At 39.7% G+C, this 113,458-nt stretch overlaps 2 protein-coding genes across 2 annotated transcripts; one reads left to right on the forward strand and one right to left on the reverse strand.

The window, feature by feature from the left end:
* The first annotated feature begins 963 nt into the window (after window positions 1–963).
* On the forward strand, window positions 964–44,301 carry HGD (homogentisate 1,2-dioxygenase). Its single transcript, XM_077118206.1, has 14 exons — window positions 964–1,163; window positions 6,400–6,471; window positions 7,104–7,192; window positions 10,868–10,973; window positions 23,847–23,906; window positions 25,547–25,638; window positions 27,338–27,372; window positions 28,220–28,299; window positions 28,863–28,962; window positions 31,370–31,494; window positions 33,895–33,999; window positions 36,521–36,647; window positions 41,198–41,379; window positions 43,943–44,301. Exons 1-14 carry the CDS (start codon window positions 1,149–1,151, stop codon window positions 44,090–44,092), a joined length of 1,338 nt encoding a protein of 445 aa, XP_076974321.1. The 5' UTR covers window positions 964–1,148; the 3' UTR covers window positions 44,093–44,301.
* A 14,954-nt stretch (window positions 44,302–59,255) lies between these two features.
* NDUFB4 (NADH:ubiquinone oxidoreductase subunit B4) lies at window positions 59,256–63,585 on the reverse strand. The gene is made up of 3 exons (XM_077118213.1): window positions 63,340–63,585; window positions 60,618–60,764; window positions 59,256–59,374 (listed from the first exon to the last, which is right to left on the reverse strand). The coding sequence occupies exons 1-3, from the start codon at window positions 63,517–63,519 to the stop codon at window positions 59,312–59,314; spliced, it is 390 nt and encodes a 129-aa protein (XP_076974328.1). The 5' UTR covers window positions 63,520–63,585; the 3' UTR covers window positions 59,256–59,311.
* Window positions 63,586–113,458: the final 49,873 nt, after the last annotated feature.

Here is a 113,458-nt window from a genome sequence, read left to right on the forward strand (position 1 = left end):
TTCAAGGAGGTAAGAAAAATACTCTATCTTTTGATGGAAAAAGTTGCAAAGTCACATCACAAAGGGGAATGCATATAAGCATGAAAAGAAATTGTGGACATTTTTGCAAGATATAATGGAGTTTTTTGTTTGATTTGTTTTTAGTTCCAATGTTTAAAAATTGGGAACTTCATATAAAAGTCTTGTCTTGAAAAATCACCTAGCCTACTTTACTCATTTTCATTTTTTGCTTGGTCTATTGTATTTGAGTTTGTGATGATAAAGCCTAGTTTTCAGGATTGTTTTTGTGAAATTAAATGAGGTAATATCTGCAGGAAAGTCTGGCACCCAGAGGCACTTGATATATGTTTTCTTCCTTTCAGAATACCACTGACCAAGAAATTAATACTTGATCACAACTAAGGAGTGCAGGCAAGAAGGGGGACAAGGACAGTCATGAAAAAGGTGACTAGAAAGTAATCTGTTGGCCTGTATTTAGTTAGAATGGTAAGGGCATTAGGAAACAAGATTCTTAAAGAAGTGATAAGGGCATTGAATATAGTTTAAGAAATTAAGAGAAACAATAGTTATCATCTAAAAGTTTAATTTTTTAATTCAATTTGCTTTAAGTGATCAGTTTACCCAAGCCCTGAGCTCATCCCTGGAAAGGTCCTGTAAAGAGCTGCCTAGTCCTGGCCCCTGTCTTCAGGTAGCACTCTGCCCTGTTCCTTTCCAGTTTGAATTAAGGCTGAATGGAGCCTCCTCTACCTCCCACATCAAGTACTGACTACTAAATTTCCTTTCGCAGATAGCTTTAAATTCCCTGCTTTTGGTTATATGCCCCCATCTTATAACTGGAACTAATAACTTACCTCAAGTGAAGAAGAACCAAGACACCTTTCCAGTCTGTGTTTAATCAAAACCAAAGGCAGTTGTGTAAACATTAGAAATAAGCTTACTGGACTTTCTCCCCACATTACTAGGCAGTTAGGCAACTCTTTTGGACCATTTGAGCGACCTTCCATCCCAGTGAGGCATATTCAAGTAGGAACAAGAACAGGCAGAGAGTAGTTTGAGGGAGAAACAGAAGATTTTTACCTCCAGATAAAAGACTACCTTCCTCTTTGGCCCTGAGTCTCCTAAAGTCATCAGCCTCCAGCTGTAGGAGAATGGCTGAATTGAAGGTAAGTAATATCTGGCAGGACCACTGTGGCTTCTGAGAACCCCAGCGTCTCAAAATTGAAAAGGATTTAAAGATACCCTTATCCAAACCCCTATTTTCAGAGGCTCCATCATAGTGTCTGTGGGGCTGAAGGACAAGGGAAAGGTGATAAAGGACAGAGATGAAGCTCTTATTGTCCTCTTTGTCCTTTGCTCATTTCAAATAATGTCTTAGGAGTTTGCAAACATCAAAAGGGCTCCACTCCACCGTGTGCATACACATTTCTCACTGTGTCTGTTTCCTACCCCTACTTCCTGACATCTTCCTGTAGCTGCAGCTCCCTGGGCTACTTTCAACCAGCCAATTTTATCTGTTTAATCTATTTAGTCATTAGGAGGCTCGGAATCAACACTTGGCCAGTAGAGTTCCTAGCACCCCGTCTAGAAAATAATTCCTTCTTTTAATTTAATGTGTTATTGGAAAGTTTGTGTGGGCTGTGTGCTATTAGGCTTCTGGGCAATTTGTGGATTAACTCAGTTTGTAATCCTCAAAATAAATCTTGGATGTAGGTGCTATTTCTATTTTAACCAGTAAGGAAAGTAACGTTCAGAGAGATCAAGTGACTGCCCTAAGGTCCCTTCTGGTAAATGATGCAGACTGGACTAGAATCTGGGATCTTCTGAATCCAAAGCCCAGGCTCTAAAGGAGACTTAGCAGCACCTATTAGACTGAGTGTCTTAAGGACAGAGAAAGGAAGTGTGTCTCCAGGACCTTAAAACAGTGCCTGGTGCCCAGCCAGGTTTGCATCAGTGCACAGTACATGCATATGGAACTGAATAGAACTGCTCAGAGCCTTAGCTCAAGTCAGGTGGGCCAGACCCTGGGTTTCTTCTCGAGTGCAGGGTTTGGGCACTTCACGAATGCACTTTTAGTAATGCTGAGTTTAAAAAATCATATATTTCCTTAATTAATGAAGAGCCTGAAAATACTCAATACTGGAATAAAGGAGTTTGTTTCTTTGCTTTAGAGAATGAGAATGAACTCTCATTCCTTCACCCATTCAGCAGTTATTATGTGCTAGGCACGTGATGCCACAGATTAATGTGCAACAGGACCTGACTCTGGATTAGGTGGGGTCAAGAGAAACTTCCTGAAGGAGGCTGTTCCTAAGCTGCCTCTTAAGAAAGATGTAGGAGTTGGCTAAGTGAAGAAAGATGGGGACCAGAGGAGACATATAGTGCAAAGACACAGTATATGCAAAAAATCCTGCATGTTCTGGCATCCAAGAGTATTTCTGTTAAATTTGATTTGCTGAGGTACAGCCATGAGGATATAGCCAGGAGGTGGTTGGGCATATCGATCTGGATCCCAGGGGAGTGGGTAAGATGAGGAGCACAGATATCAGTGATGGTAGTTGAAATCTTTCAAGACAAAGTGCATAGACATTTTGTTTCCTGGTGAAAATCATGTAGGGAAGTTCAGCAGGGATTGGACACATCTTTACCATTTATAAATAAATTATGTCTAAATCCTATCCTGCTGTAATTTTTAAACAGCTTATTATGCACAGCAGCAGCACACCAATGTAAATTGCATGCAGGTCTTTGTTCTCAATTTCAAAGGCATTCATTTCCCAGCCTGCTGTCTAATCTCCACAAGGAAAGGTTAGCTCTAGAGGTCAGGAATCCAAACACAGAAAGCCAGATTGCATCATATTCATTCTAATCAATAAGCGTTACATAATTTAGAAATATTTTGCAGCTTTAGTTTCTTCATTTTAATGGATATATCAACACAAAGCCTCAAGTGAAAGCACATTTACATAAAGGTAGCACCAACCAGGGGAAGAAAATTCAAGAGACAAAAATAATTAAATTTAAAACAGACTACTCAAGGTTCTTGCGTAAGTTGTTTCATTTCTCCAAGCTTTGGTTTCCTCAATCCTAAAATGAAAAGTTGGCTTAGTATGCAGACTTGGGAACTCCGCCCACCAAGGATTCTGACAGTTTAGGTCTGGGCTTGTATATTTGACAAGCTTGCAGGGTAATTCTAATGATTAGTCAGAGATGAGACCAACCGGTCCAGATAATATTAGTTTCCTATTGTTGTTAAAACAAATCGTCACAGATATATTGGCTTAAAACCACACAGATTTATTTTCTTAGAGTTCTGGAAGTCAGAAGTCCAAAATCAGCTTCAGTGGCTAAAGCCAAGGTGAAGCAGGGCTGCTTCCTTCTGGAGACTCTAGGGGAGAATCCGTTTACTTGATTTTCCTGCCTTTGGAGGGCATCTGCCTGATTTGACTCATGGCCCCTTCTTATATCTTTAAAGTGCATAAATCCAATCTCTACTTCCATCATCACATCACCTTTTTCTCTTCTGTAGTCAAATCTCCCTCCATCTTGCTCTCATAAGGACCCTTGTGATAGCATTTAGAGCCCATACAGACAATCCAAGATAATGTTCCCATCTCCAGATCCTTAACTTAATCATATTTGCAATGTTTCTTTTGCTATGTAAGGTAACATTCACTTGTTCCGTGCATTAGGGCATGGATATTTTGGGGGGCCATGGTTCAGCCTTCTACAATAACCTTTTTAAGATCTCCTAACAATCTGTGTTCTATGTTCCAAAGAAGGTCAACTAGAAATACTGGACACTCCACAGAAGAAAGGATAGCTGTAGTTCCATCTTCACCCTGACCTCTCTCTCTTCCCTTCATGCCCCATAAAAGGAAGTAAGGTATACCACCTGCACATCCCATCAGGGTGTGGCCTAGAATCAGAGTCAGGAGAAAGCACCTCTTAAAACTACTCTGACAAATTAACAATATCCTGAAGACAAGGTAAGCTGCCAAAGAACTGATGGTACTGAAGTTACATGGAGCACAGTAAATTGTTTATTCACTTAGAAAGCATGCATATAACTGTATCTTTGTCTTGGAAAGAAGGAAAATCATATTTTTATGTTGGGTCACATTATTCAGAAATCTGGTCTGAAGAAAACATGCAAACACATCTGCTTAACGCTAGACTTTTTTTTTCGTATATGGCATATTTTTACACAGTCGCTGAATGAACTGGAGTTGAATGTTCGGACTTTCACAACAGATAAAATCAAAGTTCAGAATCTGTCCTTGATCTCAAAACCTTGTGAAAACAGCTACAGAATACTGCTATTGCAATTCAGAAATCTTCAGCCGGGAGGGACATGGCATCTTGAAGCCCTAGTAAATTCATTTGTTAACTTTGCTCCCAGTAGATTAGGAAAACCAACTTATCTGATAGTGACTCAGCAGCTTCCACCCTCCTCTTCAGCCAATGCACTGCAGCTGAGATTGAGAAACAGATTCAGAACTCACACCTCTCTCTCAGTACTGGGTGGCTCCCTTCCAAACCAGCAGCTGTTCTTTCTACTTTCTTTTTTTATTTTTTAAAAGCACTGTCTGAATCAAATGCTTCAAAACCACATAAAACTCCCTTTTGACCTTGTTCCAAACACACTTACAACCCTGGACTCTGTTCTGAGGCCAGCAAGTTGCAGGGAATGGGAAGGTTAATGAGTAAATCCACTCAAGCTTCTCAGAGAGCTCAGCCATATGTCACCATGAACTAAACCTCCTTTCCTCTCTTGCAGAGAGAAACAATGCAGCAATTGAACAAAGTGAAGGCACTGTAATGCTTAGTCACAGACTAGTCTAAAATTCCATGCTACAGAATTGAATGTAATTTGGGGACATTACCATTTCTCAACAGCTCAAATTCAATCCTGTTGATGGTGATCATGAGATTCATTTTGAGAGAAGAAAATTGTATTCACTGGAGAGTCAGAATGCTGGATGGTCTCTGCATTTTCCCCAAAGAAATCATTCCAAACTGCATGCCACTGATGTTAACCAATCCACAAATAATATAACTCAGTGTTTTTTTGTGCTGATAGATTTTCCAGTATGTAGAAAATTGTCTGAAGGAGAAAATAATTTCACTTCCAATGCTTTCTAGGTCAAAACATTTCACATTTGATATTCCTTCCAAATATAGACAGCTGTTGGCCTGATCATCACTCACACAGCCAGACGTGTTACATCCAAATCATCGTTCTCCATACTGCCGAGAACTCTGGAGTGCCCACCCTCCACCCACTTCCACCCTTCTTGAATCTCATAAAAGATATGTTCAGATGGTGGCATTTCACCCACCCAGTGATGCGACACTCCCAGCATCCTGGGCTGTATTTCCATTTGAACAGGCGCTTAAGTCAACTGCATTGATTAGAAGCAACTATAGGAAGAAAATGGTCATGTTTTTTGGTGATAGTTACTTAAGTTAGAGAAAGGGGGGTTCTAACCCCCCTTACAGCAGCATATATACCCTCATATTAGATGGGCTTTAATCAATAATTGAATCAATAAATAGATATCTATTGGGTACCTTTTATGGGCCAGGCACAGGGAACATGGGGCAAACAAAACTGCCGAAGTCCCAGGCATCAGAGAAGCTAGTGGATAAGAACTCACTGGTGTGTGAAGTGTTACGAGGGCAATTTCAGGAGCTCCCCTTGATTAACTTTGTTGATCAGTCCCCTTCCTTTTTTCCTCTGGGTATAGAGTGAAGTGATGGCACCCAAGCAGACTCCATTGTGTTAATAGAGGACAGTTTGCTTTAAGTCCACTCAAATCTTCAGACATCTGCATGTTCATATTTCCACACACATACAGATCTATATACAAGCCCTCACAGATGAGTTTGCAGCAAGTGTAATTGGAAGAGATTTCTCTCAAGGGTTTTGCTGTCATGTTGAATTTACATTTCTCTTCCTAGTTGCTTGTTTCAGGGTATGCAAGGAGAATGAGCACCAAACTCAGGAGGCTCGAACATAGACCCAGCAAGTTCCTACCAATGTGGAATTGAGGTGATGACTGAGCCATATCGCCTCACCATCTCCCTACTGTAATCAGCATGAAAGATCCTGGTTTTCCAGAACAACCCCATAAATCCACCAAGAACAACTAATTATGGAGAAGTCTTTGCAGTAGCCAGCACTTTTCTCCCAATCACCTAACAGTCTTTAAATTCAAAGAGAGAATACTGTCTTTTCTAGGTGGTTCACATGCCAAGACAGAGGACAGAGATTATGTATGGAACATCATACACAAAAACATGTCCATGTAGAAATTCTTACCTTCATAGATTGCCAGTGTTGTGAAACATTCCTTAAACCCCCATTGATGGTGGCATTTTTGTCTTTGTCATATACAGTACATTTCGGGATTTGGGAATGAGTGTGCCTCGGAGGACCCTCGCTGCCCCGGTGCCCTGCCGAAAGGACAGGTATGAGTGAACGGAATGCTGGCTAAGAGAGCTCTGAATCATAGACCCACATGACTAGTTCTCAGGCCAAAGCACCTCCACCAGCCATGATTTTTTTAACCTGTGAACCATCTAAGAGTTTCACCACATTATTAAGACAATTGGGATACAGTATTACATGGTTTTGAAGAATGTTTCATGGTATGAGAAAAATACTTATGATACAGTTTCCTAAAGAAAAAAAAAAGGCTTGGTTTTATACCATAGAATCCCTATATTTGGGGAGATAAGAATGGAAGAAGAACACATGCAAGCATGTTAACATGAATATGTATTTTGCAGCTTTTCTACAATGAGTATGTACTACTTTTATAATTCGGGGGGAATATCACTTTAAAAGTTACTCCAAGAAGTATGTTTGGGTTGGGGATAGTCATATCTGATGGATGACCTCTGATATGGAGTCTCCCACTTCAAGCACTTCTGCTTGTGGGCCCCTCATTCCATGCCCCAAAAGCACCACATAGCGCTCCACACCTACAATGGCCCAGAGCATCCCTATCCAGGGTGGGATGTCCCAATGAGTTGCTTGGTGGGGAGGTGGGATGCTTTTCTCTTTGGTGTGGTATAATTTATTGCCTCCTTTGTTTTAGAATAATCCTCAGGTGTGCCCTTACAACCTGTATGCTGAGCAGCTCTCAGGATCAGCTTTTACTTGTCCACGGAGCACCAATAAGAGAAGGTACAAGGATAAGATTAATTGTGGCATGCAAACTGTGGGAGCTGTGACTAGGACTTAGTTTTCTCTCCTACAAACAGACTATAACCTCCCAGGGTTGCCCAAGGTCCTTGGTTCTCACATGCTCTGTTCTAGGGTCATAGTCAGGTGAGGATGGAAAAGTGAGTGAGAGATCCCTGTGTGTGCCTCATCCTTAGCTAGAATCAAGTGACTGGTGAAAGAAAGCTGAATAAGCTACCCAGGGCCTGAAAAACAGGCATGTCCAATTCCATTTACAAATTCCCTTCTGTATTCAGGAGAAAATGTTCCTAATAGTTTGCTCTAAGGCGCAATTCTAAGGATTATGCAGTTGAATTTTGGGGTTTTGTTTACTTGGTTCTTTACTAATGATCAAGTCAAAATCATAGAAGATTCAAAGCAACATCTTTCCCAGCTGACTAGAAACAAGCTGTTCTTTGCATGAAAGTACCAGATAATCCAAGACTGAGTAGTTGAAAGGTCATATACTATGGCCCCTTGTGGTTTGAATTAATAAGGTGTTTACTCTTTGGAATATGCCTTTGCTGGAAAGCCAGCACAGTCATTAGTACAGAATGTCATGTTCCTTGTTTGCTGTGATTCTGCAAGCCAGGTCAATGAACTTGCTCCCTTGATTGGCTCCTATGAGGCAGGCTGGATGCAGTGATATAGTGTGGCTTTGGGCTGCAGTAGGTGTTGTGATTTAGACAAGTTAATTCTAACTGTAGGAATTTCAGCTTAGGCCATCTGTGAAAAGGGATGCTGCCAATGAGATTTGGGGAGGAGGGCAGGTAGGCTTGCCCTGCTTTGTAGGAGGATTAGATTTATCTCTACAGCATCCTCCTGTAAAGGAAATGAGGTAGAAAGTATAATAGCACTGCAGATCGCACAATTGACAAATATTATTTCCCTTAGTGGTTAATTGAGCACCCTCTGGAATCAGGTCCCTTCACTTCAAATCCAGGCTCCTTCTCCAATTGTGTGACCTTGGGCAAGTCATCTACCCTAAGCCTCTGGTTCTTTATTTGTAAAATAGAGATGATGATACTACCTACTTTATAGCTCTGGCGAGGATTAAAGGAAAGAACATATGTAAATTGCTTAGCATAATGTCTGGCACCTGGTGAGTATTCAATTGATATTAGTTATTATTATTATCATCATCATTATTGCCACCATAGCTAATGTTCTGCCTCAATGCCAGGCTATTCCTAGGAGGCTGTCAGAGAAATGAGTGTGAGGTATGCCAGGTGCTATATCTGTCATGGTCAATATTGCTTCTCTCTCAATACGCATGGGTGTGGAGGAAGAGAAGAAGAGATAGAGAAAGTTTCCCATACACGTAAAAACTCAGGTTAATTGTATTGCTGTTATTCATTGCTTGCTTTGCAAGTTAAGTCCAAATAGGCAATTTAAGGTAGGCATTCAGATAACTCCTGTCCTAAATTCTAATTTATGACAACCTGGCTCCATGACTATGTTCTTGACTTTATGACCCATCCACTGATAGGAGCTCTGGATTCTGGGTTCTGCTGCCTGCCCCCGTTATTCAGCAATATCTTCAGCCAGCAGGAGCAGAGCTCTGTTCCAGGAGGCTGAAAAGGAGCTGTTGGCATTTCATTAAGAAGCTGGCACTGTTCCCTGAATCAGAATTAAATCTCTGTCCAGGGCAATGTAATGCTGCCTAGGGAGTTTTATAAACTCAGCTAAAAAAACAAGGGACACTAGGCATGGCTCACCCATCTGTTTAGAACTCTCCAAAGGTATCCACAAGAATTTTGTACAAATGCTAAAAATCCCCAGTGGGGAGGTGGAAACAGCCCCATCCATAGGTAGCTTAGCCTGAAATTCTTGCTGTTTGTTACTGCTCACTTAAGCCACAGAGGCCAAGGCCACCACAAAGCTGCCTCCTATCACGGGCTAGTTTTTATAAGATTAGGTAACTGATCCCTTGAGTACTGAGTTGGTGAGAATCAGGATAGAGAAGGTGGAAAATCTTAACTGTGTCCAAAATAACGATTATTAGGGGAAGACAGACAATTCAACGAGTGTCTAGTAAGTGAGCACCTACCAAGTGTAGGCATTTTAGGTGTATAAACTCCTTGAGTTCTTACAACAGTCCTAGGAGATAAAGATGAGGAGTATAGGGATCAAGAAGTTCAGTAACTTGTCTAACATCCCACACTGATTCTAAGATACGCACACACACACATGCCCACGCTCCTAACTCCATATACTACTGGAAGTAGAAGAGTCTTAGTTTATTTATTCTTGGCCTGAAGTCCAAGGTCTGAGTTTACATCATTGAGCACTGGAAGAATCAAATGGAGACTGAGCAAATTCCATCCTTTTTATCCCCCTGATGGCTCAGTGCTGGCCCAGGCCAGCTCTACCTCCTGAGGTAGACTATCTTTGGGGTTAAATGGCTAAAGCCTACTGAAGCAGGTCTGGTCTTCCATTGTTAAAACTGGGTGCCTCTTCCTTCTGGACCTTTTTACAGTAACAGCCTCTGGAAGGATTTGGGTCCCACTTAGTGAGTTTCGGAGTCCCTCTGGACTCTGGAGGGTTCTCCCTCTGATGTCATGCAGATTTCCTCAATCAGAATCTTGTTCCTTCAGTTCTTTCCTTCCTGAAGCCCAGACCAGGGTCCTGGCTGGGAGGCATTTAACTCAGGCCTTGACAAATACAAACAGTAAAACTTAAAAACAACAACAACAAAAAAACAAGACAAAGTCATTAAGTGTACTATAAGAAAACATAGGGGCACGCTCTGATAAATTTGGAGTACAGAAGTATTAATTTCCTAATCCTCTTAAAAATTAACAACAAAAAGAAAAGGACTTGTACAATTCATAGAAAAACTAAAAAGGACCAATAAACAAATGAAAAGATTCTCAACCTAACTCATACTAAAGGAAATACAAATAAAAATGAGATGTTTTTCACCTATAAGACTGTAAGACTGAAATGAATAATACAATATTTGTGAAGGTATGTTAGTCCAGGCACTCTCACGCATTGTTGGTAGGAAAATAAATTAGTAGAACGATTTGTTAATTTTGCTTATATATGCATTTGAGATATCTGGGATAAAAATGTTATGCCCTGATGCTTTTGAAGCATGACCTGAAGAAATTGAAGGAGTCCATTTGGGACCTTTTAAATTACTTGAATGATTTTTCTCCCATTGATATGTATTACTTTTATAATTTAAAAAAGAAAATTAATTTAAATTTCAAAAACAACAAAGACGCCATCCAGAATTCTCTTAGTCTGTGTGGAATTTCTTGTTCTCACCTTCTAAGGCAAAAATTGGTATCCTATGACATATAAACTAATGCTTTTCCGTGGTTTTTCCTGCACGGATATCCCTCAAGATTCTTCCTCTTTCTTTATGTTGTCATTGGGAAAAAAAAAATTCAATTTTTGCCAGCAGAAGAATAAGCAAGAGCCAGCGCCTCAGTTTGAAGAGGAATGGATGGAGTGGGAAGGTGGGAAGAGGGTCAGGCCACGGACAACGATGGCTATTGAGAAGTGATGCTTGTGTCAGCGCTTCTCACGTTAGAGTCCTCAGCTAGTTGTGGATTTGATAACCTCATGGTATCACTCATAACGTTACCCGAAAGCTTATGTGTTCTTGTTTCTCCCCCCACCCCCCAGCTGGCTGTATAGGATCCTACCTTCAGTTTCTCACAAGCCCTTTGAATCCATTGAGCAAGGCTATGTCACTCACAACTGGGATGAAGTTGATCCTGTTCCTAACCAGGTAATCTGGTCCTGTGAATTGGAGCATACTATATAGTCAAAGGCTTGAATATAAATATGTAAATCAGGCCTGGTCGTAAAGAAATTAGACAGGGTTTTTTTGGTTTTTTGTTTTTTTGCATAGGCAGGCCTCAGGAATCGAACTCTGCCTGCTGAGCCACCATGGCCCACCTAGAAAAGTTTTTAAAAAGCTAAATTGTGTCTGTCCTTTTGCTCAGATTTGTGTAGGAATATTTGTATTGGTGACTTTGTGTGTGTGTAAGATTATACAAGCTTGTGTGTATACGTGAGCTTAATGGTATATAGGAAGGCAAAGGAGTGGTTCAGATTCTGTAGAAGTTCCCAGGTGACTTGAGATACTGGAAATTACATAGGCTAGTGAAAATATCTGTTTATCCACATCTGACACACCAGGAAAGAAGCTCCTAGTATAGAATGTGAGAATTGTGTCTGAGCTGGCTTCTGTAAGTCTATGGTGACAGATTGCTGTCCCATTCTCTTCAGACCTAGGAACTTCCATTCTTTGCCTAGGAGTTTTCTCTTCTTGGTCTATTGATGAGTGGGTTTTTCCTTTAGGCAGTGTTCTAGTTTGCTAGCTGCCAGAATGCAGTATACCAGAAACAGAATGGCTTTTCAAAAAGGAGAATTTATTAAATGGCAAGTTGACAGTTCTAATCCCTTGAAAACGTCCCAATTAAAGCAAGTCTATAAAAATGTCCAAACTAAGGCACCAAGAAGTTACCTTCACTCAGGAAAGGCTGATGAAGTTCAGGGTTTCTCTCTCAACTAGAAACGCACATGGTGAACATAGCAAAATCTGCTGGCTTTCTCTCCAGGCTTCTTATTTCATGAAGCTCCCCGGGAGGGTGTTTTCCTTCTTTATCTGTGTTGGCTCTCGTGGTTCTTGTGGCTCTGCTGCTCTCTCGCCTTTTCCAAAATGTTTCCTCTTTAAAGGATTCCAGTAAACTAATCAAGACCCACCTGGAATGGGTGGATTCACATCTTCCTCTAATCAAAGGTTAATACCCACAGTTGGGCATGTCACATCTCCATGGAGATAGCCTAATCAATTTTCCAACCTACAGTACTGAATAGGGATTAAAAGAAATGGCTGCCCCCACAAGATTGATCAGGATTAAAATATGGCTTTTTTTAGGGTACATAATCCTTTCAAACTGGCACAGGTAGCAATATCAGTTCTATGCTCTGCTTAGAAATAATAGCCAAATATTATCATGTACTGATCCCTTTTTTTTTTTCCCTTCTGGGAACTCTGGTATTTTGCCTATGTCCCTGAGCTTAGTGTCATGTGTCACTGATAACAGGTATATGGTACAGGAAGAAAAATAGACCTGTGTTTGTATCCCTGCCCCTCTATTTATAAGCTGTGTCCTTGAGCCAGGGGTTTCAACTGTGAAATGGGATGTAAAAACATAGGCCTTGCAGTGCTCTTGTGAAGATTTTATGGGAGATTAGATCTGGACATGCTTAGCACCTAGTAGGCAAGAATAATGAATCTGTGATAACCATTTTAATATATTCTCTTAATGATAGTGGTAGTACAGATAAATTTCAGAATTCCTATTTGGGTGAATTTGCTTTTCATTTTATTTTATTTTGTACTCTGAGCTCCCATCTTTCTAAATGGGGGGAACAAAAAGCAACCTCTATCTTCCCTAAGGGCCTCTGGTCTTAAACACTGCCAATGGAGGGGTGGGTGTTGAGCCTTGCTTATTGATCTTCCCTCACTGGGTAGTGCTGAAATATCCATTGTTCTGCTGCTCTCATGCCAGGTTTGGGGCATGGAATCATCCGCCAGACCACTTCTGGTCCTTCTGCCTGGATAGGCCACACAGCCACCAATCACTGGGATTTTCCAGGTCACAAGATTCAAGTCCACTCCATATTCATAAATTGATCAGTGTCTGCCCCCCCCTCGCTTCTCCCTATAGTCCAAGGAAATCTGCTCCCCTTCGTTTACCAAGGCATTTTGTCTATACCTGCAAATCCCTTTCCCTAAAGGCTTTGACTGTTTTTACAGAACAAAAGCCATAATAATTCATAGTCATCTTCAGTTTCCTGCCCGACTTCGTATCTCCCTAATCATAGAAATATCAAGAATTAAGTACCCACTTAAATGCTATATATAGACCCTTCCCCTCCCCATAGAGGCAAAAAGAGAGGCACTCAGGTGAAAAAAATGACAGTTTAATCTTAAACTGTTATCCACTTACCAACCATTTTGAAACAGAGATGTTTTGCCTAAATAACTGATCCTTAGACTTATGTCAAGCTGAGGATGTGAAGCAAGCATCCTTCCTTTCAACATTGGCATATGCATTACCTTTGAGAATATCAGGAAAAGAGAGCCCCAGCTCTAACCCTCAACTCTACAGACACAATCACCTGCCAGGTCATGGGTCAAGACTAGAGAAACACGAGGTCACAAGCTGGATTTCAGCACCGCCCCCTCCCCCTGTCCCCACAACCAACGTAGTGACTCCAGCTTCACCTCATCTTTGAATCTTACCTAGGCTTCAAACCTCATCCCACGTTTTTACCACCTTCTCTCTGAAAACTGGGGTTAGGAATGAAGAATGGGTGGGAATGAGTAGGCAACTTCTGACAGACCATCCACATTTAACCATTCCTCACTCATCTCATGAAAAGCCATTAATCACTCTAGCCAAAGTCTTTTCTTATCCTCTGAGAATCTGATTGACTCCTACATGGGTTACATCTCAAATTCCCTAATTCCTCTCTTAAAGTTACAATGGCCATGCTTATTTGTTTTTGATTAATAAATATATCTGCCTAACAATAGGACTCCATCTTCCACTAGAAAATATAAAAGATGGATATCTGTTCTTTTTTGTAGAATTCCTGGTCAGGCTAAATGCCAGTTAGGCATTTGTGGCATACTAGGTTCAGGAAGTGGAGAATATGTATATACCACAATTAACGTCCTATTTCTTTTTTTCAGGTGGCACAGGTAGTCCTCAATTAAAGTTCTGGCAGTTCTCCTAAGTGGAGCCAAGGTTTATATTGTACAAAGGAAGAGGGTTGTTGTAAACTCAGCAAGTAAAATGAAAATTAAATACGAACACTATTATCTCTGAAAATCGCTTAAGTCACCCATAAAGCATATTACACATGGTTTTGTGTGCCACCCTGTTTGGTAATCCTTATGTACATTAAATTTGAGAACTACTGAGCCAGATTAAAAGATCGATTACAAGAAAAGTCCACAGGCAGATATTTGGAAATTCAACTTATGTGGCCTTTAAGATAACTATCAAATCACCAGTGGCAAATGGGATGGGGTGGAGGATTCCAGTGACCCTCCTGCTCACAGCATTGACACCAGTAAGCTAAGCCTCAATAAACTTAATACTTCTTCATAGATATATTTGTGGTTGTCTGCGTTACAGTGGACCATACTTGGTTTATATAAGCGAAGGTTTAGGTTCTAAACCAACCTTTAAGGAAAACCAGAGTGTGTGTGAATCCACTGTATGTACCCCGTAATATACTTTTATTATATATTATTATTTCTATAACTACTACTGCTATATTTTATATAACATGAATATGCATCTGGATATGGGACACGGAATACAGATGGCATACCTTTGGAATTAACCCCATTCTGATAGATCTTTTCTGCTTTTGTCTTATTAAAAATTAATATAGACTTATAAAAACTCAAATGACATAGAAATTAATGTAGAAGATAAGAGTCTTACATCATAGGAAAGGTCACATATGTCATTTATGCATTAATTCATTATTTCAAAAATAGTTATAATTAATTTGACAAGGCAATACCATTCTTAAAAGCCTGAGTTAATACAGATGCATCAAAATAGCTGCATCAAAAGTGCCTGCTTTCTTCCTACTAGGTCCTTGATGCAGATCTTTCCTCCCCACTTCCCCAGGATTACCATTCTAACCTTGCTTTGCATTTCCCCTTGGACTCTTTATATTTTTCCTATTTCGAATTCCTGAATTTCTACATGAAAGCCACCAAATTGACTTCTTCCCCAATACTTCCCCTGCTCATTGCACGCACACATTGGACTATGTGTGGCTCAGCACTTGGATAGTGTCTCTGTGAATGTCATCTCCATCGAGGTCGTGGTTTTACCATTTTCCTGCTCTGTGACCTGCCTCATGCACCACCGTGATCCGCTTGTCTTGATATACATGCCCAGGCTGCTCTTGAGAAATCTATCCTTTTTTTATTTGCACATTCTTGACAAGTTAATATCTCTTTCCAGTTTTATGCTTCATTAATTAACCATAGCAATCTGTATTCACCATTTACCACCTTCATAACCTATTCCATGTGTGTACTCCAGATCCACCAAGGAAGTTAGAGGAAATTATATTTAGGTTCCTAACAAACTGAAGTCTATGTGGTAGGTATGTCTTCACCTGTCACAGAACAAACACAGTATCTTCATCAGCTTCACCAACTACCCACATTAATCATCTTTGGGAAGTTGAAGATTGAGAATTGCCTACTGTTTCCTCCATTCGTCCATCTTCCATACTATTTCCAGCCTTCAGGCCCCAAAAGACTATAAGGGTTATGCTATCATCACCATCATCCTCGATACCCTTCCAGAAAGACTGGGGACTATTCTCCCACAAAATCATTTTCTATGTTGTGTATTTAATCAATCCCCAAGAATTGATGTAAATTATCTTTAAATAGACCAAGATCTGTCCATTATTATATCACCTAAGAAGTATACCTAGTTTTGTTCATTATATATCTTCTTCTAACTTCTGAAATCCCAGAATTTAAAATGAACAAATCTGCATCCAATGTAATCATGATTCTATGGGACCCAATTAGAATTTCTGAATCAGCATTCCTCTTTAGAGACCAGAGTTCTTTAAAATTTATTACTTTTATTACAACACTCCTAACCTCTTGATTGTTGGAAAGTCAGACTCTTGACCCAGTTAGGACTCTGCTGAGGAAATTATCTCTTAGCTCTGGACCAGTACAATTTGAACCAAGTGAGAAACACCTCAAGGTTAATTAAAAAACATATCATAAAATTCCTTCTGCCTTTAGGACATTCAAATCACAAAATGTTTCAAAACGATGCACACTTACAAGGTACTTGCTGTTTAATCTGTCAAACTGTTCAGGTTTCGCTATTCTAAAAACCAAAAGAAAAAAAGAGCCTTGGGTTTTTCTACCTCTAAGCTTTTGCCCAAGTCTCACATATTCACAGCCAAACTTCTTGGAAAATAATCTAAACCCAATTAATCAACCCCATTCGCTCCTTAACTAGTTTCCATCCTGCCTGCTCAGATCATTCTGATGAACATACTTATATCTCCTTTAAACAACAATTACGTTCTTTCCAAAATTTACTGCATGTTTTTCTTCAAAACTTGCATAAAAGTGTCAATGTCCAAAATCCCACCAATGCAGAGTTAACTGTTCCTAATGTTTTGGTTTCTTTCTTTCTATCCTGAGCCCATGCAGCCAACAACCAAAAGTAACTGAAAACAACTCAGATCTTTACTTGCTTCTATTAAAAATACTAAAGCACTTCCAATATATGACCCACAACAACAATTTTTTAAATTTTGCCCTTTTTTTATCCAGACTCCAGCCCTCTCATACCTCCAACCTCATATCCCACTCCCCCAAAGCTTCCAATGGTTTGCCACCAGTGGTTCATGTCTTGCCTCTTCTTTCTGCCTCTAGAAAATAACACTTGCAGGTTAGCTTCCACATCCCCTTTTCCCAGGAGACACACAAATACACAATTTGATCTACATATGCCTTAAATTCAAGGGACTGGGAGTGGTAAGGATGGACAAACTAGAATTTTCCTTAAGGAGCAGGAAAGGAAGGGGTAAGAGGCTGTGAATACTCATATTGTTTTCTTATTAAAAAATCAGCTACAAATATATTCACTGTAATTGAGCTCATGCTGTAATATGGTTTGTAATTCTACTATTTTTTATTTAAACTTCATATTATATACTTTTTCTGTGTTTTAAATTCTTTCATGTACATAATTTTTAATGGCTTCATACTAACCTAATGTATGATTATAAAACAAGTCCTCTACTGCTGGACTCTATTTAGGTTGTTCCCATTTTTACTATCCTAAATCATTCATAACTAAATACAATCCTTTGATCACCAATATCCCAAAGTATGTAACAGTTGACCTCCTCTCTTTTCTTCCTGAATCCCTGTCCTCTCTTGGTTTCTTTGATTTTTCACAATTACCAAACCAGCAAAACAGGCATTCTCCAAGGTCCTGAACTGGACTCTGAATTCCCCATCTCCCTTGAGGGGAAGGGGTGTGGGGGAGGAGTACTTCAGGTTTATTTCTCCTTTCCTCCCCTTCTTTGTTCCCTTTCTTATCCTCTTTTTCCTTTCCCCTTCTTACTGCTCCCACCCTTCTCTTCCCATTCCTCTGCTTCCTCCCCCTTTCCCTCCAAATATCGGTCAGTGATTCCCACCTTTGCTGGATTCTCTCTGCCTTAGAGATGAAACGTTAGTTGCCTTGGATAGGAAATACCCAGTTCTTGGATGAAGTAAGAGGAGGAACTCCTTGAGCAACAGGCAATTTGTCCAGCTTACGTTGCTTCCCGCTTATTCCCTTTCTCTGCAACACTCTCCCCTCCGACACACACATATACACACCACACCTGGCATATCTAATTTCATCCAACATAGCTCCAGACCGAAGCTTGGTTTAACCTGGTAGTCCACATTACAAGAATGCACTACCTCCCTCCTGATGTTGAGAAGCCATTCTGGGGCTTCCTTCATCGTGGAAACCTCATTTATACTCTCACCTACTTCATCTTCCTCTTATCACCTTTCCCATCTCCAAGATTTTACTTTTCTTTCATTCAACAAATATTTTTCACTCCTGTGACTTTAGCTATCACCTTTCTGCAATATGTTTCACAAATCTCTACCCCAACTTCAAAATCCATATTGGATTTAGCCATGTGTGTGCCCTAAATCCAAGAGGTTCTACACTGAAGTCATCATTTCCCAATGAAACTATCTTTTCCCTCTGACATTTCTAGTTCTACTATTGACACAACCATTCTTTCACCCACCAGTTTTGAATCTTCAGAGTCATCTCTGAGACCTTTCTGTCCTTCTCCCTTGATTTTGAATTACATGCCAAGCCCTTAGGTCACTAACTCCCAAATTTTTAGTGTGCATAGGAGTTACCAGGAGGACTTGCTGAAAGTCCTACTTAGATTCCACAACCCTGCCCCAAAAGTTTCTAATTCAGTAGGTTAGGTGGTGTCCAGGAATCTCTCCAGATGATTCCCATGAAAGTTGTCTCTAGGCCAAACTTTAAGAAATATTACTGTAGAATTTGTGTCCAAGGTGTCTCTGGTATCTGTTCTCTCTACTTTTTCCCATGTTCTTTACCCACAAGCCAAACTGGAAGCTTCACCATCCTGAACAATATCTTACATTCTCCTGCCTTAGTACTTTATGATCTTTTACATACCTGGAATTTTCTCTTCTTCTTTACAAATATCCATCCACCCCAAACCCACCCATAATTCAAATTCATTTTAAATACTTTGAATTTAATGTAATTTCTTATGGTATTTGAGAGCAAGTTCTATGTCACTGTCATCTTCATATGACCTGCAGTGACCATGCCTTCCTAAAAAGGATAGAATCCCAGTATTTGTTGAGTTGACTTTCTGATAGTTCAGATCTCAGTATCCTATAAATAACTAGTTGGCCTTTTTCTAAATACATTCTATGGTGTTTGTTAACATTGAAATGCACATTGCCTTATTCCTCCCTTTGGGCAATTTGCTAACTCTTCTTGGTATGTCTCCATCAATTTATATTTCGCTCTCTGTAGAGATGTCAATCCTGATTATTTCATTGTGCATGTCTCTTATTTTCCATGTATAAAAATTCTAAATAGAGGCTGTGCCAGGACTTATTCCTAGGAGAATATCCCTGTTTACATTTCTCTTCCAAAGTCATTTCCATTTGTCCATTTCTTTGTTTCCCTATCAGAGAATGTCCACACTTCCAGAGTCTTCTGTAATGGGTACCCTGAGGGCAGAGACTATGTTATGTTCACCCTCAGCACCTGGAATAAAACCTGATTCATGGAGCAGTTCACTAAATGTTGTTGAATGAATAAATTTAAGGGGAGTAGAGAAGTATGCTGACCATAAGGGACCTTGGCAAGATTAGGATCCCAGAAGTCATATTGGGCCAGACAACTTGGCATTGAAGGTGCAGTAAATAAGAGTCAGATTGGAAGGGCAAGTGCAAGATCATTAAAATGAAGTAAAACGGGGGCTCAGGAGCCAAGAAGATCAGGAATAATTTGGGAAACAGATCAAGACAGGCTAAGATCAAAGGACTCAGTGTGTAGGTTAATAAGCAAGGGCTAAAAGAGTGTTGACATCGTTTCTTCAGAGGGAAAATTTAACTGCTCTAAAGCATTAGTTGTCTCATTTCTAAAACATAGAATACAACAATAATATAATAATAATCAAACTGTTCTTGTGAGGATTGATGTCATCCAACAAAAATTAAGAGTGACTACCATGTGCCAGGCCCTATGCTAGGTGCTGGCTAATGAATATAAAGCCCTAAGCAAAAAGCAGAGCACTCAGTGTTCAATAAATATAAGCAAGCAGAGTTTAAGGCATACAGTTTAAGGTATACATGGCATACAGCTTTCCATCCATGACAAAATGTCACCTCAGTCCCATAATGTTCATCTTTATTGTAGCTTCATGAAAAACTTGTGAAAGTCTAAATAAATGACAATGGCTTGGATCTTTCTTATCTCTGCTCTTGCCTAGTATCTCAAAGTACCCCAGGGGGTAACTCAAAGCCTGATAGCACTCCACATAAATCCTGTTGCCTATTTCCTCAAATTGCTAGATTTGCTGACCAATTCAGTGAAAATTATTTTTTATTTTATTTATCCCCATCATCCCTAGTTTGGAGTAAAACTAACCACTATGGATAACCTGGGGCCTCTCCTAGCCATAGCGGCTGCTAACAATTGCTTATACATTGTGATAAGTATTTCATGTACAAATTACTTCAAAAATCTTTGATATCTGGTATCTATTTCTAATGATATGTCTACCTCTAACCAGCCAAAGTTGTTGAGACCATCCAATTCCTCTAACCTAGAGAGTCAATTTTGGAGGAAATTTCAATAAATCAAAGAATTTCAGTGTTGAAAAAAAAGAGTATTCGGTTCATGCAGTCCATCTGACTATTTTCTCCATGGAAATACTGGGGTCAATTCTGTTTCCTTTCATCGCTGAGTATCCCTTTTGCATCTTAGTCATTAAATTTTGCTACCTATTCTCTGCCTTCCTCCTTTGATAACTTTAAAGACTTCAATTCCCTTGAAAATGCTTTCAAGTAATTTTTTATCATTTCATTTTTAGTAAGTAAAGGTTTATTTTCCAATAGAATTTTCAGAATGCAGACATATGTGAAGCAATAACTGGTATAACTAAAAGGAAAAATAGCCAAATCCACAATTATAGTTGGAGATTTCAACAGTCCTCCATTAACAATTGATATAACGCTTAGACAGAAAATCCTCAAGGATATGAAAGAATTTTCACAAACATGAAGAACTGACATTTTAGAAATATTCTTTGGACTTTATTAAAAACATTTGAAATTTACTAGCTATTGCCTGAATGTCATCTTGACTCCCAAAAATATTACAAATTGGCTTGTCTTTTTTGAGATAATAGCAATGCTCTCAGTATTTATTTATTTACTCAATTTAATACCTAATATAGTCAAGGCATTGTATTGTGGACTTTATTTGTGTCATTGCTTTAAAATGTTTAATAATTAGGAATTCTGTTTGGAGAAGCTGCCTAGCAATAGTATATAGTAATGAATAAAAAATACTGTGAAAATTTATAGGACAAAATCAAATAATAAGCATCCTTTTATGACTTTCAGAAGCTCTTCTGTGAACAGAATTATAAAATCATAATTCTCACCAGCACCCTATTGTTACATGTGAGAAAAACCACAATCCAGAGAGAAAAAAAATAACTTGCCTGTAATTTTAGAGCAAATGGGAACAGAGGTAGAACCAGAACACAAGTCTCCTGGCTTAGTCCAATGCACTGCCCTCCAGGTTCAGCCTTGGATCAGACATTTACTATTTCACAGCATGCAGTTAAGTTGAACATTTGGTCCTAGCAGGAGAGTTTTCCTTCCTTCCACTCCACAGACTCTTCCTGTTCATGTTCTCCCCAAATCAGCCTCCTCACATTCACCAGGGTTATCAGGCCAGACCTCCTGACCAAAATTGCTTGCCTAAGGGTACAAACTTAGCTTCCTCTTGTTGGGTACTGGGTTTATCACAACCACCTTGGGGTCTTTAATGTCCTCTATGATATGCTGGAGATAGGTCTTGGAAAATATGCAACCTTCAGACCCAACGGGTTCATTGCTCTCTACATTACCATCTGTGTTTTTGAAAGGAATCTATTTTTGCATTAGCGAAAGTTCTTTAAGACCATTGCTTCATCCAGGATGTAGGCCTTATTGAAGGCAAGTTCTCCACATCATCATATAGATGCCTTTCCACCTAAAACCTCAAGCTCTCTCTCCTCAAGGCTTGAATGCTGACATGCTACAGAAATCCTTGAAAAACTGACCAGCATACCTGGCCAACCCATCAGCCCCATTGGTTCAATCTTTCTCACCCACAGAAAATGGAAGACTTTATTTCTACCCCAAATGGTATTTTAACTCCTGGCAGAAGCACAAAGGTACTGTCCCCATACAACAAAACCTGGCAGTACTCCCTCGGATGCTGGGATTTATTTATTTGTTTGTTTCCTGTTTCTCTTTCATTCTTTGTCTCTCATTTCCTTCTCTCTCTTTTTTTTCTTGCATTTGTTAATTCTTAGATGAATTATTTAAACATCATTGCTGTTCAGTTATGGGCCTTGTCACTGCCACAACTGGCCCAAGATGTCCAAATTTAGTTGATTGATTGAATAGTTGATTGATTAACTGTATGGATTTTTCTGAACATGATGCTTGGGTCAGCAATGCAAGAATCATTAGAATCTCTGAGTTGGATGAGGTTAGTCTCAAATCTTAGCTAGACACTAGAAATACCCGGAGAGCTTTTATAAAATATTGATGCCTGGGTCCCACCTTCACAGATTCTTACTTAATTTGGTCTTGGGTTCAAAGGCTTTCCAGGTGATTCTCATGGGTAGCCAGAGTTAAGAATCTCTAGACTAGAGCTAAAAGGTGGCCTAACCAGCCAGTGATCTGAGACTGAAATCCCTTCCACTGGGAAATCTAGAATGACAACTCTTTCTGGAACTAAGATTCCAGGTAATATCATCTTCCAGTCAGTCTTCCTGGAATAAACAAACTCTTCACCTCTATTATAGAGGGAAGCAGCAGGTAATGCTTAGTAATAAATCAAAACCTCCACTCAAAAGGCCAGCAATGTTCAGCTGTGGCTTTTTCTCATGTCAGGGGAATATCCTACTGGTCAGAAAGTCTCAACAATGGGTGATTTGTCCCACAAGTGATATTGGCAAGTCTGGAGACATTTTTTGGTTGTTACAACAAGGGAAGTGCTACTGGCATCTAGTGAGTAGAGGCCAGGGATGCTACACAATATGCTATCATACACAGGACAGCCTCCCACAATGAGGAATTGTCCAGTGCCAAATGTCAATACACCAAGGTTGAAAACCTTTCCTAGATCCTTGCTCTCAGGTTCCCCCCTCCTCTCCCAGGAGACATCTTCCTTAATGCAATTAGCCCTAAAGCTGCCCTTCCTTCTTTCTGAAGCATGATTCCAACATGGTTTTTCAAATCCATGTTTTATGTCCTTTTTAAGTAGTGCCAGAATGTGATAATCCTGCTTTGCTTTTAAGAAATAAAGGCTGCCACGTGACTGTGTTAGAGAAGCAGAATAATCTCAGCACTGCCTTTTCCACTTGCTGCTTCCTTTCCTCTGGCTCCCTCTGTGAAATACAGAATGAGCTGAGCACCATGACCTGACAGAGGCTGCGGAGGCAGCCCTGGGGGTGCAGGTCACTGCAGGACAGACTGGAGGTTTATCAGCTGCCAGCCTGCTGGGTCAGGCCCGCTGCCAGGTTGATTATTAAGTGCTGGGTTGACACTTCTAGTAGGGCCCAAACCTGCTGATTTTTCTCCCCACTTCCTCAGATCATTTCATTATTAAATTAAAGATTGTTGTGATTTAAACTGAATTGTCGTCAGGTAGCCTAGGGACCAACGCAGGGTTTGGTGGAGAAACCGAACCAGGTACTGCATTTCCCAAATCCAATCTTAGCTGGTTGCTTCTTTTTTCTCCTAAAGAAATAATTCAAAACTCCAAGGGCTGGAAGGAAAAGTAGAACTGCTCCTGCAGTGTCAGGAGCCCACACAGAGAGGCTAGCATGCCAGGAAAGGGAGCTGATTATAAATAACATGAAAAGCAGCATCAATCAAAAACTCACTGATCTGCCTGAGTAAAATGTTAGAAAAAACAAATAGCTTTTGAAAGAGGAAGCAACGAATAGACGGCTGAATTTTTTTTTAATTTTTATAATTTAAAGTGGTACAGTACAAAAACAGTTTGTATGCATATGAGTTTACGTATAGACAACCCAACAGATCCCCTTTAAGGAAATAACAGATGAGTATTAATTTTAAAATTACAAAATCAGAAGTAGAGCCTGGCAGCGGGAGCAGCTGTCCTTACTCTGTATAATTGATGCTATTTATTTAGAAGACCTGTGGTTTCCCCTTGTGAAATAATTTTCCTGTATGTGTGGATCCTTTTGTTTTTTCCAGCTGAGATGGAAACCATTTGAGATTCCAAAAGCGTCTCAGAAGAAAGTGGATTTTGTGAATGTAAGTTAATTCTTTCCACACCTTCCCGTGGCTTTCCTCTCTTTTGTGGTGAGTTTTCCAACCACTTGCAGGCTGAAGGCCAAACAGAACCAGCCTTAAAGGAAGCAGCAGAGAAAATCACCTGCTTATGCTTTTGGGGCTGGCCAAGGAATGTCTTATTTACTGGCACCACATGGCCCCTGACACTAAAGAGCATTCATGGACTATTTACATTTACAACATCTCAGAAAAGCCACTGTGAATTGAACATTTACCTACCCCAACTGCCTTTGATTTTGGTTAGAACAGAAGATCTTAACCTTTTCACTCCATGGGCCCCTTTAATAGTCGGATGTTTTTAAATGCATAAAATAAATGATATAAAACAAAAAGAAGCCAATTATATTGAAATAGAATTATCAAAATATTTTTAAATGATTTGGTTTAGTCTATATATGCTTCCTTATTAATGTACTAGAAAAGATTTTTGAACTACTCTAATAACTATATTTATTAGAAGTAGGGATGAGCATAAATGATATTTTGAGATCTCTGTAACAAGCATAATGTGATATAAAAATATCTATAATTTCTATCAGTGACAAGGCACTGCTAATGAGGCTGTGGTTTGTGGTTGATGTTAACATTAATTGACAGAGTTCAGTGTAAAGAAAAATACAGCTTTTTCCCCCATCCACCTTCATAGGCCCCCAGAAATGGATTCCTGGGCTAGAATAGCACCAAGTAGGTGGCAATTCCAGTTAGCATGAAGCTGATTAGAAGCTCTGCTTGGTACTTATATGTGCTGGAAATGTCAGAATGCCTGTGCCCAAAACAAGGAGCATGTGGTGGAAGGCAGAGGAGAACTACAAGGAGGTAGAGTTCAAAGAAGCCAGCGGAGGGTCCTGCAAACAAACCACAGTCAAAAGCTTCCTAAGGGCATTGCAGGTGCCCAGGTATAGGCCAAACTGTGTGAATCATCTTTAAGTTCTTATCAGCTTTAGTGCTCTAAACACTTGTGTGTACTCTCTTAAATAGAATCTCTCACCCTGTGTGAATTATGGATAGCTGGAGGAACAGAGGTCTCTCCTTTTGGGCTCTTCATCTGCAGGTTTGAGCAGACAGCTGTTTTGAGAAGTCCCACATGCTAAGGTTTCTTATACTGTGGATCATCTGGTCATACAGCGAGAATTATTGTCAATCAGGATTCCTTCTTCTGGCCTGTTCTGTAGATATTGAGGCTAACCCTATTAATAGGCAGAGGACTAACCATATGTTGGGGTATATTTGAAGGGTATTAGCTGGTCCCTAATGCTGTCACCTTTCTCTCCAAGCCTGCTGGGTGTCTGAAATTACCTTCATTATAATCTCTCCTTTAGAATAAATTTATGTACCACCTGATAAAATACCAAGTAATAAATTGATGCATTGTAAGGTCACCTAATGTAGCCTTTAAGACAAGCCAGATCTAGGGCCATGACTGGCAGCTAAGGTGAGCCACCACCTATCAAACATGAAAGTCAATAAACTCCAGACTTCCCAGAGGCAGCCTGGATCCCAAATGTAACATTAGTCCCAAAGGGAAGCTCTAATAGAACCCTGCCTCATGACCTTCAAGAACCAAACTGTTAGACATTACTGACATGTGGAGTTTCTCCCAGGGCCTGCACACCTTGTGTGGAGCTGGAGACATCAGATCTAACAATGGGCTTGCCATCCACATTTTCCTCTGTAACACCTCCATGGGGAACAGGTAAGTGGCTCGGTGCTGGGGCAGGGCAACCCCATTCCCCCGGGGCTCTCTGGACCAGAGGGTGAAGGTCAAGTCCAGCTCTTGGCTCTTATAAAATCACACATACACATACTCTGTTGTTAATGATGTTTATTTTTCCCCAGAGCAATGCTGATTTATATTTATAAATATGACGGTAAATGAGCATTTCAACTTCAACTGACTCCCATGACAAACAAGAATGTAATGTAACAATGCAAATAAAATGGGAAGATGGAATCGGGGACTAGTCCAAGAGTCATTTTTATTTTAATCAAATTTGTATCAGAATATCCTTAATTTCTGTGGTTCTCCAGGGCTGTTCTTGAGTCATGCTTGAGCAGCCACTGGGACCACCCATTGGTGGCAGACCAAACTGACAAGACTTTGACTTCAACTAATAGCTTTGGGTAAACGTGAAGTTCCTAAGTGTAGGAGCTTATATGCTGGCTTTTCTTTTTTTAATAAAAAAAAAAAAAGATAGGTAAGTAGAATTTAATCTTTTCTTTGGGAAGCAGAATATCATACCAGTTTTGCACACTGTCTCAGGAATGAGACCATTTGCATCCAAAGCCCAACTCCACCCTCTCTGACTGAGAGACTTTGGGCAATTTGTTTGACTTCTCTGAGCCCCACACATTGTGAGGTATACACAGTCCAGACCCTGGCCCAGGGCAAGTGCTCGACAAATGTTATTTACTATTACCTTCACGGAGAGGGTTCATATCTTCTGAAGTCTTTTACAGCATTTTTTTTTCAGTTGCTGTTGTTTATCATTCCTGTTATCCAAGCCACATGAGTTCTTTTTTAAATACTGTCCTTTTCCATTCCCACATTCCTCTTCTCTATTTTTAACTTTTTATTTATTTGTTTGTTTTAATGAGACTGTTGATGGGAGATGTCCTTCTCTCACAACCATCAGCCTGTATTGGTGATGGTGAACTATTTTGAAGAAAGCAACTTCAGCTGTTCCCTCACTGGTTTACTTTAAGGCAAAAACTTTTAAGAACTGTGCTCTAAGGAACAAGAAGAGACTGTGAGAAACCTCCCAAGCTCTGTGGCAGTTCAAATTTGATAAATAGACCCCTGGGCCTTCATCCAAGCTATTGCCTAAAATGTGGAATGAATCAGGGCTAAGATCACAGCCCTGGAAGAAGGCACTGGAGCACTTCCTTTGGATCCAATCTCATCTCAGGCCACCTCCCCCTCCCTCATTTGAATCACACTGGCCTTCAGTCAAGTCTTTCAATTTGCCCTGTACCCTTCTGCTTCAGAGCACCTGCACATGCTGTTCCTTCCTTCTGCCTGGATGTTCTCCTCCTTCCTCCAATGCTTATCTAATTAATTCTTTCAGCTCTGAGGTCAAATGTTACCTCTCCAAGAAAAACTTTGCTAACTCCCTGGATTAGATAAGGTCCCCTATTCTTTCAATCCCCAGAGCTTGACTTTCCTAGTGCCATTGTAATTTGCAATGATTTTGCGCTGTAATTACTTGCTTCCTGACTCCCCACTTGACTCAGCTCTGTTAGGATAGAGACTGGATCCACATTGCTTACCATTTATACCCATACTGAGCCTGGCACACAGTAGGCACTAAACAGTACTTAGTGCGATGAATCCATTTGTCTAGATAGTGTTAAAACTAAAACTAACAGGAATTACTCTTTACTTTTTATTTCAGATGCTTTTATAATTCAGATGGGGACTTCTTGATCGGTGAGTTCTGAAGATTTCAGCCTCCTTCACTGTTGATTAATTCCTAGCCACAAACTACTTTTGAAATTTCATTCACATTCTTTTCCTTCATCCTCCAATCTGTTTTATTTCATTTCGTACATGTATAGACTGGGTCTACAGGGCCTAGGAGATCTGGAAAAGATTCCTAATATATCTTAAAGCTTCTGCTCTATTTCCTGGCCTCTCTCCTTGCCCATCCCTGCTGGGCTTTTCTGTTGTGAGAGGTCTGAGTAGATGAAAAGAAAAAATGAAGAGTAATACCAAGATGTGATCAACTTATTAGGATAACTCTGTTGGCCTACAAAATTGCCCCAGAGCATCCTGTCACTGATATCCTCAATTTAAACACACATTTTCATGACATCACTTAATGTTACCTCTACTGGAGATTGCCCTGGGTTAACCCATTATACTGGATGGTTTTAGTACCACTATTTTGGAGTCAACATTTTGGTGTAACATCAGACAATGTCAGCCTTCTGCTGGAACTCCCAGAAATTAATGATTTTTTTCATCCTATTTCTGCTTCTCTTTTTTGGTCAATCACTGGATAGTGTCTATACATATATATATGTATAGCTTATATATATATAAGCTCCTTACCTAGAAACTGCAATAGGCAGAGAAACTTGACTTCATTCGCATTTTTCTAGATAGTAAAAGAGTTAACCTAAGTTGTTGGAATATATGCTTTTCCCTGTGAAACTCAGTAAAGCTCTTTTCATTGGGAATGAAAAAGCAAATGTGGTCCTTAAATCTTTTACTTTTCATGAAATAGCACTCACACAAAAAGAATTGCTCATGACTGCCCTGTCTTTTCTAACAGTTCCCCAAAAAGGGAAGCTTCTCATTTATACCGAGTTTGGCAAGATGCTTGTGCAGCCCTCTGAGATCTGCGTCATTCAGGTTGGTGATGTGTCCCCTTCTCCTCCCAGCCTCTCCCTGATTTGGGTTAAGTGAGACAAATAATCAGATGTTTCAGCTGCTGCTATTTCCAACTCTAAAATTTCTCTGTCGTGTCTGGGCAGTGAATGGGAGGGAGTTTGAGTTATGCGGAAGGGCTCCACATGCAAAAGAGTAAGCAGGCTTGGTGCCTGCTTTGTTATAAATTGGCAAACAATCACAAAGCAAAAAGCATTGTCAATTCACTTTACTAAATATTTATGCACTCTAGATAAGGCCCTATTTCCATGGGTAGAGGTTGGGGAGGAATTAAGGCAGATTTCTTAAAATTTTGGCTAAATCGGGCCTTCTGCTATCTTTGGACCCAGTAAGAATTTAGACTAGAATTGGCTTGAATCACAGATGTGATTGGGAGTTTTTTTCTCTCTAACACATCATTGAGCTGCTAATCTCTAGAAGCAAACAAAAGTTTCACTTTCACATGTGGGCTGTGGCTCTGGGGTAAATTCTTTATGACTACAGAAATGATTTTGGGAGGACACACTGGTATCTACTTCCCCTTCCAGCGAGGAATGCGGTTCAGCATAGATGTCTTCGAGGAGACCAGGGGTTACATCCTGGAGGTCTACGGTGTCCATTTTGAGTTGCCTGATCTGGGACCCATTGGTAAGTCTTCATTACAAGCCTCTAAACCTCATTTGAGGTACAGGACATGCATAATTACATCTTCCCCCCCTCTCTATCTCATTCAGATTTCTACTTTCCTTGTTAGACTACTTCTGCTCTAGACCAAGTATAGTTCAGAATTTCAAAAACCTACTGGAATTCCCTGAGTAATTCCAGACTTTCTTTTCGACATTTAAGTTCAGGGGCTCAATGCAGTATGGCTGGCCCAACTGATAAAATAAAACCTTTATTAGATAACCCATCTATATATTAATCCATCAACAAGTCTTGATTCACACATTGTGCCAAGGGTAATTGAAAATAGGAACGTAGTCTCCAGTATTTTAGAGCAGCTAGAAGTAAAAGTCTAAAAACGTGAAAGTATAACCCATGTCAAAGTCTGAAATATGTTCTACAACTAATTGTGGTGCTGTGCTTTGAACTTTATAGCTTTTTTGTATATATGTTATTGTTCAAAAAAAAAGAAGGAAAAAAAGTCAATTGGGATGATGAAAAAGTATTTAAGCCCACTAGCCTCCTATATTCTGAGAGAATATAGAGCTAGAAGAAAAAATATGATAGGATCATATGGTAGCCCATGACAAACTCTGGGATCTGTCCTGTGATCCCTTGTTGAAGAGTGCTTTGAAAACTACTGCTTTTTTATTTCTTTGCTTTGTATATATGTTATACTATATAATAAAAAAAGTTAAAAAAAAAATAGGAACCTCATCAACAGTAACACAAGCCTCACCCCCAAAAATGCACACATAACAAAAATAACCCTGGCCAACCCATTACAAATAGCATATATACCACTGGAGATGAGAGAGTGTGTAATGGATTTCTGGTTATACAGTGTGTACTGCAAGGATGCAAGAGTTTGGGGTTACTGTGGGCTGCAGTCATCAAATACAGCTTCACATACAAGATGAGATTGACTAATTCTTGATAAAAAGTTGAGGAGAGGTAAAGTGGAAAGGGAACAACTTAAGCAAAAGTACTCAGGTGGGAATAAACTAAGCCCATGGGCTGTGCTAGACAATAAAGTGGAGAAAGGTAAAAAGTTGGCAAAAGCTATATTACTATGGAAAGGAGAAAGAGACATGAGTGATGAGTGACACACAGTCTCCAAACCTCATGCATTCTTACTGAACACACTGCACAAAATGCATATGCTTAACAGTCAAAAAAAAAAGGTCCATTTTTCAATGCTAGAGACCATAGCCAGATTACAGCTTTCAAACATGAACCAGGGCCCCTCCTCATTCTTCTGGAAAGCCAGAGGCAGGAGATGCAGGAGAGAAGGGAAGGTGGTGGGAGGGGTTGCTCTTAAAACATCTCTCGGAGTGAAAAGAGTGCCTGGAAAAATTGGCCCTTGATTTCCTCTTTGGCATGTTTGCTGAAGGTGGCGACCACACTTCCCAGATCGTCCCTTGTCAACAACTTTTTTAGAGCAAAGCAGAGACCAGCCAACATGTGCCTTATGGTCACTCCACTGGGGGATCCAAATCGTCAGAGGAAGGTGGGAGGTGGCAGAGAGGCAGCTGGAGCCATGGGGGCCGCCTGTCATCCTGCTCACCACCCACTCTTCCCGCCTTGGTCTGGCTTCCTGCTGCTTTACAGTCAGCGGAGCCTCCAGGTTTCAGGGAACATGTACCCTCTGGAAAATATATATAATTTGCTAACCAGCTGGGGGTTTATTTTTTTAACCCCAGGAGCTGGAAATGATAAAACACTCCCCAGGTCTCCCTTCTCAGAGTTAAATTATGTTTTTGCACTTATGCTTTTTATTTTTGGTCTTCTGATTTATTTTCTTTCTCTGAAGGGAGTACTTGCTTCTAAGCAAATGTAAGTAAGCAAGACTTGCATACTTTCTCCCCAAGTGGCAGCCAGATTTGTCAGGTTGGAGAGCAACAATACAAACTGCTGAATTCTGTCTGAGGTGCAGAGGCATGTCTGGGAAAGAGACTGTAATTCTTCTTTTCTAAGATCAAGGACTATAAATAATTGCTAGAATCATCAGGGGTTCCTTTGAAAGAATAAAGATCTAATATTCTATCAGATCTTCCCTTTTCCTCTTTCCCAGTCTCTTTCTACCCCCACCCCACCCATGTGGTGATGAGATAATGCAAGTGAAATGGTTTTGTAAACTATAATCCCTCTACAGCTTCTAAGAGGTGAAATTGTGATGCTGATTTTTGTCTGAGGTCCCAGATTTCATCAAATTCCTTGGGCCTTCTAAAAAGATACCAGACTGAGAACCCAATAAGTCTTTGAGCAATGAAAGTAATTTATGGAGTGGGTCTTGGCATGAAAGACTGTCCTTTCTATCTGTGCAACTATGGGCATCTTTTCTGTGTGACTTCACGAGTGTCTAAAGGACATTTGGGTCATTGTGTTCTAGGAGCCAATGGCTTGGCAAATCCTCGTGATTTCTTAATACCCGTTGCCTGGTATGAAGACCGCCAGGTGCCAGGTGGTTACACTGTGATCAATAAATTCCAGGGCAAGCTGTTTGCTGCTAAACAGGTAAAGTAAGAGGGTCTATAGGTAGGGGAGGGGATAAATATTGAGCACCTACTGTTTTCTAAGGCCAATTGTTAGGTAGTTTACATTTATCTTTTCATCTTTACCATACTACTAAGCTACTAAATATAAGGTACAATTTGTCTTATTTGTAGTCATTAAAACAGGCCAGGTGGTAATACATAATTTATCCAGTCTCACAATAAGTTACAGAGCCAATATTCGAACCTATATCTATCTAACTCCAAAGCTCATGTTCTTTCCATTATTCCAGCAATAATTATCCTGACAAAACGGAGTTCTCTATAAACGATACATAATAGATGGAAACATAAAGCATAAGCAAGGTAGTATGTTCTGAAAAGCAAAATGACTTAAAGAACAGTCATCCACGATTTGCACTCTCCAATCACCACCACATTTCAAATAAGCAAAGGTTGATACAAAGCAAGTAAAACTCAGCTAATTAGCTTAGTTTGCTTTATATCGTAAGCTTGATAAACTCAGAATATAAGCAACAGCATGGATAATAATAAATAATAACATGTTATCTCTAATGCAATATGGTATATTTTTTATAAGCTATCAGGTTTCTAAATTGTATATGATTTAATAAATAATAGATTAGAATAAAACAAAAATATATTAAAAATAACCCAAAGGTCTCTGTGTTTAACTTTATCATTATTCATTTGCTTTATTTTTTGTTTATTTGACTTACTACTTACATTTTGTCAAAGCATGTTATTTTCCTTTGGCAGCATCTAGAGTGCATACCAACCAGAAGGGGCCAACCAGTTGGCACTTAAAATTAGTTCCTGAGGCGCACACATGCCTAAATTGTCACCCTCATATTCTCTGAGTCATGTTTCTCTAAATGTGGTTCAGGGACCACTCACATAAAAAATTCCCAGGGAGGCTTGTTTAAAATGCAGATCTTTAGACACTGCTCTAGACTGGCCAAAATGATAACCTATGAGGATGAGGTGTGTAAATCTACATTCATTTTAAGCCTGTTCCCTAGATTACTTTTTATGTATACTTGATGGAGAACCACTCTTTCAGACGCAGCCAGAATCTCCAGGGAACTTTGCAAGTGGACCCTGCACTGATTATTCTCTGTGTGAACCCCACTGTTCCATTCTCCCTTCTCTGCTCTGATCCGTGCCCAGGGAGGTTGACTTAGATGGACTGCATCACCAGGCCCCCTAAGCAGTAGGCTTCTGATTGGGTTCAACCAATGGGAGGCACCTCATGGAACTGGAGGGCAGGAGGAAAGGCAATTTGGGATATCTCTTCTCCTGCTTCCTCCTTATTTGGGACTGTATTTATGGCAGTAGCTACATTCCTTCATAACCTCAGCTCCTGTTGGGTAGCTCTGGTTGTATGCTAGAGCTGCCTCATGCTGACTTGCAAGAATTGAATACATCTCTTCTCAACTCAGTATTCAATGTTGTCACATTAATAGCTTGAAATCAACTGTGATAAGAGTATTCACATAATAGGAATCAGCAAACACAACAAATCAGGGATTCTTTTTTCCTGGAGAGTTATTGTTAAATATTTACCAGCACACCACTGGGCAGCCTCTTTCTCCAAGGTTCTGTCTCTCTCCAGGGTCCTGTAAGGATATTTCCTTCCCTTGTAATTCAGGCTTAGGAATGGAAATATCTCCCCACTATTTCTAGGCTCAGATACTTCAACATCTCAAGTCAGTTCACTTAACCCTGACCTCACCTCTGCGAGTAGTCCCTCCATTAAAGCCTTTAGAACATTCTGAGTTAGATTCTGTTTCTGGAACAGACCCCTACAGAGTGCGAGGCCTTACATAGCAGAACATAGATCCTCTCCTACACCAGGGCAGATCCAACAAGCAGCACCTTAGTATTGCTCTGAAATCTCAAGTCCTTGGGTCTGGAATTCTTACAGACTTTCTATCCTCTCCTTATATTCACTAAACGGAGGCACTATGTCTCTCGGAAGCTCTTCTGGATAGTTACCTGGAGAACAGCCACAGCATTTGCCCTCTGCCCCAAGAAACCCAGCAGGTGGCCCAGATTGAGAACTGCTGGCGTCCACAAATTCTCACAATAGTGTTGAAAAAAAAATGTTGAGAAGGCACTACTTGTAAAATGTGCTGTGCTTCTGCTGAACATGTGATTAGAAGACACAGGCAGCTTATGACCTGGAAAAATAGGGTTAGTGGTGAAGTGAGTCTGATTCGAGGGGGCATGAATCAAGCAAAGAATAATTCAGTGTTATACTTCTCCCAAAGGAGGGTATAGTTAAGTTATGAAAGCAAAATCAAAATTTAAAAAAATCTGTGACATGAAACACATACTGTGGGATCACAGTTACAAAAGAATTAGATGTTAGATCATCTTTTCCTGCTTTTGTGATCAGGATGTCTCCCCGTTCAATGTGGTAGCCTGGCACGGGAACTACGTACCCTACAAGTACAACCTGGAGAACTTCATGGTTATCAACTCGGTGGCCTTTGACCACGCAGTGAGTTTGGACTGAGAGGAGCTTTGGGAATGGGCAATTTTTGGGTGGGAGGAGTCCGCAGTAGATCCTTGACATTTGAAAATCTAACATCTCTCCCTGTCATCCTTGGAAGCCATATGTATAGTCATGTATCATTGTGCTGATAGAAATTTGAATCGTGTGCAGCAAGGCTTCAGTGAAGGAGGAAATCACACAGCTAGTGAAGGGGCCAAGCCAGACACTCAACACAGCTTAGCTCTCTACAGAGTATTCACAGTGACTCTCACAGACAGGTAAAAGCTTAGTTTCTTTGTGGAAAATTTATCCCAAAAAGAAAGCCAATTGCTCATGTTAGTGATGGACTGAAGAGGAAGGAACTTGTATGGTTTTGGAAAGGACTCTGTCCTTCTCACCGATGTCACGAGTTTACTTGCTCCACCTGCCCACAATGGTGCTTCCCCTCCTGGTTGTTTTTAGCAGTGGTGGAATAGACACCCTCTTCTAAATTACTCATGATGTTCAATTCTTGAATATGAATCCAAGAAAGTCTACAGGCTCATATTTTTTACTCAATTAAAGAGTCACAAATAGGTCCCTGTTCTACAGTGCAGGCCCCCACAGCCTCACATCCTTGATAAAGAGCTTGTTCTGAGATCCTGGGGGAAAGTTCATTTTGCCACCGAGTTCATAATAGATTAACTTATCCCACAAGCTGGGGTGATGATTAAAGCAGATGCCAGAGAACCAGAGACAGAAAGATTACTCTGAGCCAATTCAGCTTATCTCTGGGGGGACTAAACTACCTTTCTGAAGAAGAGCAACTCTTATTAAAACCAAAGGAGAAAAGAAAAGTGAGTCACCGAACCCAACGTGACATGAAAAGGGATCTCGGGACATGGATAAAGCCTTTACTGAATTGCTATCTTTAATAGTTTCCAATCATTTCCCATGACAGATGTAGAAGTCACAAGCAAGAAGGTTAGTCACAGCAATAATGGTTAGTTGTTTTTTATTTTTATTTTTTACGTGAGTTTACACAAATTCAATCTTCTCTATATTGTTGTTGTAGTTACTTTTCCAAATAACAGATCTGATTATTCATTCCACCAGTGCATTAGAAAACCTTTGCAGGATCCCTTTGGCTTAGGATTAAGTCTGAGCCATGGAGCGTGGTATTGGATGTTCTTTGCCATCTGGTCCTAGGCTCATTTTCCAATACCACCTCTTGCTCCCTCCCTTCAACAAATGCTCCATGGGCTTTAGTCTTCTCTTAACAAAATATCTATGTACTTTGATGCCTTTGCTGTTTTCTGGGTTTAAAATGCCTTTCTGTTTTTTATTTTTCCTTTTTCTGTCTTTTTCTCTTCCTTTCTTTCTTTCTTCTCTTCATTCTTTAGTACCTACCTTAGATGTCACCTCCCCTTTGAAGTCTTCTCTGATTCTTTTGGTGAAGACAGTATTATTTCCTCTGTACTCCCTTAGATCTCTCTTTTTAAAAATTGTCTCTCTACATATATGTATTTCTATTTCTGCATCTATACACACACAGAGGCAGATATGCTATATATATATATATATATCATAGGGAATTTTTTTAACATTTTTTGTTTGTTTAGTTTTTTTATTTGGGGGTTGATGGGGGTCATGCATGGGCCAGGAATCAAACCTAGGTCTCCCACATGACAGACAAGAATTCTTCCACTGAACTACCCATGCACCCCTCTAAGATCTCTACTTATAAAGTTAGATTGCCCTCGGCACCTTGCTGTGATTAGTTATGCATGCATTTGTTTTATTACTCCTTTGCCTCCCTCCAATGCTAAAGTGGCTGGGAGTAGATCTCAATCATCTTTGAATTCCCAGGCCCTAACATGGCATCTGAAAGCTAACATGATGATTGCTTTCAATTAACTTGAATCTCTATTTTTCCATTCAAGGATTCTAAAGTTATTTTATTAAAAATCCCAGTATTTTCCCCCAATCTACTCCCCTTTATACTACCACCACTTAAACTAATGATTAGACATGAGTATCAAACAAGGGTAAAAAAGCAAATGCCAGCTCCCAGGTCTTCCAGCCCAAGTATACCATCTGGAATCTTTGTGATTCTCCCACAGAGAAGCTCATCTTACAGCTACATCGAAACTTGGATATTATCTTATTTCCACATTACTCTGGGCATTCTGCTAGGAGCTCCCTGACTCTCCCATCAGGGTGACCTGAGGTTGGCAGGCAGGACCACTGATTCTCAGACCTGTAGGTTCATGTGTTGCATGTGTTGTGGGCTCAGCAGGGTGAAAAAGCAGCTCAGAATCCTCTTGGCAAGTGTTCATTCATTCTGCTTCACACACAGCATGGGGGAAACTCAGATGAGTGATTTCTGCACCACCGTGACAAGTCCAGACTTCTTAGCCTGGCCCACGTGGTTTGATCAGAAGTTGGACCAACACTTGAAAACACCTTCATGGGTGGGTGACATCTGTATCATTAGCCAGTCACCTCCCTTGTATCATGTGTTCACTTACTCCTTATGCTTTCACAGGACCCATCCATTTTCACAGTGTTGACGGCCAAGTCTGTCCGCCCTGGAGTGGCCATTGCTGATTTTGTCATCTTCCCACCTCGATGGGGTGTGGCTGATAAGACCTTCAGGCCTCCTTATTACCACAGTAAGTCTCTCTTTTACCAAGTTTTATTTGGAAACCAAAGAGACAGCAAAGTGGCGCTTTGGGAAATGCTGTCCGGTGCGTCTGGACACTCTGTCCCTGCTTGAGTGCAGAATCCCTCCTCGCAAGACCTAGGGCTCCCCAGACATTTTGCTGCTTAAATTCTACATCTCCTGTATGATGGCAGTGATGTATTAAGAAGGAAACAATTTGTAATGCCTACATTCAAGTTTCTCTGGTCCAGAAGAGAGGCAGAAGGCTGGTGAAGTGTGAAGGAAGAAGCTTCTTTACATTCTATTTTGATCGGGTTTATGATGTGGTTAGTTTGTTGTTTTCAAAGCCTTCCCCAGTTATTTTGGCAGGATAAAGCTGACCAAAGTCCATGATAGGGATGGGCTCTATTCAAGAAGTTTCTCTAGAGTGTTTTGGGCCTAGAAAAGGACCAGTAAAATCTATTGTTTTATCTTAACGTTATTATTATGTCTAACAGTTAACAATTATTGATCATTTTCTGTGGCACTATTATAAACTCTTTAAAAGTATTAACTCATTTAATCCTCACAACATGGTAAGAGATAGGTAGTATTATTATACCCCTCCCAGCTTTTATTTTCAGAAGATGAAACTGAGACCAGAGAGGTTAAGTAGGCCAAAACAGCTAGTTACGTGGGGGAACCAGAATTTAATTGCAGGTAGTCTAATACCAGAGCAGACCCTCATGTCCACTAATGAATGTGTCCAGCACAGTGCTTAGTCCATAATATTCTCTTAATAAGTAAGCAAATGCATCACCAAGAATGATGCAAGTACACCTGGCTGTACTTAATGAGGTTGACATTTTTAATTGTGCAATAGCTTGCTGAAGATCAAATCTAAACGTCAGTGTGCAATTCTGCTTCCTGGAGATCACATTCTTATGTTCAAAGAGCTCTAGGGAAACTCTGAAGTCCCTTTCGGCTGGAACATTCTAGAAAACAAACCCCTTTTCCTTAGTTAATCACAGGGTCTTCTGCTGTAAGAAGCTCTTCTCTTTATGTACCAATTCCTAGGTATCAATGCTCAACAGTATTCACCAGTGAACCAAACAGGCAAGTTACGCATTTGTAGAGCGTGAGGAACTAAAGCCCTCGTGAAGGAAGAAGAGCCGCTTCATGGCCAAATGCCAGCACCACCTTTTTCTGGGTGACACCACTATAGTGGAGAAAAGAAAACAATCAGTTACCACTACAAAGACACCAGATGCTTTGTGAATGGCGACATAAGGAGCTATGTCCTTTCTGAAGACTGTCAGATCCATCACTGGTCCTAATTATTCTTTTCCTTGAAGTTAGTCTCCTCAAGGAGCTGTTGCCAAGGAGAGAGAATTGCTCTGGCTTATAACCTACACCAAATATGCTAGTCCTTGATAATTGACTATTTTACTTTGTAATTGTCTTGACATTATTCTGTGTGCCTGAGGTAGTGGTTCTCAAGTTTTAGCATGCATCAGTGTCACCTGGAGTGCTTGTTGAAACACAGATCACTGGGTCCTACCCTAAGTATTTCTGCTTAGTAAACCGGGAAGGGGGTGCCTGAGAAATTGCATTTTAGGAAGTTCCCAAGTGATACTGTTGCTACTCTTCTGGGGACCACGCTTAAAAAAATTAAGGATATAAAAATCACCTAGGATGATTTTTTTAAAGCTTATTCTCAGGGCCAACCCCCTCCCCCAGACAAGTTAATTGGTTGGTTTTAGGGTTTGTCTTCATTTGCTAGAGCTGCTGTGACAAAGTACCACAATCTAAGTGCCTTAAAATAACAGAAAATTATTGTCTCACAGTGCTAGAAGTCCAAAACCAAAGTATTGGCAGGGTCATGTTCACCTGACGTCTTTAAAGTGTTATTCCTCTCTCTTGGCTTCTTGTGGTGGCCAACAGTCTTTGGCATCCCTTCCTTGCTTGTTGTAGCTACCCTAAAAGCTCTACCTCCATTTCCACATGGTCTTCTCTCTGATCTCTTTCTTTACATTGATGTTTTCTTCTCTGTCTGTCTGTGTCTGTGGAGACCCCTTCTTATAAGGACACCAGTCATATTGGATTAAGGAACCACCCTACTCCAGTGTGACCTCATTTTCGTTTGCCTGATTCCATCTGTAACAACCTTATTTCCAAATAAGGTATACATTCTGAGATCCTGGGGATTAAGTTTCCAACATATCATTTTGGGGGACACAATTCAACTCATAGCAGGAGGGAACCTCAGTATCTGCATTTTGAATTTGTAAGCCAGGGGGTTCTGAAGAAGGAAGTCTGTAGACCACATTTTGAGAAACATCGGCCTAGGGTTTGTCTCCCCAACTAGACAGAGGGATTTTAGAGCCTTAGATGAGTTTACTACTGTGTTAAGGCTCTCGACCCATTCCTTAAATCTGATTTGTAGTTAAGGCTGCCTGAAACAAATGGATTTGTGAAATACCTCCAGTAAATTTTTTAATGACTTGCAAGTAAATTTGGCTCCAGGAGAGATCTCAGAAAGGTATGGTTGCCCTGAATCACTTTGAAAAACTAGAATCCCAAATTGGGACTTAGTTTTGCCAGAGATATTAAAAATTTTACTTTGACAATAATAAAAATCTCTTCTACTTCGATGTGACTTTATAGAAGAAGTGGGGAGTTATTTCTGTAAAAATATTACCTCCAGTTATCTTAATGTACCTTAGTCAACTGGATTCAGCACTCATCAGAAAGGCAACTTCTATCCTCCCACTGTCCTTTGAAATACTGAAAATGATGTAGCAATGTCATCACCGAACTCATTGCCGCTTGAATTCATATTCATATCAGAGCTGAATTCAGTCTTGCTCTGTTCTCAAAGCCAAGCCATGAAGGTGACCCTGAGAATATTTACTAGAGCAAGGAGCGCTACAGGCATATTTAAGTTATGAGCAGAACTGCTTTTAAAATAAAGATACTTTATGCTTAAATTTGCTTCTCCTCTATTTCTTCTTTCTAGAGAAACAAGTAGAACTATGATCTGAGTCTTATCTTTTCTGCAGGAACTGTCACACTCTTGCTTTCTCTGAAGGGACCTGCAACAGCATTTTGCTTTCTGGGCAGGGTGGGTATGGCTGCTTAGTCAATTACTGAAGTGTTTGACACTTGGTTATACTTTATATGTAAGGAAGTGGAGTGGACATATACCATGTTAAATGTTTGGCTTCACAAAGGTTCCTGCTGCCATATCTCCCTATTCTATCTATGGTTTGTACTCTCAGCACTCTCACAAGACAAACCATGAGTAGCTTCAGAGCAAGGGTTATTTCTTATTCAACACAGTATTAAAGTACCTAGCACACTGCCTAATTATACATGTTAAATGGATGGATGAGCAGACGGGTGGGGTGGGGAATGGACATATAGATGACTAGGTGGGTAGCTGGGTAAATGAATGGCAAGACACCTAGAATTACTCAGGTGTTATATTTCTTTAATTCTTCTCCAAATTCATTGCTATTATAATAAAGAGACTATTTCAATGGAAACATAAGCTTGGGGGAGTGAGAGCATGGTAGTTTTTCTCAAATTTTATTTGAATCCAGAAAGCGCAACTAGAACAAATATATTTAACATGTATGAAAGCAAATTTCCATTTAATATAGCAAACGACTTTCTAACACCCAGAGCTGTTATGAGCTATGTGATGGGTTGCTTTGTAGAGTAGAGAGCTTCTGTTCACAGAAGATGTGCAGGCAGATTCCAGGAGGTAATGTGTCAGGAATGATGTAGAAAATTCTTTTGTACTGAGTAGAAGTAGGGACCAATTACAATTTTACGTTTTAGGATTTTATGAAGAGGGTGTCAATTGAAACATAAATAAAAGAGTGCATCTAAGACATTTTGAAAAATGGAAGAATAAGATGGTATCAGATTCAAATATAGAAGAGAATATTTTGTATACTATATATATATATATAATTTATGTTTTACAGATACCAAGATCCTCTCATACAGATTCTTATTTGATAATGAACTCCAAGTGTTCAGGGCTCTTTCCATTACATCGCCCTTCCAACAACACACACACGCACACACACACACACACACACACATTACACACACATACACACACTTCAGCCTTCCAGATTAAGAACCAAAAATATGAGGATGCCATGTCTCAGAGTGGAGCTATTTGGGAAAGAGTTGCATTTGGGAGAGAAAATAACTTAGATAATGGAGTACATCTACCCTTTAATATGATTTACATTTTCATTGTTATTAAAATTCTCGTCTGTTCCTTGATTTCCTTTAGCCCTAGTTCAATTTCTTTCAGACCCTGGAACTCAAGACCTTTGATAATCTACAGGGCCACTGAAGAGAGTTTGACTATCGAGAATTCCACACCAATGAATGTTTAATGGCTATTCCTCTGTTGATCTGTATTCTTTACTAATCTTGCAAAATTTGTCGGATTCTTCTATCCTCTTGACATTCTGTGGAAATAATGTTTGAGGGAGTCTTGATGTTTGACTGGTTTGGTACTGGATTATAAAAATAAAAGTACTTCACTCTTCCCAGGGAATTGCATGAGTGAATTCATGGGACTCATCAAAGGCCACTATGAGGCAAAGAAAGATGGGTTCCTGCCAGGGGCAGTCAGCCTGCACAGCACAATGACCCCCCATGGGCCTGATGCCGACTGCTTTGAGAAAGCCAGCAAGGCCAAGCTGGAGCCTGAGAGGATTGCTGATGGGACCATGGTAAGTAAGTTAAATGCCAGTCTCTGGGTGGCCTTTGGTCTCCTCAGCCTTGTTGAGAGGAGTGGCTATTTTTATTTCTCCAAAGCCTCAGGGCCAGGGGAGGAAAGCTGTATGTCTATGTATGTATGTTTTCTGTGTGTGTGTGTGTATCTATGTACACCCCTGTGTGTATAGTGACCACTGGTGTGGTGGGGCTGCAAGCTTTGGCCTTGGAGCCAGACCTGGGTTAGTTCCTGTGTGACCTTGAACAAGTCACTTGACATCTCTGTGCTTTGTTTTCCCCATCTGTGGAGAAGGTACTGTATCCCACCAGCAGATGGCAGTGAGTTAAGAACCTTAGAGACTGTTCAACACTGTTCAAATGTAAGGGGATATAATTAATATTATGTGAAGGGTCTTCCCTTATCTGTATGCGGCATATGCTCAGTCTCAGAATCTTCTGCTTTTTGAGGTAATCCTCTAGGGCCACAGCAGTGCGGGAGCCAGGATGTAACCTTCAACTTGTTCCTCAAGCCAAGGAGTGTCAGGAAGCCTTCCTTCCCTATAATTAGGGCTTGTGAGCAGCTATTGTCAGCTGTTTTCTAATTTTTCTTTGCCTTGCTTTGGCATGGGATGAAACTGATGGAATTTAAAGCCTGTTTTGTATTCCTTCTGTGTCAGGCTGTAAACATTAAGGCTGAACACAATTGCGTTGGCTTGGTACTCAATTTTATTTTATTTTTGCATTCTTAGAGGTAGCATTTATGGACCACAAGGAGTGATTTTATGCTAATCATGTGCAAATTTGATTTACATTTTTAAATAAATGCCTCCATGCTACCTGCTTTTACAAATCTCTAGCACACACTGCCTGACTGCATGCCCAGCTTGCAAACTACCTAAGCAGTTAGTTATCTGTCCATCTGTCCCATCTGTCAGTTGCAGTGTGCTTTCTGTCCCAACCCCAGGGCTGGAGTTGCTCTGGAGGGGAAGGGTGCCCAGAGTCCCATCTGCTTGAGCTTGGCTCTATTTTCCTCTTGCAATGGACTCTGTGGAGTTTCTGTGGAACCTCTACCCCTCTGAGATGTGATTTGACAATCTCAGTTAAACTATTGCCTCTAGAAGTCTCCTGGAGGTGTACAGGCTACAACAGCGGAGCACCTTTAGTGCCCTAAATTGGCTTTAGATAATTAGTACTGCCAGGGAGTGGGGTTTTGCAACAGTGAGGCATGGGCTAGGACTGTCATGAGGTTTGGGACTTTGGGTAATATCTAGGGCCTGAAGAACTGGTGAGAAAGCTCTCCTGTGTGGGGGAGGGAGGATTGGGGGTGGGATGGGAGGCCCTGGGCAGCCAGAGAGCCCAGACTATCTGTTTTGGAAAGATCAGACATTTTACCCAGACCTAACTTTGGGTCTCCCTGAACATTTTCCATTATGTAATTAAGGCCCAAGCCTATCTACATGCCTTATCCTTATTCCAGTCTGAAGCCAGTGATTTGATACAATACTCCCTTTGTAACTCAGCTGGATGGGCTTTTATTCCTCCAATTAGACAGTGAGACTCCTTAGAAACAGTCAGCAAAGGGACAGTAGTAATAATGGCCATGGTAATGACCCTTATATCTGAATTGTGCTTTGTAACTTGCATAATACTTCCATATGATCTCATCTGTCCTTTGCATCAGACCCGTCCTAGGAAGTCAAATGGGTGTGATCATCTCTATCGTTTTAAGCAGAAACAAATTGATGTGTATTATACACCATACAGTAATGTGGACACTCTGGGTTGTGGCACAGAGAGCTTTATTATCTTCCTTTTGCCCATCTATATTTTTAAATTTACAACAATGTATGTGAGAACTGAAGGGTGTTTTTTTTTATGAAATAAAAACATAGTGGGTGGGAAAGTCAGTAATTAGAAAGTCTAAGATCATGAGCACTTGTGTATTCTTATTGTTGCAGACAAAACCCACCTGAACACAATGGTGTATCCATCACTTAGACCCTGTGGACTGGGGCTTTTTAAAGTTCCATAGCCATTCCACCCCTGTCTCGTTCTCCTTCTCCTTTTCCCAGCCCACTACTTAGTCAGAGTCCTGAAAAGGTAGGTTCAAATTCAACATTGCCACTTCTTGCTACTATCACCTTAGACAGCTCTAAGCCTTAGTTTCTTCCTCTGCAAAATGGGAACTATGACCTCCATCAAGGAGACAGCCACAGGATACGTTGGCCCCTGTAAAGATGGATACCCTCAAAAATCTCCCATCCTTGCCCTTGGACCTAGACAATTTAGCTCCATGATAGTGTGAGGCCAATATGAGGCTGATGTGTCCAATTCCATTTTATAGAAGGAAACCTTGAAGTTCTGAGAAGCTAAGAGTTTTGCACAAGGTCTCACCAGCTTGTAAGTCATAAAACCAGAGACAGAAAACTGGGCTTGGACCTGCTCACTTCATCATGCTAGTGTACACCATTTATTATTTGAGGATTTTGCCTACCCATATCTTCTCTCTTGACATAAAATCAAATGTGTGTTATTATCCACCTCACCTGTTCTTTCCCATCCCACCCTCATTTCCTACAGGCATTTATGTTTGAGTCTTCTCTAAGTTTGGCCATCACCAAGTGGGGGCTCAAGACCTGCAATTGTTTGGATGAGAACTACTACAAGTGCTGGGAGCCTCTCAAGAGTCACTTCACCCCCAATTCCAGAAACCCAACAGGACCTAATTGAGAACAGAGCATTGCTATCAGAATTCATGATGAATTTGTACCATTTCCTTTAGAATTTCATGCCCATTGGTGGTATGGGGGATGGGATTAGTTAAAATGAGAACTCACTTTTTCAGTTAAATAACTCAGAATATTTGCAGAAATGTATTTGGAAAGTTCTGTGACTATCAGTTTAATTAGTTAATTAAATACTGGCTGATGTTCTGGCAATTAGTCATTATCAGGTCTTGATTTGAGATAGATCTTCAGTGGCCTGGACTGGGGGCCAGGCAGACCCAGGGCTTCTTCCCATGACCTTAGCTTCAGGGGCTTCATTATAGGGGCATAAGTCCAGGACCTCTACCAGAGACACAGACCAGGCCACAGGAAAGGATAGACCAAGCACAAGGACCATAAACAAGACTAAAGCCAAGATCATGCTCCTAGGAGTCAGTCCAGACATGAAGCACAAGAGAGTAAAGAACCCTCAACATCTACCGTCAGCCTAAATCAGAAGCCTAAATAGCCAGTCCAGCAGGCTATTTATCTTGCAGGTTACATGGCAGTCAATATAATAATGGACAAGCAGCCCAGTTACCAAGAAGTGAAAAGCATTCATTCACTCAAAGGATTTGCCAAGAGCTGCCCTGATATTAACACTGGAAGTCCTGCATCCTAGGAAATCCCTCATTCCCAGGCAAACAAGGATAGTTAGTCACCTTATTATTCACTCATTCATCAATCCATTCAATAGCTACCTGTTGGGTTCTTACTATGTGCCAGCTACAGAGCTAAATGCGAGGGGTGAATGGTTGCAAAGGAAGAAGCACTCTCTTCCTTTAGGGAGGGCAGTTTGGAGAGATCAGGACCAAGGCAGATCAAGGCCTGAGCAGGGTCAGCAACAAAACTAAGGCAGTATTATGTAGGAAAGCTGCTCCTAACATTTCTTACTTTGGTCTGCAACCATCCCAGAGTACTAGGCTGCCTTACACATAAGGCATGAATTGATTAGGCTCTCCTGAAAAAAAGAAGACCAACAAATCAAACAGAAATATGATAGGAAATGATATTTGTTGCTGCTTCAGTTTTGTTGTTTTAGCCCATTTTCTCCACTGGTTACCATAGTAGCACATTTCATATGCTATCATCAAGTGGCATTCATTCAACAATATGTAGGGAGGGTCAGTTACGTGTCAGGGCCAACAGATTAAGGTTGCTAGATAGAATACAAGATGCCCAGGCAAATCTGAATTTTAGATCAATCACAACTTTTAGTATAAGTATGGCCTGTACAATATTTGGACATACTTATACTAAAACAGTATTCATGGTTTTTCCGAAATTCAAATTTAACTTGGTATCTTATATTTCCATTTGCTGAATCTGGCACTCTTTCTTATGCAGTGGTTAAGGAGACAGATGTGGTCCTTGCTCTTACAGAGCTTACATTCTAGAGGGGGAGACAGACAAGTTATGCAAGCACAATAATTACAATCTGTGAAACAAGCCAAGAAGAAAACAAATAGGGGCTGAGATGTGAATAACAGGCAGGATAGCTGGGAGAACTCTTTCTTTAGAGAGAGAGGTCTTAAACGAGAAGGTAATCTTTATCCAGACCTAAAGGATAGGAAGGAGTAAGCCAAAGGAAGAGTGGGTATGGATACGGTGGAGAGGAGGAACATTTCAAGAAAAAAGTCTTACGGGTTCAAAGAACTGAAAGCAGAGTGGATGTGGGAGGCCAGGAGGAAGCTAATGCAATAGTCCAGGCAAAAGACAGCATTGTCCTGGGCTAATGAGGTGGCAGCAGAGACAGGAGTGGAGAAATTCCACAATGGTTTGGAGCATACCTGAAAAAACCTTGTTTGGTACACTGGATGTAAGGGCTGAGGGAAGGAGAAACTGGGGACAGGGTTGGGCCACTGCTGGGCTTCTGATAGTGGTAGTTCATGGCCTCAGTAAAGTGCAGGTATCTTTGATGGTGTCAGAGGTTGGTATGCCTTCCCAATGTTTCCTAACATAAAGTCTTTATTAAAAAGTAAAATCTGTTAACAAGTAAAGTAGTTAGTACATTGAAATGAAATGTACTAACCACTGTCACAGAAGCTGCCGGTGGCCTACCATATCCCATCATTCAGTGCTGACTGGCCCATTCAGTGCTGACTGGCCCTTCCAATTGCCAGCTTTGGCAACTCTTTGCCTGAGGCCGTAACCAGAACCAGGCCAGAAGTGCTGAGTCATGAATGGCCCTGGAAGCAGCCTTCAACCCCTGGTGAATGGGAATTGGTTAATAAATATGCCAGTTCTCTTGTGCCATACCTCCAAGGCTTTGTGTTCTGCCCTGAAATCCCTGGGGAACTGAGCCCCACCTCCCCAAGTTGATAATTTATTTGATAATGCAAGCTTCCTTCCCTTTCCTTCACTTCCCCACTCTTCTGTGGTACTGCCTGGGTGCTTTGCTCAAATGAACAACTTGCACTCAAACCTTTATCTCAAGGTCTGCTTCTAGGATAACCATATATAGCTCATGAACCCCAGCCTTTTCTTTATGGGCTTATTGTAACTCTAATCGAATACACATACTAGACTTTCACCCATTTCTGCTCACTCTGTTATTGGTTTGGTGGCAAAGCTTTCCTAGGGCTAATACAACAGCCTATATTTACACCCACTGAGGAGTCAAGTCTTTGTGCTTTATCTCCCCACTGCAGCCAGCAACTGCTCAGTTGGAGACAATATTTCACCCAGGCCAGGCTGTTCATGCTCATTTAAAAAAAGATTTAGTTTCTTTCTGTTGTGCCTCAGATCAGCTAGAAAGATCTGCAGCATTTTCTTAATTCCCTGTTCTCTGAGACACTTTCCTCTTCCATGCTTCCCTCAAATGTATCATCTGTTTGCTTAGAAATAGAAAACCTTAAAGAAAAAAGATAACCCAGATTAGGCGTCTCCAACGATTGGAGTGTCTTCTGCCAGATACCTTGGTATCTTTATGTATTTTCCTATTAATGAAGGGTGTGATAGCAGCATCCTTCTCTTTTTTTTTCTTTTTGAGAGCTTCTCTCACAGCCCAGGCTACTAGTAATGGCTCTAGACCAAAGATTGTCAACTGGGTGATTTTGCCCTCCGTCCCACGGGAACCATTAGAAGTCTGTAGACACTTGTTCTGAGGTTGGCAGTTCAGGATGGGGACAATAGTTACGTGAAGTTATCCCGGACCCAGGATCTTTCAACTGTTCTTCTCATATTGCATTATCACCTTCATTCCGTCTCTAGGCTTTGCATTTTCACGGTCCAAGGCCAAAGAAGGGGGAAGCATAAAGGCAAAGAGACAAAACACATTCTCTACTTTATCTTTTTTATTAAGGAAGGGAAATCCTCCCCAGCAGACTTTCCCTCAAGTTTCATACACACAGCTGGGTCACATGTCTGCTCTTGGACCAGTCTCTGGCAATCCTAGGGGCTGGGGTCATGGCTACTCTCCCTGAGATAAGGGATCTCCACCAACCTTCTAAACAAATTGGGGTTCTATTGGAAGGAAAGAAAAGGGAGTGGCTATTGGTGGGCAATACCTAGAGCCCACCAAAAATGCCTTCTTATGGCATTTCAGCAAGAATAATATAGAAGGTATCAGGTTTAAATCTGGTACCCCCATTCTCTCAGTCTCCAGAAGAGATAGATCTGCTAATGCTTATTTTATACAAAATGCTTCCAGCATCTGCATGATTTCTCCCCAAATCTATTATTTTAAAAAATTATTTATTTTTTTATTGATATATATTATATACTCACATATCATGTGTGGTAGTTAGGTTCAGATGTCAACTTGGCCAGGTGATGGTGCCTAGTTCTTTTGCAGTGGACTGGGAATCATTAACATGTGAAACTCATCTATGGCTGATTACATCTACAGTGGGCTAAGGGGTGTGTCTTCCACAATGAGTCATGTTTAATTAGCCGGAGGCTTAAAAAAGAGAGGTCGGAAAAGAGATCAATGCAGCACAGCCCCAGCAGTTCAGCATACCTCATCTCAGCGGCTCAGCCCAGATATTTGGAGATGCAGAAGGAATGGCCCCAGGGAAAGCTTTGGAACCCCAAAGCCAGAAGAAAAGGCCAGTAGACATCTCCTTCTGCCTTTCCATGTAAGAAAGAATCTCAGATGAAAGTTAGCTGCCCTTCCTCTGAAGAACTATAAGTTTTTAACTAAATAAATCCCCTATTATTAAAAGCTCATCTATCTCTGGTGTGTTGCATTCTGGCAGCTTTGTCAGACTAAAACACCATGTAATTGGTGTTTATCCAAAATGTAAAATCAGTGGTTCACAATATCATCATAGAGCTGTGTATCACCACAATTGACTTTTTTCTTTTTTGTTAAAACATACATACAAAAAAGCAATACATTTCAAAGCCTATCACAACAGTTAGTTGTAGAACAGATTTCAGAGTTTGGTATGGTTAACAATTCTACAATTTTAGGTTTTTATTTCTAGCTGCTCTAAAATACTAAAGACCAATAGAAATATCAATATAATGATTCAGCAATCATACTCATTTGTTAAACCCACCTTCTCTGCATCCCCAAATCTATTCTTATTAAAATGGCTTTACAAGGCTGCTATTTGTATGCAGTAAGAAGGTTGGCTGGCAATTGTCTTCAGCACCTGACAGTCTCACCTCGAATTACAAGTTAATGACATGGGCAATCAGAGCATAGTTCCTAATCGAAACCTAGATTCCTGATCCTTGAAATAGTAAGGTTCCTTGAAGAATGGGACAAGTCATTTCTCCTGTCTACACCTTATCTATAGAATCAGGCTGTGAGATTAGCTGATCTTTAATGATTCCTCCCACTCTAATGGTCTCTATATCTGTGAATGTGCTGGAAAAGCTAAATGTACACAGGGAGGTGGCACCTCTTAAACCCTGCTGGATTAGGTATCTTTTCCCAGTACCCGAATCCCCACAGCATCAGTCCTTATCCTTTTCAAAGAGAGGTTAAAATCATGCTCACTGCAGTCCGACTTTCCAGATTTAAGTCCTACCTCAGCCCTGTGAATGTGGGAAAATTATTCAGCCTCTCTAAATCTCATCTGCATATTGGGGATATTGGGACCTCCTAAATGAGTTATTTTTTTTAAATATTTTTATTGACAAAACAAAATAACATACAAACAGAAACATTCTTAACATATGAATATACTTAGTGTACAGTCAAAGGTTCACAATATCATCACACAGTTGTATATTCATCACCATGATTGTTTCTTGGATTGCATCACTCCAAAAAAAAGAAATAAAAGAAAAAAGAAAAAATTCATACAGACCATACCTCTCACCCCTCCTCTCATTGACCGCTAGTGTTTCCATCCACCCGATATATTTTAACCTTTGTTCCCCTATTTTTTTCCCTATACCCTGTACCATTCCATTTCATTTGTCACTAGTATTTCAATCTACTCAATTTATTTTAACATTCGTTCCCCCATTATTCATTTTTTTTTATTCATATGTTTTACTCCTCTGTCCATACCATAGATAAAAGGAGCATCAGACACAAGGTTTTCACAATCACACAGTCACATTGTGAAAGCTATATCATTATACAATCATCTTCAAGAAACATGGCTACTGGAACACAGCTCTACAGTTTCAAGCACTTCCCTCTAGACATTCTGATACACCTTAAACTAAAAAGGGTATATCTATATAATGCGTAAGAATAACCTCCAGGATAATCTCTTAACTCTGTTTGAAATCTCTCAGGTACTGACGTTTTTTATTTTGTCTCATTTCTCTCTTCAGTCGAGAAGGTTTTATCAATCCCTTGATGCTGAGTCCAAGCTCATCCTAATATTTCTGTCCCACACTGCCAGGGAGGTTTATACCCCTGGGAGTCATGTCCCATGTAGAGAGGGGGAGGGCAATGAGTTTACTTACCATGTTGGCTGAGAGAGAGAGGCCACATCTGAGTAATAAAAGAGTTTCTCTGGGGGTGACTCTTGGGCCTAATTTAAAGTAGTCTTAGCCTAGCCTTTGTGGGGATAAGTTTCATATGAACAAACCCCAAGACTGAGGGCTCAGCCTATTGATTTGGTTGTCCCCACTGCTTGTGAGAATAGCAGGAATTCTCCAAATAGGGAAGTTGAATTTTCCCCCTTTCTTGCCATTCCCTAAAGAGGACTTTGTAAATACGTCATTATTCACTGTTCAACTCACTCTGGTATTTATCAGGGTATCACACTGGACAAACCTGCAAAATCTCATGCCCTATTCAAGGTTCCATGTACTTATGGTGTTCAGTTAAACTGTCCATATAAGTTAAATTAGGAAATGCACTAGTCAAAATATAAACTTTGTATCAAATAAGCATTTCTTGCTTTAGTCTCACACAAAAGTTGAAGTTTTAAAATATGAACGACCATCTATTTTCAACGCCCTGCAATATTCACATTCCTTTGTTCTTCCTCATGCAAAAACATTTCTAAATTTTTACATTTCGTCACTATCATTGTATACTCTACACGTTACTAGATTATACCATCTCAGTCTTTATCGTCTGTCATTCCTTCTAATTTCATATGTGCCCCCAGCCCTCCTCCTTTTCTATCATTCTCACAGTCAGCTTCAACTCAATGAGTTGTTTTGAGGTATGATAGGAGAAGTACATAGCCCTTAGTTTAGCTTAGTGCCTAGAACACAGAGAGAGCTCAATATGTGTTGGCCGCTGGAGTTGGTTTTCTCTCTACTATGAGTTCCTCCAAGAAGGGGATGTATCTTTATATTAGTATCCCCAGTACCTGGCAAATAATATATTTTGATCAATGCAAGGAAACCTGCAGGCCAGTGTCCTCTAAGAATTCAGTGGGGCATAGGCTTCTTTGCCCAGTGACTCCAGGAAACTAACCATCCTCAGTATCCACAAACCAATAGCAGCTCACCCTCCTTGCCCTCTGTCCTGGTGCCTCCTCTCAAATCTATAAGAACCAAATCACCTGTGGGCCACCCTTTCCGTAGATCATGATTTTGGAGAGGAAACTGCCTGCACAGCTTCTACTATATGGCTTCAGAATAACTGACTATTTTAGTTTCCTTGCCTGCTCAAACAAATACCATGCAATGCATTGGCTTAAACAATGAGAATTTATTAGTTCATGCTTTTAAGCCTAAGAGAAAGTCCAAATCAAGGTGTTATCAAGGTGATGTTTTCTTCCTAAAGATTGGATGCCATCTGCCAGCAATCTTTGGTCCTTGACTTCTTTGTCATATGGAAACACACATGAAGATTTCTCCTGGCCTCCCTCATTTTATCCTGGTTCTGTTGTCCTTCAGTTTCTTGCTTCCAGTGGCTTTCTCTCTCTCTGTCTGAATTTCATTCTGCTTTTAAAGGACTCTCATAATAGGATTAAGACCCATCCTGATTGAATTGGGCCACATCATAACTGAAGTAACCTCATCAAAAGTCCTACCTACAACACATGACAAACTCTGGGATCTGCACTGTAACTACTTGTTGAGGAGTACTTTGAAAATTATTGCTTCTTTCTTTCTTTACTTTGTATATATGTTATATTATACAATTTTTAACAATTTTAAGAAAAAATCCTATCTACAGGGTACACGGGTAGTTTAGTGGTTAGAATGCTCGAGACCCAGGTTCGATTCCCGGACCATGCACCACCCCCCCAAAAAAAAATCCCATTTACACTTACAGGAATGGGTTAAATTTAAGAACATGTTTATCTGGAGTACAAACAGATCAGAACCATTACATTGACCATCCCTATCTACTCTGTACCCAAGCAACCCTATATGAGATAATAATATAGTCTTAGATGGTTTCTCCATCTTTTATAAAGTATGATTAAAATCTTCTTTAGAAAACTTTGCATTTTTCCTTAGAGCAACTAGAAAGAAAAACCTAAAATTGTGGAATTGTAACCCGTATTAAACTCTGAAATTTGTTCTACACTAGTTGATGCAACGTACTTTGAAATTTATTGCTTTTTTGTATATATGTTATCTTTCACACACAAAAAAAAAGAGACAGAAGAGTATAATACAGAAGATAGGATTTAACAAATAAATATGACTGCTGGATCAATATATCAATATTTCTTTTGGTCTCCAGTGTCTTGGAGCAGTTAGAAGAAAAAATGAAAAATCGTGGAACTGTAGCCCATATCAAACTTAAAATCTGTTGCATAACTACTTATTAAAATGTACCTGGAAATTTATTGCTTTTTTGTATATATTTTATTTTCTCACAATAAAAAAAGTTTAAAAATAAAACTTTGCTTTTTTAATTGATATGAAACATATAACATAAGTCTAAAAATGTGCTTAAGTATGCAATGTTGTTTCAAGAGAAGTTCCCTACCACCTTCTCTCCCTATCCCCAACTATGTCTTACCAGATTACAGCTCCTAAGTCCCTCCTATATTGATTTCTGGAGCACCCTTGGCCCATTTCTGCTTTCCCCCACCACAAGAATTTTTCCATAGCCCAATAATTACGTAAGAGATCAATGACTTACATGCAATTGATGATATAAGTAAAGATACAGGGAAAAGTGAACTTGAACTCTCGTGTGAGGTTGCATCAAAAATCTCAGGGGTTTCTCCAGCCAGCCATCCCTAAGGACTTTAGGACGTCAGATATCAGATGTTGAGCTTTCTTTCAATTCTGAAGCTTGCAATGAAATCAACGCCCACTGCACTTTTTGGTAACTGAAGATGAAGGATCTCTAGGTGGATAACATGGTTAGGTGTCTCTCTAGGCCACAATTAGCATCACAGAATGAGGAGCTTCCATCTCAGCCAGAGAAATGACATACACAAGGCAGCTAGAGGAAACTGAAAGTATTGAATTTATAGCTATAGGTAACAAATGGGTCTTCTAAGAGAGAAACAGATCCAATAAAATCCTATTTGTTTACACAAAGGTAGACAGTGCTGTGGAAGCTTTGAAAATCCAAAATGTTTGAATATATGTCGGGAATTCCATTTTTAACAATTTTAAAGTACTGTCCATATTTTGTAATTGTTCAAATTATATAGAGACAGCTGCTTGTACAGAACTCTAAACTCATCAAATAACCCATTAACGACCATGAAGAATGTAGTGACAGACAATAAATATCTTCCTCAAAGTTATGAGAAGACTGTGTCAGGGCTGCTATGAATGAGAAAATATAAAAAGGAAAATAAATCAGGGACTAAACTCAATGGGATTTCAATCAGAGTGAAAATATAATCTTTTCTCCATAAAAAAGGGTCAGAAGACATAGTACTTAAACAAATCAGCCTGTTAGAGAAGCAAAATTGTTCCAGAGAAGAAGAGGGGATGTCATACAAGGATAAGGAATGATTAAGAAGACTGGCTCCTCATGCATGTGCATAAAGAGGAATTAATAGAGACAATATATTTAGACTTTCATAAAGCTTTCAACAAGTTCACATCCAAATGAGTCATTCTAGGGTTGGCAGGGGCTGCTTTGTTCTGCATTGAAGGCTGTCTCAAAAATTGAAACTCGTTTCTGGTCTGAAAACCTGCAGTAGCCTGCTTACTGGTTCTGCTTCAGTCTCTCTTGCCCCCTGTTATCATCCAGGGGGATCTTCTAGGAATACAAATCCCATCAGACTAGGACTGCTTAAAACCTTCTGTGGCTCTCCACTGCCATCAAGACGAACACTAAACTTCTTTACGGTGCTTATAAGGCCCTTATGATCTAGTCCCTGGCCAGCTTTCCTTTTGATTCTTCCAACATTCCTGTCCCATTCCATTCCCCTTGCCCTCTGTTATATGGTTATGCTGGGCTATTTGCAATACCCTTTTACACATTTGTTTTCTCCTTCTCTTTCTTCTTCTTTTGGATGCTCAGCATTTGAGCCCTCTCATGTTTTGGGAATATGTACCTGTCTCCCACTATACAGCTGAACATGCTACATGCTTGCTTTTCCATCCTCCTTTGTAGATAGATTCAGGCTATGACCCAGGCTCATCCAATCTGATTCACCTGGACTCAGAAGCAAGTGACAGGAATGTATGGGAACCCCGAAGAATGCTTTCTGATGGCAGTGGTTGCAATAGCTTAAGTTCTTGGGTCAACATGGACAGCAATACCAGTGGGAACCCCTGTGCCTGGTAGCCAGGATTAGTACTTCAACCAGACAGATGGCAGCATTTAGTGCTCAGAGGAGGCAGCAAAGCTGTCCTCACCAGACCATTTCTGGGCTGTGATTTTGGGCATCGTTCCTGGATGCAAGGCCCCAACATGGTTTTCCAGCACGCCCAACAAGTCTATGAGCTACCCAGAGTTAGTTTCTGTCCCTGACTGCCAAAAATCTTTTGAAATTGTATACTCTCAAAAACTCTCCAAAATTTTTGATGTTGAAAAAACTATTTAAGCCTTAAAATTATTGAGAAAAGAGCACACAACATCATAAAAATAGGAAATGGATTTAACAAGCAGCCCACAAAATACAAATGGACAAATATGCATGGAAAATCTAAAACCCCAAAATAAATGACATTCAAATTAAAATATATTTTCCATCAGCCAGGTTAAAAATAATAATGGTAAACACTTATTGAGACCTTAATATGTGTCACTGTTGTAAACACTGTAATAACTCATTAAACATCACTATAAATGTTATTAATATATCCATTTTAAAGATACAAAAACTGAGGCACAGAGAATTTAACTAGTTTCTGGTCACTTCATCAGTAAGTGGCAGAACAGGGCTACAAAGGCTGGAAGTTTAGCAGTTTAGACTGTGCTCTTATTATGTTCTGCAGCATCATTAAAAGTGATGCCCTATGTTGGAGAAGGTACAGAAAGCAGGTATCAAAATCCAGGGCCTGGGAATATAAAACTATAAAGCCTTATGCTTATATCAAATACACTAAACATCTGCATATTTAGTGACCCAAAAATTCCACTTTCAGAAATTATTTTAAGAGAAAAATTAGGGATATACAAAAAAATTTGGGAAATAAAGGAGTGCCCATTAAAGCATTGGTCATCATAGCAAAAACATTGGAAAATGAAATGTCCAACAATGATATTGAGTAAATAAATTATGATAGACACATAATACCTGCACTGTTTAAAAGGTAGAAGAGTCATTACATGGAAAGATGTTCTTGAGAAATCTTTGGGTCAAAAAAATTCAAATTAATATGTACAGCAGGATCTTTTTCTTTTTTTAGAAAAAAAAAGATATGCAAACACAAAGAAAAAAAAAAACTTTAGAAAGATATACTCCAAAATGTCATGCCTGTATGGTAGAATTGAGATTTATTATTTTACTTAGTTCTAAGTTCTCTATAATAGACTTGTACGTATGCATAACAAAAATGTTAAATGTTATCTAAAAAAAGACTGGAGGTCAGAGTAGAATTCCTTCAGTTTTTGCCCTTGAGTAAAATAAGAGTAGCCTAAGAAAATTATTTGAGATATTTTGGTTCCAAGGTCTATAAGGTCATTTAAGTTTAGTCAAATTAGGGAGTGGAAGAAGAGGGGACAGTTGTTACAAGGATAAGGTAGGGACAATTAGCAAACAAGTATTATATGGAAAATGAAAACAGGAATGACATTATTCAGACAAGTCTCACTGGCACAGAGGGGTAGTTATAGGTCCAAAATAGTTCAAAGATCTGTTTTCCTGAAATTCATGGATCTATACTTGTGTTCTGCCATTACATAGCTTACTCCATATGTCTACTTTCTTGGCACCTTTGAACTTCCATTTCCCACATTTTCTATTATTTTTGCATCAAAGCTTCTGCTCATCATAGATTAGACTCTTCATTACCTTAGAATCCTAGTAAGATAATTTAGTTTTCTATTTGCTAAGACAAACACCACGCAATGGACTGGCTTAAACAATGGGAATTAATTGACTCACAGGTTTGAGGCTAGAAGTCCAAAATTTAGGTATCACCAAAGCAGTGCTTTCTCCCAGAAGATTGTGCCATTCTGGGGCTGGCTGCTAATGATCCTCGGTTCAAGGCTTTTCTGTTATATGGCAGTGCATATGGTGGTATCTTCTCCTTTCTCTTCCGGGTTCTATTGGCTTTCAGCTTCTGGCTGCTCACTTGCTTTTTCCCTCTCTGTGACTTTCTCTATAATTCTAATTCCCAGTAATAGGTTTAAGACCCATCCTGACTCACTTGGCCACATCTTAACTGAAGTAATCTCATTAAAAAGTTCCTATTTACAATAATGGTTCACACCCTCAGGAATGGATTAAGAATATATTTTTCTGGGGTACATATCTCCAATCCACCACATAAGAGATACCAGAGAGTGAATGTTAATCCCTATAAAGCTTCATGACCCTGCCATATCATTGATGTTTACAGGGGGCCCAAGGGTCCAGAGCATGCAGGCACAGTCCTGCTAAGGTAAAGGACAATTTGTTGCCTTCACACCTTCTGCTACCACAAAAGAGACACAGCACCCTATGGGTCTCTTTGGTTTTTGGAGGCAGCACATACCCTAATTAAGAACACTGCCTGACCCATTTATGGGATAATTCATAAGGTTGTCAGTTTTTGGAATGGAGTTCAGAGGAAGAGCATGTAGCAATCCAGGTTGTCAAGCAAGCACCCCACCCTTGGGACATATCACACAATAGCATTAATACTCTAGATGATCCTGGTAGATTAAGGATGCTGTTTGGAGTCTCCTGCAATATGCTGGCAAAATCACAGCCACAACACAGACTCTTAGGGTTTTGAAGTAAAAGCCTTCTGCAGCAGAAACAATTTACCATTCCAAAAACAGCTGGGCATCCTAGTAGACCCCAGTAAAGACAAAGTGTCAGCATGAGATCAAGTAACAATGCAATCAGACATGCAAACAGAGCTGCCATCATGAGCATGTCAGAAACATGTCAGAAACTCTGAGTCATGTGGGCAGGTGGGCATAGCAGCAGTTTATCATACAATGGAAATGGTATATTTGGAATTGGGCTCAAGCAGCTCTAGGATGCAAATAAATACAGTTGAGACTATTAAATCTTCCCTAAGGTACCAGCTTGGGAACAACACGGTGCAGGATTGGGGTGCAATGATGACCATGTTGTGTATGCAATGAACCGACAATAGTATGTAGAAGCTGGGAGCTATGAGTCTGAGACACATGAGAAGGAAGTAAGATTGGCCTTCCACTATCCCAATGACTCACTTGTGGAATACATGCTTTCCTTCCCTACAAATACAGGTTTCAGTGGATTAGAAGTCCCCACAATGAGGGAGCAGGGAGAACATTTGTACCAGGGTAATCCAATCAGTGTTCCAGTTAACTTGAAGCTATGAAAACCTCCTGGTCATTTTGAGGTTCTTTAGCAAACAGTAGAAAAAACAAGTTTCCATATTGGCAGCAGTAATCAATTCTGATTACAAGGAGCTAGGGTTGCTGCTACAGTGAGGGCAGGAAGGGTTATGTCTAGAACCCAGGGTTTTCCCTGGAGCATCTCAGTGCTTGCATGTCCAATGATAACTGTAATCAGACAATTGGTGCCACAGAGACCTGATAATGCTAGTGTTAACTAAGGTTCTCGTCTTTGGAAATAAAGATCTAGTTGACTCCACGAGGCAAGCAATACAAACTTGCTAAAGTGATAGCCAAAGGAAGGGAAATATGGAAAGCAGAGCAGAAATGATGAATGTTATGACCTCAAAGACTGGTTGTGACATTGAACTGTAGCTTGCTCCACTAATCCTCCTATACTGAGTGTTCTGTAGAGATTGTAGTTGGTCATTCTTGAAAGCCATGTTACAGTTTGGACTTACTGAGTACCCAAGCAAGTCCAGATCGTGTCTGGAGTAGATGAGGAAATGTTGGGCCCTACCTCACATCCTCTTGGCCCACCATTTTACTCCTAACATTGTTGCAGCTATCAGCTGTCTACACGTGAAACCTGACAGTTCACCTCTGTACAGCACGTTTCTTGTTTTCTGCCCTAAGTGTCCGTTCTCCTCCATGTATGATGTGGGCAAGAACCCACTCATTCTGAGTCATGCCCATACTTGGAAGTGCAAGGGAATTGCCTAGGAGACTTTTTGACCACTAATTAGAGGAGCTTAGGGTCCATGTCGTGGAGCGGAAATTGTGTGCATTCTACAGGGCTCCCAGAAAGTTCCTAGTGGAATTGAGGCCATTACTCTGAGGCCACCAGGACAACAATACACACTTCATTGGCTTCCCTACCTTCCCTATCTCTTTTCTACTGTTTCCCACCCATTCCTAACATAAACTACCTGCAGACAAGCCTTTCTCTTGAGCTCTGCTCTTTGGGTAACCCAGACTAAGATAAAAATCAAATGAGAGAAGAGTTGTGACTATGCTTTAAAAGTTAAAACCTAATATACAAATGCAAACTATAGTGTATGCAGTTCCTCTTATAGCATTTGATTTCATTCACTCTTATGGACTAAATTGTCACTTAAGTACTTCAAAACACTGAACTGAAAACAAGCTACACTGGGGTAGTTTTAACCTATCAAACAATACTGTTGTACTTTTTTCATCACCTTATAAGATAATAGGCATTACTCTCTCCATACTAGAGATGAGGAAAAGGAGGCCCAGTATTCCAGCTGCTGAAGTCAGATCTGAGCTCTAAGGCCCATGCTCTTAATCATTATACTTCTGCTCCTCATCATAGCCTCCACCATTTCTCTCCTCACTCAACAGCAGCACCCAATCTAGACATACACAGTACACCTTGCCCTTTGGTGCTCCTGCTTTAGCCCATCAGCCTTGTGAACTTCATTCCTCAGTCCAAACTGTTTCCCCATCAGCTTGCCTAGATCACTTTTCTGAATCTCTACTGTATCCTTTACCATACAATTACTATTCTTGTGCATTTACTAGTGGGGCTGGGACCAGAGAAGGACTGAAACTTTAAATAGTACCAAGCACATAAGCACTCTAATAATAACTGTTGAACAAACAGGCATTAGAATGTGAACTCCTCAAGTACAGGGACCAGATTTGCCTTAGTGAACACTGTATTCTCAGTTCATAGCACACAGTGAGCATTCATTTGCTGAACAACTGAATGAATGAACATGAATGTGTTTCTTCATTACACTATGAACTCTTGGAAAGCAGGGATTCCACAAAGTCCAGGAAATGCTTGTTGAATCAAGGTAATGATAAGAAAGAGAAACTGTTTAATGATTACTAGATTTATTTAAGCAAGAACATATATAATCATCAATGCCAGACTTAATATGAGATGTCTGTGGATCGATCCAATTTTCCTTCCCGGATGAGTTTTTCTTTCTTATCCTGTATAGACAGGGAAAAAAGTATATTAAAAACAATGTATTCATTTTGCGTGCACGGGTGGCTTAGTGGTAGAATGCTCGCCTTCCATGCAGGAGACCTGGGTTTGATTCCCACCTGCCCCCCCCCGAAAAAACAAAAACAAAAACAATGCATTCTGGCAAAACCTCTGAAAATAGGAATGAAAAACCCCAAACCCATGTACAATTTACCATCATTTAAACTTGGGAGAATGAGTGAAGAGGTAGTAATCCAAAGAAATAAAAGAACAATTAGAAAATACCCCTACTTGAAAGCATCTTTTCCACATTTTAGCAATCACCACACTAAAAATGCAAACAAATTTCCCCTTCTTGGAAATTGTGGATTACCTTTCTGTTAAGCAGATAAACAAATAATCAAAATGCATGAATTCTAATAGTAATGGATTGGCTAGTTAAGGGTAGAGCTAGATGGACAGGCTCGTCTAGAGAGCAATATAAGGCCTGGGGGCTGAGGGCCAGGTATCAGAAGAGAAGTACTCTGTTGCCAAAGATAAACTTTGCTGATACTGGGATCACAGACCCAGGCCTTTGATGGTAGTGATTCCCAGAACAGGCAGTTTTGCTTCTCTGGTTAAAGCATTAATAAGCTTTAACATTAATTCACAAAATGTGACCAACATAACTAGAATGCATATGAACAGGGAAGACACTAAATGACACAAATATTTATGTATCCTACCAATACCCGACCTGATAAACATCTCTCTTTTTAAGAAAAATGAACTTAAAAATTCAAATACAAAAATGTACAAAGACAGTACCTAAAGGTGAATCAGAAAAGTTTAATTTCTCCAAATCTTCTCATGAGAAAAAAGAACTTTTGTAAAAGTAATTTCTGTATCACTTGCTTAGTATTCACAATACAATTTCTTTACATCATCTAAAAGACACCAGGAAAATTCTTTCATGAGCTAAGTTGAGGACTTAGAAATTTAAATTGATCATTTTATTACTTAATTTGAAAGACCCAAAACCTATCACGATTAAAAATATTCTTTCTTTGAATTGAAATAAGGCAATAAAACCAAGCACACAGCTGAAAACTTTTTGTTTTAACTCTTGCTGAATGGAAACAAAGATAAAAAGAAGAGTCGAGATCCAAGATATGTGAGGCACTGAGGCAATCATCACAAAAAATGATTGCAGCAGGCACTGCTGGGAACCTATCACGCAAATACTAAACAGGAGGTCCTAAGACTTACCCTGTCAGTTCTGAAAACATAATACCAGAAGACGAGAGGCCCAATTCCAAACACAGCACCTAAAAGAGAGGTCTTGGGAGTAGGTCTGAAATTGGGATAGACATTTGCTGATCTTGCATAGGTCCAACGGGTTAAAGCAGGGTCTTCCTAAAATTAATGAAAACAAAAAGTTATAAGAACCAAAGAAGTGTGATACTGAGAAACAAGTTCATCAGCACTTTTATGGAACAGCATAGGAGATGCCTCTTCACTCTGTCTAACAGCTAAGGGTATACCCTGAACATTTCTAAATAGCTTCAGGTAAGATCTTTACTTTAGTATTTGTTGAATAATTTTCTTATGATCTAGTTCAAATCCTTCAGAAATTTACAGAATCTTACATCACCCTCCAGTTTGGTTTATTTAAGTGTTAAGAATGTTAAGAATATTTTTCTCTCTTCATTTCTTTGGTCATTTTTATGTACTCTTCTTTAGATTTTGTGCTTCATGTCTTTCATGAAGTGTGCCCATCAGAATCATACAGGATTCCCACTGAAGACAAACTGATTCTGTATGCTGAATTATACTTTGTATTTTGCTTCCAGGACCCTTTCTATTGGTACTCCCATCTTGATCTTTCCAGACCACAAATAAGCTGCACAAAGGTGAAGATGGAGGTAGGCGAACTCTGAACTTGAAATTTTTAAGTTGTTCTGGCTGATATTTTAAAAGCAAAAATTAGTACCACATTTCACACTATTAAAGTAGTTTTATAGAAAGAATAGCTTTGTTAAAGTATAATACACCAAAATCTCTCAGCTGGTTTACTGCATGAGCCTTTTAACTAGTCCCCCTCTTCCTGCCCTTGCTCCTCCATAGTCTATTCCCAACTGCTTAGTAGCTAAGCAGTCAGAGAAACTCAATGTTAAAATCTAAGTCCCGATTATGTGACTCCCTACTCAGTAAATCCTTCAAGGATCTACAAGGCCCAGTGTGATCTAGTCCCTGATACCGAACCTTTCTTCCCATTCTGCCCTCACCTCTTTCCACTTAACCACAATGACCTCTTTAGTATTTTTTTTTTATTCATCAGCACAATCCTGCCTAAGGACCCTGGCACTTCCTGTCTGCTCTGCCTTGCATGCATATCCCCCTATAAACGCATGGCTAGTTCCCTCACCTTATGCCTTTGAGGTCTTTACATAAATGTCACCTTCCAAGAGTGGCCTTACCTCGCCAACCTATCTAAAATTATAACTACTCCCCCTTTATCCCCGCCTCCACCCCCGCCACAGAATCCTAATCCTCTTCCCTGTTTTATTTTTCTTCTTATCAATTACCACTCTCTAATATGCTAGAGAATTTGATCTATTAACTTGTTTATTACTTGTAACCTCCAATGGAAAGAAGGCTCAGCCTTCTTTTGCCTGTTTCATTCGTATTTTATCATCAAAAACAGGGCCTGGCACATAATAGGGCCTAAGCAATAATATACTGACTGAATCAATCATCCTTAAAGATTGGGCAAGGGAATTTAATGAACAATAAATGATTAAGTGTTAGGCATTACTTAATTATCAGAACAATCAATGAGTGTGGTATCATTACCTTATCTTACATATAAGAAAAGTGAAATTGCCACATAGCTGGAAAATAGAAGATCTGGGTTTAATCACAGTTCTGTCTGATTCCAATGCCTCATCATTCTTTTTCACTGCATCATATTATCTAGCATATCAAACCCAATAATGTGAATATGTATATAATAAATGTCTCTGCATCTCCTTCCCAAGTAAACAAGGTTCTGGATGGAGACAGCAGTCAACTGGCTTAAAGCATAGGCTTTTGGGAGCAGAGCTCAAATGCCGTTCAAATTCTTGCTAACTGGGAATCTCTCTGCATGAACGACTTGTCTTTCCACGTTGTCTTCTCATTTGTAAAATGGGAGAATTAATAAGGTGTAGCCCTCTAAATAACTTGTTAAATAATAAGAGGTATCAGTTTATTGGGCAACTATTATGTGCAGGTAAGTTACATACACTATCTCACTTCACAGCCATTCTACGAAGAATGTACTGCTATTCCCTATAAAGATTAGAAAATTAAGGTTCAGAGAGATTATAAGGTAAGTTGCCCAAGGTCCTATCCTTTGCCAGTATTTAGAGTCCTAGCACCCAACTTCAAAGCATAAAGCTTCAACAAGCTGTAGGGTCTTTAAGAGATAGTTGAAGAACCACTATATTCCCATCAGAAGAGAGCAGCGTCTCCATAAGCTGTGAACTGAAAGGTAGAAAACAACTTTTAAGTATATATATAAACACCTTCTGAACACTCCTCACAAGCGAGGCACTGGGCTCAGCCCACCAAGTGCTCACTTAATCCTCACAAAAGCCTCATAAAATAGAAGTACTAAATTATCCCCATTTTTCAGATAGGGAAACTGAGGCTCAGCTGAGTTAAATAACTTTTTCAGAATCATCCAGGCGGGATGTGATCAAACGAGGACTCAAATGCAGCCCCTCCGTCTCACTCCAGAACCGGTCCTCTTGACCACCAAGTTCCCCAAGGTCAAAGGGCTAGGAAATTGGCGTGCTTTCCGGGCCTGGAAGAATCCCTGTGTCTAAGATACCGGTCGGGAACGGTGGCCAATCCCGTTGGGTCCCCAGTGGCCGGTGTGGGCTGTCTGGCTGCCCAGTCTGAGGGCTCTGGCCTTAGATCCCCGCCCGGCCGGCCCCCAACTCACGATAAGCCCTCGGCGGTTGGGGTCGTTGTACTGAAGCAAATACTCCCGTTTAAGCCGGGATCTTATGGCCAACCGCTCGGCTTGAGCCTTCCGGGTTTCCGGAGATATGTCGTATTCGGCTGGGTCGAGAGTAGTGGGCAGGGTGGCCAAGCGCGACGGCTTATACTTAGGAAACGACATCTTGGCTACCCGGCGCACAATCGCGCCTGCGCGGCTCCAAATCCCGCCCCCTTCAGGCTGACTTTCAGCTCAAGGAAATGCGCCTGCGCGTTAGGCAGAAGGTGGAGGTGGAGGTTAGCAAAGAGGTCAACCTCTTTTCCTGTAGGTTTTTCACCTCTCCGGCCCGTGCTGGTGATCTGCGCATGAGCAATGTACCTTTTTCTCCTCCCCTCCCACCCACCCTCCTACTTCTATCATGTTACTGCTTCTTTCTAGCAGCTTTATTTATACCGACATAACCAGAGCGTATTTTAAGTTGACCTGCGTGGGACTGGGGGAGCCTGGGGAACGGGACGGATCTGAACTCACAAGTTCTGGGTTTCAGTGCGGGTCTGTCCAATTATGTGACCTCAGCAAAGCCACTTGACATCTCAGAGTTCTCCTCCTCTATAGCTTGATTACGATCCCTTTTCTGTCCACCTAGCAAGGGTGTTGTGAGGATTAAATAAACTAATGGATAGATGCCAAACTGCTTTGCAAAGCATAAAATCTCTATCCAGGGAAAAGATGTACACATTAAATGTATACAATATAGGCATAATATTCTTTTTCGTAGGCACAAAATAATATTTTAATAAGAGAATGATGTTATCAAAGAAGCATTGCATGACTGATTATAGTAGGTCAGAAAAAAAGTGACACTGAATAAAGCTTGTAAAGAAACAATAAGTAATAAAAGTGCTTACCTAAAATCCTTAGCACTCTTCAGATGCTAAGAATGAAAAACATTTTAGAGATATGAAAATAATCATAGGGGCATTGTATCTTACTGTAAAAAAAAATGATTTGGAGAGAAAAGAAACATAACCTGAAATGAAAATTTCTCCGTCTTTACAGTCCCTCACTCCCACACCACCCCAAAGGAAAAAAGTAGCTTCAAGTTACACAATAGTGACTTTTGGTACCAATAAGGGACTCCTCAGGGGGAAAGAAATGTAAACAGTATTTCCATAACTCAGGCAAGGAACAAAGACAGCTTCCAGCTGGGATGAAACGTCTGGGGACATATAGGTATGCTGGGAAATGGTTGCTAGGCAAGGAAGGGGCTAGAAAGTGTTGGCACTCGAAGTGATGAGGAGCCGCACTGCTGTCAAATTTATTCAGCATGTTAATACTGTTTAAAAATATTTATTAAGCACCTACTTCATGAAGCACACAGCACACTAGTCAATCTTAGTCTTCTAGGCTCAGGGAAGAAATGCAGAAGAAACAGAGGCTGTGATGTTTGTCTTCGAGGAGCTGACAATCAGGCAGTACAGAAAGAGCACACACCATGATAATACATGCAAAGCCGTGGAATGTTCAAACGACTACAGAATAAAATGGGTTCATGAGAATAAAGGCTGAGGCAATATAGAAAAAAATGAATTTGTTAAAAATCATTCACAGTTTCAAAGGAGCAAAAATGGAGGTTCTGTTTTATTCAAAGGTGTTTTAAAACAGTAAGAATAAAAATAAGATGCAAAATTCTAAACATAGTTTAAATTTCAAAAAACTTTTTCTCATAGATTAGACATTAACACTGGAAGAGAGATATGAGAAAAGAAAAAAGAAGTGGAGTGAGGACAAGTCAGCTGAAAAGGTTAACAGACTTCTTAATGTTAAAAGACAGAGGGAGAGAAAAAATGAATTTCATAATTTCCTACTTGGATGCATTAAGATAGTGACTCCCACGCTTGCCAGATCATACGAGTCCTGTTAAAAATATATGGAATCCTGGGTTCTGCTTTTGAAGATTCAGAATTAGTCTATCAGGGCCCAGGATTCTGTATTTTCACAATTCCCTGGGGGGGCGTTTTACAATATTGCATGTTTGGAAAACATGGAGATGAATCCAGGGATCTTCTTTTCCTCCAGACAATTGATACAAGACAGAGTTAACCTATTTAATATGGAGACCAAGATTCCATAATGAAGAAAAAAACTTGGGCTTTATCTTAGAAAAATGCGATAAAAAGTAACGAAAATGAATAGATCTTACATTTAACAAATTTAAGTATATTTGCAACTATGTGCTAATTCTTATAAATCAAATGTAAATTGGACTTAATTTTTCTTATGTAGCACATTACTCTTCACTTTACATTTGATTTTTGCAGCAGAATCATATATACAAAAGTACTGGAGGGCTTTACCCAGTTTTCCCAAGGGTCTCTCTTAATCCTTTGAAATCGAAGTATTTTGTTATCAAGCGTTGATCTCATTATCATTCTTATTGATTTTCTGTTTTTCATTGGTTATTTGGTCCGACTCTTGAGATCCTCCTGTATTAGAGACTTTGCATGTGGATTCAGCAGTTCACCAACATCACTTTCATCAATTTCTTGAAATTCGACGTCTTTCGTAAGATTTTCAGATTTACTTGGCATAGATTGCTATTGTGTACAAGTGCTGGATATCTCCAACCAAATGAACAAGCCTTTGATAAGGATGGATGTAGGCATTGGGGTTAGCAGAATTAATCCTACTTCATGGTGATAATGTGTATTTTTTCATGCACCAATGAATTAAATTTATTAGCTTTTTATTTAAAGTTTTAGCATTTATATTCATGCGTAAGTTGACACTATAATTTTCTTTCTCTTATTTTGTTCTGGTTTAGTTTTGGTATTATATTTACATAAAAAGAGTAGATAAATTTCCTTTGTTCTTTTCCTTTATTCTTTTTTTTTGTAATTCTCCAAAACAGTTTTTGTGACAGGGACTAACTATCCTTCAAAGCTTGATGAAATTTTCTTGCAAAATTGTCTGGGTTTACTGTCTTTTTTTTTTTTTTTTAGGAGAGACTTTTGGCTACCAATTAAATTTCTATAATGATTATTGGCTTGTCAGGTTTTCTGTTTCTTCTTGAATCAATTTGATAATTTATATTTTCTCACACATCTTGTTTTAAATGTATTGCCATAGTTTCTAGTCTCTTACGATTTTTCCAATCTCTACTGTATTTATAATTACATTACTCTTCTTGCTTATAAGATGAGGAATTTCTTTCTCTTTTTTTCTTCTTTTTTAAATTTTTCTTCTTTTTTTCTTCATCCATGTTTTAGTTTGTAAACACTGCCAGAATTGCAGTATCCTGAAAATGGTATGCTTTTATAATGGGAATTTAATAAGTTACAAGTTTACAGTTCTAAGCCTATGAAAATTTTCAAACTAAAGCATCCAGGGAATGATACCTTAATTCAAGAAAGGCCAATGCATCTGGAACACCTCGGTCAGCTGGGAAGGCACACTGGTCCCTTGCTCCTGGGCTCCTTTGCTTTCAGCCTCTGTTCCTGTAGGAGTTCCTCACTTTGCTTCTTGAGGACTGGCTTTCATTTCTTGGCTTCCTTGGCTCTTTTCAGGTTCTGGCTTGCTTAACATTTCATGGCAACATCTGCTGGGCTCCAAGCATTTCCAACATCTAAGTCTCTGTTCTCTAAGTATCAGCCTCTGTGTCAGCTCTCTGTCTCTGTCAGCTCTTTCTGTAGGCTCTGTCATTTTTGAGGTTTCTCCAAAATGTTTCCCCTTTTAAAGAATCTAGTAAACTAATCAAGACCCACCTAGAATGGGGGAAGTCACATCTCGATCTAATAAAAAGTTCCAACTTACAGTATTGAATCAGGATTAAAAGAAATGGCTGCTGGAGGAATGGGAGAAATAATATGGAACTATTAAACTTTACTATCAAGGAATCCCCTGATACTGTGTCAGTCTTTAGGAACCCCCAAATCAATAGCCCATGCCCTTGATCTTGAGACTTACTCATGTGACACTTATGTAGGTAGCAGAAAATCTTAGCCTACCTACAGGCATGCCTAAGAGCTACTTCTGGAGGACCTCTTTTGTTGCTCAGATGTGGCCTCACTGTCTCTAAACCCAACTCTGCAAGTGAAATCATTGCCCTCCCCCTTACGTGGGATATGACATCCAGGGGTGAAAGTCTCCCTGGCAGCATGGGAGATGACTCCCAGGGATGAATCTGACCCTGGCACCATGGGATCAACAATTCCATCCTGACCAAAAGGGGGAAAAGAAGTGTAGCTTATAAAGTATCAGTGGTTGAGAGAGTTCAAATGACCCTGGCACCGTGGGATCAACAATTCCATCCTGACCAAAAGGGGGAATAGAAGTGTAGCTTATAAAGTATCAGTGGCTGAGAGAGTTCAAATAGAGTTGAGAGGCTACTCTGGAGGTTGCTCTTACACAAGCTTCGGTTAGACACTGCTACCTATCATAACCTGCCAAACCCCAAACAGAACTGTTTCAGCCAATCCTAAAGAACACGGAGGGCAAAATATAAGATTCCACAAGGTTCCATGCACTAGAGAAACTTTCCAGAAACCTACAACCTCCAGATGTGTCCCTGGACAAGATAAGTCCTGAAACCTAAAGGGCCCAGCTTCTCCACAACATCAGAAGGTTCCATCTCCCTAGCCCATATTATTGACAGACCCATCCAACATGAAAAAGTTAGAAGGGCCATAGTCCAAACAGCCCTAAAGAGAAGGATAGAAAGATAAAAGATGATGGTGGAGTTATACAGAGAAGATAGGATTTAACGAATGAATATGATTGCAGAATCATTAAATTGATTTCTTTTGGTTTCCAGTATCTTAGAGCAGCTAGAAGTAAAAACCCAAAATTGTGGAATTGTAACCCATGCCAAACTCTGAAATACGTTCTACAACTAATTGTATGCTGTGCTTTGAAATTTGTGCTTTTTTGTGTATGTGTTATTTTTCACAGAAAAGAAAAAAAAAGTCAATTGTGATGACTAAAAAATATTTATACCTTCTAGCCCCCTATATTCCGGAGCAGCTAGAAGGAAAAATCTGAGAGGATCATATGGTAGCCCAGGACAAACTCTGGGATCTGTCCTGCAACAACTTGTTGAAGAATGCTTTGAAATCTGCTTTTTTTAATTTCTTTGCTATATATGTGTGTTATATTATACAATAAAAAAGTTAAAAAAAAAAAAAAAAGGAAAAGAAAAGAAACGGCTGCTTCCACAAAATTGACTCAGGATTAAAACATGCCTTTTCTTGGGTACATAATACTTTTAAACTGGCACAATCCATCCTTCTAAGGATTTGTCTATTTTGTCTTTTCAGAGTTCCCATTTTTTATTTTAGTAATTATGTAATCAATACTTCATCATATTTCTTTCTTCTACTTTTCTTGAATTTATTCTAATGCTCATTTTCCAGTTTCCTAAGCTCTCTCATTCATTTCATTTTTATGTTTTATTGTACCTGCATATAATTATATATATTTAATTTTAGCTGCATCTCCAAAAGTTTTGATTAGTATTTTCATTGTCATATGGTTCTGAGTATTTCATAATTTCCATAATCTTTTTTTGCCTTAACCCGTTAGGTATTTAGAAATGCTTTTTTCACTTTCCAAAAGATGTTTTGCTTTGACTATATTTTTATTGTCAATTTGTAATTTAATTGCAATATGGTTAGAGAACGTTTTTTGTATGATATAAAAAATGTGGCGAGACTCTATTTGGGACCTCATATGTATCTAATTTTTGTTTTGTTTTGTTTTTAATAAAGCATTTCATTGAGGCTTAACATACACGTTGAAAAAATGCACAAATCATACACTTACAGTTCAGTGAGTTGTTACAAAATGAACACACTTGTAATCACACATGGTCAATTTTTATCATTGTTCCATGTGAGCTTCAAAAGAATGTGCATATTTTGTATTTGTTGAGTGCAAAATTAGATCAAGCTTTTTAATTGTGGTTTGGATCACTCCCATCTTTATTCATTTTTGTCTACTTGATCTATTTCCAATATAGAGCTGTATTATACTCTCTCAGTGCAATTGTGGTTTGTGAATTTCTCCCTGAGCAATACAAGAGTACAGAGAGTAAATTGAAGGTGATATGGGTAAACTTTTACTGGGCATGCATCTGTGAATTGTTTTTAACATAAAGACAAAGCAACTTGCATATAATGGTTTGCTCACTCCACCTCTTTAGTGCTGTATACAACTAGGAAAAAAGAGTTCTGCCTAAAATATACAGTACACTTAAAAACACATCTGTCACATAGACATAGCCACAAGCTTATGAATATTACATTTTGCATTCCTCGTCTTCCGAGGCAGCCTTTCATCCCGGTGTTAGCACATATCTGTGCTTATTTCTAAAGTCACTTACATAAGCACATATTTGTACTTGAAAGGAACAATAAGTTTCCAACAAAATGTAAAGTGACATTTTCTCACAAGTTGTCAATGTAACATAAAAGAATGTTAATCTTAGCTGAGGCTATGTCATGTTTTTCTTCTTTGGGACAAAGTACTGCCCTATCATCATCTCTTGTTTTGGAAGGCAATATCTCGTAGTTGTCCTTCTAGATCGGCTCTTGCCCTACTCCCATTTCTTTTCCACACAGCAGCCAATGATCTTTTTTAAATAAACAAAACCTATACACGACTTCCTCAACTCCATGTGGTCTGCTCTGTGCCTCCTAAGCCACATGTGGCTCCATGCTCCCCATTACTGTCTGCGCTCCAGCCTTGCTGGCCTCTTTTGAGTTCCTTCCCTCCACGAGGTCTTTGCACTTACCCTTCCCTCTACCTTAAGCATTATGTTCTTCACTACTCTTATTCGTCCTTCAGAAATCACTCAATTATATAGTCCTTTAACTTACCAAAAAAAGTAAAATTTCCCTATGAGCTTTTATAGTGCCATAGACCTCTACTTCATAACACTAACTACAATACTAATTTTACACTTTCATTATTTAATTTTTAATTAAATAATGACTCCATCCCACTAGCCTGTAGGATTTTTCAATACCAGGACCCCATTGGACTTGGCTCATCCTGCATCCCAGCATTAGCACAGGGTCTGGCACATCATAGCAGTGGTAAGTGAATGAATAGACAATTGCCTTTCTTCACCTCAAAGTGCATATATTAATCAAATATGCATACATCCCTCTTGATGCCTCTACTTTCATCCCATACTCACCTCCGGGCTATACTCTACACCCATCACCTCCCTCCCACCTTTTCACTCCCAACACAGATTCAACATTCAAATCCCAATGTATTACCTCTATTGTCTAGTAATGTAGATTTCACTGAAGACTGTGTGGATACAGAAGGGGGGGGGGGTATATCACAAATCAAACTGCCCTAACAATGCTGTTCTAATATCTCTGCTTTTTCCCCAAGTTCCTAACTCTACAGAAGTAGGATATGGCTCATCCCTCCTCTTTTGGCCGTATGAATCTGGGAGCAGCTCCAACCAAACCGCCATCTCCTCCATCTGCCCTCTCAGAGTCCACAGACCCCCAAGTGTATACGTACCAAAGCAAAGCCCAGCCATAGACCAGGCCCCAACTCCTAGGGCCCTCAGTTCATAGAGTCACTTGATTCTTTAAAAATTTGCAACAGAAAGTGTTGGATATTTTTCATCTTTGGCTTTGCTTGATGAAATTCTTCCCGGCACCCTGTACCTTTCCTGCTGACTGTGGCCAATTGAAATCTTGTGTCCATCAAGGTCCACTGTAAATGCTTCATCTTTATGAATACTTTTACATAAAGCCCCTAAACAGAGATGATTTTTCTCTTCCTTGAATATGCATAGTATTTCTTTTTTATTTTATTTGGGATCTCAGTCAATTTTTGTGCTTTCCTCTCCTTCTCCTTTAAACACAAGTTCTATTTCTTACTCTAGATGTCACCTGAAGAGTTTGGCCCAAGACTCGGCATGGCAGGCTCCAGAGATGGTTAAATTATAATTAAACTTTTTGCATTTCCTTTCTCAGGTTTTGGTAAAATCCTCTTCAAGATACTGAATTTCATGTTTCTAAATGAGATATCCACTATTTCAATTTCAGGGTCAGCTAGCTGAAACTTCTCCTTACCAAGGAACTTCTTTTTTTTTATTTTGAGAAATGTAGTATAGTTTTGGCTTAGCAGTCTTGGAGAGACATTCTCTATCCAGGTAAAAGATGTAGCTGAAGTTTTTGCCTGGGTTAGCTCTGGCTTCCTAAAATGCAGCACCAGTGTGACCACTGAAAAAGCACCATTTATAGGGTCTAACTCTTGTGACCTGTTAAAAATGCCAAGGAGATAGCTAATTTAAAATATGGGCATACAAATATAACTTCTTAAGGTCTAGAGAGAGACCTATTGCTAGGGACCTGTTGGCTGTTATCATTTAGTGTGAACTTCAGGTGAACAGACATCAACATTTCATAGTCCCCTTGATCAAGCAAAGATGGTGAAGGCCCAGTGATGATGTTTACTTCATATGCATAGAACAAAATTTACCATTATTGCTCAGATTTCATATCAAACTATAAGTATAGTTTAAATATTTTCTCAAAATGAAATCATATCTTTACTTCATCATTACTACTTTTTTGTGTGTGCCGTATGGCAGGGGTCACGTTTCATTCTTTTTCCATGTGAATATCCCATTATTGTAGCACAATTTGTTGAATTTTTGTTTGCTTGGTTTTTCATTTGCTTGCTTGTTTGTTTGTTTTTGGGAAGTGCATGGGCAGGGAATCAAACCTGGGTCTCCCACATGGCAGGTGAGAATTCTACCCCTGTGCTACCCTTGCACCCCCAAGATCATATCTTTACTTTCTTTTATTCCCCTAAGCATCTTCATTATCCTGGATTAAACAAGCGTAAAAGTAAAATGAATTTTTGGTTGTTTTTTTTTTTCTATCATTTGTTATTTTTTCCCTTTCCAAAAGTAGTGCATGTTCATTATAGGAAATTTTTTTAGAAGAACAAAAATTAAAATATAGAAAAACCTCTATTTCCACAACCTAAGGATAATCAGATAAGACTTTTTTCTTCTGTCCTTTTTCCTATACAGAGAAAGTTAGAATCATGTTACATACACTGTATCCTGCTTCTTCACCTAAGTTTTTAAGAGAAACATTTTTGTGATCTTTATTATGAGTGATAATATTATTCCAACGAAAGGAGATAATTTAATGTATTTAATTATCTCCTTTACTTGACATTAAAGTTGACTTTTAAAATGTATAAATAAATACTTGGTTAAATACCACTTACCTAAACATTTTACATTTTCTCATGACATTCTACATTTTTCTCATGGAGTTATCTGCCTTTTTACATTCACGCCCACCAGTTCTTCAAGGTGCTGTGTGCACTGCCAGCCTTCCCAGCAACCCTGTTAATCCCATGAAGCTCTGGGGTGAACAGACTCAGTGCTTCCTTGACCATGCTCTCTTGGTCTCTGAGCTCTTATCAACCTATGGTCCCTCGTCAAGGAGCTTGTTCTTAGCTTCTCTTGGTTCAGGTATGTACTGAGCAGAAGTACAAGCCAATTCCCAGAAACTAAGTTCCAAGGGAGCTAGTTTGCTGAATGACCACCTCTCAATGGCAGGCTGACCTAGGGTCAACCATGGAGAGCTAAGCTGAAGGCTATGAAATATATTGTCTTTGAAGCCAAACAAATGAAGTTTGAAACCCAGGCTCCTCTCCCAAGGCCCCGCCATTTACTGCCCTATAGTCTTTAGGCAAATGGCCTAACTTCCCTTCTCTCAACTTCCTCGTCTATGGAATGGAGCTCTAGATAGCGTTTTGGAGGTAAAATGAGGTCTCACAAGCAGCTGATGTAGGATCAGATGTAAGATTGTGGTATCAGACCTCGATATAAAGTCATTGAATGCCTTCTCCCTCTCTGGAGAATGATGAGAAGGATCAAATGACCTGCAAAATGTATGATATTTATCGTTGGAATCCTGACTTTTGTCTCTTTCAAAATCCAGCTCCTCACAAGTCTGTGTCCTGAAAGGACCAGCTCTCTCTTCTGCTAAACATTCTAAAAACATAAAACTCAACCAAAGTTTTAAAACATACTTGTAGTTGTCTTTTCACAGGTGTAAAAGACAACTAGATTTGGCATCCTCCCAGGAGAATTTTAAAAAGATGAGGATAACTTTTATTTTTTTTTATTATGAGATATTTTCAAATATACACAGAAGAAGAGGAAATGATATAATGAACCCCATGTACCCATCCTCCAGCTCTTAAAATTCTAAATATTTTACCACTGATTATTTTATCTGCCCCCAATATATACACTTCATTTTTCTTTTTCCTGGATTATTTTAAAACAATTCCTAATGTTGTTTCATTTTATCCACAAATATCTTTGATGTGTTTCTAAGAGTTAAGGATTTTTTTTTTTTTTTGCATAGCCACAATGCTATTATCACACATAACAAAATTATCAATAATCTCAAGAGCATTTTAAAAATAAGATTCTGGGAAACACAAACCAAAGGAATGAGTAATAAGAGAATTTCAAGCACTACGGTAAGCAGTTTGGGAAATGCTTTTGGCAGAGGGGGTACTTTCACTCTCACAAATGACATCACAGAGCCAGATGCTACCCTTTCCTATACATATCCTAAATTGGACTTACTTTCTTATCCCCAAACTTATTCCCTTACTCAGTTCAAGGCATCAGAATCCACCCAGCAGCTTAAGCCAGAGATCCAGAATCTCCCCCTCCTTCCTTTCTCATATGGATATCTAACAGTTTTGAAGTCGAAAGTTTCAGTGTAAATTTTACTCATCTCCATCCTCTCCTCTCCATTCCCATGCCTGTTTCCTTATCCAAACCTTTGTTATCTGTGCCTACATGGAAGTCTTGAATGGTCTTAATTTGGGTTCCCCCAAAATAGACCCTGAGGCAAGGAATTGAATATAAATAGCTTATTTAAGAAGTGATCCCAGGAAACCCTTGCAGGTACATGGGGAAGTGAGATAGGGGAGACAGAGAAGCCAATAAAGGGTATGATATTAATCACTTGGTCCACTGGTGTTCAATCCCAGTGAGAAACTCTGGCAGTATTGAACACACCTCAGAGTTTTCTCAATGGAATGGTAAGAATGCTGGGGTATTTATCCATCAACTCCCCACCCATTGTTGCTTGTGTCGTGCACTCAGAGTCTTCAACCTCCTCGGATTTCTGGCCCATTCTATGTTGGGCATGTTGCCAAAGTGCACATCTGGCCACAGTGCACCCTCAAAAAGAGAGTGAATGATGCTCCGGGCCAACCTTCCTTATTTTTCCTGATGGAAGTGACTACCTTGAAAGGTGCTAAATCATCTGATCCTGACACCTTTGGCATGCCTCCTGCAGGTACTTTCATTAGCTACATGTGAATTAAGCATTGTTAAATAAAATAAAATAGCCACCCACTTTGGGAATTGCCAGAGGGACCCCTGTCGGAGAAAGGAGTTTCCAGAAGACAAAAACAATTGTCCTACAAAAGCTTTCTGAGGAAATGAAGCAATGAAACCCAGAGAGTTGCAGATAAGCAACACCCGCTGATAAACCAGTTTCAGACCAGTAGAGATAGTTTATCAGAATGGACAAGCATAGCATACCAATCAATGTAAAAAGGAAACTTAATGACATCTTATCAGAGCATAAGCTTCTGCTTTTCTCTTCCTTGGTGGAATTCCTTCCCACATGCAGTCTGGATGCTGCCCAATTCATAAGTTGTCAACTGCTTAAATAAACTCCATCAATGGTATCTTGTTGAATATTTCTTAACAGGTTTAGTGTCAGAAGTAAGACCCCAAAGAGAACCCTGATGGACTCCGGAGGCAGCAAGAAGACCAGGTGGAAGGTATCCCCTGAATTCTCAGTGGTCTCTGCTCTCTCATGGTGCCTGGAGGTCAATGAGTAAGTTTTTCTTGGATCTAAGCTCCGTGCATTGCATCAAGCTCTGACTTGGTTTGAGCAGTGAAAAAGACTAAAGGTCCAGTTAGAGTCTGGATGAAACAGGTTTGGGGATCAGACCATAAAACCTTGAGATCTCAAATAAGTAATGAGGGTCCATCTTTGTCTAAAATTTCAGAAGCTGGGGTTCTCCCAGCTGGGATGCTGGCTGGGCACATGTTTAAGAACTGTGGACCCCAAACTTGCCTATTTTTTCAAGAAAATAGTCAGACTTTTTAAGGACAATTTAGAATTGCAGTGGCTACAATGGGGTGGGTAGTTTTGGTTTAGCTAAAACAGTTTTCTTCAGAGGACATTTGAAAAGTAAGGGATCTTGCATCTCACAATAGCAATTGGATACGTATTTTGATTGATATTCAGTGGACTCAAAAAGAATTAGTGATCCCAAAATAGTTTCATTAAAAGACTCCTTACAATAGCCAATAAAAATATTGTAAGAAAGAAGCAACTGAGACAACTGTTGAGGACCTTAGAGAAACTGATCACTTCAGCTATGCCTTCAGGCATTTTTTATGCTCCCTTGCTTAATTTACACTCTCTTATTTACCCTTTTATGTGGAAGATGAAGAAGCAAAGGAAACTAGACAGAAGCTCTTTAAGGTCAAACCTTCCACCGCCTCTGGCGTTACAACCACCACCATCTTTGACCATGGAACTCCATGTCCTAATTACTCATAGAAGAGTTTAGAATTCTTTTGGGTGCTTATGATCCAGGGTTGCCTGACCTATATCAGCTTGTACACATGTTGGTCTGAACTTTAGATGCTAAATCTTGAAAGGCTAATGCTGATTGGACTGACCTGGAAAGGGGCCAATAAGATCCTTCTTTCTACAATAAATCTGAGGGTCAAATAGGCTGAAAAATATGGCAAACCTTCTAAAAAATTACACATCAGTCAAAGAAAATTTAGTCTCCTTTGCAAGTATTGATGGGAAAGTTTTAGCCCACATATTAAGCAATTAACCTCAACTTATCCCATCTGCCAAGAACAAAATTCTGATTTAAAAAATACATGAATTGGGAAAGGACAGAAAGCCAGCTCTTTTACATAAATTCTTGAATCTTGTATTTCTTTGTTCTCTGTGTTTCTATTTATTTTTTATCTCTGACTCATGGCTGAAAATGTTTTAATTAAAGCCATAATCTCTCTATTTGCGTCTCTCTGTATATTTGATATATGATATTCTACCCATCTCCAGATGGTATTACCAAATTAACTTATAAAACTTCTTAAAAGACCTCTAATCAAATTGCTAAAAGATAAATAATTGCTTGTATAAATTAATACTCCCAAAGGCCCAGAAATTAAGAAAACCAAACTTCTAGTATTTCCAGTGGAAAAAAAAAAAGAGTATTTGTAGAACTAAACCAAACCATTTAAAAAAAAATCAAGTTCATGTAATTTAGGTAAGCCTTGAAACAGGACTTGAAACAGGACTAGTTCAATCATTGTTAGTTAAATACAAATAGCTATGCCTTCTGAATTGTCAATATTAAGTACAACACAAGCATAAAATTTTATTATAATTGGAGATATTCTCCCTAAACTTATGAGTTAGTTATCAAATAAGCTAGCATTGCATCTACTAGACGTTTAAGATGATAAAAAATGTGAAACTTTGTTTAACCAGATTGTTATTATTCTGACAACTTTTATTTCAAGAGTAATTGTGTTTTGTAGAGTGCCATCTTGAAGACAGCGTTAAAGATCATTTTTGTTAACTTAAATATGTGAGGAATGCAGGATGTTGTTTTTGTAATAGAAATAAAGAATAAAGTAAAATGACTAGTTGGTGCAGAATGAGAAACAAGAATGTGTAGGACAAAACTGAATGAATATAGGGTGGGCCACGGTGGCTCAGCAGGCAAGAATGCTTGTCTGCCTTGCCAGAGGACCCGGGTTCGATTCCTGGTGCCTACCCATATAAAAAAAAAAAACTGAATGAATATAGAAAATCACAGAAGGTTTTGGCCAAAATGGGTTAAGATTTGATAGGTTTATAAGATGTTTAAGAATTTTCTTATCAGATAGTATTTTCATACAAGACTAGAATTTGGTTTTCTCTCTGTTAAAATGACAACATTTGTTCGGCTTATTGGTCTGCTCTAAGTAAGAGTTCATAAAACTTTTTTCTTAACCATCTGAGTAGTTTGCCTAGAAGGCAAAGATTCTGTATCTAATAGAATCATCTCCTGGGCTTTGTATTGACCTTATAGTCCTTTATTGCTTTAGAAAACAAGTCTTCCCACTTTTTTAAAGAACTTTGTTTTTTGTTTTGGTTTTCAAATCTTGTTAACTCTTCTATTTACTTTTATAATCTTTTGTTGTCACTTTGGTTACATACGGAATCAAATATTGTTTCACAGTGACCCATGATCCAGCTTAACAAAGTTTTCAAAAGTGAGAACATTTTTCATTTCGCTTTCCCACAATCAAACCCTAAATGACATCTTCTTGTTCAAACTGCCTTTGGAATTTTCCAGAGGGCCCCTGGAAAATCACAAAGGATTTGTTCTTTCACTTGTAAACAGAGAGGTGCTAGAAATAGTTAGGTTTATTTGATATGTTATGAATTGCATGGGAAGTGTTGTCCAAAAGGATTGTCTATCCTGTTGGTTACATTTATATGGGTAAAATGTTATTAATATAAATATTTCAGAAATTATAAAGTTCCTAAAGATTTGTCAATGTCCTCACTGTTTATGAGATGCCCTAGAGTTGATCTACCTGATATTATACAGCAGTATAGAATTATTGGTCATTCTTTCAGTTATTCTTAAGAATATGTTACATGCCAAGAAACAACCAAATTTCCTTCTCAGTTGCATTATTTTTGTAGTGAACCTTGTCAGAACTTTCACTTTTGCAAAACATGAATAAGCTAACCACAGCCATTATAAGGCTTCTGTCATCTACAGATAGTTTTCATTCTGATGCTTCCCTGAAAGCGTTTGCAATGATACAACTAGAGTGCTTCATTTAATGGCAAAATAATTATTTGCATATGTTCAATAAAGATCTGTCCTCCTAGTTAGAGCATAATTGGAAACACTAGTTATATAATGAAGACTTTGACTGAAATGTCATATTTGATAAGGAACTTCATTTAATCAGATATGACCAGATACTTTTAAAAAACTAAGGTCAACTTTATGGAGCCAATGCTTACAAGACCCTCTTGGAAAAACTGGTCTGGTACCTGGCTCCAGTATTCCCAGCCTCACAGGTAAGATAGGTCACTTTCTGACATCACAGACATTGGAACCTGGCAAAGGATACTTGGGGACCTTTCTGACAGGTTTGAGAACCATGATACTTGGGGACCTCAATAAAGAGGAATTCACCTAAATCTATAGGTATTGCAGGTGAAATCTGGTGTTGAGTTCTTGGCTTGGCTTCCCAGCTACGGGAGGCTTTTACAAGCTCAATCTGAGGTTCTTGATGAAAACTACCAGCAAAGCAAAAAGACCTATATGGTAAATCACCATTCTTGCTGCATGTATGTAAAAAATCAGGTCAAATCTAATGAAACCAGCCTTATTTTACGATCGAGAATAATTTTTCTTGGGATAATCTTTGACCAAAACCAGGGTGGCTGCAGAGAAAAAATTTATGTTTCAATAGAAAATTATAGCATTCTTCTGTGGGTTATCAGATGCTGCTCCTATTCATTCTGTTCATTGTCTGAGCTACTTTGCATCTCCTTTGTAAATTGCAGATAACTGCCTGTTTGTTTTAATCTACCTGTAAATTGGACTGGATTATGTGATCTTTCATATATCGTCTGCCCTAAATGCCAGTCACATAGTTAAGTTAAGATCTTTTGTATACCTGGCCTCAATATACAAAAGACAGATAACACCCTCAATTCCTTGGTCTACCGTAGTACGGGTTCCACTCTTTCATGCACACCATCATACCTTCTTTGAAACATATGTCTGTGAACAGCAGTTGTAAATAGAGCCAAGGTTATGGAACAGAGCTGTAATACTACCCTCAATGCTGTATAGGTCCTCTAGGCTGAAGACTTAGCATCAGTAAGTCTTGCAAAACAGACAGGCTCTAGATTCCCTGACTGGCATGGTGTTAAAGAACCTAAATATTTTAAAGGACCCAGTTAAGGTGTCTCAACATATCAGTCAGAAATACTCAAATATTTCAATGGACAGATCTATTTCCAGACCTAGATTTTTGGTTTGGAATATGGGGACAACGAGTATGCTTTGAATTTTATTTATTCATTGTAATTATCAGTCTGTGTTTTATTTCTTGTTGTACAAACTGTGTTTCAAGAATCTGTTCCAATTCCTTGCCACATTCAAACAGATGGCTGCTCTTCAGACAGCTAATCAAAAGGAAAATGAGATAGAAATTGGACTCTAGTGGACCGAGACTAAAAATAAAATAATAGACACCCTGACTTGGAGAGAGGGCTGTACCCATAATATACTCAACTAAGTAAGCAACCCCGCTCCAAGGGCCCTGTATGTAACTGAACACCCAGTGAAACACACTGCGATCAGGAAGAAGAAAAGTGCCAGAACAGCAAACCAAGCCCACCTGACCACCCTAGAAGACGAGAAAACAATGATGGTAAACAGGGTGCTGTGGTCTGGTTTCCAATGAGATCGTGGGAAAAAATAACTGAAAGTGTGTGGGGGTGGGGGGGTGGGGGGGGGTGCTATAAAATAAAATAAAATGACTGCCTGAATTGGCTATTGTAGGAAGGAACCTCTTTCTGACAAAGAATTTTCCAGAAGATAAAAACAACTGACCTGCACAGTGTCTCCCAGAAAATTTAACAGTGGAATGCACCATACAGAGTGGCAGGTATCACCAGCAATACCTGGTGATAAACCAGTTTCGGTCCAGTAGAGATAGCATATCAGAATGGACAAGCATACTATACTAATCAATGTATACCTGCTCCCCACTTTGTAAGACCCCCACCCCATCTAAAACGGAAACTTAACATCAGCCAATCAGAACATTTCCGTGCTTGCTTGCTTCTGTTTGCCCTACATATGCTTCTCCTTTCCATTCCCTTAATGGAGTTCTCCTCTGCAAGTAGTTTGGATGTTGCCCGATTCACGATTCATTAACTGCTTAAATAAACTCCCATAAATGATATCTTGTCTAAAAATTTTTAACAGTGGATGAGTAGCCTTATCACATTTATTCATATATATACAATTAAAACCCTGCTTATGTGCAGGAAAGGTGGGGAGGGGAAGAAAGATAAATTTTAGTGTCACGCTTGGATTCATTGGCTATAGCCCTTTACCTCTCAGCAGATTTGCTGAGTCCTGCACAAAAGACTGAGGGGGAGTGCCTAGCCTGGAGCCTCTGCCACTAAACCAAAGCTACTCGTGGTGATACTTTGTTATTCTTTAGTAGTTACATTATCTGGGAGTCTCAGTGTGAGCTACCCGCTTACATAATTCTCCAAATGAGTCAGCATGTTCATTAAGAAGACAGGATGGTGTCGTGGAAAGAACACAGCATTTGGTGCCAGATAGAACAAGTTTTATTCTTGCATCTGCAACTTCCGAACTGTGTGTCTAGACAAGCTATTCCCCCTCTCTGAGCCTCATCTTCTTCCTCTAACAAATGAGGATAAGAATCCCTACCTAGGAGGGTTACTGTAAGGACTAAATGAGATAAAGAACACTCAGAAGGTGACAGGTAGTAGGCCTTTAAAGGGTATTCACGATTCCCCACCTTGTGTCCTGATTTTACTCTTCTAGCAGTAAATCCTTGGACCTTACTGACCTTACTAGTCCACTTTTGGCACTAGTGAAGTTTAGATGAAAATCCAAATCAGTTCTTTGTAGAGGAAAATTGCTCTTGCTTCACTCCGGGACGAGCAGCCACATTGTATGCGAAATCAGTCAGCACCAGCAAGAGTGGTGATTCTCTGTGAAGGGCTGGACTGGCACAGCCTGGCTCAGCCCAGACTGCAGGGGCAGCCAAAGATCTCTCACTTTCATAGGAAACTTTGGGAAAACACAGCAAGACAGACAGCCAGAAAAACAAAATGTGCAGGAGAGGATGTGGGATCCGATCTGAATAGCTAACCATGGAGGGGAGCAGTTACGAATGGCATTGCCAAATGCCTTTTGCTAGACAAAGTGGCAGCATACAAATGAGGATGCTGCTGTGCCGGCCAGGGCTGGGGACGAATCTGTTTTTCCAGAGTGGTTGGAACAAACGCCTATGAGTTTAAAAAAAAAATCAAATCCCAGGTCAGCAAATAAGCACTGCTGCAAATGTTCTTCCCTGCTGGTTGTAACGCTATTAGGGCTGGATTACCAGACAAGCTCATTTCCAGAATCTTTATAGCCAGCATAATACATAGTTAGCAGTCAGCTGGAGTCGGCAGAGAGTATTTATAATTTAGGTGTGATTGGTGAGCATGTCCATAGAGCAAAGAAGCCTCCAAACAGAAAAACCAGGAGGCAATCTTTAAATCCGGAAATTTTAGTGTTAGAACCAGAAGGGATCTTTCAGATCATCAAGCTGTTCTAGTGCTTTTTAAATGCTTAAAAACAGAAGAACCTTTCTTTCAAATAAAATCATATACAAACTCTCCCCTTGTAAAACAAACATAAGGAAAGCTATGCTACAAGGGGAGAAAGGAGGGCAGGGTAGCTCTGGAGCCCCAGTTTCTGATCCTCCAATTTAACCCCCAAGGGTGGCCTAGAAATATATCCTGGAAACCCCAGGGCCCCAGTGAGCACCTCTGGAAAACCTCTGGTTTAATCTATCCCACTCATTGTACAGATGAGGGATTTTAGGCTTAGAAAGTAAAGTGGCTAGTCTAGGCTCCCCACAGGAATTGGTGCTGGAGTTCAAACTTCTTGATAACAAGGTTTCTCGTTATCCCCTAAAAACTATCTCCTCTTACAAAAGGGAAAACAGAGTGTCTTTAAAGATAACGGTACCTCATGAAATAAGCTTGTTAAAGTAAAGGAGAAAACCAGAGACACCCAAGTATAAACACAAGTTTTGGAAAGGATCCAATTCTATCTTCTCGCCTGCTGGACCCAAGGGCAGCTTCTTCTTACATTTATTTTAAAGGCTTTCAGCATGGCAGCTGTAAAATCCAAGGAAATTTGCTAAATTAATGATCTCCTAAACCAGTATAAGTTTAACCAGTTTGTACCTCTTAAAAAACAACTTCATATATAGATAGAAAATAGATAGATAGATAAAGATATATATGATAAATATATATATATATCATATATATATAGAGAGAGAGAATGAGAGAGAAAGCAAGGCTCTCTTTTCATGCTTCAGACGACTGGGCTTTAGTTAGCATCCATCCTGAATATTTACGTGGCAGCATTACCCTAAAGTCCTCTAAATGGCAAGAAAAATGGCATATGTGTATAAATAAAAGTCTGTAAAGGCATGGACCCAGATTTTCAGTCTTTTCTCTGCATGATATGATTATAAGTGCCCTGTGTATCTTCTTCTTTCCCTCTCTCTCTTTCTCTCTTCCCTTCTTTCTTTCTTTCCTCATTTCATTCCTTCCTTTCTCCTTATCTAGTTTTTAAATTTGTGCATGATTTATATATTACTTATATTTCCCCCACCCGAATGTAGGCCACATGAGTGCAAGAATTTTTGTCTATTCACTGCTGTACTCCCAGTGCCTAGAAAAGTGCCTGGCATTTAATAGGTTCTTGATAACTATTTATTGAGTGAATGAATGAATGAATGGGTAATTAATAGCAGAAAAAAAGTTGTAATTGCAGACAACATAGATTATGTCTTAAAGCAGTAGCATTGAATCTTTTGGACTGTAGCTCACAATGAAAAATATATTTTAAATTGTGATGTCACGGTACATCAATCAACACACACATTCATTGTATAACATTTGAAATAAAGATATCACATAAGAATACTTATTTGACTACTTGTGATGCCTTCATAAATAAAATATTCTATTTCATTTTTTTTTAAATGCCTACCAACTAAATATATTTCAAGACTCACTAATGGCTTATGATCAGTAGTTGAAAATCACTCCCACTGAGAGAATAGTTGTCTCAAAGGGACTTGTAGGGGAGGGCATGGAAGAGAATCCCATATCTGTTACTCAATCTTTTAAATAAATCAGGAACCTGGTCTTAGCAAGGGCCAGATGAAATGTCCCTTGGTTGCCTGTGACCGCTAGCTTCTTTTCAGGAAGACATTGTGTCTCAGAACCTTGAGTCCAATCATTCAGCCAACTCCATCTCTGTACTTAAAGAATCTGAGACGTAGGGAGGGAAGGCGACCTCCTACCACACCCTACATGCATGAGCGTAATGTTACTAGAAATGAGTATTCTAGTCAAATCCCACGCCTGAACATGAAGTAAAGAGAAAGAACTTCGGGCCCACAAACAGAGATTCCAGCTCTGTTGCCAAGTAACTATATGATTTGGCCAAATCACTTTCAACCTCATCACTTGCAGGTTCCTCATCTACAAAATAAAGAGTTACTATTCAAGAACACTCCTAGGATTAAAGGTACTATTCAAAACCAGTGCTGGTCTTCCTGAAAAGAAGCTAGGGGGCACAGGCAACCAAGGACCATTTCATATGGCCCTTGCTAAGACCAGGTTCCCGATTTATTTAAAAGATTGAGTGACAGATATGGGATTCTCCTCCATGCCCTCCCCTACAAGTCCCTTTGAGGCAACTACTCTCTCAGTAGAAGTGATTTTCAACTACTCATCATAAGCCATTAGTGAGTCTTAAAATACATGGATAATCCTAAGCGTAAGACAAACAACCAATAGCAACGACCTTTACCAAGCACCTACTGCGTACCAGACACTGGGCTAAGTGTTTTATTAACAGTATCTCATTAAATCTCCCAATGACTCCATGAAGATAGGATTATTTGCCCCATTTTACAGAAGAGGAAACTGAGGTTTACAAAGGTTAAATACCTGGCCCCCAAATCAGCAAACAACAGTTCGTTTCTAATACCAGTTGCTGATGTCAACCCCCTCATTCCTGACCACATCCCATCCTGTTAGCTAATGGAGGTCCTCAAACCATTTGGTCTCAGTTTAAGCTAGAAATGCTCAATTCAAGACAGGAGCATGTGGTAGTAAATGATAAAATGACACAGAGAGTTGCTAGAAAGGGAAACGGAGCAATTTTATTCCAAGTGCCTGCAATATCCTAGGCACTTCCTTTATATGGTTCCATTTAATTGTTAGGACAACCTTCAATTTCAATTTCATTTTTTTCTCTGTTTTATAGATCTGGACACAGAGAGAGATTTAGGAACTGCTTTAAGACAACAGGTATTAGCTGTGACATGTACGCTCCCTGAGAATATAGGCCATCTTTCTTCTTAATTATTTTATCATCAATGCCTAACCCAATGCCTGGCACATAGCACGTGATCAGTACATATTTACTAAAGGAAGAGCTGAAGGAAATGCCTATGTTTTAAACCCAGATCTTCCCAATTTCCAAATCCAATTCTGTCCACTACTGCACTCTTGTAATTTACGAAAAACAATTAGTATTTGGCCAGTTGTTTTTAACTCATTATTTACTGAGTAACTGGAAATGTTATGGGCTCTGGTCCAATGCCCATTTGAAGCTCTAGCCACATAATTAGTTACTGAGTTTCTATCTCTTGGCTGAATCTATAATTAAGCAGTTGTGTAAGACATAGTTAGACATAGTCCCTGGTTCCCTAAAATGCGTAACATTCACCCAGAGGACCAGAGGAGAAAAACACCGAGTTGGAAAATATTTTATCGTACTCCAGTATCATTACTCTCCCTCTTCACCATAAGCAATTACAGCCCAGAAAGATTTTTCTGTTTGTTTTTTATCAGTAAACACAAATTTTAAAAGGTTTATTTTTGCATAGAGTTTCTTCTTAGTGCATGTTAAAAACAAACACATTCGGACTCCATAGCACACAATGATATGAATGTTTATATTAATGTTAAAATTTCTGGCCAGGAATTAGATGAAGGAGCAGACGCAAATGATGTGTCAGACACGCTGGATTTGAATGGCATGTTCAGCTGGGCCTGGAGCCTTGCTTTGCTTAAGGCTTTTTGACTCTACAAAGCAGATTCAGTGATCCATGCCTGGATGGTTCTGATCAAGAGCAGACAAGCAAAATACTTCCTTTGTTGCTCTCACTCCAGTACTTTCCCTCTGATGTGTTGACCAAGACTGGACCTGACCTTGGCTCTGGTCTTCCCGGGAACCAAGCTCACTTCTACATCGTTCGGCCCTTTCAGTTGCGTGCCCATCTCTTTCTTCATTCCTCCACTTCTTCTAAGTATTTATTACGAGCTCTCAGGGACTCAGCCCCCGCAAGGTGCAGTGGGTGCAAGAGGAGGAACAGAGCACAAGGCTGGACTCTGGGCATTATGGGTGTGATGGTGGGGCCTCTGGCAGCTGAGCCAGTGACTTAACCATTAGCACTTTTTATTCACCGTCACTTCCTGAGAGACTGAGAGGTCTTTCTTGTTACCGTGGCCTGAGAAGTGTGATCTTCCCTTATTTCTCTCTGCACGGGAGGGGTTGGGGGGTGGCCACTATGACATCAACACGAATGGTGACCTCTTGCCGTGAGTACAGTTCCAATCATGTCACCACAGGCCAGTAGGAGCAGAGAGGTGTGAACTCTACAAATTGGTTAGCGGGAGAGGATGTAGGGTCACTTGAGCTGCGCAGATAATTTTCCCTTGCTTCCTGCACTGAGTTTGACTACCACTGTCTCCAGCCTGCAAAAAGTTTTTAATTACACATTCATTCACTCAACAAAAGTTACTGAGCATCTGCTAAATGCCAGGCACTGTTCAAGGTACTGGGGATACAGGAGTAAACAATTAAATTGCATTAAATCTATTTTCTTCTCATTTGAATTATTTTTTTGGTTGGTGGTGGGTTCTGTGCTGGTTTGAAACTATTATGTACCCCAGAAAAGCCGCATTTTAATCCCGATCCAATCTTGTGGGGGCACCATTCCTTTTAATCCTGATTCGATATTGTAGGGTGGAAACTTTTCATTAGATTATCTCCACAGAGATGAGGCATGCCCAATTGTGGGTATGACCTTTTCTTTTAGTTTTTTTAATTTTTTAATTTTTTATTTTTTAATTTTAGAAATCATTCCATTCTACATATGCAATCAGTAATTCTTAATATCATCACACAGATGTATGATCATCATTTCTTAGTACATTTGCATCGATTTAGAAAAAGAAATAGTAAGACAACAGAAAAAGAAATAAAATGATAATATAGAGAAAAAAATAAAAATAAAAAATATATATAAAAAACACACAAACAAACAAAAATCTATAACTCAGATGCAGCTTCATTCAGTTTTTTAACATAATTACATTACAATTAGGTAGTATTGTGCTGTCCATATTTGAGTTTTTGTATCTAGTCCTGTTGCACAGTCTGTATCCCTTCAGCTCCAATTACCCATTATCTTACCCTGTTTCTAACTCCTGATGGTCTCTGTTACCAATGACATATTCCAAGTTTATTCTTTAATGTCGGTTCACATCAGTGGGACCATACAGTATTTGTCCTTTAGTTTTTGGCTAGTCTCACTCAGCATAATGTTCTCTAGGTTCATCCATGTTATTACATGCTTCATAAGTTTATTCTGTCTTAAAGCTGCATAATATTCCATCATATGTATATACCACAGTTTGTTTAACCACTCGTCTGTTGATGGACATTTTGGCTGTTTCCATCTCTTTGCAATTGTAAATAATGCTGCTATAAACATTGGTGTGGAAATGTCCGTTTGTGTCTTTGCCCTTAAGTCCTCTGAGTAGATACCTAGCAATGGTATTGCTGGGTCGTATGGCAATTCTATATTCAGCTTTTTGAGGAACCACCAAACTGCCTTCCACAGTGGTTGCACCATTTGACAGTCCCACCAACAGTGGATGAGTGTGTCTCTTTCTCCGCATCCTCTCCAGCATTTGTCATTTTGTGTTTTTTTGATAATGTCCATTCTGGTGGGGGTGAGATGATATCTCATTGTGGTTTTGATTTGCATTTCTCTAATGGCCAGGAACACTGAGCATCTCTTCATGTGCCTTTTGGCCATTTGTATTTCCTCTTCTGAGAGGTGTCTGTTCAAGTCTTTTTCCCATTTTGTAATTGGGTTGGCTGTCTTTTTGTTGTTGAATTGAACAATCTCTTTATAAATTCTGGATACTAGACCTTTATCTGATATGTCGTTTCCAAATATTGTCTCCCATTGTGTAGACTGTCTTTCTACTTTCTTGATGAAGTTCTTTGATGCACAAAAGTGTTTAATTTTGAGGAGCTCCCATTTCTTTCTTTCTTTCTTCAGTGCTCTTGCTTTAGGTTTAAGGTCCATAAAACCACCTCCAATTGTAAGTTTCATAAGATATCTCCCTACATTTTCCTCTAACTGTTCTATGGTCTTAGACCTAATGTTTAGATCTTTGATCTATTTTGAGTTAACTTTTGTGTAGGGTGTGAGATACTGGTCCTCTTTCATTCTTTTTCATATGGATATCCAGTTTTCTAGGCACCATTTATTGAAGAGACTGTTCTGTCCCAGATGAATTGGCTTGACTGCCTTATCAAAGATCAAATGTCCATAGATGAGAGGGTCTATATCTGAGCACTCTATTTGATTCCATTGGTCGATATATCTATCTTTATGCCAATACCATGCTGTTTTGACCACTGTGGCTTCATAATATGCCTTAAAGTCCAGCAGCTTGAGACCTTCAGCTTCGTTTTTTTTCCTCAAGATACTTTTAGCAATTCTGGGCACCCTACCCTCCAGATAAATTTGCTTATTGGTTTTTCTATTTCCGAAAAATAAGTTGTTGGGATTTTGATTGGTATTGCATTGAATCTGTAAATCAATTTAGGTAGGATTGACATCTTAACTATATTTAGTCTTCCAATCCATGAACACGGTATGCCCTTCGATCTATTTAGGTCTTCTGTGATTTCTTTTAACAGTTTTTTGTAGTTTTCTTTGTATAGGTCTTTTGTCTCTTTAGTTAAATTTATTCCTAAGTACTTTATTCTTTTAGTTGCAATTGTAAATGGAATTCGTTTCTTGATTTCCCTCTCAGCTTGTTCATTGCTAGTGTATAGAAATGCTACGGATTTTTGAATGCTGATCTTGTAACCTGCTACTTTGCTGTACTCATTTATTAGCTCTAGTAGTTTTGTTGTGGATTTTTCCGGGTTTTTGACGTATATTATCATATCGTCTGCAAACAGTGATAGTTTTACTTCTTCCTTTCCAATTCTGATGCCTTGTATTTCTTTTTCTTGTCTAATTGCTCTGGCTAGAACCTCCAACATGATGTTGAATAATAGTGGTGATAATGGACATCCTTGTCTTGTTCCTGATCTTAGGGGAAAGTTTTCAATTTTTCCCCATTGAGGATGATATTAGCTGTGGGTTTTTCATATATTCCCTCTATCATTTTAAGGAAGTTCCCTTGTATTCCTATCCTTTGAAGTGTTTTCAACAGGAAAGGATGTTGAATCTTGTCAAATGCCTTCTCTGCATCAATTGAGATGATCATGTGATTTTTCTGCTTTGATTTGTTGATATGGTGTATTACATTAATTGATTTTCTTATGTTGAACCATCCTTGCATACCTGGGATGAATCCTACTTGGTCATGATGTATAATTCTTTTAATGTGTTGCTGGATTCGATTTGCTAGAATTTTGTTGAGGATTTTTGCATCTATATTCATTAGAGAGATTGGTCTGTAGTTTTCTTTTTTTTGGTAATATCTTTGCCTGGTTTTGGTATGAGGTAGTTTTGTTTTTATTGTGGGTATGACCTTTTGATTAGATGGAAATGTGACACCATCCATTCAAGGTGGGTCTTAATTAGCTTACTAGAGTCCTTTAAAAGGGGAAACATTTTGAAGAAACTTCAGCGCTGATGCAAACTCTTGGAAAGCAGTTGCTTCCCAGCTGACAGAGACACGGATATTTGGAGAAGCTTGGAGTGCTGACAGAGAGAGCAGATGCTTAGACACTGGTAGAGCCCAAGAGACATCACCATGAACCCTCCCATGCGATGCTAAGCAAGCCAGAAGTTGTGTCCTGGAGGAGCTAAATGAAGGCCCACCGACACTTAGAGAAGAAACCACTGGCATCAGAAGCTGGAAGCAATGGAACCAGGAGCAAGGATCAGCAGATGCCAGCCACATGCCTTTCCATGTGACAGACATCGGTCTATCTTGAGCCAAGGTATCTTTTCCTGAATGTCTTAGTTAGGACATATTTATGGCCTTAGTACCGTAAACTTATAACTTATTAAATCCCCTTTTAAAAAGCTGTTCCATTTCTGATATATTGCTTTCTGGTAGCATTAGCAAACTAATACAGCCTGGATCTCCCAGAAGTCAAATTAGCTCTTTACAGTCTCTTTGTTTCCAGCCCTGAGTTTCCCCTCTATGTCTGCCCTGCTTCAATTTCTTTTTAATACAGTTTTATTGAGATATAATTCACATACCATAAAATTCATCCTTTTCAAGTGTACATTCAGTGATTTTTATTGCAGTCACAGAGTTGTGCAACCATCACCATCTAATCTGAGAACATCTTATCAACCAGAAAGAAATCCCATATCCATTAGCAGTCACTCCACAATCCCCTTTCTCCCAGTCCCTGGCAACCACTAATCTGCTTTAGGTTTATGGATTTGCTTGTTCAGGGCATTTCATACAAATGGAATCATACAATAGGTGACCTTTTGTATCTGGCTTCTTTCAATTAGCATAATGTTTTCTAAGGTTCATCCACGTTGGAGCATTCATTCCTTTTTATGGCTAAATAATATTCCACTGTGCACATGTACGTGTCGTTTATCCATTCATCAGCTGATGGACATGTGCATTGCTTTCACTTTTTTGCTGTGATGACCGATGCTGCTTTGAACCTTCATGCACAGGCTTGTGTATGAACACGTTTTCAGTTCTCTTGGGTATAAGCCTGGGTGTGGAACACTGGACAGGTACAACTCTTAAGGAAATGTTTCTAACAGCCTTTATTCTGATGTCTCTGTTTCCTGGGTAACAGGCTTCTCTATATTCATTAAACAAAAGGGAATGGCCAACCATAGGTACCAAGCCCGAAACACAGCACCGACTTTTCCACCTCAGAGACAAAGCCACACGCTTCTGCTCAGAACAACACACAGCTCTGGGTGGCCATGCCAGGCCCTGGAAGAGAACAAGTCACTGCAGAAACTGCACATTAAATAGCAGCTTGCACAACCCAGAGGGAGGGATGCAGAACCAGCCGTTTCTGCCCAGGTTTTAATCTTATAAACAAAGCAATATTTACAGTTATGTCATTTTCTACTTAGAACTGCTTCCTTGAAATCTAATTTCTTGTACCCTGTCAAGAATCTTGGGCTCTGGTCTCTGAGGGTCCTCAGAGGGCCAAAGTGGTTATTTACAGCACAGAATAAGCAGTTTATAACCTTGGAATCCTAAATTGCCATTTCTCCACCCTCTGCTCTGCAGTCCTCCATTTATAACTGAAGTCTGCCCTCTGTTGGTTATGAGAAGAACAGACCCATAGCACAAGGACAGCTGAGCAGGTTTCTTCTAAAATCATTTATTCCCCAGCAGCATTTTGGAAATTGCTGCAATTTATTCAGCTATAGCAATATGGAGAAATGACACTTTCTGAAAAGCAGTCATCCTCTTTCATTTTTGGATGTTTTTGGGTTTTCCCCCCTTTTATTCAGCAGAACCGGGCTAGTTTCAGTTATTTATGAACCACTTGCATTCATGATAAATAACCATTATTTGTTTTTATGCAGTGTCTGCCAAGGTCTTCTGCTCCTATTGACTCATGAGTCACTAAAATACTTTTCTATGGTAGATGCGGACAAGGGCTATTCAAGGTAGGAGATAATACAATTTATGGGCCGCCAGCAGTCTAGTAATTTTTCAGAGATGATTTGCAGACTGAGTGTTGAATAAAGAAAGATCGAAAGCCTGATTCTCCCCAAGCTCTGTGGGATATATACTTGCCCTGTTGGAAATCTTCAGGGCATCAGACATTTTGGCACCCCAAATGCCCACACTTTCTTCCCCTTCCTTCTGTATCAGCACTCTGACCAGGGAAGCAGATCCAGTGAAAGAGTGAAAGGTAAGTGGGGCAGGAGTGCAAGCTCAGAGGAGGCCACAAGACAGTGTGAGCAAAAGGCTTAACTAGGCAAAGAGGAAAAGAGAGAAGTTGGGGAAGGAAAGGTGGGTGAGAGAAAGAATCAGGGGCAAGGAGAACAGGACAGGGAATAAGGGAATTAAATAAAGAAGAACTTCCGTATTTCCCCGAGGGCCATTACTGTTTTCTGCAATGCAGTTAACTACAAAATCTGTTCAACTTTTAGTTAAGAAAGGAAAGCGAATCCTTTCTGATATTTTCACTCAGAGTCCTTGAAAATAACCCTATTCCTCCGACCTAATTAATGTGTTAGGAACAATGATACTTTCTGCCCTAAGAGAAAAAGAGCCCTGTTTTGAAGGAAGAACTTTTTAATTTTTAGAGAGATGGCTTTGGCTTCTAACTTCTGAGTAGCTGGAGGAAGTGCCAGGACTCCTTATTGTGAGCATCCATCCTAGCTCGAGGTCTGGAAATTTGCCTCCTTTCCCCAAGGTGATTCTGATGTACAGCCAGAGTGAGGGGGTCATTGCTTAGAGTCCAAGGGGCCAGTCCCCAAGGCTGCCACCACCCCTGTCAGTGGCTGAGACTGCAGGAGGCAGGACTCAGGGTGCAACAAAGACACCTGTGTCCAGTTCTTTCTCTCCCCTCCCTGGTCCTCTGGACCCAGGTTCTGTGCTCCCAGGTGCCCCTTTCGAGTTTTGTGATTCAGAGCTGAATCACTTTAGGAAGGACAAAGCTCACAGTCTCTGTGACGGCCCTGCAACTTTACAGTCAACCTTCAGCTGGGAGGGAGGGGGACGGAGAGACAGTAAGAGGTAGAGGGAAGGACACAAAGAGAGAACAGCCTCCCTCCTTTCCGCCCAGAGGTAAAGTCTGTTCTTAGTAGGAAAATAGGGCTTTGCATTTGGAAGACTGTGTTTCTCTCCCTCCAGCCCCAGGAGCTTTGCACATTACAATTCCACCTCTTCCTGCAGACAGGGGAAAAAAAGGAATATGAAGGGGGAGAAAGAGAAGTAAAAGACAGGGGGAGGAGTGCCATCGCTGTAGCCTGAGAGGTTCTCTTCAGGATTTATTTTGGAAGGCTAGTCCAGCTGGTCAGAGCTGGACAGGGGCGTGACCTCAACCCAACCCCAAAGGGCTGGTTAATTCCAGCGTCGCTTCTGAGGCAGCTGGGCCTCTCAGGACCGCTCTCACCAGGCGTTAGGACCCTCAGGGCGTTAGATAACAGGCTTCAGAGAAGTCAGAAACTTGGAAAAGTACAAAAAAACGAGATGGGGAAAGCGTGAGAAGAGTTACGTAATCCGCTTACATTTTGAGCCAGAGGGTGAAATTCTACAGAGTGGCCAGCAGGGGGAGCTCAGGCAGTGTGGCAGAACCCCAGCGCCCAGGTTGCCAGGAGCAAACCAAGAGAAAAACAAAACAAAGAACCTTTGTGATTTCTCTTCCTTCTTAATCCAGGGAGGCTTAGTTCAGAATGGCCTGATCGCCATCCTAGCAGACCCAGCTACCACCTCATAGACCGTTCTTTTAGTCTTTCCTGCCCCAAATCTCGACTGAGTTGATTTCTCTCTTTTTGTATTCCTCTACTTCCGAGCCCCTTTCTCAAGCTCTCTCTCGGCGTCTCTTTGTATCTCCTTGTGTCGTTCTGGTTTTCTCTGCATTTGTTTTTGTCTATGCTTCCTTTTTGCTGCCTCTCTGTACCATTCTAGGCTCACTAGTAAATGTTAATGAAAAATGGATGAAAATGAACCGCCCACAAGCTGGGCTCTGAAAGGTGTCAAAATCTGGCAAAATAACAGTTTGAATAAAATTTAAAATATGCTGTACAGCAAAAGCAGCTGATTCAGCCGCCACTTAGTTGTGTGGTCACGTCTTTCACGTATAGTCTTCCCCTCTGTCCTTGCCATCCTCTCTACTGTCCTTTGGTTGCTGCCCACCTCGTCCAAGCCATCGACCTCTCAACCTCCAGTGGTTGTCCCTCTTTCTGACCAGTCAGACAATACCTTTGAGGTCTTTTAGAGAAGATGCCCACACCAGAGCACTGGGACCTTTAGTGATACTGGTTTTGTTTTCAATGTAAATCTGCCCCCTCATTCCCAGAACTAACTGGAATTCTTGGGGTGGGAGGTTGAGGGAATTCCAAGCAAGAAATGGATAGATTTAGCCTCATACTTTCCCTGAAACCTCTTATCCTCCAAGGGTCGGGTTCTCCAGCTGGGTCTGCTCTGCTCTACCAGAGTATCTTTACTTATGGTGATGTCCCCTTAGGGATCCTCATTGTCTTTCTCTTCAAAAAGACCTTAGGGGTCTCTTACCTCATCAAACAGTCTGTATATAGTTGAGCCCTTGGGGGAGGACAGCATTTAAAATATCTTTTTGGGATTTCTGAACCCTGGGGAATCAAGAAATGCCTCTGAGCATGTGTTTTAAATGCCAGAAAATCCCATGACAGTCAAGAAGTACCCCCAGTATGTGACAGGAGCTGCTTTGCCTGGAGCACAGAGGGGCTCTGAGGCAGTGTTACTCGACAGGAATCTGTCTTGGTTCCAGCCAAATACTGCTGATGTGGTGGATTGGTGATATATGCTCCAAATTTCTACATTTCATGGTTTCCCTACCTCCAAACCTGTTCTCATTAATTTTCAGATCGTAATTGTGATGGTTAAATTGATGTGTCAGCTTGGCTAGATAATGGTGTCCAGTTGTTTGGTCAAGTAAGCATTGGTCTGATTGTTTATTGTGCAAGTATTTCATAGATGGATTTACATCTATAATCGGTTGGTTGCATCTACAGCTGGTTGCATCTACAATGAACAATGGAGATTGCCCTCAGCAATGTGGGGAGTCTCCTCATACAGCCAGTTGGAGGTCTTAAAAGTCAGAACTGAGGATATCAGAAGGAAGAATGAAGAATTTCTGCCACTAACTTCAGATGGCCATCTTGCCCTGGGGAATTCAACTTGACCTTCATCAAAATTTCCAGCTTGCAGCCTCCCTGTGGAGTTTGGACATTTTTATTCCCATGATTGTAGGAGCTGATTCCTATAATAAATCTCTCTCTCTCTCCCCTTCTCTCTAAAGATGTGTCAATAGGTAGGTAGATGAGATAGATAGATAGACTGACAGATGGATAGATGATGATTGATAGATAGATAGATAGATAGATAGATAGATAGATAGATAGATAGATAGACAGACAGATAGATAGATATAGATAGATAGATCCTGTCAGTTCTGTTCCTCTGAAGAGCCCTGACTAACACACTAATCATGTGTATCCTTGACAAGAGTCTGGCATTCCATCTGGTTGGATATAATACATTTCAATATTGGTGTTTTAATTTTCCTGAAGCCTCCTTGAGCCAAGGAAAGTAGGAGATGGGTATGTTCAGATCACAGCTGTCTCTGTTTTCTCAATATTTGATACCTGTTATCATTTCCTAATTTCAGAACCTGACTGGATAAAATTTTACATCAAGAAGGCTAAGGTAGGCAGCTGGGGGCAGAAAGGAAATGCAATATAATTAAACATTTTAAAACCGTCAGTGCTTGCTTACGTTGCCAGGCCCTGGACATAGAGAAGGGCTGAATAAGATACAGACCCTGTTCTCAGGGATCAAATGCTTCTATTAGACTGACCCACTCTGTCTCTGATCAGAAATAAAAACGAAACTGCTGCAGAACAGCCCAGCGCTGTAAACCTAACATCATCAGGCAGGTTCAGGTTGCCTCTGCAGTGCAATCCATAATCTCTATGGCTTCCAGAAGCAAAAGTATTGTTTTATTATTTTCTATATTAAGCTTCTCATTACTTTGGAAACTAACAAAGCATTGCTTCCCACAGACACTGTTCCCAAATTAAACATTTTGTGCTTGTACAACTGCTCAAATTTGGCAAATTAAAGGAGAGGTTTCTTAGGTACGGAAGGGAGGTGGGTGCCTAGAAAGAAGCCTGGGGAGCTGAGGAGGAAAGAGAAGCACCGGGGGTCAGGTAGCCAAGATTACAGAGCTGTTGGAGGAGACTATGATCAAGTAAGTGAGTATATGAAATGGTTCTAAAATTATTAGGTCTGGATAAGTGTAAGGTAAGGGTGCATTATAATCAAGGACTTAAAAATACACTTTTAAATGGAAACCTTGGTGAGTGGCTATTCCCCAGCTCTAATCAGTAGAGGCCAAAGGAATTAAAATGCCAAGGTAGTATCTTTAGGTCAGTGTTAAGGTCCATTTTTTGAGATTTGACAACAGTTCTGCAGTAGTATGGGTCACGGAGCAGGGCCGCGCGCCCTCCTCTGGGAGCATCTGCTGAAAGAGCAGAGCCTTCGTGTTCTGAAACTGCAGGTAACATCCAGCAGAGAAATGGAGGCAAGACGGATGAGCTGGCTCCTCGGGGTCTCTTCTGGATGGAGGGAGAACAGAAATCACATAGCATTAGAGGTGCTGGTGGCAGCTGCTGGAGAGACAGGGACAGATGAAAAGGCCCATGGGACCCACTTTCCCAGCTGCTACCGGACATGCCAAGGCCCTTCCCATCAAGCCACCTCTGTGTCATTTGTTTCATGAGCTTGGGCCTGGATGTTTGCCTTGCAAGGATGTGAGCCATGTTGGCAAATGCTTTTATTTGAGAAAGCCCTAGTTCACAAGGATTCTGTCTGCAATATTTGGATTGGCCAGTAGGCTTCTCACTTTTCCACACAAGCTGACCCCAGTTTAAGTCTGGGTCAGTTTCAGAAACGCATTTGGTGGAGATGTAACTTGAAACCCAGATCCCCTCGAAAACCATTTTCCTGGGGGTTGGTTGGGTGGAAAGAAATGGAAATTGGGACTGAAGCAGAGTAGGGTGAGAAGGTGGATAAATCCAGGTTTAACCCGACTGTATTTTCCCTGAGCGTGCCTGCAGCAAACAGGCCCTCAGGGCTCAGAAGGCAGAAGCTGTACCAAGCTCGCAGTGCCTGTCTCCTCCCACAGATGCAGGGCGCAGCACTGAAGATGCTGTCCTCTGTTCTTTGGCTCTGCCCCAAATTAGCTATATGTCCCTGGGCCACTTTTCCTCTCTGGATACAAGTGTGTATGTCTCGTACATCTGATCATCTATGGAACTAAATTGCAAGTTCCATAGATAATCAGGCCATGGGGTTTCTATCCCCTCTTTACTCCCCCAGCATGTATCACAAGCCAAGCACATATCAGGAATTGTTATATTGCCAAAAAAAAAAAAAAAAAGGAAAGCAAAGTAGCAATGTGAAATACTACCCTGAAGTAAGAGGAACAGATGTCCATTTCCACTTTTGACCGCTTGTCCTACAAGAACTGGTGTCCTTGTACGTGTTCTGCCCTGGAGGGTCATATACCTGCCACAGTATTTCCCAAATCCTAGAACACAATACAGGTTTTCATAGCAGCGGCAGCAGCCACACCTTCCTCCTCAGCATGATTTTCTAGTACAATTTGGGCTCATAGGTACAAAGAGACATGAGGTCATGGCTTCAGAAGCCTGATGTAAAAAAAAAAAAGAAGACAGACTAGCTGACAAGGCTGGGAAAGTGTAGGATAATTAATGTAATGGAAGAGGCTACTTTAGATTTAAGTTGAGAGGTGGAGGTGGGGCCACATCAGAGACAAGCCAAGAGCATCCAAGGAGGGCCACCGAGGACATCTGGGGGGTCGGAAGGAAAAAATGTCTTTTGGCAGTGGAAATGGTGGGTGGGCCAAGGGACACAGCAATAAGGCAGAGCCCACAGCCTGCATGGCTTCTTTGACGACTTATATATGGTTAGCACCAAGCCCCCGTATAATCTTGCTTCGTCTGCTTGGACCTCTACCCTCATCAGCATCTGTGACTTTAGCTCTTGTGTTCTAGACTGAATGGAGGGGATATTCAATGATAACCTAGAAGCAAGGACAAGTAACTAAATAGAGATGACCCCATTGAAATCCCTGGCCCACTGTTACCCTACTTCTGCTCTAGTATCCTATATCCCTAGCCCTTACCTTTCCCATATTTGGTGGAAAAGAATGAGGGATCCAAAACTCTTGTAAGCAGAGGCACTCCCAATAAATGGGACCATCTCCATCCCAGGCATTGACTCAACTGCGTTCCGCTGGCCAGAAGTAGAATCTGCATTCCAGGTAAAGAAGGGCTCTGTCTCCTCGCACTTGTAGATATCAGTGACTCATGCAAGAGAAATCATAAGTTGATAGAAAGAGACAGCAGGGAGCCTAGAAATTATCTGCTGATCTAACACACTCTGACAGATGAGGGAACTGAAGATTAGGGCAATGACACACAGAAGTTAATGAAAGAACCTAGACTAGAACCCAGCGTCTTGACCCAATATCTACCACGCTAACCCTGCTTCCATCTTAACTGACCCTGACCCCTTTAGATGCCAAAGCTTACCACTGAGGCAAATCTAAGCAGCCAAGGAAAGAAGGAAGGTAGGTCTGAATTTTCAAAACTTCTTTCTGGAAGCAACTGATTTCCAGGAGACCTTTACTTGCACCTTGGAGTCACTGCCCCTGACTCCCTGCACTAGCCAAATTGCTGCTCCCTGAGCCCTAAACAAACCCTTCTGGCTCCCAAATCCGCTCCGTCCGGCCAAATCCAGCTTACCTGATCTCATGCTGATGGAACCTCCCAGATCTCTACCAGTCAGACAGTTCTGATATCTCTTCCTAGAGTGAGGGGGATGAGGCACTGTCAGGTGCAAGGTAGAGGTGGAGAACCTTCCACTGATGCATGAAAAATGCTCTAGAAATGAGTAATGAAGGCTCCAACTCATCTGCCCTCCCTTTAGCTCACCACTTCCAAAAGCTGCCAGCAAACATGCATTTGTGAATCAAATCAGGTCGAATGAACAGATATTAACTGAGCTGCCATTGGAAAGGCAGTGTACCACGTGCTGAGAGCTATACAAAGACAAGTGTGAGTCCCTGTCTTCAGGGAACTCACAGGCTTATTGGGGGGAACTGGGCAAAATTACACTTGAAGTTAATATCACAAGGCAGTGATCCAAGAAGTGCCACAAAGCAACAAGTGACAGTGAAATTATAGGAATAGATCATAATAACTATTGGTACACAGAGGAAGAAGAGAACACTGAAAACTGGACGCTCAAGTCTCTAAGGAATGGAAAGAATTGAGAGGAGAGAAGCAATAGGAAGCGCATTCTAGAAATTGGTATCTGAAGAAAAGAACAAAGATAGAAAAATGCAAGTGTGTTTGGCGCCCTGAGTAATAATCATCTTAATAGAAGATAGTGCTTATCCTGTATCAGGTACTGTTCTAAGCATTTAAGACTTATTAGCTCTGAATTCTCACACTGCTCAAATTGTTACTATTATTATCCTATGTTTATGGTTTAGGATACTGCAGGGTAGAGAGGTTGAAGTAACTTGCCTGAGGACACAGCTCATAAGTGATTGAGTTGAAACTTGAGCCCAAAGGCCACCCATTCAACCACTCCTTTATACTGTTTCTCCCATTTTGGCTATAGGAGTTAATTTGTTGGTAAGGCATTCTGGGGGGAAATCAGAGGATCTTAAATATTATGTTAGCAAACTTGGACTTGATTTCAGAGGTAGTAGAAGGCATTAAAGATTTCTGAGTAGGGTAATGGATCAGGATTTAGGTTTTTAAATTGAGATATACATAGAAAGAGAATCAAAAGGTCACATTTCCACAGGAAAAAAAGCACAGAGAAGAAAATTTAGTTGATACATGTAGAATTTCTTCCTTTTCACAGAGAGCCTTGTCCAGACTATGAGGGAGTCAAATCCTTGGTGTGTGGCCCTGAAGGAACAACCAAAAGGAAAGCAAACTTCAAATCTACACAAGCACATGCTGAAAAGGTAGACGCAGAGCCAGACTTGGAGGATGCTGTACATAGAGGAATAGGAGACATCAGGAAGGTGGGAGAGGATGGGACAACAAGATGACAAAGAGTAGTTGAGAGGTCATTATAATGACTTGGGACCTCAGGTGTGTAATTCGGTGATACCTTAAGCATGTTCACATCAAAGATTCTGGAAGAATTAAAAATTGTCAGCTATCTCCTTAATTATTCTGTAAGAGCACATTATTTTTTAGTCCCTTTAATTTTTTTTTGTATGCTGTGCAGTGGGGGGGGGGGGGGTCACATTTCTTTTTTTTTCCATGTGAATATCCCATTATTGCAGCACCATTTACTTAATTTTTTTCTTTCTTTTTTTTTTTAATATATGGGCTGGGAATTGAACCCATGTCTCCCGTGTGGCAGATGAAAATTCTACCATTGAACTATACATGTAACCCTTCCTTTCCTTCTTTTTACATGCTAAAATGAAAAATCTTTTTCTCATTGACAGAATTCTTTTCTTCCTCTTTTTTGAGACCCAATTTGGCTAATACATTCCATCAAAGACTGTAAAGCTGAAATTGTGGGTTTTTATGACCATCCATTATCATGAACATGGGACCAATATAGTAAAGTTACCTCTGAAAAGGTGGAAATTGAGATAAGAACATCTCTTTTTTTTCCCAGGAACTATATGCACAGAGGAGCCTGCTCAACACAATGGAGTAAAAAACATTAGGTAATTTGAATCTTGAGCAGAGATTAGGTAATTTGTCTTGGATGGGATTTAGAGAATAGAGCCAAAGGAGATGAGGCATCCGCCTGTTCAGAAGGTCTTTGGGGAATATCAAGTTTGTGTGATCATTGAGTTCCTGAGTGACAAAGAATGGATTGTAAGACTGGATTCTGTCTGGGTGGGAACAAAATTATGTATTTACCCTTGTAATTTCAATATTCAGCTCCTTATAAGCATTGCCTCAATTTATGGCCACACCTTCATGATCCCACTTTTGGAAATGCTCTCCAAATCTCATTTCCAAGCAGCTGTTTTATGCTTGCCTGCCAAATGAACCAACAGATAATTGATGTGTGAGTGGGGTGAGGAATGTTTGCTAAGGCCTACATTTTGTCCTATTGCACATATATTTTCATTTTAGGAATGAGTTCATTTGTGTTTTAAATTGAAGGTAAAAATGATCTAAGAAAATCTAATGTCGTATAGACGACCCCTCTTCAAACCCATGCTCGGCACTGCAGCTGAGGCTATTGGTCTCTCCTACCTCTGCTTTCTTCTTAGTTGCTACTTCTTGAGAAGACTTAAACCCAGGCCAAATGCTGAGTCATTTCTGACCAGGGCTGTGCACAAGAGGTTGGAAATTTGTCACATTCCCAGACTCAATTCTGAGAACCATGGCAAAGCTTCCAGGCTCCTGCATTGCTCACCCAATCCCCCTTCCCTATCAGCCTTGAATCCAGGATTCCAGGCACCAAGAAGAAACCTGGGTACTCATGTGGCCGTAGAGCCACAGTCCTCTCCTGCTGTCCCAGTATATTCTACCAAGTTCTAGAAGTAGATTGGTACCCTGGTTTCCCTCGTAAGTTCTGGAACTCTGGAACCCCCTTAGAACTCTGCTTATCCCTCTTGACTAAGATGCATCCAACTCTTATCTATTCTTGTCCTCTCTTCCTGCTAGGCAGGGCTGTGCTGGGATACCAAGTCATGCATGATTGTGCACTATGACAGGGTTTGCCTTATTTGATCTTCATCTGGATTTGCTTAATTCTATGTTTCTCAACAGGAGTGGTGCCACCCTCTAGAGTTGTATTAGAAATTTGCAGGGAGCATTTGGTTGTCACAATAATTGGGAGGGTGGGGAGGACTGACACTGGCATTTAGTGAGAGGGAACCAAGGATGTTAGCTGTCCAATGCAGGTACCACAACCAAGAAATGTTTCATGTCCTGAGTAACCTTCAAAAGTCACACTGGACATTTTTGTAAAAAACCTGCTTGTAGTTACCTGGGCCTGGAACTCAATCCCATTTTCACTTGGAAACACAAGTTACTTTTTCATAGTTTTAAATAAACACTGAATTTTCCATAAATGCCTTCTAAGCATTTTTAAAGCAAGAGACGATTATACTTTGTTTGGTTCAGAACTTTACCAACAGAAGTTACAATTTCAGAAAATCACTTCACTGACAGGCATTCCTCTTGAGATTTGAGTTGCAGCACATTTTCTCGGTCTACATTTGTATCTGTCACATTCACTCAGATCCCAAAGCAACTGACTACTTCATTATACCTTCTAGATAGCCATTCCCAAGAATGATTATTTTGTTACAACTTAATCCTGTTTTACCACTATTTCTCCTTTATTTTACAGTTCAGACATTACATTAAGTTTTTACAAATATGTTTGTAGGAGGCTTTATTATTTATGAATTTCTTTTTAGAATAGTATAGGGAACATAAAAAATCATTCATCTAAAAATAGATCATTGTGGGGGTGGGTGGCTACAAGAGTTGTTCAGTGATAGAATTCTCGCCTGCCATGCAGGAGATTGGGGTTTTATTCCCAGTCCTTGCACTTCCCAAAAACAAACAAACAAACAAAATACATACATACACACACACACACATATATATATATATATATATATCAACAAATAGTGCTACAATAATGCGATACTCACATGGAAAAAGAATGAAATGTGACCCCTGCCATATAGCATATGAAAAAAAAATAGATGATTGGGCCTCCAAGGGTTGAGAATCACTGACCAACGTGGATGCTGTGGTACTGTCTGTTGAAGGTAGAGGATGAGGTTGGTGTGTTGCCAGGACAAGGTTGTAGCTGCCTACTAAGACTTTCCAAAATCCAGCATTTACCCTCATAGAATCTCAGAATTTGTCAGAATTCAGGGACACTTAAATCAGTCAAATCCATGCGAATATCCTCATAGTCAACTTAGAATAGTTTATGGTCCGCCCTCTAGGGCAGCACTTCCCAAGATCAGAATTCTTGGGAGGCCAACAATAAGGGTAGAAAAAGGCACACAGAGGGCTGAGGAGAGGCCAGCAGAGACATACCTGTCCCACAGCAGAGCATACTTCTCCAGCAACCATAAAGGACAGGGTCTCTCTTTTCTGCACAGTGCTTGAGTGGACACTGCCAAGTGATGGTTCCTTGGGTTTTCCATATTGATCACTTGGCCTTCAGTCCTTCTCACACAGCCTTCCCCCAGGCCATGCACAGTAAAACTGATTAAATATTTTCTCACTAAATGACATTCTGGGCCTACCTTTCTCTGATTACATCCAAATCACCTACCTTGTTTGGAGTTTGTGAAATCCATATTGTTCAGATAGTTTCTTGGCTTATTCTAACAGATGGCCAATTACATTCATCATGTGTGAACTTTACTAGTTTAACTCAGAAGGAGACCTTATGTCCCTGATCTCCAAATTCATTGGGAAATAGGCTTCCCATAGTTACTTCCATATCCTGCCAATGCTGACATCAGAAATGAGGGCTGAGATGGGCTTGGATTCCTTTCCTGCTCCACACCAGTCTCTATAGCTAGGACAATTCTCCCCTAAATTTAGTAAAGCAGATTTCTGCCTCAATCCAATCCCCATAGGCCCCCATTCACCCATGCCGTAGGTCAGCTGGAGCCTACCCAAGTTAACAGATAGATTCATTATGCCAGAGGAGATAATACAGGCAGGAGAATATTTGCCTTTTTGTTTGTTTGTTTGCTTGCTGTTTATTATTTTTAAATATATAGTGACTTCCTCTTATATAGACTGGTTAGAGATGGGGTAATGAGCTGATTAACTGAAGAGTTAAATTGAGTTATCATACATAACATAGATAGTAATTAATTCAAAGAATTATAAATGAAATACAATTCATTCAAAATCTATATTAAGTACAGTTTAGTTGTTTTTTGATGGTTCAAAAGGGAAGAGTTCAGGGAAGCATGAGTGACTCTGCAAATTTCATTATTATATTAAAGACTGAAATAACATTTTCTCAAGCTTTTGGTTTCAATCACCCCATCTTCTTGTCCTCATCAGTGTTCTCCGTGCTCTTTGCCTTCCCAGCATTGAAATTTCTGCTATAATTTTTCTGCATCAGTAAGAATCTGTATCACTTTAACCTCGTAGCTTCAGTTTCTCTAGTATTACTTTCATTGAGTTTGTTCATTGCTCATGAAGAAACTTTCCCTGTCGAATCAAGAATTTATGTTAGTGTATTTCTATAAGGCTTTAATCCAACACCTTCCTTTCTTCCTCATTGGAAGATACAATAAATATTGCACAAGCTCATAATTGTTTTCTAAGAATTTTAAAATATTGGATAACTGCCAAATTGAAATCTAAGTGTAATAAATATGCTAAATTGCATCTTGTTTATGTATTTATTTATTTATTCATTACATGTGTTGTCTCGCTGGTGGCTGGTTAGCTGATGGCTGGGGGTAAGCGGCCGTACTGAGTCAGTTACACAGACACAGACACACAGCACACGACTCAGGAGACAACCCTCAGGGGAAAATGGAAAGCGTCTGCATACATGGACATTTCTGAAACGGCCATCATGTAGCAGACACTGTATTAGGAATTGGAGATACAAAGATAAGTCATGGTTCTAGTTCTTAAGGTGCTTATAGTTTAAAGGGAAGAAATATATAATGTAAAAATACAATTGCAACTGGGTTTAATGGATACTACTCTGGAGGTTTGCTGAGAGCTCAGTGGAGCATAAGTGTCAACTGTACTTAAGAAAGATGACTACAGAAGCCTTCACAGAGGAAGATATGCTTTTACTGGGTTTTGAAGGAAAGTAGCTATTTTCCCATTAGACACAGCAAAGAGACACATTTCAGAAATGTGGAAGCACATGTGCCAAAGACAAGTAACTTAAGGACAGGTGCCTAAGACAAGCCACTCTAGGAGATGAACTGGAGAGGATTCAAGGGCTGGATCACTAAGGGTCTTGAATATCTTAACTAAGAGTTGGAACTTCATTCAAAAGCACTGGGGAGTAATTGATGGGTTCCAAATAGGAAAATCACACAGTCATATTTCTGCTAGGCGTGGTCATTTGGATACTGTATTTGATTTCCTCATTGCTAAAGCAAATGCCATGCAATAGGTTGGTTAAGCAATGGGAATTTATTGCATCATGGTTTTGAGGCTAGGAGGGGTCCAAAATCAAGTTGTCAACAAGCAGTGCTTTCTCCCAGAAAACCATAGCATTCTGGGACTGGCTACCAATTATCCTTGGCCCTTAGCTTTTTTCTGTCACATGGCAGCCTCTCCTGGCTTTCCTTTTCCTTCCTGGTCCTGTTAACTTCCAGCTTCTAGCTACTCTTTGGCTTTCTCTCTGTCTGAACTTCATTCTGCTTACAGGGGACTCCAGTAATAGGATGAAAGCCCATCCTGAATGAATTGGGCCATCCCTCAACCAAAGTAACCTAATCAAAGGGTCTTGTTTTAAAGGGTTTACACCCACAGGAATGGATTGAGTTTAAGAACATGTTTTACTGGAGTTCATAACTGCAAACGAACATAGTATGTATATACCAGATTTTGTTTATCCATTCATCCATTGATGAAGAAACATATAGAAATTTTAGAACTAAAAAACCATGTAACTGTAAAAATCTCACTGAACGGGCTCAACGGAAGAATGGAGATGACAGAAGAAAGTGTCAGTGAACTTGAAGACAGATCAATAGAATTTATCCAAAGTCAACAACAGAGAGAAGATTTTAAAAAATGAATAGAGCTTCAGGACCAGTGGGTTGGTATCAAAGGGTCTAGCATTAATGCCATCATGATTCTTAGAAGGTGATAAATAATGTAGTGTGGAAAATGTATTTGAAGAAATAATGGCTATAATCTCCCTAAATTTGATGAAAACATAAATCCACAGATACAAGAAGCTCAGAGAACTTCAACAGAATAAACCCATAGAAGTCCATACCCAGATACCTCAAACTGCTAAAACCATAGACAGAACATATGCTTGAAAGCAGTCAGAGGAAAATGACTCACTATTTTTTTTTAACTTTTTTAATTATATATTATAACACTGTTCTAGTTTGCTAGCTGCAGGAATGCAGCACACCGGATATGGATTGGCTTTTAATAAAAGGGGATTTATTTAGTGAAAAATGTATAGTTCTTCAGAGGAAAGGCATCTCACTTTCAGGTAAGGTTCTTTCTTACATGGGAAGGCATAGGATGATCTCTGCTGGCCTTCTTTCCAGGCCTCTGGGTTCCAACAACTTTCCCTGAGGTGATCCTTTCTGCATCTCCAAAGGTCTGGGCTGAGCTGTGAGTGCTGCAATGAGGTATGCTGAGCAGCTTGGGCTGTGCTACGTTGAGCTCTCTCATTTAAGCTTCCAGCCAATTAAATCAAACATCATTCATTGCAGCAGGCATGTTTCCTAGCCGACTGCATATGTAATCAGTAACAGATGAGATTCACATACCATTGGCTCATGTCCGCAGCAATAGAACTAGGCACCTTCACTTGGCCAAGTTGACACTTGAACCTAACTACTACAAACACATATACAAAGCAAAGAAATAAAAAAGCAATAGTTTTCAAAGCACTCTTCAAAAAGTGGTTCCAGAGTATACCCCAGAATTTGTCATGGGCTACCATACGATCCTCTCATATTTTTCCTTCTAGCTGCTCCAGAATATAGGAGGCTAGAGGGCTTAAATACTTTCTTATCATCACAATCAACTTCTTTTCCCTTCCTTTTTTTTTTGTGAACAATAACATATGTACAAAAAAGCTATAAATTTCAAAGCACAGACCACAATTAGTTGTAGAATATATTTCAGAATTTGACATGGATTATAATTTCACAATTTTGAGTTTTTACTTCTAGCTGCTCTAAAATACTGGAGACTAAAAGAGATATCAGTTTAATGATTCAGCATTCATATTCATTCGTTAAGCCCTATCTTCTATGTATAATTCCACTATCACATTTGATCTTTCCATGCCTCTCTGCAATTCTAAATTTTTGATATTGTAAAGGGCTGTCACTAATATGGGGTAGGAAAATGGAACTATCTGATGCTCTGGAGAGGCTGGACTAGGTTTGAGGGCTTATCTGGACCAGGGACCCATCTGGAGGTTGTAGGTTTCTGGAAAGTAACTCTAGTGCCTGGAACCCTTGTGGAATTTTATATATTGCCTTAGGTATTCTTGAGGATTGGCTGGAATGATCCTGATTGGGGGTTGGCAGGTTATGATAGGTAGCAAGGTCTACCTGAAGCTTGTGTAAAAGCAACCTCCAGAGTAACCTCTCAACTCTATTTGAACTCTCTCTGCCACTGATACTTTATAATTATACTTCTTTTCCACCTTTTGATCAGGATGAAATTGTTGATCCCATGGTGCCAGGTCTGGATTCATCTCTGGGAGTCCTCTCCCACGTCTCCAGGGAGACGTTCACCCCTAGATGTCATGTCCCACGTAGGATGGAGGGCAATGATTTCACTTGCAGAGTGGGCTTAGAGAGAGTGAGGCCACAATGAGCAACAACAGAGGTCCTCCAGAAGTAACTCTTAGGTATGCCCATAGGTAGTCTAAGTTTCTCTGCTACCTACACAAGCTTCACAAGAGTAAGCCTCATGATCAAGGGCTTGGCCTATTGATTTGGGTGTCCCTAAAGTTTGACACAGTATCAGGGGATTCCCTGATGATAAAGTTTAATAGTTTCATATTCTAACTCCCATCCCTCACAGGTCTTTGCAAATACTTTTTGTTTATCTGCTCAATATACTCTATGATGTTTCCAGGCATTGTAATATTCTATACAGGATTAAAGGACCTCTTTCTTAGTCTGTGTCTTAGCCTTAGTCTCTAAGTATCAGGTTATATATACAAAACAGCCTCTCAAAATCCAGAAATAATAATCACCACTCCAGACTTAATGTGTCTGCTCCAAAAGCTTACAATCTAGGCCCCTGTTTTCTTATAAGCATTTTCTAAAGATGACCATACCATTGTTGTTTTTTTATTTCTGGCTTGTTTTGTCTCACCAAATGTCCCCATGTTCATTCACATCGTTGCATGCCTTACAACTTTGTTCCTTTCTGTAGCAGCACAACCTTTGTTCATAAGTATATACCATCGTTCGCCAATCTACTTCTCCATCAGTGCATCCTTCAGCCACCTACATTCATTGGGCATCATGTAGACGGCCCAAAGTCCACAGAATGACTCACTATTGATAGACGAACAGCAATTCAAATGACTGTGGATTTCTCATTGGTAACTATGGTTGACAAAAGGAAGTGCACCAACATTATTAAAGTACAAGCCCTGCACTTTTTAAAAGGATGATAAGGGAACACTAAGAACAACTCTACACATATAAATTTAAGAACTTAGATAAAATGGGTCAAGTCCTTGAAAATCACTAACTATGAAAACTTACCTTAGATGATATTGATAACCTGAATAGTACAGTACTATAGCTATTAAAGAGATTGAATATATTTAATATATTCTGAAAATCAGTGCCCCAGGTTCATATGGTTTTGCTGGCGAAACTGGATGAAACTGGAAAATTTTTAAATAAAAATTGTAACACCACTTCCAAATAATTTTTCTAGAAAATGGAAGCAGAGGAAATACTTTCAAATTTACTTTCTGAGGCCAGCGTGATCCTAGTACCAAAACCAGACAAAGATAGTACTAGAAAAGAAAACCAATATCCCTCATAAACATAAATTCAAAAATTCCAACAAGATGGGGGATACACCGATAGTTCAGTGGTAGGATTCTCACCTGCCATGTGGGAGATCTGAGTTCAATTCCTGGTCCATACACCCCCACATCTCACTCCCCCCAAAATAAAGTTGTGAACAAAACAAAATTCCCTATGATTATATATTATATATATATATATATATATATATATTATATATATATCACATATCTGCCTCTCTGTGTGCATATGTATAGATAAAGGAATACATACATATAGGGAGACAGAAAAAAATTCCAACAAGATATTAGAAAAATGAATCCAGCAATATATGAAAAAGATAACATACCACAATTGAGAGGGTTTATCCTCGTAATGCAATGCTCATTCAATATTTTATGATCAATCAATATAATCTACCATATTAACAGCTTAGAGAAGTAAAACCACATGACCATATCAGTTAATGCAGAAAAAGAATTCAATGTAAATCAATATCCATTCATGATAAAAACTCTCAAAAAAACCAAAAATAAAAGTAAACTTCCTCAAACTAATAAAGAGCAAGTACAAAAAAAATTCTACAGGTATCATCATATCTAATACTGAAAGTTTGGATTTTTTAGCCCCTATTCTTATTATTTTTATTATTATTATTTTTCACATGGGCAGGCACCGGGAATCGAACCCGGGTCCTCTGGCATGGCAGGCAAGCGTCCTTGCCTGCTGAGCCACCATGGCCCACCCTCCTATTATTAGGAACAAGGCAAGGATGCCCACTCTCACCACTCCTATTCAACATCATATTGAAAGTCCTAGCCAGTGGAATAGGCAAGAGAAATAAAAGGCATATGAACTGGAAGGGAAGAAATAAAACTATCTCTAATCACAGTCAACCTGATTGTTACGTAAAATATCCCAAGGAATATACAAAAATTTCTAAAACTACTAAGTTTACCAAAATCACAGTATACAAGATAAGTTTTGTTAAAGTGACAATTAATCTATAGACTCTACCCAATTCCAATCAAAATCCAAATTGATCTTTTTACAGAAATTGACAGGCGGATTCTAAAATTTAAAAATAAATTCAAAGGACTTAAAATGTCCAAAACAAATTTTTAAAAGAAAAATAAAATCAGAGTACATACACTAGCTTATTTTAAGACTTAATATAAAGCTACAGTAATATAGATAGTATGGTGTTGACATAAGGTTAGACACACAATCAATGGAACAGAACCCAGAAACTAGAATTAAACCCGCACTTACATAATAAATGGATTTTCTTCAAGGTGCTATGGTAATTCAATGGGAGGAAAGGATAGTCTTTTTAATAAATAGTTTGAAACAACTGTATATCTGTATAGAATAAATTGAACCTTGTTCTATACCTCACATCATACACCAAAATTAATTCAAAATTAACTATAGACCTAAAAGTATATACCTAAAACCATAAAACTTCTAGGATAAAATCTTTGTGATCTTTGGTTTTGTAAAGATTTCTTAGATGGGACACAAAAATCATGAACTTTAACAAAAATTGATAAATTAGACGTCATCAAAATTTAAGACTTATGCTCATCAAAAGATAGCATTAAGAAAATGAAAATACAAGCCAAGGACAGAACATGTTTGCAAAACAGGGCAGGGTGATGGAAAACAAAACATATTGGACAAAGGATTTGTGCTCAGAGGATTCAGCAAAGACTATACTGGGCAAAAGATTTGAAAGACACTGCACCAAAGAACACATTGATGGTCCACAATCCCTATGAGAAGATGCTCCAAATCATTAGTTATTAGGGAAATGCACATTTTAATTGAAACAACAATTTACCCACTACAATGGCTAAAATTAAGAAGACTGAAAGTACTAAGACTTGGAGGATATACAGCAACTGGAATCCTCATGCATTGTAAATTGTAAATAGTAAAATGGCACAGCTACTTTGAAAACCAGTTGGGTGAATTTTTGAAAAAGTTAAACATACACGTACTCCCATAGCTCAAGCACTTCCATTCCTAGATATTTAACACCACGACCCCCCAAATGAAAGCATATGATCACACAAAAGCTTGTACATCATGCTATATGAAAGAAACCAGTCACAAAAGGCAGCATGCTTTTCACATAAGTAGAGAACACAAAACTATACTAACTTGACAGATAAATGGTTCCTAGGTGGCAAGGACTGACTGCAAAAGGGCAGGAAGGGGGGTACAGGGGTAGTTCAGTGGTAGAATTCTCACCTGCCATGTGGAAGACCCAGGTTCAATTCTTGACTCTTGCCCTCCTCCCCCAATCCCACATCCCCAAAATTCAACAAATGGTGCTGCAATAACGGGATACTCACGTGGAAAAAGAATGATATGTGACCCCACCATTCAGCATACCAAAAAAAAAGGGCAGGAAGGAATTTTTGTGTAGTGGTTGCATGACTCTACATTTATCGAAAACTTATCAAATTGTAGACTTAAAAGGAGTGCTTTATTATATGTAAATTAGGCCACACTACAGAGGTTAAAAACAAAAATGAAGTTAAGAAAGATGTTTTCAGACAAATAACAGTGGAAAGAATTCAATGCAGCAGCCATGAACAGCAGCAACAAAACTAAAAAAATGTCTTCAGGCTAAAGGAAAATGATCTCAGATGGCAGCATGGAAATTCAGGAAGAAAAGAAACTACTGGACAGATTAAACACGTGGTTAAATATAAAAGACTACTGATTGTTTAAAACAACAACAATAAGTTGTTGTCTTAACATATGTAGAAGTAAAAGACATGATAACAATAGCACAAACTGTGGGAAGGTGGTAAATGCAGTTAAACTGTTGCAAAGGGACTTTACTTTAGGAAATGGTAAAACCAAAGATCCTAATTTAAGATCAAAGAGATGCATATAGTAATTTCTTGGGTAACCACTAAAAAAATTCTGTAAGGATGTATAACTAAAAAGTAAATAAAGGAGATAATGAAAATGAAAAAAATAATAATAAAATAAATTTTAAAAAAGAAATAAAGGAGAAAAATGGAAAAGTAAAAAGTAACTTCCAAAAGAAGGCAAGAAATGAGAAACAAAGGAACAAAGCACAATAAGACAAAGAGAAAACTAATAGCAAAATGTTTGGCTTAAATTGTATCAATAATTGTTTTAAATAGTCTATGATCAATTAAACGCCAAAAATTGTCAGACGACATAAAAGCAAAACCCAATTATATGCTGCTAATAATATACAGAAAGGATAACAATAAAAGATACACCATACAAATATTAATCAAAATAAACAAATCTGGTATACTTATATTACTATTGGACAGAACAGACATTAAGCTAAGAAGTATTGCTAGAATTTAAAAGGGACATTTCAAAATGATATAAATTATATTAAAGTAGTTAATGTTTAATATAATCAAAGTTAGAATTAATACCAGTTTCTATCTCCTTTTTTTGTGTTAAGTAGTATAATTATATAATAGACAATTTTGCTACATTCAAGTAAGATGATTCCAAAATGCCTTATCATTTCAAGTACAAAACATAATGAAATCAATTTTTTAAAAAATCATTGCCCATCTAAGAATGATATTAGATTTTTAAGAGTAACACCTTTGAAAATGAATAACACATTTGCTAACTGCCAAAGGTTTTGTTTGTGCCTATAGCATTAGCACGTATAAAAATAATCGATATTTCTGTCTTGTTTAATATTTTGCTTCTATTTCGTCTTCTTTCTAAAATCATGGGTAATGGATTCACGTGGAAGGCAAAGTTAATTAGCAAGTGCTGCCAAAACAGGCCAGTTTCATTAGCTTAATGAAATAATTCAGATACAAAAGCTTCATCAGCAATTAGGCCTCTTTATAAGTCCTTACTGTATCTTCATGTTCAGACTTTTTTTTTTCCCAGACACACATCTAGTTTCCAACATCTCACTAATTAGACGTAATGAATATAATGCTAGAGAACTCCGTGCTAACATCAGGCACTGTCACTGTTTTTCACCACACTCTGAATGTCATCACTCAGAAACCAGATCTGGCTCAGTGAAGTGCTTTTGCTCGTAAAAAAATCATTTTGTTTTTTTCCAGTGAGCAGGAGCAGAGGTAGAGACACTCTACCAAAAGTTGCACTAAAACCTATTCAGATAGAATGCTGTCCACATTCTCCAGTGTAAAATAAGCAAAATGTGTCCATTTTCAATAACTTCAATTGAATCAGAACTAACAAACATAACAACGACAAAATGGAGGGTTAGTCATTTCTAAGTCTTGCTGTCTTACACAGTAGTCAAGCTAAAATTCGCTGTAACGGTACAGCACATTGAAATTGGGTTATTTGAGGAGAGGTGTGTAGGAGGAGGGAGTGGCTCCTAAAGCCCAGAGGAAGTGTGCTGGGTGACAAGGATAGGCAGACAGGAGCGAAGACTTTGGATGGAGGAAGCAAGAGTGAGCTGGGGTGGGCGAGTTCGTGATGCCTGACTCACACTCTTCCCTCCTTCTCATGTCCTGCCAATATTCCCCATTGGCCAAATACAACTGGAAGCCAGAAGGCAAGTGGGGCCAGCCTCCATGGGTGCTGAGTAGGATTGAAAAAGAGTAGACAGGATCTGGTGCTGTATAAGGAAGCTATCTAGCACAGGAGGCGATTCCAACTGTCTAGGTGAGAGACCATGACCTGAGCTTGAATCCCAGCTCTAGCCATATACTGTGCTCTGTGACTCTGCAAGCCACTTAACTGCTCTGAGCCACAGTGTTCTATCCTGTTAAAATGAAGAGAATAATACCTACGTCACAAAGCCATTGTGAGCATGAGTTATTATGTATAACATTTAGCCCAGTATCTGATACACAGTAGGTGCTTGAGATGATAAATTAATTTCCTTTCCCTTCTCCATAAAACTTAATCTCTGCTTTCCTCTTTTAAACCAAGCCTAGGTATTTACTTTCTCTTTTGGTATTCATAGCATGCTTTCAAAGTATCCTCTTTACAGATCCCGGGAAAGTATGTCAGATACATTACAAAATAATTGCCTTGGGGTCAGGGTTTTATTTAAACAGAGAAACATGTATCTTTTATTCTTCTGAAATGCTGCACAAACTGCAAGGTCTAATTTTGCCCTTGGCAAATAATTCAGCATTAATTGCCACCTATTTACCAGAAGCAGTAGTTTATTTCCTAGGACCTCTAGAAACTGACATCAGCTACACCCCATCTGTCTGCATCAGCTAATGAGGTGCTCAGCAGGCAGAGTACTTCTGTGGTATCATCTTTTGGGGAAACTTAGATTCGCTATAAGCAAATTGTTCATTCCAAGGATCAGAGCAGTTTTCATGGTGAAACCGTTACA

The sequence above is a fragment of the Tamandua tetradactyla genome, chromosome 10, assembly GCF_023851605.1.
Source record: "Tamandua tetradactyla isolate mTamTet1 chromosome 10, mTamTet1.pri, whole genome shotgun sequence".
Lineage (NCBI taxonomy): Eukaryota > Metazoa > Chordata > Mammalia > Pilosa > Myrmecophagidae > Tamandua > Tamandua tetradactyla.

What these genes read in the sequence shown, in the direction of transcription:
- HGD (XM_077118206.1), top strand. An exon ending in CGGAGCACCAATAAGAGAAG is followed by an intron (nt 7,193 to 10,867) that starts GTACAAGGATAA and finishes CCCACCCCCCAG; the next exon opens with CTGGCTGTATAGGATCCTAC. An exon ending in AGCTGTTTGCTGCTAAACAG is followed by an intron (nt 31,495 to 33,894) that starts GTAAAGTAAGAG and finishes TTTTGTGATCAG; the next exon opens with GATGTCTCCCCGTTCAATGT.
- NDUFB4 (XM_077118213.1), bottom strand. Translation starts at nt 63,519, where the DNA reads ATGTCGTTTCCTAAGTATAAGCCGTCGCGCTTGGCCACCCTGCCCACT. An exon ending in CCAACCGCCGAGGGCTTATC is followed by an intron (nt 60,765 to 63,339) that starts GTGAGTTGGGGG and finishes CATTAATTTTAG; the next exon opens with GAAGACCCTGCTTTAACCCG. An exon ending in ATGTTTTCAGAACTGACAGG is followed by an intron (nt 59,375 to 60,617) that starts GTAAGTCTTAGG and finishes CTGTCTATACAG; the next exon opens with GATAAGAAAGAAAAACTCAT.